The sequence below is a fragment of the Ptychodera flava genome, chromosome 21 (assembly GCF_041260155.1).
Source record: "Ptychodera flava strain L36383 chromosome 21, AS_Pfla_20210202, whole genome shotgun sequence".
Lineage (NCBI taxonomy): Eukaryota > Metazoa > Hemichordata > Enteropneusta > Ptychoderidae > Ptychodera > Ptychodera flava.
In genome coordinates, this window is record NC_091948.1 from 15522983 (window position 1) to 15637592 (window position 114610).

Sequence of the window (114610 nt, forward strand, 5' to 3'; positions counted from 1 at the left end):
TTTTGTAGACATTTCCCAATCCTAATGAAAAAAATAACACCAACATTGCATAGCAAAATCCAAAGAGATGAAACTCAACACCATAAACTGTAAAACAATTCAAATAACAGCCAAGGAAAAATATAATAAACTGTACAAATTATAAAGAATCTTATTTGCACACAAAAATAGATAAAACTATTTTGAATTTCATTGGAGCATGGCCAGACTATGACAAATAGTTACCAACTACTTGTCTATTTGTCTTTTTAATCTATCATCTATTCACAAACTAATGTTTTTTATCTAGGAGCATCTAACTGGCAGTGGTATTGTTTCTTTTTTTACCTTTTACAAAATACATTGTATTTTTCATTCTGGTTGTTGCTTTCTTCTACATTTCTGTGCAAAATACAGCTTGCCATTACATCGCAGTCAAAAATTCAGAAATTGGAACACCCACCGTAAGTCCATTTGTTTTTAAAAGTTCATGTCGTGCCAAGGAGAGTGGCAGTGAGGGTTACATTATGGTTTGAAGAGCAGTACATGTAAATTACACAATGGAACTTCAAAAATCAATAACAATGATAACAATATGGTTTGGTTGATAATAATGGCTTGTTTTCTTTGTCATATTTTTTCAGCTAGCTCTTCTGTAACTTTTTATTTGCATTTCTAGTGCCCAGTGAAATTTGCTGCTCCTATTGTTTTTAGTGAGCCCCTGCTTTAAAAGAGTTGCAATAAATAAATAAAATCTTACTTTTTACAAACAAAATTGCTTTACAAACAGCATATAAAGGAACAAAGGTTTTGAAATGTCTATAGTTAAAATTCTATGAACTGATTGGTCTGAGGTATCCAATTGCAAATGCCCTTCAGTTTTTTGACAGTTAACAGGTAAATAGACCTTTACAGATATCACATTGACTTTGACAAAATTATCCACAGATGGGTTCAATGGTTTTACTGCACAATTTTTGATGACGAGCAGAACAATAAAACTTCAACTTTGGAAATTGTTTATGGCAGATACCTCTGAAAGACTATTGCACCAACTTGATTTAGGCTGAAAATGTTCACCTTAGTACTGATTAATACAATGCTGTACCTTACTGACAGTTCTCAAACACCTGCTCTCTTTCCTGGGTGGGTTGAAGGTTATGTGTGCACGCCACATTTCTTTTTGGGTTCAGGTTAACCTAATTCTAGCCCAATGTGCTGCATGCCACATAATATGTGCCCACGAGTCAAATTTCAAGATTCACGTTCTGCAATTTTAATATTGAGCTAGAAACAGGTGCATTTTCACTCCAATTATATATGAATTCACCCACACTGATAAACCACCACATGGGCTTCAACGACACTGTCTATAAGCATGAAGTGGTAACCTAGCTGCAAGAAGTATTCACAAAGTCTACATGTAGGACCCAGGTTAGTACAGTACAGCACTCAGACATAATTTCCAGGGGAGACGGCTGATGTGCTTTTGGAGGGTTGTCAATTTTCATGCCAGCATTTCTGAAGAGTCCAGAAAATTCAAGCATGTATTTGAGTGAGGGTCACCACTTTTCTACAAGAAGGCAGGATGTGGCAGATCTTACATAGGTCTTTTTGCTGAGAATAAAGGCCTGGTTCAATCCAATCAGACAGCCATATTAGAGTATAAGCATATTATAATGGGAAATTTGATCTTCGTTCCATCAAATTACTTGAAACTTCGCATACAGTTGATTATTTGTGCAGGTAAAAGACTCAAAGGTCAAGTGAGAAATTATACGCCAAATATAAGATTGTTGATGTGGACTGTGACATGAAGGGGAAGGGTCACTGTTTTTGTGCATGAAAATTTGTGGGGGATGCAGTGCTGGTGTGGTTTTTTTTTCCTTCAAACACTTTAGAAGGTTCACTTTTTTACACCCACTGTCATTTTGAAAAACACCTCCCGGACATGCAGCCTAGATGCAACACTTGAAATAGGCTTATGCTGAGAAGATAGCCTTTCACCCACACAGTTGCTGGTAATTGGTAATATTCTATTGGTCTATATATATATATATATATATATATATATATATATATATATATATATATATATATATATATATATATATATATATATATATATATATATATATATATATATATATATTAAATGCACTTCACAGACTTGTCAAACATGTGGTACAATGTTATCCCATGGTGTTGTTTGAATATATATGTCCTTGATATATTTACAAACACATCTGGATCTGAAAAGTCAAGGCTGTTGTCATTATAGGTCTGAGTACAATTCCTTATGTGACAAATGAATCAGCTTATAGTCCCTGCGGATGAAGTCCAGGGGACTTATAGATTGAGTTCTGTCTGTCCGTGCTTCTGTGCATGCACACTTTTGAAACAAGTTGGAAACATGTACAACAAAACTGTCTGATGTATACAACTGATATACTGACATCTCGGGCACAGTCATCATCCAATTTACCCTGTTCTTTGCTGTAATCTTCCAACCTAGCATATAGTAGGCAATTAGATACACCTCTCTCATGAAATTTAACAGTATTTTGCCAAAAGAAAATAAAGTACATAATAGTTGCCAATTTTTTCTTTAACATAAAAAGGGCTTTCAAAATAATAACTGCTCTTGATTCCAGGTACTCTCAGACTTGGGCAACCTTTTCACCTCAAATCAGGATTTTCAGTGAGCTTCCTCCGTTGCTGAGGATGAATCTGTGTTCAGCTCCCTGTTAATGTCTCTGATACTGTCCCTTTGCATGCTGGGTGGCCTGTCTATAAGACTGTCCCTTTGGATGCTTGATGGCCGGGAGAGGGAGCTTCAACGTGGTCATAAGTCTTTGGCTTTGGTGGCACCGGTGGTTTACTGGGCTTCTCCATGTTGTCCTGCTGGATGTTTTTGGCATTTTCTGTTTCGATATAACTGAACGGTGGTGATTCTGGATCTTTCATCACTAGGGGAGCTAGAAGAAATTTCAAAAGTCAAAATTTTGCATAGTACAGCTTTCTTCATAGGCTTACAAACAAACCTTATATTTTGTCACCAGTGACCTTTTTTGGACACCATTAGACAGAGACCAAAATGCTTTCCTATCTCGCCACAATATCAGTCCATGTGTCTGTGTGTGTCTGTCCTTCTGTCAGTAGATGCATTTCTTCAAGTAATTTTATTATTATTTATTTTATTTTATTAAACCTTGTTTAACAAGGGTAGCCTGGTAAGCTTCAGTAAAGATGCTTATCAGGGCCCTCAGATGAACATCAAACTGATACAAAGCAGAACAACATGAAAAATGCAGAACAACATGAAACATGATAAACAAAGCTAGCACAACTTGATACAATGCGCTGTTAAAAGTGGACAGGAGTGAACCTGCACATAAGAGAAAAATGCACAATCACACTAGACGACAAAAACAATTTGACAAGAAAACTAAAACTCACAAACACAAATATTAAGGTAAGCAGTTTTAAAACTACTCAATGAGTTACTAGATCTTATACTTAAATCGACATTATTCCACTGATTGGCACTATTTACAGTAAAGCCTTTTCGATAAAAATACTTATTTGTTGCAGGAACCACTAACAATTTTTGCATCTTAGGTCTTGTAACTCTTTTATGATCAATTTCGGTAAAAAGGCTTGTAATATATTGCAGAGCAAGATTATTTAAACATTTAACAAGTCATTGACAATGACACAGTCCCCACTTGTTAATGGGTACTTTAAGGTAGAACGCACCTCGGGGACAGACATTCGGACTCTCAAACTTTTACAATTCTCTTCTGATACACCACATGTGGGGGTTCATTTTTAAGCTCTTGGTGAAAGAAAACTTTTCCCCGGCTTAGTTTTTCGAAATTCAAAAATTTTTATTTTTCTCTATAGAGTTAACACAGGGATGGCGGCCATTTTGAATTTCTAATATCGGTGAATCTTGGGTAATTTGTTTCTCTAGTACCACAATTTGCATGGTGACCCCCTATTTTTATTCTTGATTTTGAAAGAGAATGGTTGAAAGATTCCTTGAGGAGAGTTTGAGCAAAAGTTTAAGTCTTTCACTTTCGAGGTGCATGCATACTACCTTAAGGTCATCCCTAGAGACTTGTACCCCAAATATCAAAGGAATTAATGTGACTGGCAGTTTTGAAGAAGCTTGGAATATAATAAGTTCACGGATGCCTGATGCTGGATGACACAGGATGGACAACGCTATACGTCCACCTATCATATACGCTCCACTTCGCTGACAGCGGAGCTAAAAAATCAAATTGTTTGGACATAAATGAAAGTTTCTAGAAGTGATTGATTACTGCTCCTGCATCACAGACAATAAATATGATTCTAAGGAGCTGGAATATGTAAATTCAAGTGTTGAATCTGTGAATAGCCTTTGATATGTGTGAAAGTGAATTCAGACATGGTACTCAATATTCCCAGGAACAAAATGGACCCCTGGCAGCCAATTGTATATTGGATCATCTCCAAAAATGATTTGATGTATATATGTCCGCCATTATGTATTGCCCTTGTACCAAGTTTGAAAGAAATCAGTCCAGGTATGTCTGAAATATTTCCTTGGACGCGTGGAAGCACTGACGCATGCCACTCAATCTATAAGTCCCCATCTGACTTTGTCAGTGCGGGTGGGTACTAAAAACATAAGGCTGTTAGAATGTTATGCACTTTGGTGCATATACGTCATGGAAAGATTCAGATTGGATGAGATTTTGGTGGATGTGGTCTGCATAATTGACAGTCATTTGAATAACTACTAGCCATGCATATGAGCATGTAAGCATTAAATCAATATTGAAAAACACAGGTTTTGATACGAAGGTCAACATATGATTTGGGGAAGTGCAGGTAACATCTTTACAATGGTTTACTTTTTGAGCATTAAACGAACAGGAAATATGGAACTGAATTGCAACTAGCTGACACGTTATTGTGGTGCATGTTATAAACGATTGTGTATATACTGAGCCTTTTGGTCAACAAGTCATCGTTAATGACACAGTCCCCACTTGTTAATGGTTACTTTGATTACAGGTCCTCAGAGAGGATAGTCATCTTCATTAAGTCTGTGATAAAAATACTTTTGAATAAATTCGCTTGATACATGTCTGAGTTGTAGTTCAGGACATGAAAAAATCATAACAAAATGGCCGCTCAGCAGCCATATTGGATCGTATCACAAAACATATTTGCGTGCATATGTATGACATTAGTCAATGTTCTTGTACCAACTTTGAATAAAATCTGTTGAAACATGCCTGAGTAATGGCTCTGTACATGAAAAAGTCATACTATCAAAGTGAGACTTGAGTGGACACCGTGGGTCATCAGTATGTATTAGGGAGATGGTGCAGTGGCAAAGAATGTGAAATTTTCAGAAGAGTTACTTTCAGAATGTGCTTAGGAATACAATTCAGAATAACATTCAGACACTCACTATGTGAGATAATATTCTGTATATTCCAGAAGAGTCCTTTCAGAATGTGCTTTGGAATACAATTCAGAATAATATTCCGACACTCACTATGTGAGATAATATTCTGTATATTCTAGAAGTAACAAGTCATTGACAATGACATAGTCCCCACTTGTAATAGGAGTATTAGTCTTGATGGGGCAGGGAAATGAGGTCATTAAGAAGTATCACTGGAGTGTATATGTTCAGATCTATGGACACATAGGTCTATGTCATTGTTCCCATTTTGAAACAAGAGGCATGTCTAAGTTATCGTTCTAAATCGGGAAAAAAGACCAGACCTCTAGCTGTATTGGCCTGCCAAGAAATACATATGTGCATAATAAATGAGGTACAAGATGTGACATCTTAAGGTCTACTATCCTATCAAAATTGAAGCGTAAAGAACTTGTGGTTACTGAGTTATGCATATATATGCATATTCAAGGTCAAAGGTCATCAAGGTCACGTGACATTTTGAAAAAAAACATTGTATTGCTAATTAATCCATATATGCCAAAATTCAGACCTCTAGCTCTATTGGCTTGCCCACAATTATATATGGGCATAATTAACGAGGTAAAGCATGTGTTGTCATTAGGTCTCCCATCCTACTAAATATAAAGGACATAGCACTTGTGGTTACTAATTTATTGACATAATCGTGTATTTTAGGTAAAAGGTTATCGAGGTCACATGACATTTTGTCAAAAAATTTCTATCCTATAGTCTGTCCCTATATACTAAAAATCATACATTTACCTCTATTGGCTTGCTCAAAATTAGATATGCACATAATTAATGAGGTACAATATGTGGCGTCATAGGGTGTCCCTTCATACCAAATATGAAGGGTGTAGCACTTGTGGTTACTGAGTTATGGACAAATATGTATATTTGAGGTCAAAGGTCACCGAGGTCACATGACATTTTGTCAAAAAAATTGTATTGCTAAGTTATCCCTATATACCAAAAATCAGACCTCTAGCTCTATTGGCTCACTCAAAATTAGATATGTGCATAATTAATGAGGAACAATATGTGGCGTCATAAGGTGTCCATCATACCAAATATGAAGGGTGTAGCACTTGTGGTTACTGAGTTTTGGACAAATATGTATATTTGAGGTCAAAGGTCACCGAGGTCACGTGACATTTTGTCAAAATAATTGTATTGCTAAGTTATCCTTATATACCAAAAATCAGACCTCTAGCTCTATTGGCTTGCTCAAAATTAGATATGCACATAATTAATGAGGTACAATATGTGGCATCATAGGGTGTCCCATCATACCAAATATGAAAGGTTTAGCACTTGTGGTTACCGAGTTATGGACAAATATGTATATTTGAGGTCAAAGGTCACGTGACATTTTGTCAAAGCGTCTGAGATATCTGCGTGAACGGATGGACTCACATGCGTGGACTGACGGACTGACATGACCCAATCTATGAGCCCCCTGGACTTTATCTGTGGGGACTAAAAACTGTGTCACTGCATCCTTTTTGCAATATGAATACGATGAGAAACTAAATTTTTATTTTTCTTGGCCTTATACATGGGAGTCTATGGACTGCCTTATACATGGGAGTCTATGGACTGCCTTATACATGGGAGTCTATGGACTTCCTTATACATGGGAGTCTATGGACTGCCTTATACATGGGAGTCTATGGACTGCCTTAAACATGGGAGTCTATGGACTGCCTTATACATGGGAGTCTATGCAGGTGAAAACTAAAAAGTCCTCTAACACGGCCAAATTTGATCGCATTGTGAAACAAATCAACGTGCATCTGTATGAGGTAGAGTACTATGCTTTTACCAAGTTTGAACGAAATCGCTCCAGGCGTCTCTGAGATATCTGTGTGAACGAAAAAAGTCATAAAATATGCAAATGAGCAATTAATTAATCAGCCACACCCACCAAAATCTAATCAGATCTAAGTCTCATCATGATAATACCAAATACCAAATTGCATGACATTGGACCTAAGGGTTCTTAAGTTATGAGTGGAACAAAATCTGTCTACGGACGGAAGGACAGACAGACGGACGGACAGACGGACTGACGGACAGACAGACACACACACAGACATTGTGGCGACATAGGACACCTTTGGTGCTTCGCACCACGGTGTCCAAAAATGGCCGCACGGCAGCCATATTGGATCATATCACAAAACAAATCAACGTGCATGTGTATGACAGGATAGGTCAATGTCCTTGTACCAAGTTTGAATAAAATCGGTTGAGATATGCCTGCATTGGCTCTGTACATGAAAAAATTATAACAAAATGGCCACATTGGCGGCCGTATTGGATCGTATCACAAAACAAATTGATGTGCATAGCTATAACATATATTGGTCAATGTCCTTGTACCAACTTTGAATAAAATCTGTTGAAACATGCCTGAGTAATGGCTCTGTACATGAAAAAATTGTAATAAAATGGCCGCCTGGCGGCCACATTAGATCGTATCACAAAACAAATTGACATGCGTATGTATGACATAGGTCAATGTCCTTGTACAATTGTTTGAATAAAATCAGTTGAGATATGCCTGAGTTATGGCTCTGTACACGAAAAAATCGTAACAAAATGGCCGCACAGCAGCAGTGTTCTCCCCAGAATTTTTTGAAACAGGATCGGCTCATTTGCATAACAATAACTATGCAAATGTTATGTTCATTATGCAATACACATGTAACTTCATAAAATCAGAAAAAATCCCACAATAAAAGGATAAAGTAAAATCTTGTATTACATCCATATTTTCATTCAAAGTCTTCCAGTTCTCTCTAGAATAACATTAAAAATCAGACGTTTTATGTGATCCTCTGGTACATGTTTGTCTGTAGCCAGATTGCTAAAACCATGGATCACGTCCATGGCAAAACAGTTACACGGACAAGTTCATGCAGAGGAACTGAATATTGCACTTACAATTCGGAGTCAGAGGAGCATGCCTGCAGAGGAACATGTTGACATTAAAACTCAATTCATAATAAAGAGATCGCGAAGCCCGATAATATTGATACCGGATATTTTCAAGAACACTTAGATTTGAAATTGCATCGACTTCTACTTCGACAAACGTACGAAACTTTGACAACTGCATGGCGTCCGCCGCCATGCATTGTGTGGAGCACACTTGAACACATGCGACCTTTGAACCTATACTGTATACCCTAACCATGTGTACGGCTGTTGTATTCAGATGATCACATGAATGATTATTTTAGCTCATAAAGTTCCTTTTTATTTCATTTCATGGTGCCTTGAATATTGTAAAACGGGTCATGGGTTTTGAAACTGGATCAAGTGCAACTGTTTCTCTTTGTCAATCGAACGAATCCATGCAAGTTACGAATGAGTGACACGAGGTGACACACATGGCTTCAACGTCATGTTGACGTACACAGATCTCGAAATGGCTAACTCGGACACACAACGATCTGAACACTCGGCAGTACCATACATTTTTGCATATCTGATGTTTGTCTCAACCAATCGTACGATTTCAGCCACTTCTGATCGAAATCACTTTTCCTGACCTTCGGATCCTAAACATACCAGTGCCAGACATTGGTGGCAACGGCAGTTCAACCAGTTGCCTATAGTATGCTTTGACTGAGTGCCCGCTGGCAAAGATGCACCACCGAGCCTTTCGTTGAGTATACTCCATGTCCGTTGTATAAAATGGTCATTGTCTGTACGATCGGCAGCGTAACACATTTCATGCTTTTTGAATTTACGTTTCATCTGTCTTAGCCGCTGTTCATTTGCACTACGGCCGGCCCATTTATTCTCCTCACAGACAAGCGCGACTTTGGGTGCTTTGCACCCGATAACCCTGCCTCATTGTGTGTAACAAATAAAGCATCGACATGAAAGGAGAACAGTGCAGTCTCACCATTTCACACATTTTGGCGAAGGAATAAACCTTTTAATCATCTGGCACGTCGTGTTATCGCCACATTAGAACCGTTTCACACTTGATACGCTCGCTGAAATAAAAGCGACAAAAATCGCCGCCGAGAAACAAGGTCTTCAGCCACATTAAAAGAGTATCAGCGGACACGAAACAGGATCTGAATGAAAAATAATGGATCGGGAGAAAAATAAAGAATTGGGCAAAAAAACATGTTGACATGGGCAGGGCCGATCCTGTTAAATGGCCTGGGGAAAACACTGGGCAGCCATATTGGATTGTATCACAAAAAATTGACGTGCATATCTATGACATTGGTCAATGTCCTTAACTTTGAATATAATCAGTTGAAACATGCCTGAGTTATGGCTCTGTACATGAAAAAATCATACTAAAATGGACGCACGGCAGCCATATTGGATTGTATCACAAAACGAATTGAAGAGCATATGACATAAATAGGTCAATGTCCTAGAAGTTGTACCAAGTTTGAATAAAATCAGTTGAGATATGCCTGAGTTATGGCTCTATACATGAAAAAAATCGAAACAAAATGGACGTACGGCAGCCATATTGGATTGTTTCACAAAACAAATTGAAGTGCATATCTAATATGTCATTGGTCAATGTCCTTGTACCAACTTTGTATAAAATCGGTTGATTATGCCTGAGTAATGGCTCTGTACATGAAAAAATCGTAATAAAATGGCTGCCTGGCAGCCATATCGGATCGCATCACAAAACAAATTGACATGCATCTGTATGACATATGAAGTAATCCTTGTACCAAGTTTGATTGAAATCGCTCCTGGCATTTTTGAGATATGAACGTACGTACGCAGGTACGCACGGACACAAGCACGCACGCACAGACATGACCAAACCTATAAGTCCCCCTGGAATCGTCCGTGGGGACTAAAAATATCTGCACAAAGTTTCATCAAATTTGGCACAGTTACCAGAAACAGCGCTCTAATCTCAAATTATGCAAATTAGAACTAATTATGCAAGCCACACCAATATAAATAGACCTATATATGTATGCCATAGTGTAGTATCCTTGTACCAAGTTTAAAAAGAATTGGCACAGGAATATCTCAGATATCTGCATTCATGAGCCCCTATGCATGGACACAGCATTAATATTAATTTCATCCTTGAATGCCTGTGGATCATACCTGGGGACCCTGTGGATGGATATCAAATACAGGAAAGAAAACAGTTGTCACACAGCCATTTATGATCGAATCATTACAAAAATTGGCATGCATATATATGTGATAGAGATTCTGAGGTACCAACTTTCAATGCAATCGCGCCCGGCATCGCTGAGAAATTTACATGAACGAAACACACAGTTGTCAAATATAGGAAACAAAATGGCCGCCACGCAACCATTTTAGACCGGATCAAAACAAAAATCAATGTGCATATGTATAACATATAGAGTAATCTATGTACCAAGTTTGAATGGAATCACTCCTAGCATCACTGAGAAATTTGCGTGAACATGCGCACCGACATCAAATACAGGAAACAAAATGGCTGCCAGACGGGCATAATCGGATCGTAAAACAAATCGACGTGCAAAATGGCATAGGTGATAATCCTTGTACCAAGTTTGAATGAAATCTCTCCAGGCGTCTCTGAGAGATCGATATCTGCGTGAATGGACGCAGGCATGCAGGCACGCACGCATGGACATGACCAAACCTATAAGTCCCCCGGACGGTGTCTGCATGTGGAGACTAAAAAGGGTGTTGAGAAATGCATCAAGGGACCAGATATGAACTGAAAATGCTCACGTGTTTCATTATATATTGCATTTATGTGCAAGTTTGAACCTTTGCTACATGCTTTGCTACATTTAAAGTGTTATGATCAACACAATGAATTTCACCACAGATCAATTCTAAAGGTCATTAAGTATTCAAATATGTAATTAGCTGAAATAAAAATAATTAATTTCTTTGAGTACTGTCATTGTATCACAATATAGCATGTGTAATTACCTTTGGTCAAGTCCTTCAAGCTCTATATGCCAAACCGTGAAAGCTTGTTAGCTATTTATGCAAATTATGAATTAGCTGACATGAAAATGCAAAATGACTTTCAATACTGTTATAACCTGGTATAATGATCAATGTACACAGCATGTTTCGCCAAATTTTATCAAGTAAATGCCAGTATATATCCCTAATTTGGAAGGTTCATTAAATATGCATATTGGGAATTGGCTGAAAAAATGTCAAATGACTTTCAATAATCTTGTATCATAGTATCTTTAATGTACATAGCAAGTTTTGCCAACTTTGGTCAAGTCAAAACAGATAAATATCGCTAATAAATGCGGGATATCAGACCGCAGGCGGGCGAAGATTGCATTATAAGCGCGCCAACCCAAACTCACTGCATGGACATTCACATTTACGAAATCGAAGTCCAAAGTCAACTACGTCATTGTTAGAATAAGAGAGGTTTTCCATCACACGGGAGCATACCACCACAAATTTTGCACAGATGGCGTTGCACTGGCATTGAAAAGGGTGCATGGGAGCATGGGAACGCGGGCAGTTTCCCTCGCTATGGTAGGAAATGCATTGAGCAAGACACACTTCCGGGTTCGCAAAAAAAACGAGGATCCCATTTACGGGCGCTCAAATATAACTATTTGCTGTGATACATAGCAGAGGCGTATATGTTTGTGATGCTGAGAATAACATCAGTAAATAATGACGGGTTTTAAAAGTTGACGTTTTTTGCGATGAAACAGACTTCTGAAGGTAGCTCGCTTGGGGACACACGTCATCCCGGCCGCTGTCCGCTTTGACCCCAGTAATTCACACTGGTTTTGGTCGGCCCCAGGTACCCAAGTCACTTCGACCCCGTCACACTTTTGCCTACATGTCCACGGAGACGATTCAACATGTTCCACAACAAAGCCAAGACAAAATTGAAAATATCAATAAAATGGCTTCACAAAGGCTGAAATACACGATACTCGATGAAGTATGAAGTTTATGAAATGAAATCAAAATGACAACACAAGTGTTTGTCTCGGTAATACCACTTGAAGTTGAACTATTCTACAGACTGTTTTTTCCATACAGTGCAGTATTTGTCAGTGACAAATTAATCTTTGCAATACATTTTTTTGCGATGAGCTGGAAATTTGATTAATATCGAGTTAATGTACATAAATATTCCGTTATTTACTGAGACACGTTTATTTTCTCGATCCGCTATCTGCGGACTACGTGCTGAAGTACATTGACTGTTCATGTCAACGATCGTTTCTCCCTCTGCAGAGTTTCTGTATCCCGTTCAACAACGCTGTACCTCGATCACACGATAGTGACGCTATGTAGCTGTGCAGTATTGAAACTTATCATAAAATGGCCACCTCGTCTAACAGTAACACGTATTGTCGGGATTATCGTACGGAAAAAAGACTGCAAAAGTAAGACTTATGAATCTTCATCAGAATTGAACACATCATGATTGTACACGAGTATCAACCGTGAATGCACGTTGAGCTCGGCAGTTACACAAGCATGGTACGCTACATGCATAGCCCTACGAGTATGGCGACAGTGTCCGGCTTTGGCTACGCCGCCTACCGGAGGTGGGAGGCGGCGTAGCCAAAGCCGGACACTCTCGTCATACTCGTAGGGCTAGCTACATGCACTGCCGCGATGCCGATCGTATGCATTCCAAGGCCTATCCCGGAATTTGTTTCACAAACAACCTCAAAGGAGAGCAAACATACTTCTATGGACAATGACGAACACGTTTCTTGGCGAAGCAAAATCAAAACAGTGCAGAAGTACATGAAGTAGGTCATGGCCTTGGACTCTGTGCACGAACCTGATTGGACACTTCAATACCTTTGACCCAAAGTTATTATTCATCAGCACTTCCATGCCATGAGGCTAGGTAGAGAACGTATGTACTCATTTCTGGCGATCGAGCAGCGAGGGAAACAATCAATTACCAAGGATAAAGCTAATTTGCTAAACGATATTTTATCTTGAATAGTGAGTTGAATGAGTAATAAAATATCATATTTTTAATGTTCAATACGAGGTTGAAACACGGAGGGACCGTGGTTGAAACCAGAGCTATCCAGCTGTAGCCAACCTGGACAAGCACATTTCACAGCGCCCTCAAACAGTCGATTGTTTTCACTTGTCATACGCGGCGTAACAGAAAAATTAAAACTTTCATAACTTCATTAATATCCAAGCCACGCCCACCAAAACCTTTTCAGTTCTAGCCATTTGAATTCTGAAGATGTCTACCAAATTTGACTGAAATACGTTCAGCCGTTTTTGAGAAAATGGACCAACAGACAGACAGACAGACAGACAGACAGACAGACAGACAGACACACAGACAGACAGACAGACAGACAGACAGACATCGCTGCGACATATGCTCACGTGTTCACACGTGAGCAAAAAATAGCTCACCTTGTTCTTGATGTTTGCTTACATCCATCTGCTCGCTCTTCGAGCTCAAATCCTTGCTTTGCTGCCTTGTCCTCTTGTAACAAAAGTAGATTTGAATGCAGACCAGGATTGCGAAAAGAATCCATCCAATGCTTGTGAGTGCTGTACCGGTATTACAGTCACTGCCTGGGCTCACAACTTGTTCTGTCCTTCCGGGAACTTCTGAAGCAAAGGGAATATTTCCAGATTGTTATCGAAATACTGTAATTTTCCCTTACACAAATTCAGAAAGCATATTGCATGCAAAATAAGATAAACAGAACACTCGACACAGGTTCTTGGTTCTTGAAAGATTATGAACAAAAAACAAACTAAGTTAAAGGTTTTTTTTCCCCAATCCAAATGTTTGCCATTTAAGACTTCTAGCAACACCATAACCAAGAAACTACAACAAAAAATTACAGCACAACACAATTTTTTTGACTTGACAGAGTCCCTTATTCCCCAAAGTGTTCCAGAATTCACCTACAGTTATTGTAAATGTTGTTATATTTTTAATTGTTCTGACTTTCAAATGCAAAACAGATACTCATATAATTGAACACAGCAAATAGGTCATACACAGCATGTCTGTTAGGTTGTTATTAGTTTCTGGATTAGTTCTAATATATTAAAACAATTGTGTCTCGCATGTGCATGGCTTCAATTCTACTTCCATAAGTCAGCACCATGTGCTCTTTCATTTCAGATATAGTACTAGCTAGGTCCTGCCCTGTTCGACATGTGATGGGAGCAGTATGTAGACATGTGAATCTGTGTGAAGTGCACTTGAAACAATGAATGTATGTGAAAAACCAATTACAACTTTGGTCCTGAACAAATTGTTGTCATATAATCATGGAAAAGTCTGTGTTCAATGTTATGGATGTGAGTGTATGCCATTTCTGGACTGGGTACAAGACAGAGACTACAAAACAAAGACAGCAGAGACAGATTTCAATAAATTTTGCACCCATTTATTACACATAAAACTGCCAAGCTCAGCTTATGTTGCATTGCTCTAATATTGAACTGCCTTTCAATTAGCACAAATTTTTATTCCCCTCAGCAACAAAAAAATACCCTTTCGCAACATTAGTGCATGTGTACTGTCTGATGGTGAGACAACTTGCAACATTAGGCTTTCATGATATTTTTACTTATTCTGTTTATGCAGGCATTCCATTTTGAAGTTGATTTTCTGTGAGTCTCTGTAAAAAAATGCATCCCCAGATCTTGTCCAATAGGACTAGAGTGATCCATGCAGTGAAACAAAAATGTTGATTGCTTAAGTCCATCAAACGTTATAGTGAGGGGACACCTATAGAACAGATAAAAACATCACTAGTTGCAGTTGCCTCAACTTCTATAGTACATATTGCAACCTTGGGCACTTGGTAGTAGAATTTTCTCGTTTGCCACCAAAAACATTCTAAATCTACATCAACCTATTACTTAAGCAAAAACCAAAACAAAACACGATAAGATTAATTATTTTGCATGCTAAGTATTGTTATAAATCAAGGAAAATAAAAAAAAAATTGCCGCCATTGTGAGAAACTAGTTTATGAGTTTAAGCCCAATTGGTGGAATCTCATTGCTTATATCAGTTGTATGATCCCTCTGCCCGCTTGTGTCTGTCGGAATATGAGCTGATAGCGGAGGAAGTTTATTATCAGCAGTGTCTTTGGGGATTGTGGTAAAACACCATTGGTTGTTTGTTCTTCAACCTTCATAGTTGTGACCATGGTGGTTGACAGCACTGCTAATGTGCTATGAAGCAAAAAATACCAGTATAGTACATTTTTTGGTGTGGATTTCTTTGTGTTTTGTAAGAAAAAAAATGCACAAAATAAGACAGAGGAGGAGACAGTGTTAGACAATTAAAGCATAAAATGGGCAGTGAATTTTTAAAATTGGGAAATAAGAAAACATTGCTTTCTCACTGCATGCTATTTGCCGACAGAGTGAAATGATATGAGGGATCTTGAATTTATCACATTTCTGTAGACCTATGTATGTTTAATATACCCATTAAACTAAGGTTAGTTAAACTTTGGGAAACAGTTAAAAATACCGCCAATGATACGGTGTTGCTCACATTTGATTGGAATTGGTACATACTAGTAGTATTGGTACCAAAGGTCAATAATAAATGTTATTTCTACCTGTTCTGTGCAGCAAAATTCTACATTGATATTATGAATGATTTCTACACAGTACAACCAGAAAAACAAGAATGACAACAGCAAAAAAGGTTTGCAACATAGGTACTGGAGGTAAACTTTAGAAATATGCATATCAACTTCGACAGCAATGGGAAAAGTACATCCTACATACATTAGCAAATGTCAATAAAAAAATCATCCAGAGAAGGCTTGACAAAAAGAAAAGGTGGGGGAGTGGGGAATGTAAAGTAGGTGATTTATTTACAACCTTGGGAATTTTAAAAATGCTATCAGTGCTGTCATTCAAATGTAAACAGCACTTAATTACAGATGTTGAAATGCCTTGCACTGTGGGGGGGAGGGGGGTGATTATGACATCTGGAATTATCCTTGATCCAAATTTCTTATCAGTTCATGTGTGTCTAGCATGGAAAAGTTGTAAACATTGGTCCAAAATGAAAAAAATTAAACTCAGCTTAGTTTCCCGTATCAAATTTCACTACAAATTGATACCAAATATGACAAAATTATGTTCACGGCCTTAACCACTGTCTCACAACATATCCTGGGTTAGTATAGGTCATTTAAGGTCAAATTTGGGGTTTCCCAACACTTTGAGCAGAAGATAACATCCTTCAGGACTTTTATACCAAATTACAAAGCTATCAGACAAGTTGGTTTTGAGAACAAGTTTTCTTAACCGAAAATGACAAATTGTTTTGAAAAAATGTTTTCTTGACCAAAAATGACAAAATTATCTTAAAAATAAAAATTTGCATATTTCTTGACAACTACATCCCTGGGCAACTGCACACCAAATATAAAAGCTGTCAGTCCAACAGTTTTAAAGAAAAATTTTTTTTTACGATTTTTTGACCAAAAATGACAAAAATTGCCCCAAAATGGTAATTTTGCCAATCCTGTTGTAATTTCAACAAATTAGAAGGGTACCATCCTTGCAAATATCCATTCTAAATTTGAGAGCAATTTGGCCAGCGGTTTCAGAGAAGAATAATTTTTACTTAAAATGAGAAAAATAACCAAAAAATTCAGCAAAAGTACAAAATTCAAGATATCTTCACAATATACATATAACTGTATTAAGGTCCACCTAAAAAAGGTACTTGCCCACTAATTTTCAAAGCAATCAAAACAGTGGTTCTTGAATTATTATTTTTGACCATTTTCACGTTTTGTGAGCTCATTTGCATAATTTAGGCAATGCAAACTTCATTTGAACAAAATTCCAGCTAGAGCCCAGGATGCACCAACACACCAAATACCGAGCTGAAACGTGAAGCGGTTTGCATGTTTTTGATGTTGACGGACACTGTACGTCCGTACATATATACATACAAACGTACATACATACAGACGCCACCGACTTCAGCTTATACGATAACCTCACTTTGATATACTAAATGTGAGCTAAAAAAACTACTTATACACAGGTTAGATTTTTTTTAACTGTTTAGTCAGATAAGAATGAAAAGTTTGACTGACTTTAACAAACCTATTAATGCATGTATTTTGTTTTGTGCCTGTAAGAGTCTGCATCATCATAGGTTCTGTTTCAAAAATTTCAACAATATCATTTCTCAGACATTATGCACTTTAAAGATACAGAGTCATGTTACATGCGTTCTGCTTTTGCTCATGAGTTGTTAAGAATTTTTTTGCAGAGTTTCAAGAGACATACAAAGCACTCTAATGAACAAAAATAAATATTATTGAAACATGACATCATTTTACATACTTTAAAAACTCACAAGATAAATAAATGTATAGCATAGCTCTTTAACATTACCAAATGTACGTAGAGAACTACAGGGATGTACAGGCATTTTTACAGAAACCAACAGAGATTTTTTGAGGAAGGAACTAGTGGTAGCACACCCTCATATAACACAGTGACTAGCACATATTAATAAAGCTTTAATTTTTGATGTACAAGCATATATCTTCAATAATTGTCCCTTTCTTTGATCAAGACCCCACACAAGAACATAAAAGTCATAGCCGAACGTGTTGAATGATACGATAGGATGCCACACTGATACCCCTCCACTGAATTTGTTTAGTTATTGCTGTAAGTGTGGCGTGATTATGGTACTTGTGTTGTGCATAGCAAATCATTTTTGGTCTTTATTCCACCACCATAACTTCACCTAAATCAAACTGGTCTTTCACTAGCAAAAATGAGTACAGCACCAATAGTTTTTTATTATCAACTGTTTTGTATTGAAACTTGATCATAAATGTCTCTTATCTCATAGACTAAGGCAATAAATTATTTTTCTTGTTTTAGTTGATTTGATATTTTGCTTTGAGAAAATAAACATGAATCTCTCATGTCACTATAGTAATTGAGAGGAATTCAATAAAACCAATACAACGACACTTACAACTATTGTTGACGTGAAGAAAAGATACAAAGTATCAGTCTGATAATCAGGTGATGTGGTTTCATATTCTAAACCTGTCACCACTACATCTCTATGAGAAGATCCAAACTTCTCCAGTAAAAGTGTTGGGGAACCAACTTCACCCAACAATAATCTTTACAGCCCTGATACGGCTTTTGCAGCCCGAGGTCGAACAATGGAAGGGCCCGAGCATGCAAGCTTGGCCTGTACGCCATACGACCAAAGGCCGCAAAAGCCGTATCAGGGCCGTAAAGGTTTTATCATATACCTTATGGAATGATAAATATGTAGTACCGTTACATAATATTCGACATTGTTTAGGCGATACAAATGCCTGCGATATCAAAAACTCATTGCCAATTACTTCAGTTTTTCATAAATACGATGGCCGCTTCCCGTCGCGGATTGACATACATATAAATGACGTCATTTGTTTACCTGCAGAATTCTAGAACGCGCGAAGCAATATGCGTACTATTACGTGACCAACAGAGATCTCTTAAGGCTGAACTCGAGGTGTAAGAAGGACAAAAGCGTGATGTCAGTTTCTGTAATTTATACTGAACAGGCACGCACTTAGTATACACAGGATTTCACTAGAATTTAGAAATAAAAGCCGCGGCTCCACTGTTGCCACGGGCAACTACGATCTGAGCGAGCAGACGTTTTCCAAATCTCGCGCTGGCTTTGTGTACGAATGGAACGTTTGCGGATAGCAACGCCCATAGTAACCAGAATCGAGATAGTTCAAAAATGCACGCGATTGCCCATATTTGGGCACCGGGCCGGGGCGTGATACGTAAAAAAAATGCACGGATCTGAGGGCGCTTTCTCCCATAGCTTTACACAAGCACGTGAATGTAGGTATATGATAATGGCAACAAAAGACTTAATTAACAAACAATAAGCCTAAGTTAAGTTGCTTTCATGTCTGTTCTCCCCAATGCTCAGTACATTCATCATTTATAACAACGGGATCAGGGCCAAACCATGGTCACGGTGGTGAGAGGGTTAATATATGTTAGAATTGTTTCTCATGATGCTAAAAATTGCTATCAGAACAATTTATCTGACATAAGTATCTTTCAAATCTTCTGCATTAAGCACAATGCCTGATTAGTGCAAATATTCTCTCAAACCTTTAATTTGCTGACTAAAAATATTGGATTAGCAAAACTTATTTTAATTTTTTTTATCAAATTCAAGAATTTTGATGTCACTTTACAGTATAACTTATGTGACAGATGACTACAACCTCAGCACTGAAGAGGTTAAGTTGGGTGTTTTTATTTTGCTCTGCCTTTCATTGGAACTTACCTTCAACTGGACAATTCTCTCTTGCAGTGATATTCTGTTTGACAACACTGAAAAAAATACCAGTCATGTCACATTAACAATGCTACATACCCTACACAATGGTTATGTATTACATCAAAAATAAATCCCTGTTGTACAATAGTGTATACTCGCAATCTCTTTCTACAATGTCTTCTGCAATTTGCATTTGAATTTACAGAATTCTACACTAATCGTTCTCATTCACTGGAAAACAACGGCATACAACTATAATATCTACTCTATTCCATTTCCTGTGTCATGATAATAATTGTAGGTTTTCAGGATATGCCATCTTTTTAAACTTGTACTAACATTAACAAATGGACATCAAAGGAATAACAAGCGTAAAACTTGCCTTTGTAAATTTCCATGTTACTATGGAACAGGGATTGGACTTTTGCATGTCATATTTTTTCAACATAGAATAATATTTTAGGAATGAAATTATAAACTTACGGATTGGAGTTATAAATGTTACACGTCTTTGAATTTCCATCCCAACCACAGTAGGGGTCTTGAACACATCCACTATAATGAAGACAGAACACAATGCATTGATAATATTTGTAAAGGTTTGACTGATTTTCTTAGCCCAAACTGTTCATTATGAAATTTTATTGATGGCATCAATATTTCTTCTTTTGTTCTCAAATGCTTATGTAAGAATTACAATATATAAATTACTTGTCATTGTATTTTCTTCTGTGTTGTACTTTCCTGTGGCATATTTTTCTGTACTTAAAAGTGAACTTTGAGAAAAACCTGCAGAAAAATCCTAATAAACCAAGGACAAATGCAAAAATAATCACATTTAATTTAAGTATCTTTAAACGTATTTTGTCTAAACATATAGTAGTCAACCTAAATGAACCAGCAATTACAGTGTATTAAAATTCTTGCAATGTACTCACCATTCTTTTAGTTCCCCACACCTCTGAACATTGATAAGAATGATCTCACTCGGAGTGCCAACCAGGATAAACTTGTCAGTTTGGTTCCCTATGAACTCCATACTGACAACGGGTTCTGGTTTCTCAGGATCTGTCACTGTTATTTCATCAATGAGATTGCTCTCCAATTTGCCATTTATGGTCATAATCACAACTTTCAGAACTTTGCCATTATCTGCAGGTAATAATGAAAACAGACAATCTCAGAACTATGCCATTACCTATAGGTAATAATAAAAACATACAATCTCAGTGTAATCAAAATATAACGATGGCACTTAGAAATTAGGAAAATATGATGATTGAAAATTGGCACAACTGGTGTTTGATGCAAGTCTAGCATTCTAATTTCAAATCAGTGCCTTTTAAGGAAACACTGTACTCTCTTCTATCAAACGGTATTTCCCTCAAAATATTTTACTTCTTGCTTCCACACCTGGTCCAGAAAGATTATATGTACACCATCATAAATTATTCTTCTTCCTTTATATCACTTGAAGTACATCAGGCAGGACACTTTAGTTTTCGATGGTGTGGTAAGTGGGGTTAAAATGGGGCCAAATTTAAGATGTGCTCAAAACAGAAAAACAAACACAGACAAGGTTAATGTGTCACATGAAGTATACACAGAAAATCTAGATATGGATTAAATGCCATAAAATATTTGAAAGATCCACCAACCTGTTCCAATAAACAGTATATCGTAGACTGTTTCCTCAACATTTTTAACAACCAGTATCTGAGTGAACCTGTAGTCTTCCCTTGTCATGGTGAACAATGGAAGTCCATCATTATCGCTGGGTTCTACGTTGTCGTGCATCAGCGTATGTGATTTGGCAAACAACAGGACATTGTAGCTGAGACTAGTCGAGTCATTCTGACACTGAAATTCAAAATAATAATTGTTAAGAAAAGACAATTTTGGATGCATCTCTCAGAGATTTAAATGATATTTTAGGTTACAGTTAAGTTTCTGAGAAAAAGTAAAAATATGAAAAGAGTTAGTTCGTGTTTGTACAGCATCAAAACTGAAGCATGCAGACATATAGTCATATTCCACATTTACTAAAGACATACAAACAACCTACACAAACACCTACTTCGCTGTGAGGCATTTATAACAAAAAAAGGCAGACGATTACAACTTACAGATCCAGGCCTTGGGCTGGGCACTTCACTGTCCGGAACAAGCAACCACATATGCTCCGCTGTCTTTTGTTCCTTGAACTTTCCCTCGTCAAAGACCTCAGTGATGCTGCTCAGGTCATAGGTACACACCGCTGATCCGGCGATAGAGTTTCTACAAAACAGACAACAGGCATAGAAATATATTAGGTATCTGCAGAATTAATTGACAGGTAAAGAGCTCATTTCTACTGTCTGCTGCTGACTACCATCAAATAATAAAACATGGAAAGTACATACTGATGGAATAATTAATGATACGTGTAACTTTAAGCCTTTGTTTAAATCAAACCTTGTCTGAAAGGTGGTGTTCACAAACTTTTATGAAACACTTGACAGCTTCAACTGCATCAAACTGAATTTACATTTGTACCAGAACAATACTACTGTTTTGACTTTCTCACCCTATCTATTTCAGGGAGGTACTTACTTTGGTGTTGTAAAAACTCCATAAAATTTTCCATTCAGTTCAAAAGTATCCTCTGTAAAATAACAAAACACAACAGGCACTCTGATGATAACACATATTGTTAAATAGGTAAAAAGAAGAAAATACCTGATTGGCTCCTCCAAGTTCATATTTGACAAACAAAACACAACTGACAAATGAGAACCTGGCTTCGTATGACAGTATACACAGGTGACCTAGCAATACCTTCGCATTATATGCAACAGCCATACCTAGACACAAATTTTCAATCAAATAGAAACACATTTCCCCTGACTCCTGAAGCTGATAGAGTGATTGTACTTACGGATCTCATTGAAGTAGAACGGAAAGTCTCCCGGAATAGAGCAGACTATCCTTGCTTTGAGAAATGTTGTCCAGATATTATCTAACAAGTGATCACTGCCACCCTTGTCCTTGGTACACACCCTTGCCACTCTGGAAAACCGGCTCTGTATGCGTAATCGTATTTTGAGTTTACTGTATCTTGCTAAATATGAATCTTTTAGACCTGTTATGTCCACATGCATCTTTTTCAGCCTGCCTAATTTGACCCTCCCAACTCTCCCTATATTATTATGTACGAAGTACAGCCAAAAAGTTCAAATACTTCTTACTATGGGAATTTCTATTATGCAGACATGAAGGGAGAGAGGTAGCATGTTGATCTTGAGAGTGGAAATCCTTAAAATTATCTCTGTGTGCAAGTGAATTAAGGGAGGGTCGAGACCGAATTTCTGGCTGTAATTAATTTCTCAAAAACTACTGATCATATTTTGATGAAATTTAATTGGTTCATATATGTAGTTTTGAGAGTGTTTATGTCATTTCAATTTGCATAAAAGGTGTCACATAATTTTTATATCGACATTTCCACGCCAAAATCGATTATACGGTATTATCTATTGGCATATTCCAACTTGTAAACAATTAATATTTAACCTTTATTTTCTTGGCATATGTTAACAGAGAGCAATCAATCAACCCTTTTTTCCAAGAAATTTCGGTGTTAATTTCCACATGTTTCTGCTAAATACATACGATTTGTAGGAAAAATCAATTCTTGTTTGAATTTCGGTAATTTTTAAGGAAACGTTAGAAAATTACACACGTGAAAGCAATGGTTGTAAAGATATTTTAAGCCTAGGTTGGGCCTATCAGGCCAGTGATCCATGACCCTGTCATCTGTTATCAAAACGATTTGTAATTGTAATAAAGGGAAAGTGACTTCAAACATCATTCCTCTTGTCTTGTATGTGTTAATATTAAAATGTGTTTTGTGCCTATATTGTGTTTTGGCTGTTAGTGTGAAAATTAAAAACTGGGTAAAATGTTAATTTAAAATAAGCATTGTGAGATGTGCCGCGGGCATAGTTGAGTGTGTCTCAGACTACGTTGACCTTTTGACCAGACGTCTCGTTTTCGACCATTTTGTGTCTGTTCATTGACGTTTGGACTTTGGCCTTTATCAGTGTATCGCTGATGTTTGCATTTCTTTTGTATGCCATGATCGGTTGATTGGGGAATAAATTCCTTAATGTTTCGTCCTTTCCTAGGGAATGGACATAAATTACAGGGGGGGGGGGTGGTGGGCCGGTGTTTTTCGAAAAACCGCTGTGTAAAAAATAGTGACCCTTCAAAAGTTCATGCACAAAAATTAGTGACCCTCCCCCTTATCCGTGCATGAAAATAAGTGACCCTCCCCTGTTACTCAATACCCCCCCAAAAAACCCGCAATGTATTAAAGACCCCCTTCTGACTTGCTATACTTTTTAAGTCGCCCTCCCAAAAGGAAGGCAAAATGTGGCCGATATAACGCGTTGTCCAAGAAATATCAAATCATATGTGTGTGATAATTCAGTAAATGTACTTTGCTTGAAGTGGCAGGTAAAAAGTGCATGCCTGTACAAAAATGTAATTTTTAGATTTTATCGATAATGTTGATTCACTATACATGTAGTCGACTATAAGAAAACTACGAACGTGTATTTTCCAGTATAAAACTAGCTATATCTGTTCATATACAGATGTTTAATAACTGATATAGATATACTTGATTACATGGGTTGTTTACAAGTGCACATGTGAACAAGATATTTGATTTTGGAATTTCTGTCAAAATGTTGATCCACTATACATGGGAGTCTATGTCAAAACTATACATGGGAGTCTATGACAAAACTGTCAAAAAATTTCAGAATTAAAAATTTGCACTATTTGTGCATATATGGACCCTGAATATTGACATAATTGTGCTTGATTAGAAGAGGGTGGTAAAATGTGCATCTGTGTACAATAACTTTGTTTTTGGAATTTCGCATAAAATGTTGATCCACTATACATGGGAGTCTATGACAAATCTGTAAAAAAAATTTCAGAATTAAAAATATGCACTATTTGTGTATATATGACCCTGAATAATTGACATAATTGTGCTTGATTAGAAGAGGGTGGTAACACGTGCATCTGTGTACAATAACTTTGTTTTTGGAATTTCGCATGAAATGTGGATTCATTATACATTGTAGTCTATGAAGAAACTATGAATAATTTTTTTTAAATACAAAACTTGGTAAATCTGTGTATTTATGTATGCTTGATTATTGATATTTATGTTCTTGATTAGACTAGAGTGGTTACAAGTCAATGGTTGTGCAAGAAATTTGATTTTGGCATATCACTTAAATGTCGATTCACTATACATGGCAGTCTATGATGAAACTATGAATAATTTTTTTCCAATAAAAAACTAGGAAAATCTGTGCATTTATGTACACTTGATTATTGGTATTAATGTTCATGATTAGACTAGAGTAGTTTCAAGTCAATGGGTGTGCAAGAAATTTGATTTTGGAATTTCACTGAAATGTCCATTCACTATACATGGCAGTCTATGATGAAACTATGAATAATTTTTTTCCAATACAAAACTTAGTAAACCTGTGCATTTATGTACACCTAATTATTAGTATTAATATTCATGGTTAGACTAGAGTGGTTTCAAGTCAATGGTTGTGCAAGAAATTTGATTTTGGAATTTCACCAAAATGTTGATTCACTATACATTGTAGGCTATGAGGAAACTACAAATAACTCATAGGTTATCTGATCCTAAATTGTTATTCAAAAGTTGTTCGACCTGAAGCTTCCAGTTGTTATTGATGACACTATATATGCACTATTCTGAACAGTTTGTATTCTGTCAATGTCCTCAAAAAATTAAAAAATGTACATACAGCGACATGAACGTTTGACACCGACCTATACCCAATGTATTGTCAATGGGAGAATGATGTCAAATAAGTAATCTCCCAAATTGTTATTGAAAGAGTTATTATAGGGGACAGTTTTGCACAATAGTGTTGTATAAGTAGAAATCATGACAACTTAAATCAATGTGGCTGCTTGGATCATCAATACATTGTTTATTATACCTGAAATTTGCGCCCGAAGGGCACGCCGAAAATGGTAATGGCAGAAAATGAAAGTGCCAGGAGGTATTTTTTCTTTTTTCAGTATTCCATAACGTGCACATGCAATTTCAGCTTTGATGCATGAAAAAAGGTGACCCTCCCCCATAGGCTTGCACAAAATTTTATGACCCTTCAAAAATGCTTGCGCGAAAAATGGCGACCCACCCCCAAAAAACACCGGCCCACCCCCCCCCTGTAATTTGTGTCCAGTCCCCTATGTGTTCAAGTCTTCACACGGTGCTTGTCTGTGTTCTTTGTCAAATTGTTGGCTCACTGGTGTTTTAGTTGCACAATTCGTGTTGCAAACTTTATTTGTGATGTGATTCTAGAGATTTCTTGATATTCATGATAATTTTTGACGCCCAAGCCTTCACCTACTTGCATGGCAAATATATCAAATAAATATCAAAATATATATCAAATATATCAAAAGATTCTATAATCTGTGTTACATCAAGCATTTAAAATGAGTGTCTCATTGTTATTGTTACGGAGGAGGGAGAGAGGAAAGAACTTGAATCAGCTAATCACATCATTCCGACATATTTTCAGAAACTCAAAATTTTCTTACCTTGCCGTCACTATTGTACTCAACTGCAGTCTCCCGCAGGAAGAAAAATACTTCCTCACCAAGATGATAGGATGAAATAAAATCAGGTTCTGAAAAATGAACAGGGTGGATAAAGAAATTAGAAAAACCGAGCAAAAATCACGCACATGAATGCAAAACAATTTACTTTCTACAGCTTGTATCCCGTAATCACCTGTGTTAATTTGAAATGAAAAATGGTAAATTTTTGTTGATGTCAACTTGTGTTGTGTTTCGTGTGATTCTCTATTCATACAATTTAAGGATGAAGACATCAGCCTTCATGCAGGACAAGCTGAATTCAACTGATATACTTTGTCCATTAGAAGAAGAAAATAGAATCTTCTGATTCTGTTGGCCAGGTCAGAGAATAGGAAGACTATGTTTATCCACATGACCATTTTTCGTTTTCTGTTCTCCCAGATACAATAAACACCATTTAGAGATTTCCTTTACAAGTGTGATGTTAACCTTCTGTAATTTCATTTCAGCTGAAAGTGACAAATGTTCCCTTGATCCTTTGCTCATTGGCAAAAAATATCTTGACCTTATAATGGATGTTAATCACTGGAATCATCGTTAAACTTTTATCCAAGAGACAAAGTTACCTTCATATTCCTTATTTGAATCAGTATACTACCAGCGAGTTGGCTATAAAGCTGTTCCGCATGTTTACAATTTCAGTTTCAGAACAATATCCTTATATTTTATATCATGATTCATTTTCAAAATCTGAAATCACAAGTTGTCAATAAATGTTTACACGTAAACACCATAGCCTTTTAATGATGCCTATACATGTATTCACCTGAAGTCAATTCTATGTTCTATCTTACTACTGTTCGTACCCAATTGTTTAACATACATTCCCTACAAGGTAAATTTAAAAGGACAATGTATCAAATTTTTTTCATGTCCAAATATGGATGAAAGCATGAACAAAGTAGGTATACTACTGTGATATCATACTGAAACTAAAATAAACTGACAAGACAGAGTTGAATTCAACACTTACAAAATCAAAATGAAAGTTTCCAAAACCTTACCATTTAACCATTTGGAATCTAATTCCTCTGTTTCTAGGTCCTTTTGAAGCATGACTACACCAGAATCTGCACTGCGAGCTACTGTTGATCTTTTGCCCATGGAGTCCAGCCTAGTAGCAGCGTAGAGGCGCCCATCTGAACGACAACAGAAATAAGAATTAATGTTTGGCCTATACGTAGTAACAATGATAATAACAATAGTCCACCACATGCTAACAACCATATATTTGTACAAGGTCCCCCATATATTTAGGATATAACCGTGACACACTGCGGGAGAGTATACACAAGATTTTGGTACAATGCGCGACATATAACATGAGCCGCTAGGCAAATGCTACATGGAGCAAATTGTACCAAAATTGAGTGTATACCCTCCTGCGGCGGGGGACCTTATTGCTTATTATTATTAAATATCAACTTGTGTGTCTTTGTTGTCTTACTTGGGTATTTTTGTCACTTAAAAAAGCCCCAAGTGCAGAAAACGGACATATGAGAGACTGAATGTCTGAAATTCAACACCTGAGACTGAGCATTTTTATAAGTTGGGATATATTACATTGATAACACATGTACACGGTATCCTTAACATACTCATTACGTTCATCAACATTGCATTTTATTAACTTGTAACGCGAACACTAAACTTGCGACCTGCTGCAGACACAGAAAATGGGTCAATCGAGTCCAAATCAAAAGAAAAAGTAAATTTTTTTCGTAAATTAACATAAGAACAACTGGCTCTTTTGGCATACTAAAAATAGATATGTCTCATTTTGTACTGATCGTGATGCTTTGACCATCGCAACATTCAGAAATACGTGGTATAGTGAGGTTTCAGGTGCTTTTTGAATAATAGATCATTTTAGATGTTAATTGTACCAGAAAACAAGTAGTTTTGAAATAATCAAGACTTGAAATGACAGCAACTGTGATCAACAGCTGTGCAGAGTGTGCTGCACAGCTGTTGATCTCAGTAATGCCAGTAATGCCTGATTCAGCGAGACCTGGATGCTGACACTGCTCGTTGCATCATGATGTCAACTTTCGTCGCAGTCACCAAAACTTATTGGCCTACATTGTTAGAACACCCTCGTCTGTTGCAGCCCAACTTTGGCAAAGAATATCTTACATACTTTTACTGTGAGGAAGGGTCAATTTATTTGTGTATGAATGAATAATAGCTTCATTTTATAGAGCGGTATATTGTGTCTCGACTCCCGCCTAATCAACTGAAAGTGCACGGTGCGCTGTTGCCTTAAATTAATGCACGATTTGTGTACATCAAACCCAAATGTGCTGCTTCAGAGGTGCGATGTCTTTCATCATCGACCTCAACCTATTTTAACCAAGAGGTGAGTTACAGACCATACTTTTTCTGTGTATCGAAATTCGGACTTCAGTCTTTGAAACAAAGCAGACTGTTTTGGATTAAGTTTAGATTGGTATGTTCAAATGCACTGATTGGGCAATTTTTGAAAATGTTATTTTACCTAGGGGCCCGTTTCACAACTGCTATCAGAGGTATTTTCGCATTGGTGGAATGCGCTCTCGTCCAATAATGGTGCATGGTAGCATGATATAACATAATAATTATTTTCATGCCTTGAGACTGAGTATTCTCATGTGTGCTGCTAGATTTTTTTCAAAAGCTCTATAGGGCTTGCTGACCAAACTCACTACAAATGGACTAAAAATGGCTAAATAAACTTACCGGCAAAGATTGCTTGAGTCCGCTGACCAGCAGCAAAGGGAGCTTTGTATAAACCATTTATCGTATCATTGTGGGTAAGACTAGAATCCTGTAACAGACAAAAGAGGGAAAAAATTTGGGGCTTCATTAAATTTGTTACTTACCATGCTGATCCCTTCAAAGCAGAGTTATGTGAGCAGTTTCTCTCCTATTTTAAATGACTTTTGCATGTTTAGCATATATGTTTTTTGTACAAATCCATCATTGCAAAACTGTTAAAGTTGTTCATCATTTTTTCAGTGACGATTAATCTAATTTCATTAAATCAAATTTTCGTGATCAGAAAGGCATCCTTTAAGCCATAAAACTCATACTCACATTAAAGTACTTGCAGATCGGTGAATTGGCATTGGTACCACACACAAGAAGTCTGTTGTTGTTTTGTTCAATAACTGTAATATAATTCTGGCATTCTTCTTCTTCTTTGATTAACTTACAAAACCTCTTGTCATCTTCTTGGGGCGGCCATGAAATGTTACGTTGTAAATAAAAATTGTTGCTTGTGTTGTACGCATATAACGAGTTCTTCGAGCCAACATAAAGAATGCCATCTATGAGTCTTGATATGGAAATGGGTCCTGTATGGATTTTTCTGACATCTGAAACTAGAACAGAACAAAAGCAAATATTTACTTGTTTGTGACGTAGGGCAGGGGCCCTCATTTAAGTGAAGTCTTCTCTGCATCAAAGATACAACAGGGCAGTGGCTGTTACCTTTTAAATTTCTAAAACTGACAAATGATTAACATAATTCTGATGTTAAGCAAAGCTAAGGCCTTCCATATTTGAGCAGAGAATACTGAACTACATGTATGTGTATGACTTGAATTATTTCTGAATACCCATTGTTAATATACGTGTTATGCAGCTTGAGCCAATCATAGACTGCACCCATGTGTAAGATATGGAAGGCTAAAAGAAAATGTACATTGTCTGAGATGTCCATTTCCTCTCCGTTAAGTGACTTTTCCCAACTTTACCATAGCTGCCATGGAAAAATCCGCCATATTGACTATTAAACCATTGACCTACGATGTCACATTCTAGTTGATACTTAATTTGTTTAGCAAACTTCAGCACCTGAATCAAATGAACTCTCCAACTCTACATGTGAATTTCAATTTTTGCCTTGCAAGAGGGGGACACCCCCTCATGCACTCCCACCTTCATTTGCTGCATTCACTCGTTGCTTGCTTAATTGCTGCGGTCGCTGGCACCCCCCTACTTTTATCTAATAGCCCATATTCATTTAGCTAAGGTATAACACTGACTTGAACAACTCACCTTGCACTGTTTTTGACTTTGGGACTTGGTCTCTTGGAAAACCACTTGTGGATGCGACGTCTAAAATTACTAAAAGATAAATGCTACAGAGAAGAATGCTCCTTTCAAATAATAAACTTGTAAAAATTGCCATCTTGATCTCTATCTGTAAGATAAAACACAAAATCTCATCAACTGCAATGTCACAAATGAAGTATCAAGTTTTCAGGATCAACATGAAAAGTGACAATGACATATCATATTTCTAGATTTCCATTCTGTTTATGCATGGTGAAACCCAAACACTATCTGTCCCATGATAAAACGCAAAGTTCCACACTGAATGAAACAGAATAATTTAGTAGTGACAATATTAGTTTGATAGAGTTCTTGATTATTAAGCGAGTTCCTGTAGTACTTATTCCTTTCAGGACATTGTGAAATAAAATATCTTATATTCTTACTAAGATAACAATTTTTATGAATATTGGTATTTAATCATGATATACCTGTTGAGTTTCAAGCCCATAACAAAGGTGTTTGTTAGAATATCCCATTCTGTGGGGTAAGCCTAATTCAAGCGCCACGAGCCACGTGCTGCGAGCCACGAGCCGCGAGCCAAAGTTCACGATGCACGATTAGCATGTTAATTAGCTAGAAATAGGTGCATTTTCACTCCAATTTAATTCATTGATTCACTTCATGGATAAATCAACATTCAGGCTTCAATGCTGCCTTCTAGATGCATGAACTGGTGACCAGCGAATGTGTGTTTACGAATTCTACATCAAGGGGCATATGCAGAAAGTGATTCAAGAGAAATTATAGGGAGGGAGGGCCAGTATTTTTCAAAATCACACTGTGTAAAATTATAACATTAAAAATTGATCAATCAAAATTCTGTACATTAATTTTGTAGACCATATGGTAAGGTTGCTTTATTTCAAATTTCTAGGTCTTAAGCCATGACAATATTAAGAATATATTTACAATATTATTTTTGAGAATTTATGACCTTTGACCTGCCCTATCCCCCCTCTGCAACTAAGCTGTGGCTTATCCTACGTAAGAGTCATAGACGGCTGGTGTCTATCGAACAGTGACTGGTATGGGACACCGACCTTCGACCCTCAAATCATCTTGTACCTCACTAATTATGCACATCTTTTATTGACAAGAGGTGTACATAATTGGCACATTCTTAACATGTTGCTGATGCTGTTTCTAAGCTTCGTTCTGCGTATGTTTTGTTGTATTGTATCTTGTTATTTTTGATATATTATGTATTTTTTTCTCTTCTTTTTGAAGGCTAAATAAATAAATAATAATAAATAATAATAATAATATATTTGCATATAACAGTTAGCCACAAATTGGCGTGGACTGCTGACATGATGAATGGAATGCAATGACTTTTTAAAACCATTAAACATTTATTAGAGGAGAACAAGAAGAGCATTCAATTCACTGCAAACTTTTTTTTCATTTGTGCCCTTTTATTGCTAGGTTGTCACTTTTCAAGTATTCTTGGAAAATGTGAATGTTTGACACTCTCTATAGATGTGGCCCATGTAGGTGCATGAAGACACTTCACTTGGGAAAGAAATATTCTGTGTCAGTCAAAAAAGCCTACAAAATGCATATGGAGCTAACATGACCAAAAAATTTGCATAACAATAGCTCAGCATCGCCACGGTACTGCACATTCAAACACTTGTTGCTTCGGATGGCGGAAGCCAAGGCGTGACATGACAGCTGATCTAGTGAAAACGCAAATCAATGAACTGTACACAAAACCTGTAGTGTCTCCTGTCTGTCCATGTGACTATACCCAGTTCAATCCAAAGGCACCGCTGTGGTTTACTGCGCTTTTACTTTTAGTGTAGTACTACACTAAAAGCGCAACCACGGTTTTGTTCACGTCAGACGTGAACGTCTCTTGCGCTTCGCAAGTTCTTCCTGTGTTCTCGCCGCGCCGCGCCAAGCCATGCGTACGATGTTGTTAGTGGACGTGGACCGTAGTTCCCGGACTTATGCGCCGGCTGCCCATTGGCCAGAACCAACTCGAATCATCGATGATCAGGAGGCACGACTCTCTTGGTACCTCCATATCATGCTCCACGGACCGTGAATGCCATGGGCCATGCCATGCAAGTCGCCCGATACCTGTTTATCATAGATTCCACGTACCTTGTTGTTGTGATGTTAAATGTACCCTCCGTTGTCGATTTCACGTGCCACAACACTACTACAATTAATTTCGCTCTGACCACCACTGAAGTATGGGGCTAAAATTTCCAACTTTAAAACGTTTTAACGCACGAATCCTCTTGACAGGTGTTTGGTCGATGTCAGCTTCACTTCTGATAAACTTTTCGTGCAAGTTCAACTTCAGGACAAGCGTCTGGTGAGGGCGCACGTACGTTTGATCAGAGCCTGATAGAGCTACCTGTAAAATGAGCGTGCGCGATAAGGTTTCAAGATCCCCGCTGGTTTCAATGAAAACTAGTCTTGAATGATGGTTTCGAGACACCCTAGACCTGCGTACGATGCTGTGGACCACAGTGAAAAGGCCGAGCCTATCGACACCAGGCTGTCAATAGCCAACAGGCCCTTAATTGGCTATTGACACCCCTCCCGTTTTTTCTTTTTCGCTAGTTGGTCTCCAAATTCGTCCAAACTAACAACATATATTCTACATAGAAATAAAAAAAACTTCTTTCTATATAGCTTCTCTGGTCATCATTTTTAAGTCCTATAGTAAAACAATATAGGACTTCAAAATGATTTTCTCTGCAGGCGGCCTACACTAAGGGGTGGCCTATTTGATTTCGGGGGGGGGGGAGGAGGGGGGGCTGGAGGAAATGGTTATGGCGACAATGTTTTGGCCACCCTGGTAGCAATTTTTTCCAGAGGTTGCTTAAAAGCAAATTTTTTTTGACTAGTAGAGTCAAAGCAATTTTTTAAAATACAAAATCATTACAATCACACTCTTGTAAAATCGAGCAGTCTTTAACATTTAATAATGTGGAAATATCCATATCTTCGCACATGCACATCACTGAACATATATCCAAATTGTGCAAACTTTCCAATGTTACTGTCCGATGTAAACCACATGACTTGTAAAAAATCCAGGAGGTGCTGAATGGTCTGTGCTGCAAACCGCTGCCTTCTTTTGAACTTTCCTTCAACCCATCATAGTAAGGTCCATCGAATGCCTATCAAAATCTTGCATGTATAATGAGTCCTGATCCAAAATGTCACAGTGTGAAGGATTTATCTAAATACAGTAATGTACATTCTTTATTTTGATCCTATCAGGAAGTTTACAAATCTTATCCTTTACATTTCCGGTCATTGTTTAAAGTACTCCACCGGAGGCAATATCAACAAATGCGACTGAGGACTTAAAGCAATTAATTACACACCAAATAAATATCACAAATCATACATATTTACTGAGATATGAATGGCAGATTAATATTCTCTTCTTCATCATAAAATATCTGATCAGATGGCATACAACATGACATTCACCAATTTTGTTTTCTAGTATGGTAAATTTAAACTTTGATAGACATATCTATTAATAAAGTGTTACTTCTGTATAATGAGATTTATTTGTTTATTGATTTCAATCTCTTTGGCGGACTTGACAAACATTCTCAGTTGATTTTAACAATGGCAGCATTGCATCTATAACACAGAGGAGACTGCATGGTCACTCCACACAGAGTGACTGTGATTCATGCTACTGAAAAGAGGTTTCTGCTTCTATAGATACCCATTCAAAAATGCCACCATACGCGGCAGCTCCAAAGACCATATAATTCTGTTTTCAAAGATTCTTGTTCAAAAATGCTGCCATAGGCGGCAGTTCCAGAGACCACTGAATGCTGGTCTACCACCCAAGGTGCAGCCTTCCTAGAAGCAATTTTTTCCCTTCCCTTCTGCACACTTTTTTTGACAATTTTTTTCCCAGCATTTGGCCAGCAACAAATTATCTATTTTAAATCCTCCAGCCCCCTGAAATCAAACAGGCCACCCCTAATGGTATCAATAGCCAACTGGCCCTCTATTTGGCTATTGACACCCCTCCCGTTTTTAGCTCACGTGTTCACACATGTGAGCTAATGTCGCAGCGATGTCAGTCTGTCTTTATGTGTGCTCGATATCTCAAAAAATGGCTCATCAGACCAGAATCAAATCTGGTACATGGATTTAGTGTGCAAATGGCAAGAACTGATTAGCTTTTAGTGGGTGTGGCTTGCTTACTTTTTGCTCATTTGCATAATTAATGATTTTAGAAAAAACGGATGTACATTGAGAACGACTGTACACAATTCGATAAGATTTGCTACAAAGGTTGATCGCATCAAAATACATCAGTTGTGAAAGATATCGAGGGTTGACATAAAAGATAATGGCTAATTTGCATATGTAATGAACTTTCCTAATTAGGGATATATATCTGAATTGACTAGATCAAAATTGATGAAACTTGGTATGTATATTGAAGATACTATAATTTAACATTACTGAAAGACATTAAGCATTTTTACTTCATCCAACTCCTAATTTGCATATTTAATGAACTTTTGAAATTAGGGATATATATTTGAATTGACTTGACCAAAATTAATGAAACTTGCTACATATATTGAAGATACTATGATACATTGCTGAAAGTCATTAAGCATTTTATTTCAGCCAATTCCTTATTTGCATCTTTAATAACCTTTCCTAATTTGATATATCTATCTGAATTGACATGACCAAAGTTGATGAAACTTGCTATGTGCATTGAAGATACTATGATAAAACATTATTGAAAATCACGTTTTACTTCAGCCAATTCCTCATTTGCATATTTCATGAACTTTCCTAATTAGGGATATATATCTGAATTAACTCAACCAAAGTTGATGAATCTTGCTATATAAATAGATACTATAAAACAACATTGTTGAAAGTCATTAAACTGTTTTACTTCAGCCAATTCCTAATTTGCATATTTAATGAACTTTCCTAATTAGGGATATTTATCTGTATTAACTCGACCAAATTGGATGAAACCTGCTATGTACATTGAAGATACTATGATACCACATTATTGAAAGTCATTAAGCATTTTCACTTTAGCCAATTCCTAATTTGCATATTTAATGAACTTTCCTAATTAGGGATATTTATCTGTATTGACCAGACCAAAGTTGACGAAACTTGCTTTGTACATTAGAGATACCATGATATGACATTATTGAAAGTCATTTAACATTTTACTTCTGAATCAGCCAATTCCTAATTTGCATATTTAATGAGAACATTTCAGTCAATTCCTAATTTGCATATTTAATGAACTTTCCTAATTGGGGATATATACTTAGATTTATTTGATCAAAGTTGGCAAAACATGCTATGTACATTGATGATTATACCAGATTACAGCAATATTGAAAGTCATTTTGCATTTTCATGTCAGCTAATTTATAATTTGCATATCTAGGGAGCTTTCATAGTTTGGCATAGCTTGCTTGAAGGACTTGACCGAAGGCAATTACACTTGCTATATAAAGTGGTGATACAATGACAGCAGTCAAAGAAATTATATTTTTATTTCAGCTAATAACATATTTGAATAGAATTAATCTGTGGTAAATATTGTTCATTACGTTTATCATAAAACTTTCAATGAAGTTGCAAACATGTGGCAAAGGTTCACATTCACACATAACTGCAGTATATGATGAAACGTAAGCATTTTCAGTTCATATCTGGTTTCACTAGTCGGCCTCCAAATTTGTCCAAACTTAGCTTTAATAGTTATTCTTTACAGCATATATTCTACATAGAAATCCAAAAAACTTCCTTTGTGATAGTTACTTTGGTCATCATACAGTCCCATAGTGCTACTGCATGGGCCTACACCAATGGGTGTCAATAGCCAACTGGCCCTCTATTTGGCTATTGACATCCCTTCTGTTTTTTTCGTTAGTTGGCCTCCAAATTCATCCAAAAGTCTGTGGCGATGCCATTTCTCTTTCTCTTTTTCAGTTTCTTTATTTCTTTATATTTTCATTTCGCTTTTTTGTCATATAGCCATTTTGTAGAATAACATTAGCCTTGATGTACTTATGTATGAAATAGGGAGTAACCCATGTGCCAAGTTTGAAAGACATTGGTCCTAACCTAAGTATTGATTTGTAAACATCAAATACAGGAAACAAAATGGCAGTCACATGAATATTACAGTCACAGACCTGACAGTCTCCATACATGAATCTATGGCAGAGTTAGTCATCAAGTAAATCAGGGTGGGAGTACAGTGTTCTTCATGGAAGATTCCCTGAAGTGTGCAGGATAGCTAGTTATGAGATAACTATTCCTGATGCAGATGGAGATAATTGATTGAAAGGGCAACTGTGGTAGAAGATGTATTTTCAATGAACCCAAGGGTGAAAATATTTTTAATGCAATGGTTCAAAGAGTGGAGCAATTTCATTTATATGCACAAAGCAGGCGTAGGGTCACCACTTTTGTGTGCCACGATGGAAACGGTTAAAATTGTTTTTCCCGTAACATGCCTCCGAAAATTAGGTTAGGTAGGTCAGGGGAAAATGTTTTCTTATTTTTGTTTGCTGAGACCCATAAAATATAGTAAACTTTAGGGAATTTACTTGAAATTTTGGAAATGCAAAAAATGTCTACAGTCAGTTGAGTTACTAGTACTGATACATATTTTTCTATTTGGCCTATTGGGTGACAAAATGGAACTAGAGGTTTTGTTTGACAGCCAGTGTAATACTGCAGAATATGATGAGGGCAACAGTGTTTAAAAGTCTTCCTTTTGGAGAGCTTTATTTCTTTATAAATAAAGTCTTTACATGTACATAGAGTACTATGTCACTATGTGGCAAAACATTACATAATAGTGGAGCATAAATCATGCCAATAACTTCAACATGTGCAAATTACATCTCTTTCCTGAAGTCCTGAAGAACCGCCATTACATGGGAAGAGTTAAAGTAATTCCCCCCCCCCCTGAAAACAAGTCATCGTTGATGACACAGTCCCCACTTGTTAATGGGTGCTTTGATTACAGGTCCTCAGAGAGGATAGAGTCCTCTTCATTAGGTCTGTGATAAAAATACTTTTGAATAAATTCGCTTGATACATGTCTGAGTTGTAGTTCAGGACATGAAAAAATCATAATAAAATGGCCACATGGTGGCCATATTGGATCGAATCACAAAACAAATCAATGTGCATATGTATGACACAGGTCAATGTCCTTGTACTAACTTTGATTTAAATCGGTTGAAATATGCCTGAGTTATGGCTCTGTACATGAAAAAATCGTAACAAAATGGCCGCACAGCGGCCATATTGGATCATATCACAAAACAAATTGATGTGCATAGCTATGACATTGGTCAATGTCCTTGTACTAACTTTGAATAAAATCTGTAGAAACATGCCTGAGTAATGGCTCTGTACATGAAAAAATCGTAACAAAATGGCCGCATGGCGGCCATATTGGATCGTATCACAAAAAGAATTGACGTGCATATGTATGACATTGGTCAATTGTCCTTGTACCAACTTTGAATAAAATCAATTGAAACATGCCTGAATTATGGCTCTGTACATGAAAAAATCGTAATAAAATGGCCGCCTGGCAGCCATATTGGATCGTATCACAAAACAAATCGACGTGCATCTGTATGACATATGAAGTAATCCTTGTACCAAGTTTGAATGAAATTGCTTCAGGCATCTTTGAGATATCTGCGTGAACGGACGGACGGACGGACGGACGCACGCACGGACGCACGCACACACGCGCGGACATGACCAAACCTATAAGTCCCCCCGGACGGTGTCCGTGGGGACTAAAAAACACTTTTACAAACAGCCAGCATCAAAAACAAAGTTTCTTCACGCTTCTTTACTGATTGTGACATACAGTGAAGGTGTGTTTGAGTTTTATGAAACTGATATCCATCCAAATAAGATGATATAGAATCAAAAAGCTTGTGTCCGTCCTTGTGTCTGCATTTCTTAGCTTCAATACATAAACATTTTATCATAAAAAGGTACTGAATAGGAAGTAAGGTTAGAAGTGAAAAGCTTTGAAGTCTGCTGTTACAAGAATCTTCCATTCCTAGAATTCATAACATGCTCACAATTCATACAGCTAGAAATAAAATATCTGGAAATGTTCCCCTTCAGATTGCTTTCAGAATTGGATTTACCCATGAAGAAAGGAAAGTGTTATGGTACGTCCAAGTCTATCCTTCCATTTGGTTAGAAAATTTGCTGTACTGTCAGAGTGGCTTTCCTAAGGTTAGCTTATGGAATCCAACTGGCTCTGTATGGTTTCAAGCTGAAATGGTAAATGCAAAACAGTTTTATTGATCTCTTTGATGCATCATTTAATGAAGTATAAATTCAAATAATAAGTGCTCTCAAGTATGCATACATGTCTTCACACATCATCTCCGGCCAAAGACTGCTTTGATGAATGTTACTGACTAAACATTTAAATGAAACTTGATTGACAAAGTAATCTGAAACTGCCTTTGGAGCAATCTGACAATGTCATCTCACTCACTTTTACTCACCTTATCATAGAAATCATAGAGTTCTTCATGGTTGAATTCCATTCTAACCCTTTCCTTGCTGCCGTCATCTTTTTTAACCCCAAGCTCAAACATGGCATTCGGTAGCTTCATCTTGGCACTGTTTGCCTGCCCCATCTGTAAATTAAGCCTCCAGCTGACATCTTCCAACTGTGGAAATATTTCACATTAAGAGTAAATTGTTATGGAAGTTTGATTACAGAGAATACACTTTTAACCCTTTTCCTGCCAAGTCGATATTTCACTATCAGGTCAAGATGGTTAAAATTAATGAAACACGTCATATTCCATATGGTGTATTTAACATAACACTGTACATTTGAAGACTGTTGAAAACATAAATACTGTAAACTTGATTTTTTTGGACTAAAGATGCTATAGCAGACCAAAAACAAGTGGGTGAAAATATGTCATGTTTTGGCTCAATACCGCTTTTAACTGACTAGGCTGATGGGGAAGTGATACTGTCTGGCAGGAAAAGGGTTAAAGAAGTCATTCAGGCTACAGTATTGTCTCAACACAAACAGTTATATCATTCAGCAGCTGTATCATTACATTGTATTTTCAAGATGAAAAATAGTCGCTTCCGCTGGAAACTTTCCCTTGAAAATATATACTCGCAAAACAGCTGGCATACTTGTTCAATGAAAAAACTTGCATTGCAAATGTAGCAAGTGACTGTACAGAAATTTGGAAAAGCTATGCATTTTGAAAGAGTTACCAGAGTTGATAATAAATCTCACCTGATTTGGTGCAATAGTTCTGTGTCTCAAATTCTCTATGACACCTTTACCATTGGCTGTCCATGCTTTCACAAATACAGAGATCTGAAAGATAGCAAAGGTGCAATGAATTGGCAATTGCAAGTAAGTTATGATTACAGTGACACAAATGAATACAAATTGAAGAATTTAAATGGCGCTGGGCAAGCAAAGTTTACCGGGTTTCACAGAAGTAATATTACATTCATTCACAACCATTCATATGTCATGGGTTCTCTAGTAAAGATCACTCACTTGCGAAGACGTTTTGCGGCAATTACTGAGACTTTTCGAAGACTTAACAACGAACATATGTATTACCACCTTCAATATAGAATATCTTGTTTTCAATGTGTCAATTTAGATGCCTCCGTATAAACTCTGTAGAGATCTTTCTTTAATATTTGTATGCATTATCCTACACGTATAACATTAGACAATTTAGTTTTGTGGCAGTGTGTGTGTTATCCTTGTGACTAGGAAACAGAGAATAAACCAAATCAAAAAACTTTTGATAGCAAGTGTACAGCTCTTTCTGTGTTTAATAGTAGATATATGAAACCAATGCCTTTCAGTGGTTATGGTGTAAATGATGTCACAGAAGCATGTGCCTTTAACCCTTTCAGCCAATCTTGCTGTATGGATGTCTGTCAACCTACGTACAAAAACTTGGATTTTGAACAAATGGATAAAATTTGACATCATCCAAACCTTGTCATCTTCCAGTTCAATACCCTTCAACTGCTGTTCTAAAACAGATGGTTTGGCACTGTGATAAGCTGCCTGGAAGGGAAAAATACAGATGTCTGTGTTAACAAGAAGTGTAGTTTATCGAGGTGTTATATATCATATGAACAGTATTTTCAAGTTGATTCAGAGTGTTTGTCTGTTCTCTGATTATTATTCACAACAGCCATGACACTGGTCCAGACAGGAAGAATGGCACAAAAAGTTCTGTGACATTTCATCGCATAAACTTGAAGAAGGACATAAAGTGATCGCCCTTTATTCTTGAAGCAACAAGGGAGCCCCTCACTAAAATGTCTTAACACCAAGGGTGACTTCAAGTCTTTCAACTATGGCTACTGTTATGTTTTTCCACATAAAAGCTGGGTCAGTTTACAGGGGGGGAACCACAGTGTATCTTCTGAAAAGATGGAAATTGGATCTAGACTAATGGGTCAACATTTAACTAATAAAGACAGCTTCCTCTTAATAAAGGTAGCAGATAACGTAAAAATTTTATGTGTCTATTTCTTTGAGTTAGTATCAAAGTCTCTGTGCCTTACCTGTTCAAGAATAAATGCTATCGTTTCCAATACCAGCTGGATGTCCTTACTTTCTAAACCAAGGGCAGTTTGTAATTTTTCCTCTTCATCTTCCGTGAAAGATCTCTCATCCTGAAAAGTTCACAGTAGAAGTTTACGATCATAATGAAAGAAATTTTGTTTGCTTTTGCTTGAAATATTAGCTGAAGATGTGAGATCAAGAGAAAATTGCTACAAGTAGCTTAAGTAGTGTTGCAGTGATCAAAATTGCATTTTAGCGATTGTTTTGAATATTTCAATGACCTTAATTAAATACAAAGCAGTAAATTGTTTCAAAATGTACGCTGTTGTGGCAATTTTATAACCTATTGTAGCAATTTTGTGAACTCCATGCAAAACTCAATAATATTGAGGTCCATCAGTGAATCCATAGCTGATGGAAAGGTTACATACTACCGGTAATATTTCATGTACTCATGACAATTAAGTGGGAATTTGTCATCTGACAGAAAAATGCCATGAGAACTAAACAGAATTTTTTCTTGTTCTCTTTTCAAAAGGCTAGGAAATCATTGCCAGCCTTGAAAATGAAATAGTTGTTAAAAGATACATGTTCTCAACAGATTTTCATTAAACAGGCTTTCTTACCCTCAAGTGCAGTTTCTGTAGAACCCTGGAGAGTATTCTTGGAAACTTGGCAGCATCTACTTCATTTATCAAAGCTACTGCTTTCTTGATACTGGTAGGAATGGACGAAATTGCAGTGGCGAATGTAAATGGTTAATTTTAGAACTATAGAGGATTTTATAAAGAGTAATTTTACGTGGTTGTCATCGTTCTTACTAATTACTGCCTGTCGATCCCCGTCAACTGCCCGTCAGGAAATTAACCTTCCAATTACTGTTATCAGTCGATATCTCGATACCAAAGACCACTACTCTTTATGGAAAGCTACAAACTAAGAGTCCAGTTTACTCGCAATGCCTGAGTCGTGTCTCAGAGCTGTCATCAATATTTATAATTTGAGGGCAAATTTCCTGATGAGCAGTGAAGGGCAGTGTTTGGACATTAAATATGATCATAAGATCAACGTTGCTACTCGTTCAAAAATCAACATTTTTGGGGTCTGGGACGACTATTTTGTTTGGTTTTATGGAGACCAGGCCTTTGGTATTGAGATATCAACTGATTACAGTAATTGGAAGGCTGATTCCTGACAGGCAGTGGCAGACAATTGTTGGACGTTGACAGGCAGTCAGTGGTAATACAAGCAAAATCACACGATTAGTGTTGCTGCTCACTCAAAAATCAATGTTTTTCGGGCCCCAGACTATTATTTCATTTGTTTTTACAAAGAGTGGTGGTCTTTGGTATTGAGATATTGACTGATTACAGTAATTGAAAGGTTAACGGGCAGTGACGGGCAGTATTTAGTATTATTGCATGCCTCGATGTGAGTGCAAATCAGTACATTGATTTGATTTGGAATATCCAGGGAGTTAGCGGACCATGTGAACGGTGTACTGACTGGTTTCCATAGTGACCTGGTACGGTGAAGCCCTTTAACGTTTTCGACGTCAAGGAAGACGCTTACCGCTAGATTTAAAATATCCATACACGAACTTTTATTTCGACTTTTGTTAAAATTCGTTTGAGCCTGGTCGCTACGGTAAAGTTGTTTGAGAATGTCCTGCATGTATAATTAAATGTCATGCAGCGTTAACTGTGAGGAGGCAGGTGATAAAAATCGGAGTGTCTATTGACACCCGGGTGTCAATAGCCAGAAGCTGCCCTATATGGCTATTGACACCCCTTGACCCGCGACCCTACTCGAATACCTTCAGGACCGAGCTAAGCTACGTTGTTCATTTCTTGTTTCAGACAAGTTGATGCCCACTTTTTTGCTGTCGTGGGTAAAGCTTCAATGGGGTAAAGTAACTGTGTAATGTTCTGAATGTTGTAGAATCATATCGGGAGCTCGGGGTCAATAATTTTTATCCGCGGGCGAAGCTTGTCGAACAACATTTGACCCGAGTTGCGGAACCTTTGAACCACATGCGGACATACTAAACACCGACAAGCACCGACAAGGACCGACTATAGAACGAAAAGGACTGACAAGTGACCGACAAGTTGAATTAAAACCATTCTTTTTCGATGTTTTGGTTTTAAAATGTCATTTTCAACTATTTTGGTGAATATAAACGCAATTGACAACGGCATTGAAGAAGGAGAACGAAATATCGGCCGACAAGTAAATCGCGTATTGAAGGATTTCTTTTGGCCTTACTATTAAGGACCGACATGTGACCGACAAGTTGAATTAAAACCATTCTTTTTCGATGTGTTGGTTTTAAAATGTCATTTTCTACTTTTTTGGAGAATATTTACTCAATTGACAACGGCATTAAAGAAGGAGAACGAAATATCGGCCGACAAGTAAATCGCGTATTGAAGGAGGTCTTTTGGCCTTACTATTAAGGACCGACATGTGACCGACAAGTTGAATTAAAACCAATCGTTTTCGATGTTTTGGTTTAGAAAATGTCATTTTCTACTATTTTGGTGAATATTTACTCAATTGACAACGGCATTGAAGAAAGAACGATTGGCCGACAAGGAAATCGCGTATTGAAGGAGGTCTTTTGGCCTTGCTATTAAGGTCCGACAAGTTGAATTTAAACCATTCTTTTTCGATGTTTTGGTTTTAAAATGTCATTTTCTACTATTTTTGTGAATATTTACACAAGTGACCGAACTGAATTGACGAAACTGAACGAAATATTGGCCGACAAGTAAATCGCATATTGAAGCAGGTCTATTGGCCATACTAATAAGGACCGACAAGTGATCGATAAGGTGGATAATTATCATTCTTTTTCGATGTCAGGGCTTCAAAATGTCATTTTCAACTATTTTGGTGAATATTAACACAATCGACTGAACAGAACGAAGAAACTGTACGAAATATTGGCCGGCAATGAAATCGTATATATCTTGAAGCAAGCAAGTAAAATCGAATGTAAAAATTTGAAAGAGGCTCCCCACCTAACTATCCAAAATGTTTTTGTGTCAAGTTTGTGTTTGATTCGTTTCGAACAGTCTTTCTTATTTGGTATTGAGAGTCCTTTGCAAAGGACTTCAAATTGTCACCAAGCTATGCAGCAGGAGCCAGATGAAATAATATTCATCAGCATAAGATCACAAAAATGCCACAAATATTTCATATGAAATTGTTTTTTCTTAAACATCGAATACTGTGAATTTTAAAATGAGATGTGCAGTACAATTGTTTGCCTACATCTTCCAAATTATATCAAAACTATCGACACACGGTTCCCTGAGCTATTCAAAGCTATTTTCCCTGTTTAACAATGCGAGTACACACTCCCTTTTTACAGTGAGCTCATTCCTGTTTTATTCGTTGTCAATCATACATACTATTTCAATACATTCCTGATGTGAAAAATGGAGCTAGTACAGAATATAGCAGTCTACATGAGGGATTATGATAACATTCATTATCCATGCAGGCACCAATGATGTGAAGAATATCATAGTTTACCATTATGTTTTTGGTAGGAAACAAATACAAACTTTATCCAAACCGTGGTTTTGTACAGAATTTAAAATGGCAATAAATGAAAGAAAGAAATCAAGCAGGAAACAGACAAGTGGGTGAAGGAAAGAATGGGGGAAAAATATTAAACAACTACATAAGTAAGGTGACACCAGAAATCTCAATAATTATAGAGGTATTTTATTGCGCTAAATTATTGGAAAAATGTACAATAGAATCATACAAAAAGAGGTAACAAATTTAGTTGAATTAAATATTTTTGGTGAAATTCAAAGATTTTGGAAAATTGGGCGAACCAATGATCAAATTTTCATTTGCTTTTTTAGACTTTTGGAAAGCTTATGACAGCTTTGGAGAGGTGGGTTTGGTACAAATTGTAGATTAATGGAATCAAAGGGAAGTTGTGGCGTGTGATTAAAAACATACATACGATCATATTGAAAGTAAGGTGTCTTTTGATGACATTGAAAGAATTTTGACCAATATGAGGGTGTCAGGCAAGATGTGTTTAAGCCCCAATTTTAGTTGCAGTAATAGTGTACATAGTAAAATCAAGAAGCTGCTTAATGAATCATTGCTAGGGGTATACTTTAATTCAGAACTCATAAATGGCCTGTTTTTTTGGTGATAATGTGGTCCTTATGGCACCAAATGAAAAACAAATGAAGTCTATGTTATGCATTGCTAATAAGTATTGTAAACTATGGAAAATGTCAATTAAAGAGAGAAGTCTAATATTTTAATAGTAAATGAGAAAGCTGATAAATACAAAAGATGTACGATCGGTGAAGTTAAAAATAAATAATCATTGGTGATAAGTATCTAGGCTAATGGATGTCACGTAATCTCTCTCACCATACTCATTTTATGGAAATAAGATCAAAATCTGACAGTTTGTTTCCTCCCATGAAAGCAATCTTTGGAAATCATCATGCAAACATTAAAGGAAATGATTATGATTTGACATTATGGAATCATATTATACGTCAGAGGAAAAATATGCGGGAAAAATGTTGATACTTAGAAAGTTTTCAAAGAATGCAACGATTAGTGGGTAAATTCATCCTAAAAGCATGCAGCTATACATCAAATGAAGCAATTCTTGGTGACCTTGGTTTGCACTACTATGAGAAGTAGACTTGATATCATGAAACTTAAATACTGTAGATTATTGTACATGGCCCATTGGTGTAGACCTATATGTTGTTCAGAATAACTAAGCTAAGTTTGGCTGAATTTGGAGGCCGACTGGCGAAAAAACGAGAGGGGTCAATAGCCAAATAGAGGGCCGGTTGGCTATTGAAACCCATTGGTATAGGCCGCCTGCAGTAGCACTATAGGACCGCAAAATGACGACGAAAGAAGCATTTTCGAAGGAATCTTTTTGGATTTCTATTGAGAATATATGTTGTTTAGAATAACTAAGCTAAGTTTGGTTGAATTTGGAGGCCGACTGGCGAAAAAACGGGAGGGGTGTCAATAGCCAAATAGAGGACCGGTTGGCTATTGAAACCCATTGGTATAGGCCGCCTGCAGTAGCACTATGGGACCGCAAAATGACGACGAAAGAAGCTTTTTCGAAGGAAGTTTTTAGATTTTTATTGAGAATATATGTTGTTTAGAATAACTAAGCTAAATTTGGTTGAATTTGGAGGCCGACTGGCGAAAAAGGGAGGGGTGTCAATAGCCAAATAGAGGACCGGTTGGCTATTGAAACCCATTGGTATAGGCCGCCTGCAGTAGCACTATGGGACCGCAAAATGACGACGAAAGAAGCTTTTTCGAAGGAAGTTTTTAGATTTTTATTGAGAATATATGTTGTTTAGAATAACTAAGCTAAATTTGGTTGAATTTGGAGGCCGACTGGCGAAAAAACGAGAGGGGTGTCAATAGCCAAATAGAGTGCCGGTTGGCTATTGACACCCATTGGTATAGGCCGCCTGCAATAGCACTATGGGACCGCAAAATGATGATGACAGAAGCTTTTTCGAAGGAATTTTTTGGATTTCTATTGAGAATATATGTTGTTTAGAATAACTAAGCTAAGTTTGGTTGAATTTGGAGGCCGACTGGCGAAAAAACGGGAGGGGTGTCAATAGCCAAATAGAGGGCCGGTTGGCTATTGACACCCAGGTGTCAATAGCCAGGAGAAGCTCTATATGGCTATTGACACCCAGGTGTCAATAGACTCGCCCAATAAAAATATTGTTGCCTGAATACATAGGTTTCTGTGCCCTCGAAGCAGGAGACAATTTGCCCTCCTTGTGGCGGGCAAATTGTCTCCTGTTCTCGGGCACATAAACCCATGTATTCAGGCAAGAATATATAGGACCCACTGTCATTTTTATTTCAGAAAGAAAATTTGAATGCATGTGTTTGCGAACATGACAGTAAAATCTCTTTCACATCGGAGTCCAATGGTGAGTGCAAAAGTACAGGCATTGAACTGCTCAGGCTAGCATATAGCCCAACGTACGATGCTGTATGTTCCAAGATTCATACACGGCCTTTATATAGCCCCCGTTTAGAACTAAAGACTGCCGTAGTTTCGAGTTGGAAACCAGAGGCTCGAAACACTAGATTTTGTCCGTTCGTTCCATCACAGGTTACATTGACGCCCCTCCCCCTTGAGGCTAACATTTGCGAGTGCCCGTCGTCTCGTTTTCATTCGTGTGTGTGAACACGAAAAATATATGATGACAACAGTCGAACAATTGGCGTTCAAGGTTGAAACTTTGGTGGATGGAGAAGCTCGAAATTAAACGGAAATAAATCAAATGTGAACAAACCTGGTCGTGACTTGGAACATGAGCGCCATCTTCCGCGTGACCTCTGACCATTTGGGTGAACGTTGGTGGCGCAGTATCTGTCAAAAACAAACAAACAGGGAGCTTGAACTATGCACAGTGTATATAGTATCACATACACATCTCTCCTGTCGTTTCAAAGGGAGGCCTAAAGTTCATTTAATAGACCGGAGCAGCGCTTTCCCTGTTTGCTAAATGGTACGAGCTCAATCGACGATCAAGTATGGCCAGATAGCTCGATTTCTTTCTTCAAATAGACACGGCAAACCAACGGCTTCTGAAGTGCTATCCACACATCTCCGACAGAGAGGAACACCTTATTGGACATCATACTTTGTGAAGTACAGCTCAGTGAAGAACGACCAGTTTGGACTGTCTCATTTTAATTGGGAAGTGGATGGTGTAAACTATCATGTCTTGAGGACTGGTTGTTACCCTTACATAAAGTACCATTGCAGTAAAAGGCCGTGGCAAGATTTAAGTTTGGAAAACAACTTTTTTAGGGTCTTGAAGATTATTAATCTAGGTGAGCTACGTGAGAACATCTTTTTTTAGGTCCATGGTTAGAAGAGCTCCACATTCATGGATTCTGTTTCAGTGTATTCATGTAGCTAAAACATAGATATAGCACCATAATGCATGTCACAGTTTAAGAGGTATAAAAGGCTTTTTATTTTTGATCTCAAAATATCTGTATACACTTTCCGTCGTGCTGTTCAACGGCAGATTTACATGTGTAATATTGAGAATATTAAGGAGAGCAGTGTGATAAAACTGTGCATTCCACTGGTTTGACAAATCAACCCATTTGATGATCAATAAACTGAGAGAAAGAATGAATTGAAAATTCAACTGAAGAACAAAGAGAAGACTGACACATCAGCTTATCTGTCGTGTGCGGATATTGTTACTGGAGTAGCTTGTGCGTCATGTTAGAAGGAAGTCTATAATAAAAACCTTAAATACACTGCCTTGTCTCTTAATAGAAATATTAATTGTTGATGAGAAACAATGGACATAGGGCAGAAATTGGCATATTTGAATGATGAGACATCCTTTGTTTTCGTCGATGTAATCATCCCATCTTGGACACATTCTTCAACACACACAGGTCTTCCATGTCTGGCGTATGGCATTGGAGCATGGTTTCTCATCTCGTACTCAGAAGATGTCCACACAGAAAAGGGCACAGTGAAAGTCTACTTCTTATACGAAGAGGACAAAGGTGCTATTAACTGACTCTGGTTCAGCTGTAATAAAGTCTATGGTGTGATTATATTTATTTTTATATGTTTACGGGTGGTCAACTTATCAATACTATTATGAATGCAAATCATCAGCATTTGTTTGTTACAAATTGTTCTGCACCACATGTGCCTCTAATAGAAATAAAGTTGTGAGAAAAACATCTTAATTGTGCTTGCATTATTTTAAGTAGATTTTTCAAAATTTTTCAATGATCTGTTTGTGAGAATCTAGAATGGAATGAGTTCTTTAAAAACTAGTTTCTTTAAACATGAGCAAATGACGATACACTCTTAGAAAAAGAGCATGGTTATTTGTAAGTGCTATTTATAAGTTAGGCTTCATCACATCCATGAACTTTGTGAAAACCATAAATTAAATAATTTGGTATTAATAACTCTTGTACTCGTACAGCGATATATATTATGGCCCAAACATGGGACTTGGTGCCCAAGGGTAGGTGACCATTTCCCCAATGTAAGGAGCGCAAATGGTCTCCTGCCCCGAGGGTACATAGTCCCTTGTTTGGGCTATGTTTTTATTATTATTATTATTATATCTTTATTTCGGACTTGAGCGTCCATATAATAGTCAAATAAGACAATAGTATGAAAATTCAGTTACAAAATTAAATTATGGTTGAAAAGATAGAAAAATTGATTATATATTACATGCCTCTCTAAGTTTTCGCTCAAAATATTTACGTTACGTTTGTTGGCAAATGATAATCAAATGCTTTATTTCCATTTTAGGAGAATAAAAAATGGAACGATTTTCATCATCGAATGGCGCATTGATAATATTTAAACTACTGTTATGGGGTTTATCAATTTTTTTTATGCAAAATTTTCCAAACACTGGATTTCCTATGCAAAACATGAAATTTCAAGACTTTACACCTCAAAGTTGTCAAGTCAAAAATAGTTCCAGTTCACTTTCAGTCAAGTGATGACTATGCGGCCCACAGCATCATCGACGAGTGTCCATTGCATGTAATAATATTGTATGTGGTTTTGTTTTGGATATCATTTGTTCAGAACCCATATGTCACGAAACATTTGCCACAATATGACTTACTGCAAAAGCAAGACTCAAAAATGCCAAATTGTGAGGATTGTCAGATCTGTACAACAGGTCAGTATTTTCCTAAGAGGGCCTGTATGTTTTTGTTTGTACAAAGGCCAGGAAAACTTACTGAAAGAAAGAACTGCTACCATACTCTTCACATGCTACAAACCAAACTATTGGAGATAACAAATGCTAACTGCCCCTACTGAGTAATTTTTTTCTGTTCAACAGACATGAAGCACAAAATAAGACGTGACAGCAGTTCAGTACAATATTTATATTTCAATAATAAAATTACAAATCAGAAGAGAAGAAGACACTCTGTCTGAATTACAGGATTTTCAGCACAGAAAGATGATGTTCTTGGATAATACTGTCATTCAACAAGCAGCATGGATGATTTCATTGCATGTCTGCCGTAATACTGCCATCAAACAAAATCTTCATGGACGGTTTTGCTACATTGTAAAAGCACACAAACGGTGGTGGTGATGTGAATGGTCTTTTTAAAGTTGACATGTGGTAGTGTCAATAACATTTTAAATTTCATGAGAAATAGAAATGGAAGTTCTGCTCACACAACAACTGTAAAAAAAAACAACCAGGAAGTTGTGCACAGTGGAAAAATACCATTTAATTTTCAATACATATCTAGTGCACATGTGTATATTCAGAATCTGAAAAAGTGCATAATGCTGAAAAAACAATTGCAGCTTTGTCATAATGTAAAGATAAATACTGCCAGAAAAAATACTGAATTTAAGTCAATTGAAATGCTGCCTTCAACCTTGTGTAGAATGCTTTTCAGGTAAAAATTAGGCACACATGGATGGAACTGCCATAAATATGGCCTGAACATATAAATCTTACCTTCCTCATCCTATTCTTTGCTTTATAGAATATACAGTTCAAAGGCTGATTGGCCTAGTATACATGAAGAAAGTAAGTTTTTTCAAGAAAAACAAAAAATACTGGAGATCTGACCCTAGCATCCCCCAGAATCCCTGTAAAATGTCAATGTCCCATTGTTTTCACCAATTACCTGGAAAACTCAACAGGAAAACAGGAGCCCGGCAAATTTAAAAAGAATGCTGGAATAGTTCTTTGTAGGATGGACAACCAAATGAAATGATACTGAAAGTTGTTCAGCTGGTATCCAATGATTGCATAAATATATTTCCCTGGTACCACTCATGTTCTCTTGGTGTAGAATGTTTTCCCTTGTGCGTGTAATTCCTGTTCGTACATGGCAAGATCACCGTCTAGAAGTCGTTTGAGAGCAGCCCTCCGCACCTACAGAAAATATTGATTATTATCCGTTAGTTTCTGAAGTGAATCCAGACTTCTTCAAGTTCTTGGAATTACATTTCAGTATGACAATCTCTTTCATTTACTTTAACATGGAAACTGCTATCAACTAAGATTCACGCAGCACTGAGGTGGCTGCTTTCTCAGTGCACAGAATGAAAATCAAAGTTACCGAATTCATGGCAAAGTTTTCAAACTTTGTAAATGGTGATCCAAGATGCATCATGATTCATAATGCTTTATGGCTTTGTCAACATCACTATAGCATGTAATTTTCTACGATATACTTTGAATTCTATCCATCTTACAATAGTTTTTTTGCATCTCAGTAACACTCATATGTGACAGAATGGGCTTGTAAATTTCCAACATTTAAAAAAATGCTCCCCGCAACCCTCTCCAATTCCTGTTTTATCTCTATTGGGAAAAATGAAATTTTGATTTTTGGAAAACTGAGATGTTAAAACTCTTACTCCATGAGAAAATTAGCCCAACAAACAGGAGATAAATCAGAAAAGTTTTAAAGTTTTGCGGGGCAAGAGTTCCTTTAACTCACCCCCCCCCCCCCCCCCCCCCCCCGAAAATCACTCTTAATCGCAGACTTAATCCTTGGAAAAAACAAATTAAAACTACAAATTTTTGAGGAGTTTAGGGTTAGGGTTTGTTTTAGGGTTAGCATACTTAAAAGTGTTGTGTATCCCATCTAAGAAAAAAATTTTGGGGTGGGGGGCCTTTAGGAACTCTTTCCAAATTTTGTACAAATTTGAGAGTTAGAATATAAGAGAAAAAATTGCCAAACATTTACTGATAGTTTCAAAATTGCCGCAATCCCTGTTTTAATTCTGAGGGGAAAAATCAAATTTTGATTTTCAGAAAAACTAAGATGCTGAATATATTATTCCATGAACATCAAAATTAGCCCCAACAAGAGCTAGGTAGATCAGAAAAGTACTGTACAAATTTGAGAGTCAGAATATCCGTGCCTGAGGTGCATTCTGCCTTAACCTTTTGAGCGCCAAAGTCAATTTTTGTCACCTTCAGAAAATATACTCCAGACAATTTTTTCAGATTTTTGTCAAAATTTTGATAACGAACTGTAGCCGATGAAATGTGATGTCCATTTGGTCAAAAATTATAAAAAAATTACAGAAAAATTCATAAAAATTGGTAAAAATGTTGCACTAAAATTTTGGTGGGAACAATTACAGCACTCAAAGGGTTAAAACAAATTTTCCTGCAAACATATCCTCTCTTGGTATACACCTAACACATCAACATATAAACCCTAATTTTTGGTCCCTTTTTACCTCAACCAATGCTTTGCCGTGTAATTTGGTTTCTGCTTTCATGTTGGCTATGTTGTCTTTGAGTCGTCTCCTGTGACTTGCCTCTTCTAAGTTTTCATTCCAGACTGCTTTCTGATTCACATCCTCCTCACTGAAAATCAGCGCAGAAACAAAACATCTCTGAAATATTTGTGCAAACAATTTTCTGAAAGAGTTGATATCTCTTGAATTCATGGATAATGGATGGAGATCAAATGTTAGGGCTCTTCATAAACACAAAATCTAACCCAACTATTAGTTGTAGTTGAAATGGCAAAGAGATACAATTGTTGACTAGGGAAATTTAGAAATGTCTTCTACACACATGCATGCATTCTAGAATGCATGAAGAAAATAACAGTGTTGTCTGTGACTGAGACGAGTAATGATACATGAGAAAATTGAATGAGGTGTGTTACAAAACACATATTGACTGACTATATTCAGCTAACAGCATAAGTTTGTTTTCCCTCAGGCCTGAGAGTCATCACCCATAACAGTCTGTTTCCTTCGGCCTATGGTCTCCAGTGACAGACTGTTTTAGGGCGACTCTCAGGTCCTTGGGCAACAAAAGTATGCTGATACCCTGAAGGCCAATTAAAGTGTGTACACTTGTAGTAGAGTCTTACTGTGAACAAGAAAAGTCTAAGGATATTATCCACCTTAAAAACTATCACATGAAATTCTAAAATATCATGCTGATCTATTTACCTTAATCTCTCCACCCTATTCCCTATAAACAGGTCTACTGTTTAGGGGCTGTGGATAATTAAAACATGCGTAACTTCCGCGTTTAGGGGGAGGGGGTTTGGCTATATTTCGATTACCATGCGCGAAAATCGCACTACATGTTTTCATATCAACATCTTGCTCCACATTTTACTGTATCGCAAAATATCACGCTATACTGTTTGGCGTGTACCAGTAGTGGAGATTTGGTTGAGTATTTGTGTCTGTGGGTTCTCCACTAGGCGACTTGATGCTGTATGTTGTGGGTTCGAACCGGATTGACAACACTGTATATTCTTAACCACATAATTACCAATTGTATATAGGTATGACACAGAATGAGGCTGGGTTGGATTTTCGCACTTACAAACTTTCGTTTGGGGGGGGGGGGGGGTTGAAGCCAAACGCACTTAGTTTCGTTGACCTTGCGCATGCTTTAATTATCCACGGCCCCTCATAATGCTGGGTTTGGGCCAAACCATGGTGGTGAAAGGGGTAAGTGTTACCTTTTGTTGATTTATTATTTTCAGGATTAAATTAAAACTCATCATTGAGGTAGACTTCTAATGCAATGGAATACCTGGTGGAGGTGCTGAGGCAGCTTGGTTTACACTTATGTCAAGGCAGTACATGTAGCTGGTTTTTAGCCTGTTACGCAAAAATATTGAAATGTACCAGAAGTCCAGAGGCGAAATAAACTCCAGGGCTTTTACTTAAATGAAATGAAGTTTTTATATGTGGCTCTGAGAGAAGTGCACTACTGGTAGTACTGGTAATGAACCTCAGCAAAAACATTAATATGCTATGTTTTTTTAACTCATGATTTCCCTGTGCCATGATGACCGTGCCTGTGCTTTAGTGACCACCGCACTATTGCAAGTCTGTATTTTGATGACAACCAATGACTTTATGGCCAGAAAAAAAGGCACTGAATAGAGGATTGTGATTGGTCAATTGCCAGATGGTGGCTTCTAAATATACATATTACTTACTGTTTTAGAATTGCTTGTCTCTCTGCCATTGTGTCATCATACTGTGAATAGAAAAGAGTGGTTTGATTAGATGATAAGTTTTGATAATCATCGAGGCATGATTTTATGAATATGAAAATTTGTTTTGGAAGTTGGAAAATGTTCAAGTGTATGCCGAGGGCCAAACAACACACAAGTACGTAAACAAGATAAAAACAATAATACAGTAAGAAAAAGTACATAAGTACTAAAATGTACATGTGAAGCACCTTTTAGTCAAAATATGACTACATCTGTACTAAAACGTGTGCATTCCCTCCTAGTTTCTCTGATGTTGTGAATGTTGGTATCTGTGATAAACTGTTCGTCTGCCTGAAAGCTTATCCAGCAAACAGTCCTGTTGGGACATATTGCCGTTTTTGAAATAAGTTGTATGAATTTATTATATTAAGTTTTATTTGGACTGAAACATGCAGTGCATGGGATATGTCATGCTCATGGATGTATCACAAGATAAAAACGTTAATTGTCATGGATACGTAAAACTGTTTTTTAATTTTGATGCAATAACAGATTCGAATGCATCCGAAATGTCCACAGAACTTCTTATTTGAAATGATTACCCGCGGTTCTCAAAGCAATAGAGTTAACCCTGCTGCAAGTGCATCTTCGAGTGAGGCCAATCTGCAAGTGTTCGTCTCACCTTTATCCTTTCTTGTTGACGCTGGAGTGCCTTTTGGAGACTTTTCCTGTCGCCCATGGCCTCGAACCTGTAAGATGTGGCTTCACTCATGGCTGGGGTTTTATATATAACACACTCAGCAACAAATCGTTCGGTCCTGTCGAGTTATATACAGAATATTTTGAATGGGGGTTTGCCTCTAGACTGAAGAAACAGGAAGTTATAAACGCAACCTATCGATCACCCTTTTGTATATGCGCTAAAAAGTAGTGCCAATGCTATCGTGTTGACTAGAATGGCTGTATAACATGCACATTATTACAGTTAGAAGACTTTGTGCAATTCAGTCTTGCAATATTAAACGGACAAAAATTACCTCCGAAATATCAGACTGTTGTATGCTGGCGCATGATATAGTCACTATTTACAGTAAAACGTCTTGTTGCTATGAAATGCCGCCCTCATAGCAATTATTTAAAATCTTTCGTTTTTTCAATGGGAGAAGGGGGGGGGGGGGTAAGGTCACAGATCAGAGAAGTCACCTGACACATGTCAACCTGAATCGATTCTTATTGAAGGGAAAATGGAGATCACGAGTGGTGGTACAAGTAGTGCTTGCACTGGACGAAAAAGGGAAGCCGTTCTTCTTTTTGTTGCGACCTTCCTGTCATTGTTTGAAGCTACGTCAACCGTTCCGCCACACATTTTACTGATTCTTGCAGACGACTACGGTTGGCACGATATCGGCTACCACGATTCTGCCATCCGAACTCCAAACCTTGATAAGTTGGCAAGCGAAGGAGTGAAACTTGAGAATTACTATGTTCAGCCGATATGTACGCCCACTAGAAGCCAGCTCATGTCAGGAAGGTACCAGGTACTGTAACATGCACAACACCCCTCTTCAAAAACTTTGCCTTTGAAAAGTCGAATTTATCTTTCCAGTATGTTTAATTTGCTTCTCTGCACACAACGTAAACAACTCTACATTTTAGTCAACTGAATGAAAATAGACTGGTTGTCTAATTATGAGCATGTAAAGGGACAATCTTCAGTGACGGAGGGCATGACCGATGTCTGAACATGAAATGTAATGCAAATGATTTCAATGATAACTATCTAGAATGACAATTTTTTATTTGTTTGCATGAAGAGTTTACATCACATTTGTTGGTACTAATCGTTGCTTCAAAAGAGGAAAAAAACTTACAAATACTCAATACATAAGTAAATAAAGAGAGAAAGGAAGAAACAGCATAAATTTAACAAAAGAAGCCATTTTTGTTCCAGTTTAGTCGAGAAAGAACATAAAGAAGTGTATGCCTGATAAGGTTAAACAGAAAACAAATTGTTTTAACCATGATTTAATATTCAGTGGTAAAGCAAATAAAGCTTTGCAAAGTGTGAACTATATGAGTACAGACACAGAACACTAGGTGTACCTGTCAAGGAATGTAACATATATATGCATTTTGAATAGAAAATATTTTCCCATGTGAAAAGAAAAAATAGAATTGATGTAAATTTCAGACATCTAGTAATGAGCCAAGAAATGAATTAGAGGGCTTATTTTCATGGAAGTTTAATGGTATTTTTTTCACCACAACCTTTCAGATTCATACAGGATTGCAGCATGCCATAATATGGCCTTGTCAACCACACTGTCTGCCTTTGGAGGAAGTCACTCTGGCAGAGAAAATGAAAGAGTCAGGTTACGCAACTCACATCGTGGGGAAGTGGCATCTTGGGATGTACAAGGAAGCGTGTGTTCCGACTCAGCGGGGATTTGACACTTTCTTTGGTATGTTGGCATAGTGAGGAGAAAAGATTTCAAACTTTTGGTGCAAATGGTGTATTTAAAGCTCCATAAACTATATCTTTTAGCTGTTTTTCACAACTTTTGTTTTGTGGTTTCCCCACACTTTCTGCATTGAATGTAATTTAATACCAAGTATTTAGCATATCAACACAACCTATACAAGTATAATCTCCATTGTTATTGTTGAAAATTGTATTCAAGTCCGGACTAGAATTCATTTGTAAACAATAAACAATGATCACTACACACATACAAGCTGTGTTGACAAAAAGAATACTCGAAATTTCAGCATGACAAACGGATTAGGGTCAAACACGGTAGTTGATATACAGAAGCAGAATACTCAAAAACTTGCAACAAATTACAGCTTATGTCCCTTTAATGAAAGCTTTAAAACTTCAATATGGCAGTAGACTCCACATTGACACTGACATTCTGTTCCTTAGTATCAAAACCTTTTTCAGCTTAGAAATATCTAAATTCCAATAATCTTTGAATGGATTTGTGAAATGAGATAGGGAAGCTTAATCTTCAAATGTGGCGAAAATCTACCAGTACATGCTCTCTCTAATAACGCCTAAACATGAATGTGTCACCATGGAACACCCACTGCAAATTCAGAATGCCAAACACAGAGGTGAAAGCCTGACTGTACAGTAAACCAAATCATCATTTTATGATTTTGTTCAATATCTATGATCACCTTTATCATTCTCGTCAATGATGACCTGGACAAATATTCATTACGATCTTACCCTATTCAACTCTCAACAGGTGATGACCCAGGTCACTATTCATGAGGACCTTTATCCTTTTCTTCAGCCTCTCACTGGGTGATGATCTAGGTCAATTGTCATAATGCACCTTCTCTGTTTTGTCGATTTTTCACCAGGCTACCTTACAGGCAGTGAAGACTATTACACTCACAATAGAAGTTACAATAATTTCAAAGGCATGGATCTGAGACACGACATGAAAGTTGTGCAGCCAGAGTACAACGGACAGTATTCAACTTTTGTGTTTGCCAAAAAGGCACAAGAAATCATTGAAAAGCATGATCCCAAATCTGTAAGTACCACCCAAAAATCTGTGGGCCAAACACAAATATGACAGTGTGAACTGCAAAGCTGTGTTATCTATACACTTGTTTGCAGAGCACCATGATAAACATTAACTTGAGCCATCACTGGCTGATGTTTCATCAAACATCTTTCTCCTGATGTAAGACAACAGTACCACACTGACAGTAATATAATTTAGAAGTTTTGCTGCCGGTTATCCCATGGCCATTGATCCTAAACTGTTTGATCTCTAGAGGTATGTAAGAGTAGCTCAAACCTTAATTGGGACCGCCAACTGGGACTCCCAGTTGGCTTAAAATGCACTCTGGGACCGGTCCCAGTTCACTTCTGGGACCGGTCCCAGTTCACTTCTGGGACCGGTCCCAGGAGCGAACTGGGACCGGTCCCAGTTGGCCTCTAGGACTGGTCCCAGAAGTGAACTGGGACCATTATGATTGCTGGGAAACACACTTGTATCTAATGAACTGTACCATGGAGGTAAGGTACCTCCATGCTGCAATGACGAAATCATAATATTAATGGGAAAGAAGTTTCCCATCCCACTATATGCCTTTTGTAGCAATTGTATGCACTTGTTTTATTCATATTCTCTGTGTTGTTGTGAAAATTATGTATGTTTTTTATGTTGGAAAGCTAACATCTCCCAGTTTCATTCAAGGACAGTCAGGTCTCATTTCAATTCTGGGACTCGTAGCTCCGTAGAGCTATGACAGACATACAGACTGAAATAGAAAACACTGAGACAGCATATACTACATATAGCTACTAGCTGTCAATGAAGTTTTGAAGCAGTGCATGTTGTTGACTTGTATATGTATTCAAAACCCTTTGTCTTAAAATGTAATGGGACTATTATCACCTCATTGATGTCTATTTTTTCCTCGCATAACAATGAAATGATTCTGCTGTAACAGTACATGCATGCACTAATGGTTGCCCTTCTCCTATTTGTGTCTATCTGTTCAGAAATATTACTACCGTAGGTCCAAATTAAGATATCAGTCATATACTGCAAGTGAATTGCAATTCTATTAAAACACAACGGGTTTTCGTTCAAGGTTTTGTTTGCTGTTTTTAATGTAATGAAAGCCTTGATGAGTTAATTGCTAGTCTTGCACAGTTATTTTCATCTCCTTTTTCATCTGCTTCAGTACACAGTCTCTCTATCAACGTGATCCGTGCAGTAAGATTTCAACACACACCATAGCACAGGAATTACTAGTGCTAAGAATGAGTACATCACAGTAAGGCCAAAGTAATCAAATTCTTTGTTTAGCGCGCCCACTCAAATGTTTCAAAACATGAGCGGGAAGGCAGTACTAAAACACATACAAGAAAATCAAAACACACCTTACATTTTCTTGATTATTTCCATGTAACAACATAAGTGTCTATGCAAAAATCATCAGAAACTTCCTTTCATCGTGATCATCATAAGTTATACTACAAGATGTGAAATTTAGTAAACAGGAAAGCTACTCAGTAAAATCCTATTCAAGCCATTGGCAGTAGAAAACCCTAGTATGTGCACACAGACAAAACAAAGAATTAAATTACTTGGCCTTTAATAGTTGGGATCTATTAAATGTCGCGTATACCTACGATTATGGCAGAGTAAAAAGATGAAAACATTAACAGATTGTTAGTATTAAGTACCAGTAACTGGGTTTTTTCATAGTGGTCCCAGTTCACAAATTGGATGTGTCCCTGAAGTGTACTGGAACTGATCCTGGAGGCCAACTAGGACCGCGGCCGCGGTCCTAGAGTTAATTTTGAAGCCAACTGGGACCGGTCCCAGAGGCCAACTGGGACCAGTCCCAGTTCGCTTCTGGGACCGGTCCCAGAAGTGAACTGGGACCGGTCCCAGAAGTGAACTGGGACCGGTCCCAGAGTGCATTTTAAGCCAACTGGGAGTCCCAGTTGGCGGTCCCAGTTAGGGGTTTGAGCTACCCTTACATACCTGATCTCTATCCTGCATTAGAAGCATAAATGCTTTGTCTGATTGTGTGAAGTAGATGCCTGCATCCCGTTTGCTTTCTTTAGTCACATTACCTCTACTGCAAATAACACGGTTTGCTACAGATGAAACTCTGTCGAAGCTCATGAAATGAGAAAAATCATTTCATCATGGCAACGTAAAAAAAAAAGCAGAGGTTGTTGGAGCTATTCAAAAACTAAAAACATATTGTCTATCCTTTTTACTGTACTATAGAACTCATTATTTTTGAAGTATGTGAACTCTGTATATAAGAAAGAGAAGCTGAAAATATAATTTGTTTGAAAATTTAATAGAAAATTGATTTCTCCAGGTTTCATTTGATGTGCATTTCTGTATAAAATCGTCACAGTGACGCTATTGCAATGTCTGGCCAGTATCAATATTCTTCTGAAAGGCTTCTATATTTTTATCTCATATTTTGCTTTTAAAAACATAATTTTTTGCAATAGAAAGAGTTATCCAATCAAGTCTAAGGCTGGTGGAAGGGGGATATGTTCAGTTCTTAATGTGATAAGTGCTGTGTTTCTTTCGCTGACAATTTTAGTCATGAAACACAACTTTCTATGTGATAAAAATGTGTATGGCAAAATACATGAAAACTTTTACCTTCTTTGATTGCTGTCAAATTTTGGTGGCAATATCTTACGTAGGTCAAAATTAATCAATGAAATAACTGAGTAAGTGGCCAATCATAACAGTGATTCCGGTCCCTTTCAATTTTCCGTAGCCTTTGTTTCTGTACCTGCCATTCCAAGCAGTGCATGGACCGCTGCAAGTCCCGGCAAAGTACGAGGAGCCTTATCAAAACATCACTGATAAAAAGAGGCGGACGTATGCAGGGATGGTGACATGTATGGATGAGGCAGTGGGTAACGTCACCAAAACTTTGCAAGATTCTGGTCTCGGTGACAATACAGTGATAATATTCTCAACAGGTTAGTCCCATAGATGCCTATGTTACATGTACGATGTCTGCTTGCAAAATGAGTCATTAAACTAAAACACTTTGTCTGTTGTTGTCGGTATAATTCAGTGAGCTAAATGCTTTGATATGATGCGGATAGTTTGTAGTTAAATGTGTTAATTCCAAAGTTCAGAACCTATAACTTAATTTGTAATTGCTTTGAGCAACAAATACCTATGTAATCGTTGAGTGCAGAGCAGTCAATTTATTCCTTTCTTCCACTAACAATGAATAAATTAATTCCCCAGCTGACTACAAAAGTGTAAACATGTCACTTACCCCCTAGGATTATGAACAAAGTAATTTGAAATGCTCTTTTGATATACAGTAGTCTCCACACAGGTTTACACTAGTGGACAATATATCTGTAATATTTACGGCACAGCTGTGGGCAGAGGGGCTTTGTTTACAGTAATTGGTCGTATAATTGATGCATTTAATACACTGTCTTGATGGTATGAACGTTTATTTTTCAACCTTCAATGATGCAACCTCATAATTGTATGCCAGACTTGAAGAACCATAACTCGTTGATAAATTAATTCTAGTCAAGACTAGATTTGAATTTCAAAATAAGTTGGACATTTCAGAAACAAAGACTGTGTTGACGAATCAAACACTATATATGCATTTCAACATAATTTTAGAGTAAGAAACCTTATTTCATGAACAGAACAAAAATACTGCAAAATACATCAAAAGTTACAGCTAGTTTAGCTTTAAACAAATCAAAATCAGTGTAATTCCTGTTTTAAAAAAATTCCAAATATCCTTTTTTACAGACAATGGAGGACAGATTCTAGAGGGCGGCAACAACTGGCCTCTCCGGGGCTGGAAGGGCTCATTGTGGGAAGGTGGTGTACATGGAGTTGGATTTGTGAATAGCCCCCTCTTGCAGCGCAATGTAACCGGAACTGTCAACAAAGAATTAATCCATGTTTCTGATTGGTTCCCAACATTGGTACATATTGCTGGCGGCCAATTAAATGGAACCAAGCCACTGGATGGATACAATCAGTGGGAAACCATCAGGTAAAGAGACCAGAACCTGTAGCATTCAAATTGATCAGACCTCAGTTGACTATTTTACCCGGTACGTTGATTCATGATATTTTTGCCATGGTCACAGAAACGTTTTATGACCATATGTATACCATTCTATTACCGTTCTACATTTTGTTGATATGTTTCAGTAAAGTACTATTTTTATAGTAGAGCAGCTAAACACCACTCGTCCATCAATGTCTACCGTAGAGCCCACAATGAAGACTAGTTGTAAAACACAAAGTGCCCAATGTTGACACAATCTTTGGCCACCCCATCAATCAATGTGAACATCTTGCTGAAAATTTTCAGCAACTCATAGACATTAACTCCGTGAGCTATGGTGTTTTGCCATCCGTATTGTTGAAAGATGGATTCAACTTAATGGTTTCAGTTGTAAGATAATTGTCTACAGTCAATAAATATCAAGGAAAGCATACGGTGGAGCACTTTTTTCAGTGAAAGGGTGTCACTTATTCATCATAAATACATTCATTACTTTCGATAATAACAGTGACATGTATATTATCAGCTACAACAGAGCAGACTGATGTAGATGGAGTGGAGGGAGGCATATGAGAGGGACTCAAGGGGTCAGAGAAAGAGGTAGAGATACATGTATGGACACAGTCAGCATAGACGAATAGGTAGAGCTAGGGACTAAGTGTGACAGACAGGCATACATGTAGAGACACAGACCAGAGATCTACATATAAAAGGCAGGCACACCGGCTATTTAGTATATTGGGTTGCCTTGTTCATCAGAAAGAAAGAGTCAAACTGCGTTCCTACTCTTCCTATCCAAAGGCAGTCTGCTTGTGAGGGCAGTGAATGTGCAGGGTGACTAAGATTTTGTTTAATATATTGCAACTACTTACACACTGTTTGTATGCAAGGTTTCTTTTTCACTGGAGATCGTTAATCACATGAGCATTGGCTGATGGAAAATTTAAAAATGTAAACATATTTTGATAAAAACCTTGTGACCCCCTAGGTAGTAGGTGAAATTTGATTGGTTTAATTTCTTTCCCTTGGTGTACAGATGAAAATTATATCTCTAAAACGGCCCTGAACCGAAACTGACATCAGAAATACAATTTTCTTTTCATCACAAAGTTCATGACATAACGAAACTTGTGTACAGGGAGAAACAGCATGAGATTTTGCTGTTTCGTACAATAACAGGATGTGAAATCTATCAGTGAGGAAGACAATATGCTGATATTATTTTCTGTTTTTTTAAATCAAGTAAAGGCACAGAATCACCCAGGAAAGAAATCCTGCACAATATTGATCCATTGCAACCACCACCTCCGGGGAAGTACAATGTAAAACACACCCAAAACTTGTTCAATCCAACCATCCGAGCAGCCATCAGGGTTGGTGATTGGAAGTTGATAACTGGTGATCCAGGTAGGAATCATTGGACGTATTCTTGAAGATGTTTTGTTTGTAGGGTGAATTTACAGTGGTCCCACTAAGTTTTCCTGAAGTTGTTTTGTTTGTAGGGTAAATTTGCAGTGCACTCAATGGAACAATGAGGCTAAAATTGTTTTTTTCCTTAAGAGCTTTGAACTGAAAACCCAACATAAGGTGATGTTAACCTTTTATCCTTGTACTGACAACATTTTGCAAATGCTTCCCCCACTGGGTCTACTGTCTGTAGGCTTGCCTAGTCATGGCTTGTGCAATGTAGCAGTTAGGCCAAAACCTGTGATATAACCTGTGAATATTGACATATATATAGTCTCTCAAATTTAGAGAAATGACCATTGACTTTTTTGTATATCTTTTACACAAGAAGTTTACCTCTTTGTCAATTTTCAGTTCTGTAACTCCAAAACCTTTCTTGCCAAATCTTCTTACTGTTAAATAATGAGTCTGTTTTTCTTGCACAAATTTCTGCCATGTAGGCAACAGTAGCTGGATTGCTCCTCCAGAATCAGGAATTATTCCGCCACACCCATCAGATGTTCCAGGAAAGATGATCTGGCTGTTCAACATCGCTGAAGATCCAAATGAATACAGGGACCTGTCCCTGTTTCGGCCAGATAAGGTCAACGAACTCTTGGAACGTCTAGAAGCATTGTACAAATCATCTGTGCCTGTGGATTATCCAGATGATGATCCAAAATGTAACCCGGGAAAACTGGGTGGTTCTTGGGGGCCCTGGGAATGACATGGATGCAAGTACATGGGTTTGAAATGGCATTTGAAGTGTGATTGCCAAGTGTGGATGAACTATACACAATTGCATGATGCTGTAGTCTGCGGAATGTGCAATATACCATGATTCTGTCATTAGGTTCTATGCCAAGCCAGAAATCTGATTGACCAATTTGTGTCGAAATGCCAATTTTGAAGACACAAGTAATTCAATTTGCATCCATCAGGGCACAGACCGATAAATATCAAAAGTGACCTTGAATTTTTGCAGTAGTCACAACAGTCAAAGGCCCCACTTTTATAATCTCTCTGTTGTCAAAACACACCCATAATATGCCACAACTTGTCTCAAAGTTGTCAACTTTTCTTGCCAAGAGGCTTGTGCTTTTCCCTTCTGCTTTCATCTAATGCATGAAGCATAACAACTGTTCATTTATGTTAAGTATGTAAAGACAAAGCAAATCCCTAGATAATGGCTCATCTACCGTTATTTGGTGTTTAATCACTCTGTTTAATTTAGAACTTTAGTTTCCTTACATATTGAAATACTCCAGATATTTCAAGACCCTTTTAACCTGTCAAGATTTCTTTTTATCGAAACTGACATAATTTGGAGTAGAAACATTATTTGTTATATGTCATTAGTTAGCTTTGAAGCAAATATACACCTTTGCTGAACTTTGACCGGGAGAACTAAAAGACGCAGTTGGAAGTTTTACATGAGAGTATGAATTTTTCCATATTTAGAGGATGTCAAATAATAGATATCAGAAAGGAGTGGTCGGAAATGAAAAATATATGCAGCTGCTTTTTAGCCAAAACAATCATAGGACTGTAAAATGACAGGAGTGTGGAATTGTGGTGAGATTATATATGCCTTATCTATATACCAAAAAGATGTGTCCAGGCCTGAAGTTGAAATAATCTGCCAATGCCTTTAATATGATCTCACCGCCTACTGCCAATATCTATACTATGGATACATGTACATCCCTAGCCTTGCATACTTAGTAGTATAACTGACTCAACAGATTTCAGTTCTTTCCCTTGTTTGCTGAAAGGAGGCAGAACTTTGACATTGTAAATAAAGGGTTTTTATGTATAGAACTGAATTGCCTCTCTTGTGCATATTTTAATATTATGGAAAGTTGAATGAAGTGAAAGAATGAGTTACACGTTCCCTAGCGGTAGGGTACCTGCAGCTTCAACAGGTCACGTTTGAAATTCACATAATGGCAATAGAGGGCGTCCTCCACTTCCATTTCCTCACCGCATGAGGAGAGCTTGGGTGATGAGAAGTTTACTTTTTGATGTACGTTCAATGCCCTGATATCGGTGTCGGCAATGTTTACGTGCATGTACAGTGACTGAATTTCCAGTATATTATAAACACATTCGGATCATGAAACAGTTTTAATGAACGACAATAGAGATCGACATGTCAGATAGTTTGGCTAATTGTCACTACGATGTCACCTATAATCGTTATTACTCATCCCTTTTCGTCCATTATTTATTAATCTGAAATTATTTTCCTTATTATAATATGCTTAGCTGGAATCCGGCAATCTGATTGGCTGGAGCCGGGGTTTATATTCTCAACAAGAAGACCTGCGCGCCGCGTAACATTTTTGAGCTCGCGCAAATTTCGAACGCCAACTTGAGAGCTCAACGCGCCATAATGTCGAACAAGTCTATGGCTTCAGATTGATTTTGTTTATTAAATTTTAGTCTAGTGCAGCTTGACGAACCAACAAATGAAGAGTTTCTGTAAGGAGCGGAGGCTATGTAACAACAACATGATTTTTAAAGTTTTTGGAGCGTTTTTTTTAAGTAAAATTCTTCAAGTTCAATGTCTAATCGCGATATCGATGCGTTATTGCGTAACCGTATTTTATGAATTCAACTGTGCACGCGCGCGCGTTCTGAAACGTTCTTTTTTAGAGTTTGTATGAGGCTGCGCGCTCCTGAACTCTCGTTCCAACTTCGGCCCTAAATAACGAAATTGCCCACTTGTTTTTAACTTTAGCATATTATAATGAGGTTATAAACGGTGCGCTCGGGTATTTGGTTGCGGATATAAGACCTCTGGGGTGAAAATTAGCATATTTGGGTGAAATAATCACCTCGCTGCGCTCGGTGATTATTTCCGCCAAATATGCTAATTTTCACCCCAGAGGTCTTATATCCGCAACCAATACCCGAGCGCACCGTTTATAACCTCTAATTACTGTATGGTTCTAATGAAAATATTGACGTTGTTTCCTAGTTGTAATTGCAATTGAAGTCATTCTGCTCTTGTGTCAACCTCTGAAACTTCTCTTTCACAAGTTCACCCACGGAAGAGCTGTTCTGTCAAACTCTGACTGGGGGAGATCAGGGGACACCTGTTCCAGTGTTGATGCATTGTAAATCTAAGCATTTTGCATTGCTTTGCTAAAGCTCATCGTAGTACAACGATTACGCACTGAGATAAAGAGGTAAAGTCAAAGAAATAAAGCCAAGAACTTAAATATTTATACAGTAACCTGTTGTCCTGTGATTCTAATCCGCGGCAGGCGATTTCAACTTTGCATAAGACCACAGAGTAACATATAGACAGAGTCGCAACACTTGCATGTCTTTTGTTCCATGGTCGTCTCGGTAGACTATTGGCTTTTCATATTAAAATGAGCTCCAAAGGTGTTAAACTTTTTGGAGGCTTTGTTTGTGGTTGATAATTACACGAGATTATGCGAAAAATACGACGAGATGGCATCGTACTGCCAGTCGCGTAGCAACCATAGTTACTTCGTGAGCTCTCAGGCCAGAAACACTGCTTCACGCCAATCAAAACATAACACGCCAGCAGTTTCATAAACATGTCATTCCTTGACGCACGTGTAAAAGAGGGTATGACTGACCGTAAACCATTGAGTAAAACCAGACAGTATCGATAAAAGACTTTCAAATTTGGTTCAAACACACTCATTATATATTCATAAAATATGAGAGGAATTTTTAAAACGGTAAAACTCATTTTCCTGAAGCTCAAAACACTCCCGTTTTCGCCAGCACGTCAATTCTGCCCAGCACCACACGACAACAACAACACAAACTTTGCCGAACATACTTTCGCTTAACAATTGGCGAAAATCCGAAAATTACCGAAGGATTCATGGTCGGCACTCTTCGGAAAAGCGAGGCGAGAGCAACCTGAGGCGAGGCGAACATGGATGGGTTACGTAACCGCTTCACGCCTTAAACAATACCTGTTGCCACTCTATCTATCTTTCTCTATGATAAGACGTATTTTAATATGAAAATGTTTTTTGAATGAACGCAGCGATCAGGATTATCTTGTGGCACTAAAAAATATTTGAAAATATCGCAAAGTCTCTTTGACGATTCCTTGACTTAAATATGAATGTCGTGAAGTATCATTGGCATCAGCGATTATTGTGGTGACGACAATGATGATGGCAAGTATGTGACGGCCCCCCGGGACGGCCCCTTGAAAAAACGAAAACAACAATAAACAATACACAGAAACAATACAACTTCACTGCTGTGCACAGCGCGCCCCAGTAAATGGTTCAAGGGCGTTGTCAAAATCCCCATTGGTAATTTTCCTTGTCACAAGGTCATCTTGAAAAAGTGCCGTTCCTTATTTAAATGCTTGAAAGCTTCATTTTTGTTCGGATGGGGAGTGAGGAATCAGCTCGATAGTTACTTTTCAAGGACCGCGTTGTGAGATTTTCGTATTTTTTTTTATAAATTCCGTAATTATTGTATCTATATTATCAACCACTGAAATATCAAGTCTTGGTTACAAAGAGATCCTATTTGAATTGACCAATGTGTAAATCTTCAAATAAAAAAATAATTGTATCTGCCCTTCATAATAGGCTATCATAACGACACAACCAGAATTATAAAATCACATCTCTCTCTCTCTCTCTCTCTCTCTCTCTCTCTCTCTCTCTCTCTCTCTCTCTCTGAAATCTAAACATCTCCCTCACGACAGGAAGTGAATTTTGAAAATCTGTCATTGTAAGACGTCCCCGAGTAATGTACAGTAAGAACGAATAAACGAAAAAAAAAAAGATCTAAAAAGGGAAATTAAAAATTCATGACCTTTTTAATGGAAATCCCAGCCTGTGTGTATGTTTTGAATATTTAAAGGCTCTATTTCAAGGTCCGCTATGTTCTAAAGCTATATACACTTTCTAGATCCTGCAAACAGTTCATGTTGAGCAATAACTCAAAAACTAAAACTCGTCGCACGGAGATTACTCCGTCACAACACTATGTCAGTTTCATCGCCTCTCGTTCATCAATCATTCACACCTGTGTCTTTCTAATACCGCCGCTGAATGGGCGATACCGGATACGTGATTTTTTCTGGTCTTCCGAGTCCATGGTAGGGGGAACGTGACATGCACGATTTAGTCGCTCCTGCAGTACCGCAGAACTGCCACAGCTCCAATATTTCTTACGATCCTGTTCTTAAAGGATTTCTGAGATAGACAGGACATACGAAAAAAATACATGTACCAACTGTCGTCATCGGAAATATAAAAATTGCTATAATAATCGTATTGAACTTTATCGCTTAGAACGCTTTCACCCCATTTCCCTCCCTTGAAGTCCAAGTTTACCAAAGAAAACAATTGGATTGGTTCGAACCACGGTGCTGAAAGGGTAAAAGAGGCGCGTTCCTGGTGTGATGAAAGTGTTTTACAGAAAGCAAAGTGTTCCAATCGATTTAAAAGTAAATGGACAAACAAGAGCTGTACCAAATTCCGTCTAACCAAGGCGTGAAAATATTGCTTTTGTGAAATACGAGACAAAACGTAACTCCGTCATATAATGCCATTTTCCCTGCATAAAAAGCCAATAAAACAGTATTTTTGTGAGGAATACATATTTTTCCGGCGAGGTGGCTTTGTATGAGTTTGGAGATAGAATAAAAATGGGTGTGAATCAACGTGAATAATAAGCTAACACTGGATAACGAAACATTTAAACATTGTAATATTCAAAATTGATATTGATTTGTTATCGAGGTCCACTGAAGCATTACTGATGTAATGCGGTCTGCTGAACAACAAAAAAGACGGCGGATTTTAATTGAAATAATGATTGACTCATTACATAGAGGTTGAATAAGTCTGCTTTGAATTTTATTAACTTGAGGAAAATAAGTATGAATATTTAAAATATCGGGAGGTCATCCTTTTCTAATGATTGAAAGCGAGTTCCTTCGATAGCCGAGAGTTCAATGACATCGTGATTATATATTCATCAGAATACTGGAAAATATCAGAGCTTGTTCTAATTGAAGGCGATCGTTTCGTGTCTATGTGGAATAAACATAGCGAAATTAAAGTGGAAACAAACTGAATATGATAGACTCAAGAACTAAACTCACAGAGGTCCAAAAGTCAAGATGTAGTGTTTTATCATCATTTCTCGCCTTTTTCATTGAAACAATTTTGTTATGTTCGGATATTTAAATAACGTATGCGCGTTGTGTTTTAATACACATTACGACGTATAACCTTTGTCGACGACCGCTACGGTATTATTGTAGCGCCAAATATTAAATTTAAAGGGATGGGGTCGTCGGAACTGCGCCTGTGCGACTTTCTTGTTTACAAACAATGTATTTCATGCACGATATTTCTAGACGCATCACATCAATATAGCTACAACATTTAAATTTGTACGAATCAGGATGTTACAAACATTGCCAACGTGCCTTGGATACTACACACGTGTTGTTTACAATCTTTGAGTTCCGAGGACCCCCTTCCCTTAAAACTTTTGATTTTTGATCAACTATTGCACGGGCGAACTAAAAATCAACAGTCTAAGGGACTGGTCAGTTTCTTCAGCCGGGGGGGGGGGCCGGTGGATTCATGGGGGGGGGGGGGTCACCCTGTTTTTGACTTTGGTGATAGGGGGGTCACCATGTTTTTGAAATGCCCAATAGGGGGGTCAGTGTGTTTTTGAATTTTGACACAGGCTCATCATTGCCTAAAATGCTAGTGTCAGCTACAAAATTCATCATTCAGTTGTATTTTTCGGCGCGCCCTTCGGGCGCGTAACTTTAATAATCAGTCATATTTTTCAGCACGCCCAACTTTAACATATCAAGCATACATACATCAGAGATATCTGTATGTTCAATATTTTTCAGCGTGCTCTTCAAGCTCATTACTTTAATATATCATACATCTTTCAGCATGCCCTTCAGGTGCATGACTTTAATATACAAGGCATATATATCAGAGATATCAGGATGTTTCATATTTTTGGCGCGCCCTTCGGGCGCCATACTTTCAGAGATATCTTGATGTTTGCTAAGTGAAAGTGTACCATTATGAAATCTGCATTTCATATGAAAAGGATGACAAATTCCTGATACTTTTCTGTTCTCTCTGTGAGAATTGAGTATGAGAAAGCAACATGCACAAATATTTCACAATATATATTTGATACAGTGACTTATTTTAGAGATAGAAAAATGACAAGATATCTTTCCTTCTCATTGATGCAATTATTTTCCTTTGTTTCATAGGTTTTCTGTAGAAAGATGCTTTTTTATGAACAACAGTTAAAAAAGGCAGTTTTTGTCATTATTAGCTGTGCTTTTATGGTTCAATGTTACACAAGAAAAGGTCCTCTCAGACACTGTACACATCAGATTTGGCTAAAAAAGCTCTCTATGGCTCCTCAGTAGATTTAATTGGATGGTTGGCAAGTCTTAACACCCATCAAAGTTTTTGATTCACTGCTTTTTCCTCTTTGATATTAATGATTGACATCCATTTCTGTACAACAGTTCAGGACATCTGGTTAAGCAGAGAAAGTGTGAAATACATTCACAGCTCATTCAAAATACAGCTCATTCAAAAGTACTGTATTTAAACTTTAAGATTGACACTTTGAAATTCCTATCTTACAACTGACATGTCAACAATTTCACTAAAACATAGAATGACTATTTAAAATATAAATATATGTAAAATGTAAAATATATATATATATATATATATATATATATATATATATATATATATATAATTTATGTCCATCTTTTGTTTTACCTTTGTCGCGCCCCGGGGGGGGTCACCCTGTTTTAGAAATTTGGAATAGGGGGGGTCACCCTGTTTTCAAAATTTGGAATAGGGGGGGTCAGCCACTTTTGACGTCGGCAAAAAATAATCCACCGGCCCCCCCCCCAGGCCGAAGAAACTGACCAGTCCCTAAGCAATATGATATAATGTCAAAAAATTTGTGTGAAATATTGATATTATTAATAAACCGTTTTGGTATTGCATCAGGGTCTCCCTTCTGCTCAGCGATACTCGATAAATAGTTGAATGATAACACATGAAAGTGAGGGCAATATCACGATTTGTGGCCTGCCCTCGGGCTAGTGATCCTGACCAAAATATTGATGATGCCCAAGCCCCAGGCAATAGTATCATCAATTTTTCGGTCAGGATCACCAGCCCGAGGGCGGGCCACAAATCGTGATATTGCCCGATCTTCATGTGTTATTCATGTTATTACACAGAACATTTGAAATCATCACAAAATGCAGTTTATAACACACCACACGCTCATATTGTTTTTATGTTATGGTTTTTAATGTGTTTTGATATTTTGCACCGCAACTATTCATTTGTGACAAGTTTACTTGGCGATATTTTCACAGCGGTTACAGTTGTACATGGTACCACTTTCTTCAAAAAATGTTCTAAGCATACCCAGCAACATCCTTGGTTGCACTTAAATCTTTTTTTCGTCGATGAGCTGTTCAAGTTGCTACGCTGTTGGAATGGAAAATTTGTTTTAGAGAGAGGCTCGTCGCTCATCCGGGGCGCACATCACGTTCTAGTCACCCGCCATTGTTTCAAAGCTGCAGACGACACTACGGTCACGTGACCGGAAACTTTTCCTAATTTGGTCAACACTATCTCCAAAGGGAATTTTTTTAAAAAAATACCCTTTGATATCACACTTGTGATTCAGTGGGGACCAGACGTATCTATTTTCTCGGCACGTGACGTATTCTGGCGAATCGCGACACGGAATGAGTGTGGTGTGTTATAGTGTATTGGATGCGCCATAGACTACTGTGTCAAGTATAACTCATACACGTTTAAGTGATTTTATCATGTAAAGCTGAGCATAAATGAAGCTCAACTCTGATGCAATATAAAAAATGATTTTAATAATTATACTGATACCTCAAAATATTGCATATTTTATGATATTACGAGCACGTTTCTTGTAATTTCTAATTCGCCTGTGCCACCGTCGAGACAACATGTATTTGTGTTGATAAAACAATTGAAGAAGATATTTTGCTATGTTCCCTCGTTCAATTTCAAATACTTGCTCATAAAACTGTTCCCCGATGATGTATATAAAACAATGCAAGCTTGTCATGTCTACCTTTTATGAGTTGGGGATTCAGCCTCGCCGATGTCTTCTGATGTCTTCTCTACTGCAGTGAGTTGTGAGTTCGAATCCGATCGGGAAATTACATTATTTTTCCGCAGTTATAGCTGATCTAATCGATGTACACCTAATCTCCCAAGACGTGGTCGATGGTCGGGTTGGTTTTTAACAATGCCATATGCATTGCAATTTTCACTAAGAGGGCGTTATCTGGCGTCAAGCATGCATGCCCTGTGTGTTTGATAAAACCACTTAAGAATGGACGATGAATTGATCTAAATGTCATCACACTGTATGCAATTGGTTTGTAAAGTTGTTCCAAGATTTGAATACACTACAGAAGGGAAAATAAGAGACGACGCACTAATCTCGAAATGGTGCGGGGATTACCCAGAATGAATTAAGTAATTATGTTGCTTTCAGAGGCGCCTTCGATTTTCTCCACATGCACCTCACATCTTCGAGAGTGCGATAATGCATATCTTCTCGAAGGGTACGGTCAACCAACAAGCCAAGGGAAATTTTCTGATGATTGAATTATATGAATTATGTGACCTCGAGAGCCTACTTGACTAGGAAAGAATACGTAAAGCTCGGTGAACGATGAGATCAAGGGCAGAAAAAAATAAATTTCTTAGGTTAGTCTAGGGTAATTAGAAATCAGTAACATCGCTTCGTTTGCTGGCTTTATATGGCGATATACAATTGCAAAAGAGCTGCCCGCAGGACTTTTATACAATTTTATCCTCTAGAAACTTAGTATCAATATTCAATTTTTTAGTTCAAGGTGAGAATCAGCTGGGACGTGTGGATATCTTTGACACAGATGTACACAAATATGCACCTGGTGCCTTTCTGGGACGTTGAACTGCAGTTTGGAGACTGATGGCAACAGTCATAGCCTGGTGCAGTCCTGTACTGGCAAAGTATGGGCAGTTATGGCCTGCGTTCTCGACATTTTACATTCTAGAAGAACCCAAACGCGATTGGAACTATTTCGGTATAGTCGTATAGCGACGAAAAGTGAAAGTAATTACACATATATCTTAATTTTTCAGTGATTTTTTTCTACCATACAATCTTTTGTATTCAAATGGAAAAGGTAATTATGACTTTAGCTGTATTATAAGTAATGTCCAGCGACATAATACTTTCACCGTATTTGGGTTTTTATGTAGGCCTACTTTAAAGCCCCTCTAGCGGTATCTTTCAGCATTATTTTTATTATTTACTTTCGAACTAAAATAATTTTGTGAAAATGTCCTAATTTAGGTGTGTGTATACACTTATTGTTAACTACCTGCTAGGGACTGTATGTGCAATTTTGAACAAGATAAAGAATACACTGTGATTAATATTTTCAATCTAATTTGAATTATTAATTACACAGCATTTAAAATTGAAAGCACGGAAGCGAAATTGACAATGCGTCATCTGCACAAGTCCATTCTCAAACAATACACGGAAAAGAATAAAAACCATCTACTTTTAATGAAAATCTACCCTACTCTTTCAGTCTGTAAGACAAACTTAAACTGTTTCCTTCTTGTTTTGAAATTGAGAAGGTATCAGGGAAGGTCAAAGTTCATTTTGCCATACGCATTGACAACTGCATGGCTTGCCAATTACATCACAGGGGTGGTGTCGATGTAATGGGTATATGTATACCTCGGCTTCTAAAGTTTACGACTACGGATGCATTACTCGGAGTGTACATTCTCTGTAAGTTAGCTTTGCTTTGCGACCGTCTGGACATTTTTTTTTTCATAATCTCCTGATCTGATCTGAAGTTTGTGTGTACAGTGGTCATCATGCATATTTTTATTTCATGTTTGACAACCCCAAGATTTAACACTTCATCTATGCCTTAACCAAACTAGTATTTGATGTTTGAGTTGTTTTAATACAGAAACAAGAAACCAGAAAACGAATAACGTAAGGTCTGAAGTTTTTAAAACCATAATGTCCAAGCTTTCAGGAATGCCAATATAAGAGACAACTTGCTTTTTTGCGAAATTTCTGATGCTTTGACGTGCTCTTGTCAATAGTTGTACATGCTTTTGTGAACGATATGACAAATTGCAATCTTATCAAATTAGATTTATTCCCGGAGTGATCGTTCGTATAAAAATTCAGTAATGAATTGAAATTATTTTTTTAATAAATTGACATTCACGCCGGTATTACCGCCACGGTGGTGCCAGTGTGCAGCGGTAGTAAAATCCTGAGGGAGTTGTGATAATAGAAAACGAAGTATCGATATTAGTTTTCTTCACTCACCTAGCGATACGATAGAGCAACACACAAGTGTGTGTATTTTTTTGTCTGTCTGTAAACTAGACCGCCCTATCGTTCATCTGTCCGGCACATTGCTGTCAATCATTACTTTATCTCGTACACCAGACTGTCAATCACATCGTTATTCATACGTAAATTATGCAATCATATTTACGATGAATTACAAGTGTTAACTTCAAGAAAAGAACGTTTTATTTAATTGATATACTGTCATTCGCCGTTTGTGTTATTATCTGAAATGCGACAGACATGAACCTCAGGCAGCACGTCATTCTTAATTGCCATCATTCCAAATTGCTAGATTTATAGACACACGCAGCATCTGTCATCGAAACTTATTTTACTTAATTATACCTTAGGAATTTAATTTGACGATTCGCCAACAAATGGTGCCATGGGGATTTTAGAGCATTTACGTCCTAATCGAACCTCACTCGGACAGACAGACACTGATGATTGTTTGAGATGCGTTGCTCGCACAAGAGTAACAAAACGGCGAGAATGTAAATTGTCGCTGCATGAAATTCGATAGCGCCAGCAAATAAAGTCCATACTTTTAATTCCATACTTTTTTCAAATTGTATTTTGAACAAAGTTATACCTGAGAGCTTTTGCGAATTGTGTCGCAATTGATGCCAATACAGAAAAGCTGTCACAGTAGATCTAAACATTAATAGAGAATGGATCTTTAGATCTGGCGGGGTAAAATGGTCGTACGTCACCGAGAAAAATATTCACACGCGGCCTGGAAACTTTGAAGGGCGTAGAATTCTGGTTGGATCGGTTGTTAATTGCTCAGATGGCGCTAACTCCGGATGATAGGTCAATCTTTGATTAGAAAGACATTATGCGTCCCTTTTCTTATCACCCCTAAGATATAATGGTCGATCCCTTGAAGGCCCCCCCTGAATGAAGCGAAAGCTTTGGCAATTATCAGATAAAAGCTATTAAATAGCTCGTCGAGTGACATTGAAGGACAAAGTGCCCGTATGTATCTAATTACTAATACAATGTTTGTTTGCATGAAACGCAGTGTTGTCATTGTAGGCAACTTTTATACACGTATCTAGTCAGTAAATAAAATACATTTTCTTGCAGTATACATGTAATTTTCACAGAATTTCAAATACCAACAACGTTTATCATCAACAACAAAAGATGAGTATGCTATTAAACTCAATAACTAGATCATTATAATGACATGTCTCTACCTCAGGCCATTGGGTAAATATATGAGCGTTCGACGAAATTTCTTTGCAAGACGACAGAGGCGGTTACCGTTTTTGTTGAACGATGCTGAAAGGTTTCGTAATATTTTTATTAAATGTCCGGTCTCCGGTTGTATCTGTACGTATATATTATGGGATAGAAATAGACTATATTGTTTGCGATAAGTATATATTATGGGATAGAAACAGACTATATTGCTTGCGATAAGTACATATTATGGGATAGAAACGGACTATATTGTTTGCGATAAGTATATATTATGGGATAGAAACGGACTATATTGTTTGCGATAAGTATATATTATGGGATAAAAACAGACTATATTGTTTGCGATAAGTATATATTATGGGATAGAAATAGACTATATTGTTTGCGATAAGTATAAATTATGGATTAGAAACAGACTACATTGTTTGCGACATTTCATTAATGAATTTGACAGTGCAAATGTCTGATTGATATTTTTATCAATATCACGTCACGGTTCAGAGCACTGCACATAGTGTAGTGCCCTTTAAAGCAATAAATATTATTATTCAATATTGTAATTCACTGCATGAAGCGACTAAAAAAGTCACAAATTAGAAACTGAGAAAAATTGCATTGCGGACGTATATGCAGCTGATCTCGCATCATTTCCCAAACATAAAAAATGGCAATAACAGAAGGCAACGATCCCAAAAGATTCTCCGGGGTCTTACAAATAAAGTACAACGGACACACGTCTGTTATTACGATAAAGCTATTGAAAATAGCGTCACGCACGATTTTTCGCATAAATAAAACATATCCCAATTTAAAAAGAATTATAATAGAGTTTTCCCCAATGCAACAGACCGGACCGGCAGTTCACGTAATTCTGAGTCAGTATATTTTCTCAATCGACAGAAAAAGGTGTATTTCTGAAGGGTTATTCTCGGCATGCAGGTAGTTGCACTATTCATCAGAAACTCATTTGCATTGGAAAACTCACCTCCCTATCCGTAACTAAAGTTACACAATTACAATTACAATGCTAAGTATTGTCTGGTTACAATTTCGTATTTGTAGTAGTCCCCTCCAATTTTCAAAAGTTATACTCACCTATATTCATCAAATTATGTTGACGTTTGAACTAATTCAAAGGTTCCATTTTGTATTTGTGGATCTTCCATTTCTGTTCGTAAGGTCATGTTTGTCTTCATGAAACCAAACATGTTAATTAAAAAAAGTACGATAAGCTTATTTCATCACGCCAAGTTCAGGATTTGTTGAACAGTACATAGTGCGGAAGGTTTAACACTGGTGAGGTGCAAACCATGGGAAATCAGCTTTTCAGTGCTTTTCAGTGGGCAGGATGATTTGACAGTTCAGGAATTGCCATTAGCTCTCGAGAAAATGCAAAGTTTTCAAACTATTTAGAAAAACACTGTAAAAAAATAACGTTTTGCTTAAACTATTAGCAGAAAAGTCTTGTAATTAAAAGTGCTTTGATTAAGCGCAATTATATAGAAATATAGCAATAAGATTTTGTCGTGAGGGAACGTTTAAACCTTTAACTTTTAACACACAAAGGAAGGAGCTGTTTGTAGAAAATTGATCAACCATTATATAATTCTACAAAGTTAGACTCAGTTAATTGTTTTAAAGAAGGATATATCGGGTCTCCCCAAATTCGTAGCTACTTGATACAATCGCAAAGAGTTTAGAGTAAATTTGTGTAAAAGATGATATCGGGTCATGATGTTTGTTTATCCTAAGAACTAAATCATCACCCGAATTGTACATCGTTCGGTTAAAAATATGAGCTATTAACGTGAAACTTTTGTATTGTATCTAAAATTACAGCAACGACATATACACAAATCCACAAACATAAACGCATGCTTGCGCTACGAGTTCAACCACAGACCTTAAGCTTTGACGCAGGTATTTCTAGGTCAGTTAAATATAAAAATGGGCTAATGAGATCTCTGATTAAATATATTTAGCGAATTGAATTCAATCAGGATGCAGAAGAGCTAGCTTTGAATAGAAATTTAGTAATTGCGTTTTTCTTTGGGAATAATACATTACCCATCGCTTTGACCCAAATACCATTCTATATGAAAAAATATGCATAATCGATGAAAGAAACATAAGATTTATGGACAAATAACGACATTATAATATTTTTTGATGCCCAAGTACATAGATGAGACGTATTATCCAGGTTTATTTCACCAAGGAGCTGTTATGCTACACCTATCCCTATCCATGGGTTGCTGTATAGCTGAGACACGAAAGTATAAATTGACTATGAAGAAACAGTAAAACTCACAATATCCAATGTTAACACTTTTTTTGCTTGCGGGGCACATATAACTCAATAAGTTAAACCCTGAAACAAATATGCGTTTTTGGAAATAAATCATAATTATCAGAAATGCTTCTTGCGAAAATTGACAAAATTATCTAAAGAGTTTGTTTTAAATTCATGTGTCTAAATTCTATTTTCTTCGAATTGTCTCGTCACGGTCTCTCAAGAATTTAAGTTTTCCATCTAGACACATTTCTGTGTTAGGCCCCTTGTTAACAAAAAAATTACAAAATGCTTTCCTCAATTTCTTGTACTACTGAAAATTGCGCGATTACGGAGTTTTGAAAGGAAAATTTTACAAGTAAGAAAATGGAATTTTCGCGAATATGAATAATTTGAAAGAATGAAAGTAAGGTTTTATTTCTTATTGCAGCCCCTTATTCGCCAGTTTTCTAAACACGATATGATGGTAATATTGTTTTCCAACTTCGAACACATTTTCCAAAGTATTTGTTTTATGGTTTTTATCACTGACAGTTGTTGGGATTCGATGAGTCCATTTGGATTACAAGACAGCGTTGAAATCACATTAACTTGTGATTCCCTTCTCCTGATCTCTCGCACTTTCCCAGTGTTTGAAGCAATTCAAAGGAAGTTGGCAGATTTTAGCCGGGGTAGGTCGAGTTACTAGAATACAATCAGGATAGAAAACGCATGTTCCTTCGCAATTTTCAATGAATCTGCCCACAGACAGTTCTTGGTTAAGTGCTGTTCACTGTCTACAGGAGGAATAGCGATACGGAGTTTACGGTCATTTTCTTTGCCTGTTCGTCGTTTCGTACATCTCAACAGAGTATACTGAAAGTTGTAAAGACTGAAGAAGAGAGTTAGCATTTTTTATTTTTTGCAGTACAAAGTGACACCTAACCGAGCGCCTTCCCTGTTTTCCAGGAGAGAGATTCCAAATACGGGATCACAAGAACTAGTCAACCTAGCTGCCGGTCAGGAGATGTTCTTTCTGTAGGAAGAACACCTTCGAGTTTCATCAGTAAATCTTTTTCATAATTACAAACAGTATCTGACGAACCTGATTATTTTTTCACAGAGCCTAGAGTAATGCATAGAAAACTGAAAGCGAATTGAAAATGCGTTCCTAAAATGGGATTGAAAGATGTGACAAAATTAACATGGGCTGGTTAAAGCTGTGTAATGATTTTTCGTCAAGCCTTTTCATACGGTAGCTTTTGGTAATTAGGTTTGGCAGAAACGCTTCGTTGGTGTGATCGATATTTCAGTTTTCATCGTCATATCGCCACATAAATGAAATTGAACTTTGAATGAATTTTATCCTATGTTTGCTGCAAATTTGACTCATTATTCGAAGATATAGTGTTATTGTCGACTTTGATTGATAGTGGCCGCGATAGTTATTTACGTTTTGAGGGAGGGGCGAGGAATTAGCTTGCAGGGTACGATGGGAAATTAGCAACGCTCCTATTTATAACCCGACATCCTGATCACGATTCTGGGACAGTTTTCATCAATATTAATATCTCTTTCGATATGATACCATTGTGCTCACTTTCTTTGTGATAATAAATGAAAAAGTATGTTTCAGACTCCCCGGAGGGTTGACATTGCGAATATGCGCGCGGCTGAAGTATTAAACGATGACGAAATCATAAGCGACATTATTTAAACCCTTTACAATTGCTGATGACCTATCCCCAGAAATAACTGATTAACTATCATTATCAATCTTTATCACGACCACCCTTAAGTTACTCCAGGAAACAACAGGCAGTACACAGACAGGTTTCACTCGTTGTCATATTTCTCTACTGCGTTTTCATCAGCCTAGGGGGTAAAAACTTGTGTCTACGCCTATAGTAGTGCTATCTGGCCATGGCGAAGAGATGAACGGTAATTGCAACGAGGCAATGGCCTTGTAAAACTTGAAGATGGTGAAGTTGAACGTAATGTGCAGGTTGCTCTGCGTTTCGTCTTTAGTCGGTAAGTTTTCAATATATACATTTTCTTTAAAAACAGTTGAGCGCGCCTTTATTGTGCAGTCTCGTGCAGAGGAGCACGCCGTTGCCAGGGTCATTGCTTATGCGTCACCTGTCGTCTGCACCACGCTGAGAACAAACCACCGAACGTGGTTGCATGCTTTTATTTCGAAAAGCTTTGATCGGTGGAGCCATGTTAATCCAGTCGCAGTCGATATTTCGTTGGATGTCTCTCGAAATGACCTCTTTCATCTGCCATTGGGATACATGCGTGTGTCTGCAATTTTACTTACACCGATACCCGAACGCAGAGTAATGTCATAATACGGATTAGTCGATGGAATTGGACGGTGCCTCATGGGGATATAGGAAATTACAGTAAACGTGTGCAATACGTCAAGAGATTCGTGATCCTTACGTTCACAGTGATATACATTGTGTTAGATTGGGATGGTATAATTATATTAAAGTCACTCTCCTAACATTCAGTATGTACATACCCCTTAAAAACCATTCAACCATCTTTGGCCTTGTCATCCACGGACAGACAATAATAGGTCATGAAGTGAGTTAAACTTTATGGTATATGGACTGGAGACGTCACATTATAACGTACTGTATATGCGGCAAGAGCGAATGTGAAATGGCACTCTTCTAATCATTGGAACTCTGCTAAATAAACGTATACTTCTAATGGTTGATATCGGTAACGCTTTCAAAAGTTTCAGCCCTAAGTTGATGAGCTTGTAATATTCCATTTCATGAAACTGTCAGAAATATTCAGCTTATTGGAGCTTTCAGTTACTAGGGAGGGCTGGGTCGGTCAAATCGGAGAAGGTCTTGTTTTTTTACAAACCTGCTCTAAGGGGGGATCTCTTTTTACATTTGCCAATTTTATAATGAATACAAATTTTCAATGTGTTGTTTACAAAATGTTAACACGTTTCACAACAACCCTATGAATTACAACAGCTATCTTACAGTATATGAATTACATCCTGTTAATTTTATACATAAATGTGTCCACTATGACTGGAACACTCGACACTGGCATTGTGTATATCTCTATGATATATATTGTGTGCTATCCATTCACTGCATTGGCCATGAGAGTTCAAGGGGTATACTTACACACCTACAAAAGAGTAAATGTACTCCACATGGATTAATTACAGTAAAAGTAATATGTTTTTGCTAAGAGCAAATCTAGTGTGTTTGCAAGTGTGAGAAATAAGGTCAAGTTCCAAAGATCAACCGAATCACAGGGCCACAAACAAAGCAGGGTGAAGGGTAAAAATTGTAGTTGACGGGGCAAAGTTGTTCTGGTATGGTCACACATGCAGTTCAAGCTCGAATCGGAACAGGGGTGGGGGGGGGTTAACAAATCGGAGAATGGGAGGGTCATATTTTAGACGGGGTATAGGATGATGGTAACAATTTACATGATGGATCACCATTTCCTCTATCGCCATCCCCTTGTAATAGCTAAAAGCTCCCTAGTTTTCGACAAAAAGGTGATGTTGCTAAAAAAAATCTTAAAAGTCCAACGCCTAACGAAAGTATTGAATATAAGTTTGTGAGTTGAACCACGGTCCCTTTTGTGGAGGGACCGTGGTTGAGTTAATTGGAATTGAAAGTGCGTCACCAGGATTAATGATCTTGACACTATAAAACATGGAAATAAACGCCCACAAAATAAAAAAGAAAATGAATAAGGAAAAATTACAACTTTATTGTTTTTCAACATTCGAAATACCTGCCAAACCATTCGTCGTGTGAGCATAACCTGACTTTTGTTCTGTCAGAGAGAGAGAGGTTAATTGTGTTAAGGAGATTAATAAATTCATCGAATATTATTGTGAAGTCGTTTCTCTACGATTTACATACAGTAAATTATGCGTATGACCTCAATTTATAATCAAAATATGAAGTGAATTATTCACATGGGAGACTTATCAGTAAACGCGTTTACTGTAGGAACATCCTTCACAATACACTGGAGGAATGTTATCCATTTAAAAAGTATCATGACGTATGACAACAGAAAAATATGGCATCCGTAATGTTTTGCGATATGAGACAATAGGGCTGGAAGGAAACGCAACATGATGCCATTGTTAGAATTTCAAGCAGTGTGTATATCTCAGAACATATTGAAGGATGTTGATTTACAGAAATGCATGCTGGTGTTTTCCTGCAGAAATACGAAATCGTTGGCCTCGCTGAGATCGAACAATGATATGAGAGGGGCTGTTTTGTGTACGGCTGTCACTTACCCTTTGCAGTCGGTCTGAAATTTTATATTCGGCTTGCTCCGCAAGACTATCTATCACTTTCGAAAACTGTGCTATCACTCAAAATTTGAGTTAAATACTAGTACAACACTACCCACACCTTGCTCGGACAAAAATTCTAAGATTACTAAAGTAATTGTGGTTGGTATTGACGGGAAAAGATACAATATTAAGGTAGTATGCGTCTCCGAATGACTTAAACGTTTGCTCAAACTTAAACCATTTTTTATCAAATCAACATTTAAAATCGGGGATCACCGTGAAAGTTTGGAACTAGCAAAACATATTACCCAACATTTTGCGAGATTTTACACTCAAAATGGCGCCATTCCTGTGTTAACTCTATGGGGTAAAATTAAAATTTTTGTTTGAAAAATTGAGCCAGTGAAAGTTTTTTCTTTTTCCAAGAGCTTTAAAGCTCCATAAGCTGTATCTTTCGGCTATTTTTTCAGCACTTTTGTTTTGTTGTTTCCTACACTTTCTGCATTGAATCCTAAACTGTAATTTAATGCCAAATATTTAGCATCATCAACACAACCTATATGAGTATAATCTCCATTGTTATTGTTGACAATTGTATTCAAGTCCGGACTAGCCCCCATTTGTAAACAAAAACAATGATCACTACGCACATACAAGCTGTGTTGACAAAAAGAATATTCAAAATTTCAGCATGACAAACGAATTAGGGCCAGACATGGTAGTTGATATACAGAAGCAGAATACTGAAAAACTTGCCACAAGTTATAGCTTATGTCCCTTTTAGATGAGCAGAAAAAACTGTAGAAATTTGAGAGCCCGACTATCTATCCCCGGGGTGCGTTATGCCTTAAAACTAGCGAATTATAACTAAAAACCAACCACAGAAAAATTATCAAATAATTGCGCGTTTATTGATTACAAAACATTCTCATTACAGGAGTAAAAGAAATGTTATCGGACTGTAGAAAATAGAAACAAGAATCTAGTGATGTAGCTATCAGAAGAATCTAAATTTTGCAGCGGTCTGAAATGAGTGACATGACAAGAAAAATATCAGATCGGAAAAATTCGGCACTCCTCGATTAAAGGAAATGATGCAAATTAAAATGCCACATTTTCCATTTCATCTCCCCATTGGCATTCTTGGTTTCCGAGCATTCCCACGTTGACGTCATCCAACAAAAATGTGAAATCAAATCAATGATGGGCAATATACCCTTGATAAGGGATAGGGGACCGTCTCAGGTTGTCGCATAAGTTCACGAAACGAAATTCCTCCGTTTGCATCAAAACCCCCTACCCCTCCCCTAAACGAAAGTTTAAAAGGGCAAATGTTGGTGCCTGCCTGAGAGTACAATGTAGCATTTTGCTATAGCTACTGAAGAATATGTTTCTCCTGGACACATTACCTCGTCAAGTAATCGATCAAATTTGAGTACTAACCGCCCCAGTATGGCACGAACGAGTTTGAGTTACAGCAAAATTTGTTTGTACGAGTGTGCAGATACAATTTTGTAATAAAAAATAAAATTGCGAAAGTGAAGTTCCCTAATTGAATTACGATCAAAACCCTCCCCCGCAAACGAATAAATTATGCGCCAATCTGAGACGGTCCCTAAGTTTCAGTGACATTGGAATTTCGTAACAATAACGTGAAATAGTCACTGTGATGAAACATCAAAGATGAAGAGTGATATTAATCGCTTCTTCTCATGCTTGCTTACATACTAATTTCATACGTCTTAGTTATATACAATATTCTAAATTCTTCTTGATCGCATTAACGAAGAAATGAATCCATACACTGACCGGAGCAACGTTAGGGATGGACCATTGGATTTTGGGAGGGTTGGTCAAAAACAGAAAAAAAATTCAAAGCAAAAATAGGGGGAAAAATATTCACACTTATTTGCAAAATAAAAAAAAGCAGAAGGCAAAAAAAAGATAAATGTGACAGTCACTTAGAAAGAAAGTAACACATCATGACTCACTTGGAATGGTTTTCAAAAATTTACGATTAAAAAAATATTCATGATCTGATTTGACCACCCAACCTCCCAAGATCTAATGGTCCGTCCCTCAACGACTCGTCGTTGGCTTGGCGAATCTGAAAGGAGAACCCCCCATAAAACATTAGAGACACTATCAAAACGTATGAAGCAGCAAGAAATGAGATCTGTATGACTCCCACTCATGTCGTCTTTGCCGGTTTAATTTCCTTTCCCATTATTTTTTTTATAAGTTTGAATATCGAATGGCGATGGGAAAACAGCTCTTTCACGTGTCTGACAGTCCCAGTGAGTAAGCCAAGAATCATTTCGATTTCGTCGAGTGTGTTCATAAAGTTTATTTTGAGCGAAAACATGATTAAAAAACTTCATTACGAGATGTGATGAACTCGTTTGATGGATATCCCAATTGTAATAAAGAGTCTGTTTTTACTAAAGAAAGTTTTGAATGGTTTTGAAATATTCATAAATGTGGGAAAAAGGAAAAAGGATATAGGTGCACAATAGGATGATTGATAGCAGTGACGGAAGGACGCGTTTCTTTCGCTTTATGTTGAGATTTGAGCAATGTGTCGAAGCTATAAAAGACACTTTGCTTTTGTATCAGTAGACTACGCGTGGGACGTGTGAAAATAAGATTTTATCTTTATCATTGAAGATATTTCGACAATCTTAATATTTAACCGATTTTCCTGACGAAATAAAAGCCTCCTTAGTTGGTATTTTAATCATTCTTAAAGCAACATATTTTGTTTAGCGTCTGGTGCAGCAAATTACATGTACGACGTGTATATTCACAAGGTTTACAGGCCTCTCTAATATACACGGGGAAGATGCCATAGTTCATCTCGAAGGAATCTTTCAACAGTTTTCAAGATACAACTTACTGGAGGAAAGTGACAAGGTCTGTTCCAGTGTCATACCCCCTAGGTTTATCATAATCAGTTGCATTTCTTACCAATCGCACGACAGCTACATATACTTGTGGCGAATTAAAATTTTACTGCCGACCACGATATATATGTATATGTATATATATATATATATATATATATATATATATATATATATATATATATATATATATATATATATATGTATATATATATATAATTTTGTTATTATTTATAACGCTCTGCTTTAGCATCGAGCACTGTAATTTCCCACGAGGACATCTGTCTACTTCGATATATATATATATATATATATATATATATATATATATATATATATATATATATATATATATATATATATATATATATATATATATATATATATATATATATATATATATATACATATATATATATATACTCCAAGAAATGGAGCAACTATTGAAGTGTCAGGAAAAAGCAGGATTTAATACACGAAAGTCCTGACAAAGTGAGGAGGAATAATGGACGTACTTAACCAGTTCCCTCAATCTCCAAACGGTCTTTATCTAAAACCGACATTTCGGCAATACATAGACTGCCTTCCTCAGGGTAAAAAAATAGACAAATAGTGTCAATGGAAAGTTGAATGACTACAGACAAGTGAATGCATAATAACGCGAATCCGTGGAAAGCATCCCAGTGGAGTTATTAGAGTGATTGCCAGTATGAGTGAGTAACAAATCAGCTTTTAACACTCAAAGATGAATTCATTGACCAGATTTACAGCTCAATATCTTCAGGAGAATTGGTGGAGTTTGATTTTGTACGGTGTTAAGGAGGTACGCTACCATTCCAAAAAATGTTGGGACATTCTTGAAGTTGACTTTTCTGAAATAATCTTTATATGTACATTGCAAAGATGTTATGTAGGTCATTCCCCCACACTCATCATGACCTGAGTTCAATTAGTCTAGAACATTCTCAAGGTCACTGCCCTTGATGACCTCACAACCTTGAATTCAATTAGTCATGTTTGGAATGTTCTGGAAAGTTGATTAGTTGTGTAAGGGAGATAATTTTAGAACAGTAATTAGCATGTCAATAAAAGTTCTAGATTGTTCTTATATGCCTTTATAAAAGGGACGTGCTCAGCTTCCAGTCAGACTTTTGGGATCGTGTCTCTTGTGTGTTACTAAACTCCAGCAGTAGTCATTCTCAAGACTTTTCAAGACCTTCACTGCCAACGCTGGATTTATACTGTGGACTTTGTGCAGCTTCAAGCCTGCAAGCCAAAGGACTGTTCATTCATCCAACTGACTGTTACAACTCTGAGACTGGAGCTTTGCCGTCCCAGCTGAGATAAGTAGTCTGTACACTTTTAAAGCTTGTACTCTGTCCCTGACTTAGCAATTAGTTTTGTTTTCGTAATAAATTTTGTTTAAACGGAAACTGCTGAGTTCACCCTTTTGTTCGTTTTCTCTGCACGTAACAAATTGGGGGCTTGTCCGGGAAACGAATATTTTGAGCCGTTTGACAACATTTTGACAGCCTTTTCAAAACTACTGTATACTGTGAACTCAGCGAAATTTAATCATGGCGGAATTTAAACCAGACGAATTTATGGATGACCTTGATCAGGACACATTTAATTCCCTCAGAAAAGACAACCTCATAGCACTGGCCAATTTCCTTAAAGTAGATGTCAAAAGATCTATGCGCAAGCGAGAAATACAGTTCAAGATTGCAAAACATTTAGTTAATTCTGGCCATTTTGAGGAGTCTGCCTTAAAAGATTATGAGCCTGAGTCTTCCTTCGAACTCAAAAAATTGAATTAGAAATACAGGCAGATTTCGAGCTAAAAAAATTGGCATTAGAAAAAGAAAAAGAATTACAAATGAAAGAAAAAGAATTACAAATGGAAAAGGAGAGACAGGCATTAGAAAAAGAAAAAATACAAATGCAGTTAGAAATGGAAGAAAGACAGAAAGAGGGAATTGGAAATGAAAGAAAAAGAATTGCAAATGGAAGAAAGACAAAGGGAGAAAGAAAGAGAGGAAAAAGAAAAGGAAAGAGAATTAGCAGAACACCGACTGCAGTTAGAAATAAAACGTTTAGAGCTTGGACAGTCAGGAAAATTCTTCCCTTCAGACAAGTTTGACATCACTAAGCATTTCAGGTTAGTTCCCCCTTTCCAAGAAAGGATGTTGATAAATATTTCCTTCATTTTGAGAAAATTGCTCAGAGTCTGAACTGGCCTAAGGAGTCCTGGTCTATGCTTTTGCAGAGTGCTTTGGTGGTTAAAGCCAGAGAAATTTACATTCAGTTGTCAGTAGAGCAGGCTTCAAATTATGATTCTGTGAAGGAATTAATTCTCAAGGGCTATGAGTTGGTGCCTGAAGCTTACCGTCAGAAATTTAGGGATTGTGAGAAGGTGAAAGATCAAACTTACGTTGAATTTGCTCGAACAAAAGAACAACTGTTTGATCGTTGGTGTTCTTCGGAAAAGGTCAGTCAGAATTATGACAAATTACGACAACTTGTTTTGATTGAGGAATTTAAAAGGTGCATCCGGAGTGACATCAAGACGTTTATCAATGAACAAAAGGCAGATACATTAGAGGTTGCTGCACGTTTGGCCGATGATTATTCATTGACCCACAAATCTTCTCATTTCTCAGCAAACCATCCCAGTCCTTTTCATACAGAAACAATGCAGGTAAATTTAACTCCTCCTTTTCATCCAAGAATTTCTCAAAGGACAGTAGAAAATCAAATGACAACAGTTCACAAAATTCAAGTAACACTCCCACATCATCAGATCCCAAGTCTCAATCTCCTTCTGACAGACAGTTCGGTACACTTTCTTGTAATTATTGTAAGAAAGACGGCCATTTAATGTCAGAGTGTTTCAAATTGAAAAGAAAACGTGAAGGTCAAAGTGGTCAAAGTGGATCTAAGCCAACCGGCTTTATTTCTTCATCAACTCAATTAGAGTCTAATAATGTGTGCAACACATTTTCTGAGGTTAAACCCCTCTTATCCCCAATTAATGAGGTCAAGGTCAATTCTTCTCAAGATAGCATTATGGGTATTTTCGAACCATTTATTCATGATGGTTTTATATCACTTTCTAGTGATTTCTCTTCTGCTACCCCTGTCAAAATTTTAAGAGATACCGGGGCGTCCCAGTCTCTTTTGTTGGCAGATACCCTGCCGTTTTCTGAAAAGTCATTTTCAGGTTCTAAAGTTCTTATTAAGGGGGTAGATTGTAATGACTTTATTCCTGTTCCTCTCCATAATGTCTATTTGTCTTCGGACTTTGTTTCTGGACCTGTGACTTTAGGTATTAGGCCTTTTTTGCCTTTTGAAGGGATTCACCTTCTTCTTGGAAACGACCTTGCTGGGGACAAGGTCATTACTAATCCACTTGTGACTGATAATCCTAGTTTAGATCAGGATCCAGAGCCAATTGAACAAGAGATACCCGATTTATTTCCTTCGTGTGCAATTACTCGAGCCATGTCAAAGAAAACTTCCGAGAATCAAAATACTCTCAAGAATAATGTCACAGATGTTGACTTAAATGACACCTTTCTCAGTCAGGTGTTTGACACGGATCATTCCGTTATCCCTCGTGGATTTGAAACTTCCAGTAAAACTTCTGCTGACCAAAGTCAGACATTTTCTAGATCAAATCTCATTGCAGAACAACACAAAGACCCAGATATTTTGTCTTTGTTTGACAGGGTAGATGATGAAGGTAAAACTTCAGATAGCTCTGTTTCCTATTATACAAAATCTGGTATTCTCATGCGTAAATGGAGACCTCCAGATGTCTTGGTTGATGACGATTGGGCTATAAAACATCAAATTGTGGTTCCAAAGCCTATCGTGCTGAAATATTGCGCCTGGCCCATGAAACGCCCTGGGCTGGTCACTTAGGAGTCAGGAAAACTTATCATAAAATTCTCAGTCACTTTTATTGGCCTAATCTCAGGCAGGATGTAGCACATTTCTGTAAAACTTGTCACACATGTCAAATGGTAGGAAAGCCAAATCAGACCATTCCAAAGGCCCCTTTACAGCCAATTCCTGCATTTCAAGAACCATTTAGTAGGATTCTAATAGACTGTGTTGGGCCCCTACCAAAAACAAGATCAGGAAATGAGTACATGTTGACAATTATGTGTACATCAACTCGGTTCCCAGAAGCCATACCACTGAGAAACATAAAGACAAAGACTATAGTGAGAGCTTTAGTCAAATTTTTCACTTTATTTGGCCTCCCTAAATGTGTCCAGTCCGATCAAGGCTCCAACTTTATGTCTGGTATTTTTCAACAAGTAATGGATCAGCTAGGCATTAAACAGTATAGGTCATCCGCCTATCATCCAGAAAGTCAGGGTGCTCTTGAGCGATTTCATCAAACTTTGAAAAACATGATTAGGACCTACTGTTTTGACACAGAGAAGCAGTGGGATGAAGGAATTCATTTTTTGCTCTTTGCTGTTAGAGAGTCAATTCAAGAGTCTCTTGGTTTTAGCCCATTTGAGCTTGTATTTGGACATACAGTCCGTGGCCCACTTAAGCTCGTTAAAGAGAAATTCCTATCAGACGATGATGATTGTCTGAATATTTTGCAATATGTGTCAGATTTTCGTACAAAACTCTCTAAAGCATGTGAATTAGCCAGAGAAAATCTTGAGTCATCTCAGCAGTCAATGAAAATCAAATATGATAAAAGCACCTCAAAACGGAAGTTTGAACCAGGTCAAAAAGTTCTTGTTCTACTTCCAATTCCTGGCAAACCACTCCATGCTCGTTACTTTGGGCCATATCTAATCGATAAGAAATTGAGTGATTTAAATTACATCATAATAACACCTGACAGGCGAAAACAAAAACAGCTATGTCACATAAATATGCTTAAGCCATATTTGGATAGGGATAATCCTACTATAACTCAGCCTGTCAGTGCAGTCAGTTCAAACCATTATGAAGATAGTGATACTGAAACTGACTTGAGTGAAAATACTCTAAACTCAAAGCTGGGCTCGGTCAAGCTTCAGAACTCAGAAATCCTGGAGAAGCTGGAGTCTACAAAGTTGGCACACCTCCAGCCAGAACAACAACAACAGGTGAAAGAACTGCTCCATGAATATAAACACCTGTTTCAAGATGTTCCAACGAGGACAAACGTCATCTATCACGACGTTGATGTTGGGGACAGTAAGCCTGTAAAACAACATCCACACAGACTGAATCCAACAAAAGCGAAATATCTCCAGGAAGAAGTCAAATACCTGCTGGACAATGACTTCATTGACCCAGTAAAAGTAACTGGAGTTCGCCATGCATACTTGTTCCCAAATCAGATCACAGTTATCGTATGTGCACGGACTTTAGGAAGGTCAACACTTTAACAAAGACAGACACTTTCCCAATCCCGAGGATTGATGACTGCATCGACCGAGTGGGAAAAGCCAAGTATGTGACGAAATTTGACCTACTGAAGGGATTTTGGCAAGTCCCTCTGACGGATCGTGCTCGTGAAATATCCGCCTTTGTTACACCAGACGGATTGTTCCAGTACAAGGTGATGCCATTCGGAATGAAGAACTCTCCGGCAACGTTCCAACGGATGATCAACGACGTCATATCCGGGCTAGACGGGTGTGCAGCTTACGTTGACGACGTAGTCCTGTATAGTGACACCTGGGAGGAACACATCAAGCTCATGCGGAAGTTCTTTGAGAGACTGAGCAAAGCAATGTTGACTGTCAACCTTGCCAAATCTGAGTTTGGTTGGGCGAGGGTAACTTACCTCGGACATACTGTAGGACAGGGTGAGGTAAAACCTGTTGATGCCAAAATCAGTGCCATTTCAAGTTTTCCCATACCAAACTGCAAACGACAACTGATGCGCTTTCTTTCTCGGTATGGCTGGTTACTACAGAAAATTCTGTCCAAATTTCTCCACAATTACTGAGCCTTTGACTAACTTACTTAAAAAGAAAGTAAAGTTGTTTGGTCAGAGCAATGCCAACAGGCATTTGATACACTTAAAGCCATACTGCAAAGTGCCCCAGTGTTGTCTGCACCAGATTTCACTTTGCCATTCAAATTAGCTGTAGATGCTAGTGATACGGCTGCTGGTGCTGTTTTATTGCAAGAGGATAGTCATGTATAGATCATCCTGTTTGCTATTTTTCACGCAAATTTAACAATCCCAGAGAAACTACTCTACAATTGAAAAAGAGTGTTTATCTTTGATATTAGCTTTACAGCATTTTGAAGTTTATGTTACTTCTTCAAATCAGCCAATAGTGGTTCATATTGATCACAACCCTCTTGTTTTTCTGCAGAAATTTAAAGGCAAAAATCAGAGATTGCTAAGATGGAGTTTAATGTTACAGGAGTTTAATCTTGACATTAGACATATCAAAGGCAGAGACAATTTAATTGCAGACTGTCTCTCTCGTATTTAGAGTTTATTGTTGTTCACTTTCAAGAAACTTTACTTTAGAGTAAAACAAAATTTGAGTACTTAAATCCTTTTCAAGATTACATTTGTAAAAGAAAGATTTTTCTTTGAAAAATTTTCTTTTTTTGAAGAGGGGGTGTGTTATGTAGGTCATTCCCCCCACACTCATCATGACCTGAGTTCAATTAGTCTAGAACATTCTCAAGGTCACTGCCCTTGATGACCTCACAACCTTGAATTCAATTAGTCATGTTTGGAATGTTCTGGAAAGTTGATTAGTTGTGTAAGGGAGATAATTTTAGAACAGTAATTAGCATGTCAATAAAAGTTCTAGATTGTTCTTATATGCCTTTATAAAAGGGACGTGCTCAGCTTCCAGTCAGACTTTTGGGATCGTGTCTCTTGTGTGTTACTAAACTCCAGCAGTAGTCATTCTCAAGACTTTTCAAGACCTACACTGCCAACGCTGGATTTATACTGTGGACTTTGTGCAGCTTCAAGCCTGCAAGCCAAAGGACTGTTCATTCATCCAACTGACTGTTACAACTCTGAGACTGGAGCTTTGCCGTCCCAGCTGAGATAAGTAGTCTGTACACTTTTAAAGCTTGTACTCTGTCCCTGACTTAGCAATTAGTTTTGTTTTCGTAATAAATTTTGTTTAAACGGAAACTGCTGAGTTCACCCTTTTGTTCGTTTCTCTGCACGTAACAAAAGATATGAAAAAATATGGGGTACCAATGCAAATTTTTTGAAAAAACACATGCCAATTGATAGAAAACCACTAAATCTCCCATTTTGCGAAATTTGCACTTACCAGCTGAATCTTTATTTTATCGCAAACGATTAACAGATCCCAGTGTGCATACCACATTTTTGCATTGCCAGGACATAAAAACTTCTATCACCCAATCGAAGTGGTTTTTCCCAACACCAAGATAGCTGTGCGCCTATCATTCAATTTCACAGCCCACAGGAGCTGGCACTAAACATGAGATAAAATAAGATGGTTGTTCCACCGTCATAAAGATAGACACTTCAGTTGGGTATCAGCTCTGCAAAGTAACGAAAATTAACGGTGACGATTTTGTATAATGATTCCACTAATCAGGGATTCAGGGTAGATATACTGAGATACATGTCCACAAACGCCCTTGGTGTAGTTAAGTTGAACCCTGGTAAGGTGAATAAAACGGGTTTAAATCTTAATCGGGCATCTTGCGGCAGTAGAAAGGCTATCATTTACGAATCGAAAGGTCTTAAATTTTTTAAGCGAAGACATAAACCTGATTGAATTGAGATTGTAGGGATTACTGTGTTCGTCTCGTCTTTGGTTTGCCCTAATTACGTTCATCTTTACCATGTTTACAGGCTGATCCTCTACAAACTACTGAAAATGCCATAAAAATTAAATGGACAGCCGGATACTGAAACCAACGTGTTATTTCGTTTGTTGGCATTTGTTTCAGGGATGGTCTGGCCTTCTCAGATGAGTCAAGACCTGACCAATTTCCTTCTGGACAACTATCCAAAGTACCCTATTCGTCCGGTGAAAGATGAAAGCACGCCCGTCATCATTCTCCATCGGATGACACCGGTGCAGATTATTGACTTGGTAAGTTGAAGAATCACCGAGCTACCCAAAATTAGGCCTATGTCGTCAGTATCGGTCATGTAAAGAACAAATTCCTATTTGTAGATATCAATCACATGTTGTTTGTATAGCCATAGGGAGTTGTAGAAATGTCCGTCCCAAGGGGTAGGGCGGGGATAGGGGTGTCTTGGTCTCAGCATAGGCTTCTTTTTATTATGGTTTATTTTATTTTAATACGTTTGACTATGATATGTATTGCAAATAAAGAACATTGCCAACCTTTGGTGTCTTAGTCTTATGTTAGCACTGGTTTTGTAATAATTTCTTTTTCTCCTTCGCTGTGTCACGTATTTGACAATCTTACGCGAAGTTTTGTCACTGTGTTGCGTCTATTATCTGATGCGTTTGATTGCCTAATGCGCCAAAGCAAGCAAGGGTTAATTACTACTCTGCGGGCGCTGTCACCAGATTATCACCGGATTAACTTTGACAAGTCAACAACGAACGCACCATCCCCTGGGGACGGATATTTTGTGCAATCCCCTATGGTATAGCTATTGCAAGAATACGCTTACCTATGAAGGATGGTGAAACGTGTCGTCATATTCGTTTAATATGTAGAAATTTAAAGACTTAACCTTTTGCTGTCAATTTCAACAAGGGAACTTTAAACCATTCCCTCTCGAAATCAAGACTAAAAATCCTGGATAATCTTGAAAAATCTTGCACTAGAGAAACATACTAATATCAATACTTGAAATTCAAAATGACCACTCTCCCAGTGTTAACTCTACAGGGAAAAGTTAAATTTTCGATTTCCACAAAAAACAAGCCGTTGAAAACTTTATTTACTCGATGAGCTTCAAATGAGTCCCACAAATAGGGATATCTGTCAGAGGTGTACCTTTCTTGATCAATTTATCTCCAATACTGTGTGTGATTTATACCTTGTTTTGAGGCTGAAGGATTGCCGGCTTAGGTAATGGAGTGATTGATAGACTACCTGATAATTGAATATTGCAAAAGATATTAAACGTGATCAACATTCCTGACCACAAAAATTATTACTTTGCGCTGGGATCTTTAGACTGCACTGGCTCGTTTTGATATTGTATCCTTTTCCGTCAATTCCAACCACATTTGCTTTACTTATCTTAGAGTTTTGTTCGGCTATGTAAAATCATAGAAATAAAATAAATAACAACATACGATCAGACAGACAGACAGACTGATTGACTGACAGACTGACTGACAGACAGACAGACAGACAGACAGACAGACAGACAGACAAAGAAACAAAGAAACGAATGAAACAAAGAAATGTGATTTCCATGTAAATTACATGTCTAAGGTCACACCATTCGTGGGCTGTTTTCATCATAAACGATAAATGATGAACGAGCTTGAAAATTCAAAGCAAGTTGCATGCACGGAAAATATTTAAAAATTTAATGAAATCATATACATCCGGAAAGTGAATTTTTAATGAATTAGATTGTCCTTTCGTCGATAAATGTCACTGACAATGGTCGTGAAAGATGAAGATACCTTTGATTTTAATCGTAGGAGACGAATTTACTCATCACAGATAAGATTACCCATTTTGCTTGATATTATTATCCGATATTTTTGTCTGAAATGTCGAGAGGTGATGATAAATAAATTTCGTGTGTGAGTCACAATCTAGCAGACGTACCAAACGCAATTCATTAAACGGCGCAGGTTATTTTACGACGGACAGACAGATAGACAGACAGACAGACAGATAGAGACAGAGTGTGTGTTAAGGTTCAAACGGTCCCTTGGCGGTGAAAGCCAATGAACTGAATCAATAAGTAGTTAGGTGTACGGGTTATGTAGGAGCGAAACGAACTACCGCCACCTCGGGAGACTATGTGCCGCGAAACCCGTACATACACATTAGTCGCCGCCGTCTTGTAATGCAGTCATTGGGCAACATTTCTGCTTGATGCAAATTATATGTACGGCGATAGAGCACAGACATGAATTTTGTACGTGATATTTTAAGCTAAAGTGTTTGTGAAGTGATCTAAAAAGCAATTGAAAGACAAATTTTTCAAACACAGGCAGGCTTTCGATTAGCATGATTGGCACGTGATATATTATGCTACTTTACAAAGACATAGAGCCTGGGACAATACTAATGGGAGGTAAATTGATTTCGACGAATTTCAAAAGAGACAATTTTGTAGGAGACAGCTAGTTTATCTCGAGCGATGTGATTAGCCGGAATCACCAAAAATGAAACATTGCCCTCGAGAATTCCTCTGTGTAGCCGGGCGTGGCTGTGTATAGCTTACAACCATTTATCACGATGTCTTCAACAGAGAATAGACAAGACATGATTTACGTTAACCTACCTCGTTCATGGTCATTGCCATTTTTCATGGTAACAAATTGTTTTATCTGTGACAGGACGAATCAAATCAGATATTGACCCTGAAAAGTTGGCTAGAAGAGGTAAGTATTGCGTTTTATAAAGAAAACGTCTCACGATATAGAGGGACTGATCATCTCTGCTTTTCTTATTCATTTGTATGCTATAGGTCAGAGCTCACGAACCATGCCTTGATATGTTTCACAATCAGTTTGATTGACAGCAATGAGTTTTTCACTGATATCGAACGATAAGCATTTCTAAAGAAGTGGGCGAATCAAATTGACAAATCCCGAGATACTATTATTCTATTGCCTTATTTGTTTGCTTTGTATTCTTCATAAAAAAAAACATACAATAGATAAAGACCGATTACAGGCTAAACATGCAAAATTAATTTGATCGGAACCAAATTTTATCAAAGTGAACGCTCTGTGCGCTAATACAAGGAAACATTAAAAATGCCTATTATTGAAAGTGATTGTCCTTTAAAAACATTCATATTCCAAGATGGCATTTTAAACCATGACAATTGTTTTGGTTTTAGTGAACTTGATATAAATTTGAAGATATATAGGACACAATTTTTTCCCCTGTCGATCATTTAACACGTGGTTTCCCTACCCTCGACTCATATATTGATATGTCCGGTTTGAAATATACATTATGTACCAGTGTTTATGTTTATAATTGATTTATAGCCTCGTAAACAACGGGCTTCTACCATCCATGGCAATATCAAAGTAATGTCGCATTAGTAAACATCCTCTTCAACCCACACACTGGTCTTCTTTTGTTCATATCTTTTGTCATCGACAACTATTGAAAAGGTATACTTGTAGATTATTATGTTTTTACAAACCATCACAGGCCATTAAACTAATGAGTATGTTTTGATTATTAGGCGCTTTAAATAGAATTCTTGTTTGCCGTCCGCGTGCTGGTAGGTTTTCAGAGAAAATTAAGAAAACAAAGACAGTGTTAACACTATTACAAATAAAAACATTATTTTTCCACAAGAAATCGAATAAAAATTTAGCTTATGTTAATACACTTCTGTTTTTTGTCTTTGTTTGTTTTTTTCATTGGCTGGCTGGTAGGTTTATCAAAAATCCAAGGACGGCAAACAAAGAATTTTCCTTAAGTGGCCTTACCAATGTACTACGCTCATACCATCTCGATATGTTTTTTAAGGTTGTATGCGCCTCGAAAGTGAAAGACTTAAACTTTTGCTTAAACTTTCTTCAAGAAACATTTCAACCATTCTCTTTCAAAATCAAGAATGGAAATCGCGGGTCACCGTGCAAATTTTGGTACTAGAGAAACAAATTACCCAAGATTTACCGATATTTCATATTCAAAATGGCCGTCATCCCTGTGCTGTCTCTATGGAGAAAATAAAAATTTTCAAATTTCGGAAAAATAAGCCAATGAAAAGTGTTCTTACACCAAGAGCTTTAAAATGGACCCCCACAAGTGGTATATCATAAGAGAATTGTAAAAGTTGGAGACCAAATGTGTGTCCCCGAGGCGCGCTCTACCTTAAATAACAGAAACAATCATCGGTCAAACAAGACTTTTCTGCTTCAGCATTAAACGCAGTCATTCTTATTGTAAACTTTGCTCATTACCAATGACAGTCCGAGATGCAAGATGACTGTCTTGTGTAGAAGAACACGTTCTATGTTAAATCCTCCAATTTAGACACCGATGGAATAACTAAAACACGTGAATAATAGATGGGTTATATGCTTAAACAAACGAGAGAAATATGTCTCAAAATGAGGTTCTGAAAGATAAATGTCTGTCTTTACCAATTGCCTGATTCTCTCCAAACTTGTAAGCCACCCTAAAGAGACCACGGAGCATGCATTGAGGGCACTGTTCTATATATAGATAGAAAATACGCAAAACTATCTCTTCTTTCATGTCAACATTGCATCAATAGACATGGATTGACGAGTACCTGCGATGGAACCCCAGAGACTATGAAGGATTGTCAGAAATACAAATCAAGACAAACCACATCTGGCAGCCTGATATTGTGCTGTTTAGCAGGTGAGGCTTTTACTCGAATGCACATCTTTACTGTCAAAATTTTTGAAACTTAAAAACTGTAAAAAAGTTTGTCAAAGTATAATATGTGGAACATCAAATAAACTCTTCCACATATCACTCTTTTCATCTTTTGTCGAATTATCCAGCGAAATGCATATCTGCTACCTATCTAATTCCTATCTACTTACCTATTTACCAACAAACATATCTATCTTCCAATCTGCTTATCCATGTACTCAGAAATCAACGAGGAAATTCACTGATGTCATAGATACCGGATACTTATTGATATGTACGTTCACGAAACTCAAGTAACTACAATGGGAAACGGTCACACATCGACGAAACGAGGATTTGCCAGACAGAGACAGACAGACAGACAGACAGATAGACTGATAGATAGATAGATAGATAGATAGATAGATAGATAGATAGATAGATAGATAGATAGATAGATAGATAGATAGATAGATAGATTAGATAGATAGATAGATTCCATTATAAAGACAACTCGAATACACGTCAACCTGCCATCGACGTTAAAACATGTCATCGATATACGAAGGTCAGAATTTTTGACATCATTTGAGTAAAACTTTTCCTGCATTCTGTCACTGACAATTTCAGCGTGACAAAGGACCTGCGTCGTCACACTGACAGTGACGCCATCGTCAACTGTAACGGCACGGTCACAGCCCTGAGGTTTTACATCGCCGAAGCTACCTGTGAGATAGACGCCACCTATTTCCCGTTCGACGAGCAACTTTGCGAGATGAAATTCGCGTCCTGGAGTTACCATGGCAGGTACCTGGACATGAAACGTCACCCTCTGACGGGCATCGATCAATTCATCAACAATGGCGAGTGGGACTTAGTGAAGATGTCGGTGGAGCGAAAAGTCGAAAAATACATCTGCTGCCAGTCAAATGAATTCCCGGGCCTTATATACACGCTGCACCTAAAACGCCGAGCTGCCTTCTACATCATGAACATCATCTTCCCGTCTGTGCTCTTAAGTGTTCTGATTGCAGTAGCGAGTTTCCTGCCGTCTGATTCCGGCGAGCGGATGGCTCTCTGTGTCACCACAATTGTGTCACAGTTCGTCTTCATGACTGTCACTACAACTCATATGCCACCAACCTCCACCAAGATCCCTCATTTACGTGAGTATCATGTAGTTCTCAGTGGAGATGACTGGTAAACTCAGTGAATTTTACGAAAATCATCACAATTTCAAAACACGTTTCTCAAGCTGATATACTGATTTCACATATTCTTGACCTTGAATTGTAATTTAGAGGGAAAAGTGACGCTGTTAGTAACTGCTTTCCCACCAGCATATGTGAAAAATATGCCCTTCCCCTGAATCACAATGCCGACTGCCAATATAATCCGGACGCTCCCAACTCCCCATCGAAAGTAGAAACTCCCCACTACACTCTCCTTACATCTGAAACCCCTTAGGGACTGGTCAGTTTTCTTCGGCCTGGGGGGGGGGGGCCGGTGGATTCATGGGGGGGGTCACCCTGTTTTTGACTTTGGTGATAGGGGGGGTCACCATGTTTTTGAAATGCCCAATAGGGGGGGTCAGTGTGTTTTTGAATTTCGACACAGGCTCATCATTGCCTAAAATGCATCGTGTCAGCCACAAATTTCATCCAGTTGCATTTTTCGGCGCGCCCTTCGGGCGCGTAACTTTAATAATCAGACATATTTTCAGCACGCCCAACTTTAACATATCAGGCATATATATATCAGAGATATATGTATGTTCAATATTTTTCAGCGTGCTCTTCAAGCGCATTACTTTAATATATCAGACATTTTCTAGCACACCCTTCCTGTGCATTACTTTAATATACAAGACATATATATCAGAGATATCAGGATGTTTCATATTTTTCTTCGCGCCCTTCGGGCGCCATACTTTAATAAATCAGAGATATATGCCAGAGATATCTTGATGTTTGCTAAGTGAAAGTGTACTATTATGAAATCTGCATTTCATATGAAAAGCATGACAAATTCCTGATACTTTTCTGTTCTCTCTATGAGAATTCAGTATGAGAAAGCAACATGCACAAATATCAATGTTACAAGAAAAGGTCATCTCAGACTCTGCACACATCAGATTTGGCTAAAATGCCTCTCTATTGTTCCTCAGGAGATTTAATTGGATGGCTGGCAAGTCTTAACACCCATCAAAGTTTTTGATTTACTGCTTTTTCCTGTTTGATATTAATGATTGACATCCATTTCTGTACAACAGTTCAGGACATCTGGTTAGCATAGAAAGTGTGAAATACATTCACAGCTCATTCAAAATGTACTGTATTCAAACTTTAATTCAAACTTTAAGATTGACACTTTGAAATTCCTATCTTACAACTGACATGCCAACAATTTCATTAAAACACAGAATGACTTAAAATATAAATGTTAAATATAAATATATAAATATAATATATATATATATATATTATATATATATATATATATATATATATATATATATATAACACAGTATTATATTATTACATATTACAGTTGTCGCGTGCGGGGGGGGGGTCACCCTGTTTTCAAAATTTGGAATAGGGGGGTCACCCTGTTTTCAAAATTTGGAATAGGGGGGGTCAGCCACTTTTTGACGTCGGCAAAAGATAATCCACCGGCCCCCCCCCCCCCAGGCCGAAGAAACTGACCAGTCCCTTAATCTTTCCAAAAGTTCTACCAATCACAGCATTCCCCTCCCTCTCCCTTTTAGCCGGTATCCACTGCCAGCGATTTTCTCCCCGCCCACTGCAACAACTGAAATTTCTTCCCTCCCAGTAGTAAAAAATTACTTTTTCTCTCCACCCACTGATAATTTTTAAATTTGCCCGCCCCCTGAAAAACTGTGTATGAACACCTTTTGACACGAGTGGCTTTGTTGGCTGTGGCTGACTTATCTTCAAACAGAATTCCCCAAACGCTAGAAATGATTGAAACGATTCATTAGCCGCAGTAACAAAACATACGCCACAGGCGCTCCTTAGCTGGGCAGTCTGCTAAGTAGATCGATTTTCGAATCGATCTATTGATCCCGTAGTCGATATGCCCGCCACTGCAACCTAAATACTCACAGGATTTTCGAACTCTAAAAGTCTTTCGTTTCTGTTCTGTTCCAGAGCTTTATGTATTCATTTTGAAAATGCAAATTTTTTGACCATCAAACAATTTCACTTAATTCCGAAGCCTTAAAATAAAATTGTAAACACTTTATCCGAGGTACGATGGTGATTGATGGAAATGAAAACATATGTGTCATAATCTACATCGTATAATTGAAATGGTGCGGATATGATGATGAGGTGCATCTAGATATCGTGCACGAAATACATTGTTTGTAAACAAGAAACTCACACAGGCGCAGTTCTGACGACTGTTTCCCTTTAAATAAACCATAAACTGTAGTCTCCAGGGTAGAATGTCTAAATATTAACGCTTATATATAAACTATGTGTGTCGGAACCGAAGTTCTCTCAATCAATATCGTACCATGAACTGGAATGGTTCATTCCACGGATCTTTGAAATCCCTTAATAGCTCGGGCATGGCGACACAAAAACCTATATATTGTATATGCTAACACTTAGTCATGACAAATCAGTATCAGTATCGAGCAGTAGTCAGTTGTGATCTAATCGCCCCGTACTCGCAACAAATACGGAATCTATTAGTTCATATACAACGCCATTTGTATTGAGAACATCCTGCATTCATGCTCCCACTCTTGCACAATCTGAGTACCTGTCATTATATCCAAAGAAACCATTTCCATAATCCATTGGATGAATCTTACACACCATTACACCGTACCATTTCACGCACCTTTACTTCATATTAGCAACTGTGACTTTCTTAATTACTTGAACTCATTCTGTGCAAAGCCTTAATATATATATATAATATATATATATATATATATATATATATATATATATATATATTATATATATATATATATATATATATTATATATATATATATATATATATATATAACAAAATCTTAGAATTTGGATGGTCTCAACAAAACACAACTTATGGTTCTTACAGTGACAAGCTTTCGCCTTGTTCACCAAGGCATCGTTCAGGTCCAACTGATGGACAGAATCCAGGGGTAGAGTACAGCGCCAACGGGAAAGTACAGGTGTGAAAAAAAGGACAATAGGGTGTTAACGGAGTTCAATGTTATGAGCAGATGACCAGGAACAATAATAAAATGAGATTGAACTGGGATATATATATATATATATATATAATATATATATATATAAACATATATATATATAACAATAATAAAATGAGATTGAACTGGGATATATATATATATATATATATATAATATATATATATATATATATATATATATATATATATATATATATATATATATATAATATATAATATATATATATAAAATATATATACAGTCAGTTACATTATTCGACATTGTAAAACATGTTACTTAAGAGGTAGACGAGACATACCTTTTGCGTCCCAGCGTGCTGGAAGGACAAATCAAGAAAGTAATGATATATCTTCAGTTGTCAAAACGACGTATGAAATAGTTGCCAAGCGACTGCTCTGACAAGTCATCTGCTGGGAAGCACAAACAAGTTACTTTTTAAACGCACATCATTTTTTTGGCATTATTTGAATTCATTGCTTATTTCAGAAAGTAATTTTGACATCGGAATATTGAATTAACGGGTGGCCTTTAACCTCCGTACATGCAATAATCTTTATAAAGGCATTATGACCCGTGCCACACTGGAGAAACATCTTTTTTTCTGTAACGGGTGAATTAATGTGTTGACAAAAAAACTGCAATTATCACTTTATAAATAAGCGTTATTATAGTAGGAGACGGGGACTTTGTTCAGGAAATGCTACATTTTTTAGGATTAACGACGTCATATCCGGTTTAGAAGGATGTGAAGCTTACTTCAGGGAAAAATGACGCCTAGACAGTTTACTCAAAAAAAAAAAAAAAATAAGAAAACGAACACTCTATAAGTAAACACAGATGATATATGCAATCGTGTTGACAACCTATCAACATTTATAGATTTCCATATTTGTCATTGTTTTGAAGACGATCTTGTCAAGAAATTAGCATTAGTCAGCTCTATTCGAGATGGTTGTTCAGCTTAAATTTCATCCTTAATTAACCGTGAAGGGCGATGTGATTGAAATGTACTTGTCCGTGATAGTTTCGTCCTTGATGCACGCCTTTATAGTCAGGTACATAAAATTCATAACACTTCATTTCCCCGTGGCAAATAACGTAACTACTCGATTTGCACTTAGATGGAGAGTAGCTTCATCTCATGCAAGCTGAGTGTGTTTCATACACTGATTTTTGACCACGTGACAGTCCTTAAGCGATGAAACGAAAGAAAACATATGGCTTTATCACCCTTTTCGGAAAGCCAATTACTTACTACTGTTCTAAAAAGCCGACGAGCATTTAAAAATCAAAATGCAGACCCATTGCAGCTTAACTGTTGCACGGTTAAGTTAATAATTTATCTCTACTCAGAATGCATTGGCGAGATAGCATAAAGTCAAAGTCCTGGATTAAGGAATGGACAGCCTGTGTGATTCTGGGTATGTCTGGGAAAAATGTGTACAAAATAATTCTGCCTGTAACGAAACAAAGTACAAAAACGTTTCTTGTCTCGATTGTATAAGTATGAATTTACAATGAGAGATTAAAACTCGAAAGCGTTCATATTGATCTTCTCTTTACACATCAAATCGCTGTTTGTTTTCTACCATTTTTTCTTTTTTATGTCGATCATAGTTTCTTATCTTCTCCCCAAAGCATGTTTAGATACACAGTATTCAGTTTGTCATCTCAACCTGTGCATGCGTAGACGTGTAGACTGCATTGTTGTTGTCGGCAAATGAATTCTGGTAATATATATATATATATATATATATATATATATATATATATATATATATATATATATATATATATATATATATATATATATTTATATATATTATATATATATATATATATATATATATATATATATATATATATATATATATATATATATATATATATATATATAATTTAAACAAAACAGAGCATTTTACGTATGCAGATAGGTGGTAGGTGTTTCAACAGGTTTTTGGCCATGGGGAATAGAACACCGTGACAAAACATTATAGTTGACAGTAAAGATAAAAAGTGACAAAATACAACAAAAGTTACAGCTTTTGATCCTTTAATGTTATTTCTATGTCAGAAATACAGTGAAAAGATGAATCCGTGTATAGTTCACGCAATCTATGTATACCGTGAAAATCTTCATCTTCTGTTTTGGTGAAATCTTAATTTCTGTTTTAAAAGATATCATTGTGAAAAAATCATCATTTGTAAGCTTGTAGCTTTCAAGTTGCATTATGTCAAAGGTCATAGATTTCCCCTTAAGACAGAGTTTCATTTACATTTCCATTTTCTTTTCACAGAGAGGCATTTCTTCACTCTGATCGGCATGGGCGTACTGTCGGCTTTTATGACCGCCATGACGCTCAACCTGCACTACCAGGGGCCTGGTCGTAAGGAAGTACCACACTGGCTGCGAAAACTCACCTTCCACTACCTAGCAAGAGTGCTGTGCGTACCCGTCAGACTCCCCAAAGTCTCCCCATTGGCGGAACCGAAAAAGAACCGAGTGAAGTTCAAGGATGCCGGCGGTGCTAATGGCAACGATGGTGACCTATCTTGCGCGTTCGGCAGGATGCCAAATAACACCGACGTTGAGTCGAGAGACGAACACGGTGTCGACTTCGGCAGCGACCTGGATTTGAGAGTGCAGGAAAGACGTCTTAGAGAGTGGCAAGAAGTTGCCCGTATTCTCGACAGAGGCTATTTGCTTACCTATTCACTTGTTCTCTCAAGCTTAATGTTTGTGTACTTACCGTGTATACCCTTGCTTGCGCTAGATAACCATGAACACTACCCAGATGAGATGGAACAGGATAACGTGACAAATGCCTTCCATGACACTTCGAGATTTCATTGACCTCGAATCACGTGCTCGTTCGTTTCAAGTGCAAAGTTAAACACCGTATTATTCGTGTATTAAATGTTCTACTCAAAATTCAAAGGCTACCAATCGAATTTTGACATAATGTGCCTTCAAATTCGTTTCGCCTTAGAGTGCAGTGATCGGAAGAAAAAGAATCGACACACAAATTTTTTTCAAAAGGATTACGAATTTCAACTATTACACTTTCCGTTTGCAATGGAATGCGCACGCTGACTTGATTGATAACAACCATAATTTAATACGTTTATGTTCAAGGTTTCTCAGAATTAAACTAATGTTTTGAACTAACATAATGGTTATTTGTTTGTTTCAATATGTTAATAAAGTAAGGATAATAAGGCGAGAACGCAAGCCAGTAATAAAAAAACATCTCAATCAGTAAAAGCTGAAAGAACGGCCATTGGTTGTTCTTTCTGAACAGCAAGGCCAAGCTGAGTAAAACTCGGACCGTATTCCCAATCGTCAAAACCGGACAACTGTCAGCGCGACAATTACTCAAGAAAATAACTCGTTCTGGTACAGGACCCAGCTGCCATTTTGCAACTCATCTAGCTCTCTTCAAATGAGATAACACTTTCTTGAGAAGTTCGGTGACATCAGTGACACTTCGCAACCGGAAAGGAGAAGGCTATCACACACGATTCATCTGAACTGATGAGCACTATCAGTAGATGTTCTACACGATCAGAATGCCTTCGATTCATTATTTTTTTTTCCTTTCAGTTTAATCCGCGGAACAAACTTCGTAAAAATGTCCAAATCGTCAATTCATCAGTATATTATAATGAGTTAAATTGGTATCAGATTCGATCTCAAGATTGAAAAAAAGAAAGATTTTTATTAAATTCACCGGCAAATACCAAGTTTACGATTCTAAATATATACCTTTTGGGTCTAAATTATCATCGCAGATTGAACAAAACATGTATATCTCAGATAACATCTGCAAAGTCCGTTAGGACTGAGTCAGGGTGTCTATCGATACAGACCCGTCCATCCATTTCTCAGTGCCTCTTCCCGTGCAACTGTCCTTAAAATTTCTCGGACATGGCTGAACCGACTTCGTTCATACTTCGAACGAGGTAGAGAAAGGTACACAAAATTCAGAGGAATAGAGAAATTTCACATATTCAGTGAACGGTCGACTAAGGTCAGCAAAATCGACGACAGTACATCGTGGGTATAAAAATGCTACAGAACGCACCTGACAATAGATAATATTTTCATTGTTTTTGTTCTCAAAACGTACAATACTTTCTTCTTCTTCGCCCCTGGAATATTTTAAAATGCAAGTTATTAGCCTCAATAACATCACACATTGTGTTCAATATGCAATGCTATTGTTGATAAACAAATTATTTTTCAGACTGAAATTAAGTTGTCAACAACAGCATTGGATATTACAGACATAGGGCATACTGACTGAGTCGACATGTTGAATACCTGCCACTTGTGACTTGACATGATTACGGGGAAGAACAAGAAACTGCGGTTTACCAGCGGGGGAGAAATATCGTAAAACTCGCCAAAACTTATATGTATATCGTTTGCTCTTTAAGGCTACAACGCCAAAACGGCAACTTTACTGGACTGAACACGAGAAATAGTAAGCACACAATTGCAAATAAAGAATGACTCAACTGTTACAGAAGACAATCGGTGAATGAAATTTTGCTAGCTTTGGATGTGAATATGATCAACGGGGTAAATATGTATGTCTTAAATTCTGGCACAACTAGCAGACACAAATATACTGGCATTATCCCTTCGATTTCAGGTAAGTCACATATTTTACATATCCTTTCTTCAACAGCAATTACCTTGGCCTTGCCCTTTTCTATTTCTAGTCCAATACCAGAACTTCTAAGACAGGCAATCTTAAATGTGAAGAACATGCTTGAACTGAAATGATCTTCAGTTTGAAATAAAACTTACAATACGGAAGAAGATTGTTCTTACCATGCACACACTTCTAAATATATATATATACCACTTTCCCTGGAAAATCTCAAGCTTCCTCGTCACGAAATGATTTTATCACTGGAGTGACTCAGATTTTATGAGAGCATCAAAGTCTCCAGACCCTTTCTCGAACAATACTACAAAACCACGCTCACACAACAGCTAGTTGACATTATTGTTATAGCAAATTTATAATCATGTTCCGTTTCTCTGTTTTGGGGCATTTTGAGGGGTCTATACTATGAGACAAGACTTTTTTTGTAGATTTTAATACAAATTTGAAATGTACCGCTGTCCCCTAAACCAACATCCAATTATTTGACTCTCATTAACGCTTCACAATATTTGAGCTGTACTCGTTCAGCAACACTGTACAGGTGACAAGTCCATATTTCTGCTCCATACGTAAAGAGTGGTATCATCATTGTATTGGATAATTCAAAATATTATTGAAAATGTAAAGTAGAGAATTTCTTGAAATAGGAATTATACGATCAAAATCCCTCCCTCCACTAAACGGTTTGGTTGGGGACTGTGATGATCTGTTCGGGCATTTGCAGCTTCCTCTAGACAAGTTCCACATGACATCATTAGGCCTACATTTTTCATTTGTTGTCCATCAAAAACGAACAAAATAAAGTAAAACAATTGTTCACTGTTTTAAGAACGCCTCCTCGTCTAAAAGGAATGATTTGGAATTCATTCAAATCGACAGACATTTTCCATCTGGCACAAAACGTTTCAAGCACTCTTAATAGTCATTGCAATCCGACTGGAATATCACTGAATATTGTAACACCATTGGTATACAAAAGTGAAAGCAAATAGTACAATTCTTGTGCAAGGTGTGAACTCCGAAGTTAAAAGTTAATGGAGCTTTAAAACCTGTAAAGTACAGTTTCTCTGAAACTCTCAGTGCAAGACTCTCGGTTTATTAGTATTCAAGTATGCAAATTACATTAATGAGTGTTGTTTTGATATTGAAATTTTATGCTAATGATTCTCTATCAATATGGATACTCATGTGCCTAACATCTTGCATTTTATACTCCAGAAACTAATGTTCTTCCAAACTTAAAGCGTAAAATAATCTATGTCGGATAATTTACTGTCTTTGGATAAAATAGAAAGATGAGCACTTTGATTTACATTATATCGAGTAGTCATTTTGAAAAAGTTATTTTAGTTCCTTTAACTCAAAATATTTGAGAGGGGTAATGTGGACGGGTAAGTCAGAAATTGAGTTAACCCATTTTTCTCCTAAAACTTTGTATTCGTCATGTGATGTGATGTGCTATGAAAGAAAATTACTCAAAAGAAGTAGTGGGTACTTTTAAGAAATAACTATTCTATAAACATCACTATTGAAAGGGTTGGTTTTAGGGGCTTGCCTCTCTGAAAGTCGACATGTAGTATTATTCAATGGGATTTAAGTTAGATTTATGTAAATGTAGAGAAATGAGCATTGTCATAGCACTAGATGGCGCCATACAAAAGATAACACACTGTGTAAAATACTTTGAATACGCAGTATGGTTATTCGCGATCACTGTAAGGCAGTATGGTTATTCGCGATCACTGTAAGGCTAACTCTATGGTGAAATTTGGAAATTTCAGAGGGTCGAAATTCAGAATTTTTAGGCTTGCCGTGTGATCCTTGTCTATACTACAGGACCATATCCTGACTACATGCTTTTTAGTCGTGTGTAGGGACTTATTACGGTTTTAGTCGTGTCCGCGCGTGCGCGCGTGCGTTCGTCAGTGTGTCCGTCACCAAGCATTTCTTAGACGTGCGAACCGATTTCTTTCAAAGTTGGTACAAGGACATTGACCTATTTCATACATATGCACGTCGATATGTTTCACTATACGATCCAATATGACAGAATGGCGGCCATTTTGTTATGATTTTCCCATGTCCGTAGCCATAACTTAGACACGTCTCAACCGATTTTATTCAAAGTTGGTACATCGACATTGGCCTATGTCTTTCATATGTCCGTCAATTGGTTTCACAAGGCGATGCGATATGGCAGCCTGGTGGCCATTTTGTTACGATTTTTCACGTCCGGAAACGTAACTCAGACATATTTCAAGCAATATCATTCAAAGTTGGTACATGGACATTGACCTATGTCATACACATACACGTCAATTTGTTTCATGATATAATCCAACGTGGCCGCCTTGCGGCCATTTTGTAACGATTTTTTCCATGTCTGGAGCCTCTTAACCGATTTCACTTAAAGTTGGTACAAGAACATTGACCTATGCCCTATGCCATACATATGCACATTTATTTGTTTCATGATATGATCCAATATAACCGCCAATAATGAAGGACTTTCAGGGCAGTTGACAGAAGGCGATTCCAAAATATTTTAATGGATTTTATGCCACACTAAGACATGTCATTTTTGGATGACAATAAAGTATCTGAAATATCATCTCTGTTAGTTCTGAGTGAATAAAACATTGCCCACAATGCGCCTGGAAGCAAGTCCTTGTTATGCATCTGGAATATTCCTTTTATGCCAAATGAAGACATGTTATTTTTGTGTGACAATAAAATGTCTGAAATATCATTTCTGTTACTTCTGAGTAAATAAAAAATTACCTATGCCTACAATGCGCCAGGAAGCAAGTCCTTGTTATGCATCTGGAATGTTCCTGAATGTGAAGCTAAAATTACTTCTTGCAATCCAACGATATGTGTCCTCCAACTCTATGAGTCATGGTCAACTGATATGAATGTATATAAAATAATAAATGACTGTATATGAGGGCTCTGTTCTCTCTGAGGACTTGTTATCAAAGTACCCTTTAATATGTGGGGACTGTGTCATCTCTGATGACTTGTTAAAAGTGGTATCATTACCTCGTATCATTACCTCCGAGTCGTAACTTTGCCTCGTAACTTTGAGATATCTCAAAAATCGATGGGTTTGCTTCCCTTTTATTTAGTATTAAGTGCCGATTCCAATCTTGATTTGAAATCAACATTCGGCAGAGAGTCGGCCAATTAATGCGCAACTGTTGTCTTTTACCACAGTCAGGAAAGCCTCCGAATAATAAATAAATGAATAATATGTTTATCAGAGTCTTCGATCAACTTTATTACTGATATCCACTGGGTATCGATCGGCCTCTTATAAAAGGATTTTCTAATTAGGATATAGCACTGAATGGGTTCCAATTTTCCATTCGCTATGTAATTTAAGTTATAATGAGTGAAGTAATGAAATTAGAACCTCTGTAAATATAATTATCACAGAGACAGTTCTGTTGATATCACATCGAAGACAACAGTATCATAAATAATATAGCTATATTAATCAATGGCACATCTCACGTTAGCTTGACTTGAATGCGTGGATATACACGATGCAAGTGTTCTTCTCATTCCATTGACACTCATTCGATGAAGATGGAGAGAAGACGAACCACCAGGGCATTGGCTCTGACGCTAAGATCGTGTTCTGAATAAAGGGGATGAGGCTTTAAATGGAAAGATCGCCGCCGAAAGAAGTATTACATCAAATCCCGGATGACAAAGATAACATTAAAGGATAAAGATTATTTCATGGGTGGTCTTTAGAAGAGTTTTGAGCTCTCGGGAGATCAAACGTTCGTTTCAAATACAGAATTTTGAAACGAATAGCCATTCACGTATTGTGCACTTGTCGAGCAGGAAGCAAGATGTAATGTATATGCATAACAGAAAGTAGAAATGGAGTTGTGCAAGGGTTTGAGAAGTTTATACCTATAGGCCAATCGTAATGTCAACAACGGCAACGAAGGACATGTTAAACGTCTCTCCTTTTAACGGAAAGCGCAGACTGCATCAGTAAGGTGTCAATTTTGTCAGAAAGTATATGTAATGTTCGTTAGGGGATATTTTTATCGGTACAATCATAGTCCTCTGTGCTGCGACTTTCGTCACGTAACCCGTTCGACTAGGCTACCGGGTATATATAGATGCCCCAGTCTAGATAGCACAGATCAGGTGGTATTGCTCTACGCAAAGGACACTATCTCAGTCTTTGTGAGGAAGAAATGAAACACCCCAATGTTGTATACTTGAACGCCATGCATTCGCGACACGCTTTGATGAATCGCGGTTTGTGGAGGACCGTGCATGGATGAATCGATCTCATTCCACTGTCGAATACTTTCGTACTCATCAACAGCGACCAACATGGACGTGACAACTATCATTTCTATATCAAAAAATCGCATCTGTGTCATATAAAAAAGCAGCCGATGACAACCGCTCATGTGTTTTGGGTTTCGCTCATGTAGCTTTTCTTGCTGTGTCGTCACAGTCAAAATGCGATTATTGGAGGAAAAGAATAAAAATATATTGCAGCACGGGTACACCTACCAATAAGTCAAGCAAATATACCGTTAGAATATTTTTTTACATTATTTTTCTTTTTTAATCAAATTTCAATGTTAAATGACGCAGCAAAAATTAAATGATCGAAACCCAGAATGCATGAGCGGCTGTTCGATGTATCTTGCGGCAATAATATAAGTAGCTTTTTGTGTGATTGGAATACGACAGATGGCCATATTCGCAAAATGGAGCAGGTATTGAGAAAAAGGTGACTGATGAAAGACATAAATATAAACATCCATCGTTCGTTATTATTGGCGCAAAATCAGACCTTGGTGTAATTTTAGAGTGTGGCGCTTTGTTTACTGGTCATATCTATGACGGAGGCACTGCCTTTAATAATCTATGTCATTTACCACCATCAAACCATGTTGCCACATGCGTCTCATGTATCAGACTTGATCCCCGGACTTGATCCCGACTCTCGCAGGCAGCGAAATGTAATTTCGCGTTGAAATAGACAATAGCTGGCCCGGGCCTAATATACGACAGAAAGCTCCACTCAATATTTGATGTAAATCTATGGATTTGGTGTTATTTTTTCACTAGGTATGACTTCGCATGTCGTTTGTTCGTATTTTGTTTTCCTTAAAGGCTGTATGTACAAATAGGCCTACTGTATGGAGGTTGGGAATACAAGGGGGACTTGAAAGTCTGGGGGTAGTAGATAAGGGCTTTGAAAAGTTTGCACTGGGTATAGGAGGTTCTGAAAATATTTTGATTCCCTATTTTTCACATTTTCAGATTCCACAGTTTGGTAGCTAATTCAATAAAATTTAATAATATTGTAAAGTCACCCATGGCTCTAATATTAATACTAATTTAACACAGTCTTGAATTATTTTATAGCATTTCTTGATTTTTATTTTGTAAAAATCTAAAGTAGTAAGAATGCCATTGAATTAGCATATATGTAAAACATCAACTAGACCTCACAGGGGACAGAAGCAGCAATTGTTAATAATTTATTTTTCAATATTAACCATGGCGTAATCCAGTTACTTTTGTATCCGGTAAGTGTCAACCACTCCAAGAAATAATCATCCTATAGGTTTGGTTTGTTCAACATGCAGTAGCGTTATCGTAATATTGACATTTGAATTTATGGCTGGACTGAAATGCAACTGCCAGCAATGAAAGTGTAAATAACATATATGCATGTTGTATCGATAAGCTGAGTACTGAATATTTCAACATATTAGGGCGTAAAACAAGATATTGGATTTGATACAAAGAACAATAATACTGTATAATAAAGATATCAAAATTTTAGTTTAATCTTGTTGGATTAATAAATGGTCGGCCATATAGGGGGAAAGACTTGAACATTTTTGATCATGTACAGGTGTAAGTTTTGTAAGTTTTTAAAGGTATTGAGGGAGATCTAAATCGAATTCAGATTTCAATAGAGATTCCTCCAGCCTGCTACCTAGGATTTGCAGCCTAAGTAAGCTAAGAGACATGCGCAACAGGGTTAAGTACGGTCAATCTTTATCTTGCCAGTATAGGGAATGGAAGTTTCTGTTAGAGTGAATAATTATTTCGAAGCGCATATTCGACTCATGTACACCATCTACAACCGCACATCACTGGTAGATCACCCCTGTGTATTAATGGAACGGCCAGAAGACTCAGAATATGAATGTCAGTGTGACTTACATACAATATTGGCTACAGTCCGACAATACCTACTTGCAATTTTTATTTTTATAAACATAGTTCGAAATGCAAATGTATAAGTCAATGTGCCCCTCTCTCTCTCTCTCTCTCTCTCTCTCTCTCTCTCTCTCTCTCTCTCTCTCTCTCTCTCTCTCTCTGCTCCAGCGTGCTTCTGCATTCAAAGTTCGTTGTATGGTGACGCCTCCCTTATACAACCGTGACGGAGCACAGACAAGTATGGATATAGCACCGACGGCGACGTTTTCTATATAGTCCTGGCCTTGTTGCACGTTTCCGACCTTCCAAGGTCACTCTTGCCAAGAGAGGACTGACCTTTCGGAAGAGCTCCTCTCAAAAGGCGACTCTCATGACGACCACGTTGATTAAGTTGATAGGCATGTACAAAGTAAGACATTATTACCAGAGGGAGCTCGGTTACGGTAGGTACTGTAACCATGGACATCACAATTATGACGTAGGCAGTCTTTGGGTACTGCTTTTGTCAATTTTGTGTTATTTTAGAGGTAAGTTTTAAAGGTAAGAAGACAGTGGCAGAAAATGATACCTCCAGACATATATGCAAACGATCCAACGATTTGCAAGGTAGCCCTAGGTTATATTTGGCACCCAACTCATACACAGTCAGCATTAGGAAACTGAAAATATTAACTTTCCACTTTAACGTTTGACTCAATTGCCACTCCAAGAAATATAGTGAATGTTAGTACATGGGCACAAAAATATGGGGATGTGATGTCAACGGGATATCGTGACAGTCAAAATAATTGTTTTTATAAGATTTTGTCAAGTAACCGTCTGTTAACAATGCTTAGTAGAGAACGTACACTTCACATATTATTTCTCCGAAGACAAGTACGTCCAAACGAAAGTGTAAAGATGCCATTTGATCATAGTATTCAGAGATATGAGCTTCTGCAGAATGTTAGATAACATACACAACGAGTGTCCTCAAAATAGGCTGAAAGGTACAGGAACTACACTGACCCCATAGATTGTCTATGGCTTCTCGGCTAGGTGACTGGGTAAATACCGTACGTTGTGAGTTCGAACCCGATTGGAACCACCGTATTGATGTGTGCCAGAACCAATGTGTGAGCTGTTTTCGCAGAAGTAATGCCACATTCGCGGATGCTGAATATAGTTGATAAGTGTAACTTTGTGATCGGTTTGCTCACAGAAAATATAATTAATATTGTATTGAATAAAAAACAAAAGAACAGCACTATTATTTCATCGTTAAAAGAAGATGCATACCGTCTCTTGTACTCAAGACGGTACAGATTATGTAAACTTATACGTGAATGAACATTTGACAAAGGCGCGGCGATGGGGGTTGCAATTGGAATGTCCGACTTTATTGTCCATCTTCAGGCATTTCCTTTCAACATTTGCACAATCGTCGAAGATAGTAGTGTAATCATAGAGGTAAAACAAACCTCCAAGATGTAATGGAGCATTCATTTAAGGCTATTCCCAATACAAGCGTACA

General features: G+C 37.4%; 5 protein-coding genes across 8 annotated transcripts; 2 read left to right on the forward strand and 3 right to left on the reverse strand.

Moving 5' to 3' along the window:
* Nucleotides 1-2158: 2158 nt before the first annotated feature.
* Nucleotides 2159-32898, reverse strand: LOC139121530 (semaphorin-1A-like). 3 transcript variants are annotated; one of them, XM_070686493.1, is made up of 15 exons: nt 32727-32898; nt 30558-30702; nt 29592-29878; nt 29235-29322; nt 27521-27655; nt 26457-26545; nt 22720-22864; nt 22395-22446; nt 21929-22079; nt 21461-21662; nt 20741-20954; nt 20286-20357; nt 19809-19855; nt 13880-14077; nt 2159-2957 (listed from the first exon to the last, which is right to left on the reverse strand). In XM_070686493.1, exons 2-15 carry the CDS (start codon nt 30688-30690, stop codon nt 2770-2772), a joined length of 2001 nt encoding a protein of 666 aa, XP_070542594.1. In that variant the 5' UTR covers nt 30691-30702; nt 32727-32898; the 3' UTR covers nt 2159-2769. The 3 variants fall into 3 exon arrangements, with proteins under 3 accessions (XP_070542594.1, XP_070542595.1, XP_070542592.1); XM_070686494.1 differs by having other exon boundaries at nt 2159-2948; nt 13880-14080; XM_070686491.1 differs by having other exon boundaries at nt 13880-14080.
* Nucleotides 32899-37368: 4470 nt separating this feature from the next.
* Nucleotides 37369-47654, reverse strand: LOC139121531 (COMM domain-containing protein 10-like). Its single transcript, XM_070686495.1, has 7 exons — nt 47580-47654; nt 41859-41949; nt 41232-41342; nt 40654-40725; nt 39925-40008; nt 39164-39331; nt 37369-38925 (listed from the first exon to the last, which is right to left on the reverse strand). The coding sequence occupies exons 1-7, from the start codon at nt 47606-47608 to the stop codon at nt 38887-38889; spliced, it is 594 nt and encodes a 197-aa protein (XP_070542596.1). The 5' UTR covers nt 47609-47654; the 3' UTR covers nt 37369-38886.
* A 2518-nt stretch (nt 47655-50172) lies between these two features.
* On the reverse strand, nt 50173-55388 carry LOC139121533 (uncharacterized). 2 transcript variants are annotated; one of them, XM_070686498.1, is made up of 5 exons: nt 55302-55388; nt 54947-55082; nt 54265-54305; nt 52526-52655; nt 50173-51203 (listed from the first exon to the last, which is right to left on the reverse strand). In XM_070686498.1, exons 2-5 carry the CDS (start codon nt 55034-55036, stop codon nt 51102-51104), a joined length of 363 nt encoding a protein of 120 aa, XP_070542599.1. In that variant the 5' UTR covers nt 55037-55082; nt 55302-55388; the 3' UTR covers nt 50173-51101. The 2 variants fall into 2 exon arrangements, with proteins under 2 accessions (XP_070542599.1, XP_070542598.1); XM_070686497.1 differs by lacking the exon at nt 55302-55388 and having other exon boundaries at nt 54947-55155.
* A 72-nt stretch (nt 55389-55460) lies between these two features.
* Nucleotides 55461-65106, forward strand: LOC139121532 (arylsulfatase B-like). The gene is made up of 7 exons (XM_070686496.1): nt 55461-55802; nt 56540-56726; nt 57637-57812; nt 60553-60760; nt 61572-61821; nt 63083-63246; nt 63747-65106. The coding sequence occupies exons 1-7, from the start codon at nt 55509-55511 to the stop codon at nt 64010-64012; spliced, it is 1545 nt and encodes a 514-aa protein (XP_070542597.1). The 5' UTR covers nt 55461-55508; the 3' UTR covers nt 64013-65106.
* A 15030-nt stretch (nt 65107-80136) lies between these two features.
* Nucleotides 80137-105366, forward strand: LOC139120981 (neuronal acetylcholine receptor subunit alpha-10-like). Its single transcript, XM_070685565.1, has 6 exons — nt 80137-80275; nt 93386-93531; nt 95947-95991; nt 97857-97966; nt 98594-99129; nt 104497-105366. The coding sequence occupies exons 1-6, from the start codon at nt 80224-80226 to the stop codon at nt 105051-105053; spliced, it is 1446 nt and encodes a 481-aa protein (XP_070541666.1). The 5' UTR covers nt 80137-80223; the 3' UTR covers nt 105054-105366.
* The last annotated feature ends 9244 nt before the right edge of the window (nt 105367-114610 follow it).

Bases quoted from the DNA above. Each gene is read 5' to 3' on its own strand.
- LOC139120981 (XM_070685565.1), top strand. From the start codon at position 80,224: ATGGTGAAGTTGAACGTAATGTGCAGGTTGCTCTGCGTTTCGTCTTTA. The intron at 95,992-97,856 runs GTAAGTATTGCG...TTGCATCAATAG, and splicing joins TGAAAAGTTGGCTAGAAGAG to ACATGGATTGACGAGTACCT. The intron at 97,967-98,593 runs GTGAGGCTTTTA...TGACAATTTCAG, and splicing joins GATATTGTGCTGTTTAGCAG to CGTGACAAAGGACCTGCGTC.
- LOC139121530 (XM_070686491.1), bottom strand. From the start codon at position 30,690: ATGGCAATTTTTACAAGTTTATTATTTGAAAGGAGCATTCTTCTCTGT. The intron at 29,323-29,591 runs GTGAGTATGAGT...TGTCTGTTACAG, and splicing joins CGATCTGCAAGTACTTTAAT to GATTCTAGTCTTACCCACAA. The intron at 20,955-21,460 runs GTTGGTGGATCT...TATTACCTGCAG, and splicing joins TATACTGTTTATTGGAACAG to ATAATGGCAAAGTTCTGAAA.
- LOC139121531 (XM_070686495.1), bottom strand. From the start codon at position 47,608: ATGGCGCTCATGTTCCAAGTCACGACCAG. The intron at 41,950-47,579 runs GTTTGTTCACAT...CATTCCTACCAG, and splicing joins ATGTTCCAAGTCACGACCAG to TATCAAGAAAGCAGTAGCTT. The intron at 40,726-41,231 runs GTAAGGCACAGA...TTTCCCTTCCAG, and splicing joins TAGCATTTATTCTTGAACAG to GCAGCTTATCACAGTGCCAA.
- LOC139121533 (XM_070686498.1), bottom strand. From the start codon at position 55,036: ATGAGTGAAGCCACATCTTACAGGTTCGAGGCCATGGGCGACAGGAAA. The intron at 54,306-54,946 runs GTGAGACGAACA...TTCTATTCACAG, and splicing joins GTCAACAAGAAAGGATAAAG to TATGATGACACAATGGCAGA. The intron at 51,204-52,525 runs GTAAAAAGGGAC...TATTTTCTGTAG, and splicing joins ACGGCAAAGCATTGGTTGAG to GTGCGGAGGGCTGCTCTCAA.
- LOC139121532 (XM_070686496.1), top strand. From the start codon at position 55,509: ATGGAGATCACGAGTGGTGGTACAAGTAGTGCTTGCACTGGACGAAAA. The intron at 55,803-56,539 runs GTACTGTAACAT...ACAACCTTTCAG, and splicing joins TCATGTCAGGAAGGTACCAG to ATTCATACAGGATTGCAGCA. The intron at 61,822-63,082 runs GTAAAGAGACCA...TTTTAAATCAAG, and splicing joins AATCAGTGGGAAACCATCAG to TAAAGGCACAGAATCACCCA.